The 102,086-nt window shown below is 49.1% G+C and overlaps 4 protein-coding genes across 4 annotated transcripts in view; 2 read left to right on the top strand and 2 right to left on the bottom strand.

Moving 5' to 3' along the window:
• The first annotated feature begins 9,280 nt into the window (after window positions 1–9,280).
• STAG3 (STAG3 cohesin complex component) lies at window positions 9,281–50,812 on the top strand. The gene is made up of 32 exons (XM_075275735.1): window positions 9,281–9,447; window positions 9,520–9,631; window positions 11,540–11,620; window positions 11,712–11,808; window positions 13,682–13,758; window positions 14,316–14,520; window positions 18,673–18,824; window positions 19,084–19,157; window positions 20,259–20,382; window positions 20,466–20,564; window positions 20,642–20,721; window positions 21,481–21,588; window positions 23,822–23,927; window positions 24,156–24,261; window positions 24,927–25,030; window positions 27,523–27,615; window positions 27,922–28,011; window positions 28,090–28,290; window positions 30,667–30,737; window positions 30,828–30,915; window positions 30,993–31,073; window positions 35,932–36,024; window positions 37,831–37,999; window positions 38,699–38,826; window positions 40,557–40,658; window positions 42,670–42,818; window positions 45,174–45,296; window positions 47,649–47,878; window positions 49,056–49,194; window positions 49,606–49,692; window positions 50,151–50,241; window positions 50,768–50,812. The coding sequence occupies exons 1-32, from the start codon at window positions 9,281–9,283 to the stop codon at window positions 50,810–50,812; spliced, it is 3,672 nt and encodes a 1,223-aa protein (XP_075131836.1).
• Window positions 50,813–52,552: 1,740 nt separating this feature from the next.
• On the bottom strand, window positions 52,553–84,919 carry AP4M1 (adaptor related protein complex 4 subunit mu 1). The gene is made up of 16 exons (XM_075272461.1): window positions 84,837–84,919; window positions 82,679–82,751; window positions 78,858–78,946; window positions 77,733–77,839; window positions 75,895–75,991; window positions 75,676–75,786; window positions 75,484–75,564; window positions 75,345–75,407; window positions 56,367–56,433; window positions 55,569–55,622; window positions 54,979–55,085; window positions 54,257–54,348; window positions 53,999–54,046; window positions 53,319–53,369; window positions 53,118–53,235; window positions 52,553–53,010 (listed from the first exon to the last, which is right to left on the bottom strand). Exons 2-16 carry the CDS (start codon window positions 82,734–82,736, stop codon window positions 52,813–52,815), a joined length of 1,341 nt encoding a protein of 446 aa, XP_075128562.1. The 5' UTR covers window positions 82,737–82,751; window positions 84,837–84,919; the 3' UTR covers window positions 52,553–52,812.
• On the top strand, window positions 84,451–92,848 carry MCM7 (minichromosome maintenance complex component 7). The gene is made up of 16 exons (XM_075272460.1): window positions 84,451–84,520; window positions 87,515–87,594; window positions 87,699–87,863; window positions 87,941–88,065; window positions 88,174–88,354; window positions 88,435–88,572; window positions 88,647–88,796; window positions 88,880–88,994; window positions 89,905–90,036; window positions 90,114–90,197; window positions 90,274–90,485; window positions 90,587–90,768; window positions 90,842–90,925; window positions 91,011–91,179; window positions 92,392–92,501; window positions 92,576–92,848. The coding sequence occupies exons 1-16, from the start codon at window positions 84,493–84,495 to the stop codon at window positions 92,781–92,783; spliced, it is 2,163 nt and encodes a 720-aa protein (XP_075128561.1). The 5' UTR covers window positions 84,451–84,492; the 3' UTR covers window positions 92,784–92,848.
• A 3,449-nt stretch (window positions 92,849–96,297) lies between these two features.
• The window catches only part of COPS6 (COP9 signalosome subunit 6), a 7,885-nt gene continuing 2,096 nt past the window's right edge, over window positions 96,298–102,086 (bottom strand). Inside the window, exons 4-10 of the mRNA XM_075272459.1 lie at window positions 101,381–101,469; window positions 100,816–100,878; window positions 100,397–100,444; window positions 100,194–100,308; window positions 99,626–99,718; window positions 99,440–99,540; window positions 96,298–96,550 (exon numbers count right to left, since the gene is read on the bottom strand). Coding sequence (XP_075128560.1) covers window positions 96,410–96,550; window positions 99,440–99,540; window positions 99,626–99,718; window positions 100,194–100,308; window positions 100,397–100,444; window positions 100,816–100,878; window positions 101,381–101,469 — 650 coding nt within the window. The 3' untranslated portion in view covers window positions 96,298–96,409. The remainder of the gene's footprint in view (window positions 96,551–99,439; window positions 99,541–99,625; window positions 99,719–100,193; window positions 100,309–100,396; window positions 100,445–100,815; window positions 100,879–101,380; window positions 101,470–102,086) is intronic.

Raw genomic sequence — 102,086 nt, 5'->3', positions numbered from 1 at the left:
ACAGTAATATCCACAGTGCCCCATAACAGTAATATCCACAGAGCGCCATAACAGTGACATCCACAGTGCCCCATAACAGTGACATCCACAGTGCCCCATAACAGTGACATCCACAGTGCCCCATAACAGTGACATCCACAGTGCCCCATAACAGTGACATCCACAGTGCCCCATAACAGTGACATCCATAGTGCCCCATAACAGTGACATCCACAGTGCCCCCATAACAGTGACATCCACAGTGCCCTCATAACAGTGACATCCACAGTGCCCTCATAACAGTGACATCCACAGTGCTCCATAACAGTAATATCCACAGTGCTCCATAACAGTGACATCCACAGTGCCCCATAACAGTGACATCCACAGTGCCCCATAACAGTGACATCCACAGTGCCCCATAACAGTGACATCCACAGTGCCCCATAACAGTGACATCCACAGTGCCCCATAACAGTGACATCCACAGTGCCCCATAACAGTGACACCCACAGTGCCCCATAACAGTGACATCCACAGTGCTCCATAACAGTGACACCCACAGTGCCCCATAACAGTGACATCCACAGTGCTCCATAACAGTGACATCCACAGTGCTCCATAACAGTGACACCCACAGTGCCCCATAACAGTGACATCCACAGTGCCCCATAACAGTGACATCCACAGTGCTCCATAACAGTGACACCCACAGTGCCCCATAACAGTGACACCCACAGTGCTCCATAACAGTGACACCCACAGTGCCCCCATAACAGTGACACCCACAGTGCCTCCATAACAGTGACATCCACAGTGCTCCCATAACAGTGACACCCACAGTGCTCCATAACAGTGACATCCACAGTGCTCCATAACAGTGACACCCACAGAGCCCCATAACAGTGACACCCACAGTGCCCCCATAACAGTGACATCCACAGTGCCCCATAACAGTGACATCCACAGTGCTCCATAACAGTGACACCCACAGTGCCCCATAACAGTGACATCCACAGTGCTCCATAACAGTGACACCCACAGTGCCCCCATAACAGTGACACCCACAGTGCCTCCATAACAGTGACATCCACAGTGCTCCCATAACAGTGACATCCACAGTGCCTCCATAACAGTGACACCCACAGTGCCCCCATAACAGTGACACCCACAGTGCCCCATAACAGTGACATCCTCAGTGCCCCATAACAGTGACATCCTCAGTGCCCCATAACAGTGACATCCACAGTGCCCCATAACAGTGACATCCACAGTGCCCCATAACAGTGACATCCACAGTGCTCCATAACAGTAATATCCACAGTACCCCATAACAGTAATATCCACAGAGCGCCATAACAGTGACATCCACAGTGCCCCCATAACAGTGACATCCACAGTGCCCCATAACAGTGACATCCACAGTGCCCCATAACAGTGACATCCACAGTGCCCCATAACAGTGACATCCACAGTGCCCCATAACAGTGACATCCACAGTGCCCCATAACAGTGACATCCACAGTGCCCCATAACAGTGACATCCACAGTGCCCCATAACAGTGACATCCACAGTGCCCCATAACAGTGACATCCTCAGTGCCCCATAACAGTGACATCCACAGTGCCCCCATAACAGTGACATCCACAGTGCCCCCATAACAGTGACATCCACAGTGCCCCATAACAGTGACATCCACAGTGCCCCATAACAGTGACATCCACAGTGCCCCATAACAGCGACAGCCACAGTGTCCCCATAACAGTGACATCCACAGTGCTCCATAACAGTAATATCCACAGTGCTCCATAACAGTAATATCCACAGTGCTCCATAACAGTGACATCCACAGTGCCCCATAACAGTGACATCCACAGTGCCCCATAACAGTGACATCCACAGTGCCCCATAACAGTGACACCCACAGTGCCCCATAACAGTGACATCCACAGTGCCCCATAACAGTGACATCCACAGTGCTCCATAACAGTAATGTCCACAGTGCCCCATAACAGTGACATCCACAGTGCCCCCATAACAGTGACATCCACAGTGCCCCATAACAGTGACATCCACAGTGCCCCATAACAGTGACATCCACAGTGCCCCATAACAGTGACATCCACAGTGCCCCATAACAGTGACATCCACAGTGCCCCATAACAGTGACATCCACAGTGCCCCATAACAGTGACATCCACAGTGCCCCATAACAGTGACATCCACAGTGCCCCATAACAGTGACATCCACAGTGCTCCATAACAGTAATGTCCACAGTGCCCCATAACAGTGACATCCACAGTGCCCCATAACAGTGACATCCACAGTGCCTCATAACAGTGACACCCACAGTGCCCCATAACAGTAACACCCACAGTGTCCCCATAACAGTGACATCCACAGTGCTCCATAACAGTGACATCCACAGTGCTCCCATAACAGTGACATCCACAGTTCCCCATCACAGTGACATCCACAGTGCTCCATAACAGTAATGTCGGCGGCCATCTTCTTGTAAGTAATGTAAGCGGCCACACATGGGGCTCATGACCTATTGGGGTTATCCTAAATTAAATGTTTTGGCAAGGAGGCCGGGGAAGGTGAAAAAAAAACAAAAAAAAATCCATACCCGCCTTGTCCCTGATGTCCCACTGCAGTCTGGTCTGTTTTCTCGGTGGCAGTCTTCCCAGCACGTGACCGCTGAAGTCAATCAGTGGCCCAAGGAAAGGAACTCGGACGTCGCTCACATATGTCACCTGTGACGTCCCATGAGCAGCATGGACCTGTATATGGTGTAGTAAGTTAGGTAGGATGAGGGACAACTGCAATGTGCCAAATTGCTCTCACCTGGTTGAGTTGTGAGGAATTCACAACTACTGATATAGCCTAGGAACCGTTTCACAGGGGTTCCTCCCAGGGTGAGATGCAAGCTGCAGGGTCCGATGCACTAGTGGTGTAAAATGAATTGCCAAAGGACCATAATCAAGGGACCGCGCTTCACCCGATAGGTTAAACCGCTTTATTAAATTTCAAACAGACACAACGCGTTTCGGACCACAATGCCCTTTTTCAAGTATACATGAACTGCTGTTGATAGCTGGATGCCACCAACGGGTGAAGTGCGATCCCTTGATTTTGGTCCTTTGGCAATTCATTGTTACAACACTGGGCATTGTGGCCCAAAACGCGTTATGTCTGTTTGAACTTTAATAAAGTGGTTTAACCTATCGGGTGAAGCGCGGTCCCTTGATTATGGTCCTTTGGCAATGTTCTTTCCTTTGGCAGAATTGACCTCAGTACTCACACATGACAAGCACTGCCATCGGAAGAAGCACCATGAGCACTGGAGCACCGGGGACAGTTATGTTTTTGTTTTTTTTTACCTTAAAGGGATCCTATCATTTAAACTATCACGTAGGAATAGCCTTAAGAAAGGCTATTCTTCTCCTACCTTTAGATGTCTTCTCCAGTCCGCCGTTTAGTTAAAGGGATTCTACCATTAAACTACCTTTTTTTCTAATGAATACGTCGGAATAGCCTTAAGAAAGGCTATTCGTCTCCTACCTTTAGACGTGGTCTCCGCCGCGCCGTTCTGTAGAAATACCGGTTAAAGGTATGCAAATGAGCTCTCCACAGCAATGAGGGCGGGCCCCAGCGCTGAAACACCGATGAGCGCGTCCCCATTGCTGCCCAGAGCTCTTTCCTGCGCCGCCTCCTTCTTCTGCAGCAACTCCGCCTCTTCTGGCTTCTCTTGCTCTTGTAGTTCTATACAGGAGCATAGAGAGGCCACCCAAAAATGGCCGTCTGCCGGCTCCTGTATTGAACTGCAAGAGCGGCTACCCAAAAATGGCCGCCGGCGGAACGGCGCGGCGGAGACCACGTCTAAAGGTAGGAGACAAATAGCCTTTCTTAAGGCTATTCCGACGTGGTAATTAGAAAAAAAAGTAGTTTAATGGTAGAATCCCTTTAAAATTCTGTTTTTCGCCGGTATGCAAATGAGTTCTTTCGCAGCACTGGGGGCGGGCTCCAGCGCTCAAACAGCACTGGGGGCGTTCCCAATGCTGTGAGAGAACTCTCCAGTTCTTCCTCCATCTCCTTCAGGAATGTGGTCTTGACCTGTCTTTTTCCGGAGGTTGGCTTCAAACTTCTAGGCTTTAGCTCCAAAAAAAAAACCTTCCTAAATAGGAAGCTTTTTTTCCGGTGCCAAAATAAGCCACACGTTATTTACGTGTGAACTAACCCTTAGTAGGGTTGCAATGCGACTCCATTCTCTAACATGAATGAATAAATCGCAGAGCAACACAACGATCTTTGGTCACGCAACCAAAGTCGCCATGTGGCCCTGGCTCGTCATACGTGTATTACTTTGGATCGCCATTCAGCCGATGGTGTGAGCGTAGGTATAGACGATTCCTCCATTAATACTAACTAATCCGGGGGGGGGGGGGGGGGGGGGGGGGGGGCAGTTTACGTAAAAACATTTGGTTAATTCGGGGAAATGGGTTTATGATCGCCTAAAATCAGTCGATATCAATAACTGTTATTTTTGTCATTTGTGGTATTTTTAGGTACTATTCCGTTATCGGGCCAGCAGCAGCGCATTTCAGCACCAGCTTTCGGGACAGCAGTTCAGTTCAGCAGCGGGAATTACAATGACATCCGAGGACTGCTGGCCCGATGCTTGTGCCCAGTAGCCAGTACATCAATGACCCCCCCTCCATCTCCTCCTCCTTCCAGTGCTGCCCCCCAGCTCTCCTTACATCTACCCCGTACCCTCTCCCCGCCACATGACTAAGCCGATGCTGGCCCGATGATAGAGGCCGTGCTTGTGTGTAGTAGGCAGTACATCGATCGATGCCCTCATCCTCCTCTTCCTTCCAGTGCTGCCCCCCAGCTCTTCTTACATCTGCCCCGTACCCTCTCCCTGTAATAGGCCTCACCGTAAATCTTGAGCAATGAATGCTACTAGATAGCCGCCGGACGCTGCAGAAAGTTTGTCCCTCCGGCTCGCTGTAGCTCACCGTTCCTATAGTCGGCGTGTTTCTTGTCAGGGCCTGGATTGAGCCCCGGTGTCTTTCCTTTCGGTCTCGGTACTAGCGCTGAGGTGAGGCCTAGTCGTGTGGCGGGGAGAGGGTACGGGGAAGATGTAAGGAGAGCTGGGGGGCAGCACTGGCAGGAGGAGAAGGATGGGGGAGGGGGGTCATCGATGTACTGGTTACTGGGCACAAGCATCGGGCCAGCAGTCCTCGGATGTCATTGTAATTCCCGCTGCTGAACTGCTGTCCCGAAAGCTGCTGCTGAACTGCGCTGCTGCTGGCCCGATAACGGAATAGTACCTATTTTTATAACCTATTTCCATTTACAAATGATATATATATATATATATATATATATATATATATATATATATAGATATATACACACGCACATATATATATATATATATATATATATACATATGCCAGGACTATTGTGTGTGAACAAGCGCTTATGACTATTGGTCTGACAACACTACGGCCATTAATGTTCCCTCACATGGGTGTCATTCTGCTTTCCTCAATGTTACAGTACACTGCTAGACAGGACTGTAGTGGTGGCCATTTTGGTGACAAGGGCTGAATACAACATTCAACAACTTGTTGACTAAAACCTTTACATAATGTTATATGTTAGAGGGAATTATATCCTGTTATTTCCTGTCACAAGACATCTCAGGGATTTATGGAGAAAATGACACAGAATTCACCTCACAGACGCCACACAAGATGGCCGCCGGTCTCCTTCACGAACTCTCGGCGCCAAATCGCTGCGCTCTCCCTATTGGCTGATGTCTGTGCCTCAGGGGCGGAGCTTCGGTCTTATCACTGTGTGAAGCGGCTGGTGGGCGTGGCTTCAGATTCCCGCCTTGTTGGGTCTGTCAGCTCCTGACTGGACCGCGGCTGAGCCCGGGCGCTGAGGTGCGGGTGTCTGCGGGTCATTTGTGTCCCTATCCGCTTCTAACCCGGAGTGTAAGATAACACCCTGCAGGGGGAGGGGCCTGCTGGTTATGGGCGTGTTATCCTGTCAGTGTGGTCACATAGTGATGTATGGAGGTCACCATCAGTCACATTAGGGGGAAATTGCTTTATAATATATTCGGAGGGGGGGGGGTTAAAATTTCTCTCCATGGTAGTGCTGTCTGTCATGTGACCTGTTTGCCAAGGGAGGACACTGCCGCCATTGAACAGTATGGTCACATGACATACTATTGCTGTTGCTGTCTATTACCTGAAAGCGGGTCAGGGTCACATGGCGGGGGTCATAGATACCCCTATGTAGATGAGAGGACCTCCAGTCTGGAGTTTTATCACATGACTGTGCTGTTTTGCAGGTTAAAACTGCAGTTTAACCGCAAAATTTTGTGACCGTGAGCAAATAGTTTAAAAACCGCACCAATGTGGTAAAACGGGATGACGACGGCGTGTTTGGCAGCTTCGTGGCCATGATTTATCAGATAGCCAATACATGTCTTATACTATAGGTGCCTATATACCCAGGTCCGCCTTGCTGATCGCCAAGATGGCGGAATATGATGAGGGACTGAGGCTGACTTCTGCCCCGATTCTTCTTTATTTCCCAGCTTTCCGGATATCTGTGGCAGAGCTGACGAATGAGCGGGATATCTCACTCTGCAGAGTCGGCAGCATCAGCCCTGAAATCCGCAATAAGATCAAGCAGGACGCTTAGGCCCCGTTCACACGGGGCAAGAGGAGGCGGACTTTGGCGCTGAATCCACGTCATAATCCGCCCCCTCACAATGGTGGTCTATGTAGACCGCTAGCGTGCCGTGGCGTCCGACTCGCGACAGCACCCTCCGGACTAGGCCCATTCGTTTGAGCCTAATCCGGAGTGGAAATCTGCGATGGGATGCTGTGCACCGCAGCGGCATCCGCATAATCACATGTGAACTAGCACTTATTCCTTCCACATTCTGGAGCGGAAAACTTTGACAAATTTAGCTCTGATTTTGGGTTAGAATGCGCCTTGGAGTCAATTCGAAATCCCTATCTGTAAACATACCTTTATGTAGAATCTCTCCAAGGGGATCTACTGGATCATTCTCTACCTCTGGCTCACTGTCTTTCCCTGGTAATCCAGTGTCTTAGGGGGCGTTCACACTACCGTCGGTGTCCGACAGGTAGTGTCTGCTCAAAATCTGTCACGGACATTAGGAGCGGACACTAGCTGTGTCCGTGACATCTGTCATTTATTTCAATGGGCATTAGGTGTGTTCTTTTGCACTCCGTGCCCGTCCTTCCCTGTCCGCAAGTGAAGATGTCCGACTTCTCAAGCGGACAGAAAAAACCTGCATGCAGGGTTCCTCTGTCCGCTTGAGAAATCGGACATCTTCACTTGCGGACAGGAAAGGACGGCCACTGAGTGCAAAACAACACACCCAATGCCCATTGAAATAAATGACAGGTGTCACGGACACAGCTAGTGTCCGCTCTTAGTGTCTCCATGACAGATTTTGAGCGGATACTACCTGTCGGACACCGACGGTAGTGTGAACGCTCCCCTAGTACCTTTTCTTGTTGACTAGTTTAGTGTCTGAGGGCGGGTTCACACCTGCGCCCGGTTTCCGCTTTGCAGATTTCCATCCTCTGCCTGAGAAACTGGACAGGAGACGGAAACCGGCAGCCAATTACCAAAACCCATTCAAGTGAATGGGTTTGCAAAGTGTCCGCCCGTGAACGGTTTGTGTCTCTCTGCAGCGAAAGTCCTGCATGTCCGGCTTAAAAAAAAAAATGGTTTCGCCGCAGAGAGACACAAAACACTCACGGGCGGTCACGTTGCAAACCCATTCACTTGAATGGGTTTTGGTAACTGACTGCCGGATTTCCGTCCCCTGTCTAGTTTCTCAGGGCAGAAGGCGGAAAATGGCTAAAGGGGACGCGGGCGCAGATGTGAACTCGCCCTAACCTAGGGGTAAGCAATCTTTCGGCACTCCAGCTGTTGTAAAACTACAACTCCCAGCATGCATACTTGCTCTGCCGTTGTTCGTCCGTGGAAGTGAATGGAGCATGTTGGGAGTTGTAGTTTCACAGCTGCTGGTGTACTGAAGGTTGCTGACCCCCCGGTCTAACCCTTGTGATTTAGTGTTGTAGTATCTATTTGTGGTGACACAGCATTGTAATGTCTATTCCTGGTGATCCAGTGTATTATCGAGTCCTGATGTCTGCCTATGTTGACCAAGAGGTGTAATGTCTATCCGTATAATCTAGTGTCTCTCCGGTGATCCAGTGTCTTAATATCTGTTCTTGCTGATCTAGCAGTGTCATGTCGGCCCCTGGTGATCCAGTGTTTTATTATCTTTCTGATGGTTCATTGGTGTAGTGTTTTTCTATGGTGATCCAGCAGTTTCTGTTCCTGATGATCCAATGTTTTACTATTTGTTCCGGGTGATCCATTGGTATAGTGTCTGTGTAGTGGCATATTATGGGAGTCCTCAGTCATAAATATCTTTCTGGTTTTTCGGTTATTGATAGTGGTGTCATGTCTGTCCATGGTGATGCCGTGTTAGTGTCTGTTCCTGGTGATCCAGCAGTGCAGTGTATGTTAGTGGTAACTAGTATCTTAATATCTATTTCTAGTGATCCAGTGTCTTATTATCTATTCATGGTGATCCAGTGGTATTGTTCCTGTCCACAATAATCCAGCAGTGCGGTGCCTATCCCTGGTAATCCAGTGGTCTAGTGTCTATCTCTGCTAATCCAGTGTTTTAGTATCTATTATTGGTGATCCAGTGGCTTAATGTCTGTCCACAGTGATCCCGTTGTATAATGTGTATCCATGATGATCCCATATTGTCTGTCCAGTGACTGTCTGCAATACCAGGGGCAGTTTCAAAACACAGAATGGGGCAAAACTATTAGACCTTACCTGTATAGTAGTCTGCACCCCTGCTATTGACTCACAATTGCTGAAGAGTGAATGAGGCCTTAGAGTCTGTCTAGCCGAGAGTGCACGTCTGTTCTGGTTCGGAAGGTGTTGATGTTTGTGGATATCTGTGTGTTCTAAAGAAGACGGCTCCTTTAAGTAAATGTACAGGTTTAATTCACTTTTGTCCATGCAATGAAACAAGCCAAGGACCTTGTGTAATTCATCTGGGGTACAGGGGTCTGTATAACAAGGAGACCCAAAGAAGTAAACATATGACCAAACGTAGTTCATGTCACTGGTGGATGGTACACTAATCCTGTGTTCACGTACAACCTGGCACTTTTGTCACCTTGTTTCACATGCAGCTCCTCCTGGCGATGGCGTCTCATGTATCTCGCAGCTCCTCTTCGGAGGCGTTTCTTCCTCTGTCCCCCTCAGCTCCTAGCTCCCGCTCACAATCGTCAGTACAGGACGTCGCTACCAGATCACCGGTGAGCGAAGAAAGTGGATTACCAAGTGCCGGAGATGAGCCAGAGATTGACACGTGAGGATCTTCTAGTTTTGTAAGGCTAGTATCTCCAGCTGTCTGTAGACATTAATACAATACACATTTTAGGGATGAGAACAGTCCTGAAGAATTGTCTGACGAGGATGATGGGAGCGACTTTGAAGAGACTCTGAAGAAATTACCCAGAAGAACTCGGAGGCCTGCTCTGAAGGAAGTGCAGGTGAGTAGAAACAAGATTTGGGGCCAGGATGTGTAGTTTTTGCTGCAGTGGATTTGGCTGATGGGTTTTTTAAAGAGGACATATCGTGTCCTCAGGCACATGCAGTTTTATATACCGCTAGAAAGCCATCAGTATCCTGAATTCAGCGCATTGTTGGCTTACCCGTTATGTGCCCGTAGTCTGGAGATATCCTTGCCATTATAATGGCACTGATCTCTGCCCGCTGTCAGAAAGGTGTTCCTGACAGTCTAACTGGGCTGTGAGGGATGCCATCCCTTACCCCTCCCCTGACAGTACACTGCCATAGATTAGTCCTGGGGGGTGTAAGAACGCCCCCTCTGATAGTACAGTGCTATGGACGAGTACTGTCAGGAGGGTCGTTCTTCACAGTCCTGCTAGACTGTCCGGAACGTCCTTCTGACAGTGGACAGAGATCGGTGCCAAAACTAATGATAATGATATCTCCAGCCCCGGGACACATAACGGGAAAGTCCTGGTCCTCTTTAGCACACAATATTGATGGCCTATTCTAGTGAATAACTTAACCCCCCAAATGTAAAGCACCATGGAATTAACGGTGCTATATAAATAAACAATAATAATAATAGTGAATGGGAGTGGAGCTGCACTAGTATGGCACAATCTGCTTTCATCTCTGTACAATATACTGTACACAGCTGATTGGTCAGGGTGCTGGGTGTCAGACCCCCACTTTTCATGTTCTAAAGAGGTTTTCTAGGGCTTCCATTTTGATGGCTTCTCCTTGGGTTAGGTCATCAATATGTGGTTGGTGGGGGCTGATATTCAGGACCCCGAGAGACCAGCTGTTTGAAGAGGCCATGGTGTTCATGAGCGCTGCTTTCTCTTTCCTGCGCCAATGATGTCACATTCATCAGATGGTACAGCAGCAGCTCCGTCCCATTCAAGTGAATAGGGTGGACTTGTAATATCAGTCAGTATACGTCGCTGTGCTTGGTATTCAATGAGGAGTATATGGCACACACCTGAACACTGCTGATCTGTGGGGATGCCTGGTGTCAGCACCGATCGCATATTCAGGTCATCGATGTGTATGTTTTTGTAAACCCCTTTAAAGGGCTGTTTCACCAAAGATAATTAACCTTATTATATCAATAGGATAGAGGACCAATAGCTGATCAGTAGGGTCGGAGTGCTGAAACTGCCTACTGATCCTGAATGTAGGTGTGTCACTTGGCGGACTTCATTGAGAACGCCTTAGATAGCATTCTCTAATTGTCCACCAGGTGTCACATCTACGTTAGGATCAGTGGGGGTCTCATTGGCCAGACCCCCACTGATCAGCTATTAAGTCTGTGGATATAGGGCAAAAATGCCTGGTGGCACAACCCCTTTAATGACCTATTCTAAGGCTAGGCCAGTCTTGTGGAATCCCTTTAAAAACTGCATGTTTGTTTCCTGCCTAACAATATATTCAGATATTGGAGGTTTTGTAGTAGAGAATCGGACAAGTTTTATGTTCAAATTATGTCATAGGTTTTGTTGCAGCAAAAGAAGTATGCTGTCGTTTTAAAAATTTGCAGCTTCCCCTAAAATCTGGGGGGGGGGGGGGGGGGGTCAGTGAGAACGTCCCCTTATCAGTCATCTGATGGACACTAGTTTGGGGGAATCTGTGGTCAGTCATGCATTTCCCCTGTAGTGGAGATCGACATCCATGTTTCTTGATCTATGAGACAACCCTTTAATTTGAGAAAGGAACCCCATTTATGTGTAGGGGTCTGCTATGTGAATTTTAGTGTCCCTGCCAGCATGTGATCATTGTAGCCTTCTGCTGAGACCAACACTAGTATAAGAACATATCCACAACCCTACTGTGTGTCACATCATATCTCGTCTTAATCACTGAACTCCATATTGTGTGTTTTTCAGACGGCTAAGCGAGCCAGGAGAGATGAGCGAGCAGCGCAGGACTTGTTTGAAGCCATCCGGCTAGGTAGAAGTGCCATACAAGTAAGTGGGCAGTCAGCTGTGTGATATCTATGAAATCCACATTATGTACTTCAATGAATATTTCATGACCTTATTCCGTATCCTATTACAGATCCTGGTAGACGATTGGTTGGAGAGTTACAAGATGGACCACAAGCCTGCTCTTCTGGGACTCATCAACTTCATGATACAGGCGTGCGGTTGTAAAGGTGATCTCGGTGGCCGTGCTACTGCGGGAAACACGATGCTGAGATTATTTCACACACATTTTCATTTAAATTAGTTTACATTTCTGTCTAAAGGAGGTCCTAAGGAGTTGCTAAAGAGGTCCTTCAACGAAAGGATGTACGGTCACGTGCTAAATGTGGTCGCGTAACCGCAGATGATGTCATAGTGACGTGCCAGTGTGGTGACAATGACAACATGGTTGTGATTAATATCCATTCTCTCGCTGTAGTGAAACCTCTGATCCAGGTTGTTTAATGGAGGTCTATTGCCTCCCCCAGGCATACGATGTTACAAAGCACCGTATACTGATATATAACACCCCTCTGTTATGTCGGTCACTTTTGTACATTTGGATAAAAACAACTTTGAAATCTTATACAAATGAGGCCGCAGGTGAACTAGGGAGGGGCCTAAAGCTCCATGACGCTTTGCGCTTACTACTCAGACCCCTACCATTGCTTGCACCTCCCAGGGCAGGGAGAGTTGATCCTTCTCATCACCCATCCTCCTTGAACAATAAGAGCAATGCTGTGGGGAGCTGAAGGCCCCATGTGCACCGTGCATTTGCTCACAGTTGGCTTTCTCCAAATCCATAAAGTGACATCATGACTTCCCTACAAACCTGGTACTTGTATGTGCTCAGTAACATGGTGGGAGGTGACTATGCTCGGGGGAGGTGGCAGACTGCCTCTTAGCTCTTTCAGTGGCATCTAAGGTATGACATTTTGGATGTTAATGGGGCCTAAATAGGTATTACCCTCTGGTCCTGGAGCCGCTCCTCCTCTTACACTCCATGCACGTGACAGTGTGTGCTTCTGATATGGGAATGTACTCCACTGTAAACGTCATGACACATTCAAGTGTCGTCAGAGTGTGTACCATGATGCATTCACGTCTGTAGGGCTTCTGATCCATTACGTTCCGATGGCGCTGAGCAGGATAGGACCTGCTCTATAATCATCCATGTCATTGGGAGCCTGTGTCCCTGTTTGTTCCTCTTATCATTTACATGTTGGCCCCTGTGAGGACTCCTGTTTTGCTTGTTAGGTTACTCTGGGGATCTACTGAATAGTGACACAGTCCTGGTTCTAACCTTGTGCCCGCGGCAGTAAAATATTCCAATTTGGCCAGCCTAGGCTTTCTGTCGGCAGGCTGCCCTGGGTCTATACACAGGAGTCCATACACTCTAATGGCTTATCTCTTGTGGGCATTCTGGCCCTTCTTGGTGATTGGACATGAGGTATCAGCATCTGACAGGTTATTCCAGATACTATGGCTTCTATTTGACAGTAACAAAGTACTGCAGCCTGCTGTGCACGAGGTGGGTCATATGGTGGATTTTCTTTCTCTCACTCTCTGGGCTGCTCAGAGATACTTTGTTATCAAGAAAATTGGAATTCTGCACTTGCTGTAAAATCCCTTTCTTGTTGTATTTATTGGTGGACATAGATCATGCCCTTTGTTAATGTTTTATTCACTCAGTCACCGGATGGTGTGTGTGTGACATATTGGTTTGTGTGTGTGTGTGTGTGTGTGTGTGTGTGTGTGACATATTGGCTGGTATGTGTGTGACATATTGGCTGGTGTGTGTGTGTGTGTGTGTGACATATTGGTTGGTGTGTGTGTGTGTGTTTTTTCTCCTGCTGCCTTCAGGACTCACTGACCAGCCTGGAGTCTATGGTGAGGGTATCACAATCCTCATACCCAGTGAGAGCCACTTAGTGGCAGGCTCTATACAAATAGTGCTTTGCCCCCTAACCTAATAAATTCAGTGAGGAAGGGAATTTGTAGCAAAGCCAAAAATTCATTTATTTATCGCTAGATGTCAAATATAGTGTCCGTCCTTCTTTCCAGGAGTGGTGACCATGGACATGATGGAGACCATGCAGAATTCAGAGATCATAAGGAAGATGACTGAAGACTTTGATGAAGTTAGTAAGAAACTTGTATTTACCATATTAAATAAAAAGGCCTCAATGCTGTCATCACTATAGGTGTATATGTATGATGTGCCATGACCTGGGGTGAAAAATAGTCACACTTATGGTCAATCTGTGAGCAAAAATTGTAAGCTGGCCTCAATGATTTCTAGGGTCTTCTCCAGGCCACTACTACCAGCAAGGCCAGGTCAGATATTTCCTGTATTGCTTCCCAGGTGGCTCATGACAACAGCTGATCATGGAGGGTGGAGGCCCCAGGTCCCCTGCTGATCTTTGACTAATGACCCCTTTAACCTTAGACCCAGTCCAGACAAATTTCAATTGCTTGCCGAGATATTTTTTTGCCTCCTCTGTAATTTCTCGGACACTGATCAGAACAGAGTGACATATCCTATAAACACAGCAGCCAACATGGCCGAACCTGCTCTTGGGAACATAAAGCTGGCAGTAGATAAGTGATATGTGACTGCTGTAATGCGGCTCTTCACCATATCTCCTTCTGTATGGGTAGAGAAAAAGTCTAAAATACAAGATGTTTCTGTCCCCAGGACTCGGCGGACTATCCTCTGTCGCTCAGCACCAAGCCTTGGAAGAAGTTCAGGGTGAATTTTGGAGAATTTCTTGGCACATTGGTGCGGTGCATTCAGTACAACATCATCTATGATGGGATTGTCTTGGACAGTCTCATCTCGCTGCTCACGGGGCTCTCCGACTCTCAAGTCCGAGCCTTCCGACATACCAGCACGTTTGCAGGTGAGTTACTGTAGGCCATGACATGGCTGTACTCGCACTCCATGTTGTTTTGTGTCTTTCTTGATAATACTAGGAAGAGAATCCATTACAAAAAGGGTTCATTGAATTGGATTTTGAATCGCTGTTGCTGATATCGTCACCCCTGTCTAGCACCCGTAGCCATGTCTGTTTCCTGTTTGCACCTTACTGTGAGGATGAGGTGATAAAATATCTTTGTAAAGCTGCACCACTGATAACACTGAGGAGAGTAATGGCGGCATGGTGACCTGACTATAAGAAAGGGGGCGATAGGGAGCAGATGATGGGAACAGCAAAATAAGAGCAGTGAGACAAATTGACAGCTCTTGTGCCCGGACCCTCACTCCCATTGTTTGATGTGTTCATTTTTGTCACTTTGTAATGTCAAGTATTCTCTGTTCATGTAACCTGCTGCTGCGGAATATGTCGACAATATTTAATTAATATTCTTATTAATCATTATAAGGGGTGGGAATGAGTCTGAGGTCACAAGATGGTTCTCAGTAGAGAGGCAGAGAGAAACCTCTTTGCACGGCAGCCCATGCTAGAAAAAAAGAGGTGACACTGTGATCATGTGACTTATGGAAGAAGGAAAAAGCAGGATAAGGAAAGACACTGAGGGGATGGTCCATGAAAAAGTCATTGGAGGGTCCGTATATTATAAAGGGGTTGTGTGGTCAGCTGTAATTATACAATAAACTTACAAGATGTGTCATCCTGACTGCGGATCGTGTGCCCCACCCCCTATGTCAGGACACACCGCCACCCCACCCCCTATGTCCGGACACACTGCCAGCTTCTATGTCAGGACACACTGTCACCCAACCGCCTATGTCAGGACACACCACCACCCCACCCCCTATGTCAGGACACATTCACCCCACCCCCTATGTCAGGACACACTGCCACCCCACCCCCTATGTCAGGACACATTCACCCCACCCCCTATGTCAGGAGACACCGCCACCCCACCACCTATGTCAGGACACACTGTCACCCCCTATGTCAGGACACACTGTCACCCCCTATGTCAGGACACACTGTCACCCCCTATGTCAGGACACACTGTCACCCCCTATGTCAGGACACACTGCCACCCCTTATGTCAGGACACACTGCCAGCTTCTATGTCAGGACACACTGTCACCCAACCGCCTATGTCAGGACACACCACCACCCTACCCCCTATGTAAGGACACATTCACCCCACCCCCTATGTCAGGACACACCGCCACCCCACCCCCTATGTCAGGACACATTCACCCCACCCCCTATGTCAGGAAACACCGCCACCCCACCACCTATGTCAGGAGACACCGCCACCCCACCACCTATGTCAGGACACACTGTCACCCCCTATGTCAGGACACACTGTCACCCCCTATGTCAGGACACACTACCACCCCTTATGTCAGGACACACTGCCAGCTTCTATGTCAGGACACACTGTCACCCAACCGCCTATGTCAGGACACACCACCACCCCACCCCCTATGTAAGGACACATTCACCCCACCCCCTATGTCAGGACACACCGCCACCCCACCCCCTATGTCAGGACACACCGCCACCCCACCCCCTATGTCAGGACACATTCACCCCACCCCCTATGTCAGGAGACACCGCCACCCCACCCCCTATGTCAGGAGACACCGCCACCCCACCCCCTATGTCAGGACACACAGCCACCCCACCCCCTATGTCAGGAAACACTGCCACCCCACTTTTGACAGGCACATGGTTGCGGGGGAATGGTGCGGGCTCTCAGGTCACCTGTGCTGTAGTAACCAGAAGATAGTTTGTCCAAATGCCATCTATCTCTCTCTATAAGGAGGCGGCTCGCTGGAAGAGAGATCACATGACCGTTAGATGGAACATTGTGCCAGAACAATAAATGCCACGTTGTTCTGGTCATGTGACTGTGGGACACTTCAGGGAGTCACAAACAAAATTGACAATTGAGTGTACTTGGTCAGTTCCTTGTATAATTCCTACAGAAACCTTTGTTTGGCTGAGCGGACAATATTCTGTGATGGTTAGTCCAGCAGTGTTAGGTTGTGCAGGTTTCCATCTCGGAGCACGTTGAGGATGTTTTTGTTCTGTCCCTGTGATCTGTGTGAGGAGAAGCTGCAGAGGACACTCGTATAATAAATTTCTCCTTTGCCATCTGCTCCTCTGAACTCGTCTCTCGGGGTCTCCTTATTATCTGCAGCTTCTGCTGACACCTCCTCCTTCTGACTTTCACTGCCCTTTAGACGCCTTTGTTGCTTTTGACCCTTTAATATTGTGAATAAAACAAAGGTTATGTAAAAACAGACTGCCCAGACTAGCGGAGCGGCCTGCACCATGTATGTGCCATACCCAGGGAAGTGATTCGTATAGTGGAGGTGAAGGGCTTATAGATGGCTCACAACAATGGCTCACTAGTTACCTTTGTGGACTTGCAGCACTGGGTCCCAATGTGCCATGGCCGAGTTTTGTAAGCTGTGGTAAGTCACTGATATTATTTATGGCAATCTTTGTACATTACTGCAGGATATGCTGGCGTTTTATAAATATCACAAAAACTACAATTCATTTTCACTTCCTGTATGATAGTCATCGGGTTTCTGTAAAGGAGGTTTCTGAAGATGATGATATCCAGAAACACAAAATGGTCTCCCCTCTTAGTGTTGCCCTCTCATGTCCTCCTTGCCCTGCCATTCTTTACACTACTGGTGACAGATCATTAGGATGGGCCATTAATATCAGAACGTTGTGTAACCTGTGCAGTTATTGTAGTAAATGGCTGTGTAATTGGCGCGCAACACCACAAAGCAGACAGAGTGTTGGTCTGCAGAGGTGCCAAGAGTCAGGCTCCTGCTGATCGGATGTAGACGGCCTATCCTAATATTAGACCATCATTAGTCAACCTGGTAAACCCCTTCAGGTTAAAAAGAACCAGTCAGGGAGACCTGTGACACTAAACTACCCATAGTATCTTATGGACTGGAGGTTTGTTGTCCCAGATCACCCCATGGGAAAATGGCCTGTGACTGCATTAAAAAAAGCACTGATGTGACATGACTTCTGGCAAGAGGATTATTACTGGAGGTAGGAAGAGGGATATATAGTGTCACTAGCCTCTGCCTGTGACTTTGGCTACGTGTTGTTGGTGTTGATGATCCGCTTATATTCAGCAAATTGCTGCCATCGATGGCGCCTGCTCTGGCGTTTCGGCAGCTCTTAGGCTGGTTTTATACGGCGGTAGTGTAAGTCCGCAATTGAGGGTTTTCAATTGCGGACACATTATATTCAGTGCAGCCTCTTACACCACCGGATATTTTATCCGTGATGTGCCAGGCTGCAACCGAGGTCTGCAAAGGCCGTGAATTGCGACACTATGGGCGAGTGTGGCAGGACACGGGAGTCTGCGGTGTCTGTGTTGCCGATCAGCAACTAGTGTTGGTGATCAGCAACTTGTGGACCGTACAATCAATACGGTCGTGTAAGACCAGCCTTAAGCTGTCCTGCTGCTGAACTTGTCCCTCGCGCTGTGCCTGTGATTGTTCTGGCATCTCAGCAGCTTGCTGGGACGCCATATAATGAGCGTGTTTTTGATGCCGATGATCCCCCTCAGCTCTACTTGAGGAGAACTTGTTGTTGTTTTAGAATTTTGCAACAAATTAAATTTTCTTTTTCACGAAATGTTTAAAATTAGCAAACTGCCAATTTGGATTAAAGGTCTTTTCCCATCCAGTTTGTCAGCACTGCCTGGAGCAGATCAGATAATATGAAAATGTGTGTACAGAATCCCTGAGGGTTACATGAGTGTTTACATAGAGAGATAACAGACCTGGCTTAATCAGAACCTGAGATAAGCTTCTGCAAGAGCAGTGTAATATAGTATGTGAACATAAATTCATAACAGTTGTGAAGCCATGTCATTTACTGAGATAAAAAGTAGCGTTTATGTTAATCGAGGTTACAATCTAATCCGTTCAGCCGTTTTTGCCTGATTGAGGAACAAACATCCAAACACAAACTTTCACATTTATAATATTAGTAGGTCACAACACATAACGTAGAGACAATCCTCTTATTTCTATCTCTCCTTCAGTTTTGTGATACTCCCTGATACTTTCTCTTCTGTAGCCATGAAACTGATGACGGCCTTAGTGAAAGTAGCGCGAGATCTGAAGCATCATCTGGACACGAGCCAGCGACAGTTCAATGTGGAGCAGGCGAAAAGTCCTGAGAAAAGATCTGCGGAGAGGCTGGAGACGCTGGTGGAGAAGATGACAGAGGTGAGATTAGTTATGGGGCGGCTTTGGTCAGGTGGGAGGTTTATCCAAACTGGCATATAGTTAGCCGGTCTTGGTATCTCCGGTGATGGCAGAGGATTTGCTCATCAATTCTGTGTTTAATGAGGGGATGCCTTTGATTTGAGGAGGCGCACGCCTTGTCACGAACCTTTGGTGGTCCATGTGTCCGGATTGATGTATGAAGCAAATGATGATAAATCTGGATTGTAAGGAATGACTTGACTGATTTGTCCCCGCACAGATGCACTCCAACCTGGAAGACATTGGTAATATGATGAATTGCTTATTCAAAGGTGTCTTTGTACATCGCTATCGGTGAGTGATATGTCTGTACATTACTTATGTTAAGGGGTTGTCTCACCTACTTACATAATATGCTGCCACCTGGTGTTCAGAGTGCATAGCTGTATGCATGTCTACCTTGTACATGACCTGGGTGTTGGTGGATACTTACTCTGTCACTATATATATGTCTGCCATGGTGGGAATGAAACTGATTGGAAAATTGGTGTAAGGGGAATGACTGGGAAATTAATGTGGACAGTAGTAGTAACATCTTCCAGAGAGACAGTAAATTGGGAACTTACTATGGGGTAGAGTGTGGAGCGAGGATTGCCAGCCCCATTGGCATTTAGCCAGAGCTCTGGATTACTGGAATATAATGGAGATGCGGCTGTAATGGCGCTCATTCTGCTTGTGAGTGTGGCCGTACTAAAAGACCTGCCAGAAGGGGCAAAAATCGATTTGTCAGACTCCTTAAGAGTGAATTCGTCAAATCAGCCAGTCCTAACTCCAATTCTGCAGTGCACATTCTTGTCCTCTTAGAAGATAAAATACTCTTGAATTCACCTTCATATCCTGTATCGGGCCTGGAAGCTCGTAGCGGCACATTGGTTGTAAGAAGCTGAACTCCATCATTAGATTAGAAAAACACCAACATAATGCCACTTCCAAATCTGAGAGGGTTTGGGGGACCTTAGCTGTAGTATGCTCTTATTGTAGCATGCTCTATGATATTCATCTATCTGATATGTATACCAGGACACTGGATGGTTTTTCTACATAGCCATGATTGGTTTTATTACCGCACACGCGTGAGCTGACGGGACATGACACCAACCTATATACTGTGAACCCTTGTTTAGTAGTTGTATACATACACTCAGCGCAACTTAATACGGCGCAGAACGGGAAGGGGTTAAGCTGGGAGTTCAATGTATAAATCAGTATATAGTGAACCCCCCCAGGGGCGGCTGCCAGATATTTCCTTTGTACCTTAAAACCTGTGCAAAGAACCCAAATCTCGTCTTATTATCAAGGTTAACAATATTGGAAGGGTTTTGTTGTCCTTTAGGTGACAGATGACGGCCATTCACGTTCTAGCTCTGCCGTCTCTGACCCTCTTCTTTTACACAGTGATACTCATCCAGACATCCGAGCCCTCTGTATTGAAGAACTTGGCACTTGGATCACTACTTACCCCCAGTCCTTCCTTAATGACAGCTATCTGAAGTATCTGGGCTGGATGCTACACGATAAGGTGACAATCTGTTGGATTACATGAGTATAGCATAACACTGACGATAGATACATATATATGTATATACTATGTATGTTTCACAGCAAGGACACGTCAGGTTACAGTGCTTACGCAGTCTGCATGAACTCTACGTCTTGCCACAATGGGCAGGAAAGTTGGAGCTTTTTAGCAGCAGGTTTAAGGTAAGAAGCATCTACTATTAGTGACCTGCAAAATAAGGGGCTTCTAACGTTTGTGTGACCAGAATCTCCTGTCACAGAATAGGATGGTGTCCATGGCCCTGGATAAAGAGCACCAGGTGTCCGCAGAAGCCATACAACTGATCACACTCGTCTACAAGTGAGTTATGGATGCAGTGAGTGACTATGATATATATAGGTGACTGGTCTGATGTCTGGGACCCCGCTGATCCTGAAGATGAAAGTGCACTTGCTATAGGCCATTGCTTTATAATATGGGAATCCTGTAGTCACACAGCACAGCCCCTTTAACATCACTTATCTGTGTGATCCATAATGTGGACAGATCAGGCCTGCCCTGTTCCTAGGGAAAGGTTCAGCTCTCCGCTTGTTGATAGTGATATTATAGTCCATTACTCCCTGTGTAATAGTATTTGGCCACCGATCAATAAGCCATCTGTCCTCAGCTGACGTATCGTCAACCACTTCATAGTGTCCCTGGAGAGGAGTGACCTACAACTGAGGCAGGATCGCAGCCCTTCATTGGGAGCGATTCATCTGATATCCAGTACTTCACGTCTCTCTAACCCGTTAGGGCCTATAGATATCATGTAGGTGAGCAGAAGGGTGCTAAACAATAGGAGCTCCATCTCTTGCACACCTGGTCCATCCAAACGTCACAGTCATCGCCTCTGCTTTTCCAGCATCGGCCGGGGAAGGGGTAATGTCTGGCCAATGAAATTCCCTCTGACAATACCAGCTGGGGTTTATAGAAGACCTTTTCTGACACACAGACTGCACTTCTTAGTAAATTTGGCTTATCTTGCTCAAGAGTAAGAAGTCAATGGGAGTCTGAAACGCAGGCAGATCCTCAAGGTGTGGGCTTGGACCAATGTCGTCATCTTCTTCTTTCCTACAGGAATATGGAAAACGTTTTGAGCAAAGAAGACTGCGAGACTATTGACCCCTTAGTATACGCGAGCAATCGAGTGGTAGCCGCTGCAGCGGGGGAATTTGTCTATCAGAGGTCAGTGTCAGGAGAGCCTGTGATACGCAGGGCGGTGGATTGGATAGGCCACACCTCTGAGTCTTGGCTAATTCATGGGAAAAGTCAGCGCTTAAATTATTTTGAAGCTGGAAGTCATGAACTTTTTTTCAACTTCACCCAAAACGGACACCCTGACACTAGGGTCACACCTGTGTTTGGGTTTCCCGTTCAGGAGGTCCGCTTGGGGCAGACGCAGATGTGAGCCTAGCCTGACTGAGACTCCACAGCCCTGGTGATACCGCACCAAGACTTTTTTGGTGGCCATGGTGCGAATTCAATGGGACTTAGATCCTGTTGGGAGGGAATCTATAAGGGTATGGCCCCAAACTCTAGCAGCCACCCACAGGGGTCAATGACTGCACGCATTTGATGATAACACTAAAGTGTTCCCTTGTTGTCATTGGCCTGCACTTGTTAACCAGAGTTTAACCCCTTCCCAATATTTACCGTACTGGTATGGCGGATGTCAGGTGGTTAAATATGTTGGCCGCTTGGTAGTTGTGCAGGCCGCTATAGCTGTTGAGTCTCTGCTGTTTTATACAGCAGAGACCCAGAACTAATGCCTGCGATCAGTGCCGCACTGGTTGCAGGCATTAGCCCCTCTGGTACCTTGATCAAAGCTGCCCGAGGCGCCAAACTACCGGCAGCAAATGGGTGCTGCCATTTTGCAGTTGATCGCACCCAGAGCAAGCTCCAGATCCGGCATCCCATTACCACAACTGCTTGGAGCCTTGTGAAGGCTCCTAAGCCTGCCTTTAATTAGTTCCGATTGCAGACTACTATTAGGGGGTCGAATAAATGCAAAAATAAATTTATAAAAAGTAAAAAAAATATAAAAAAAATAATAATAGTTCCAAATCACCTCTCTCTCTAGAAAACATATAAAAGTAGATAAATACTGTGAAACACCCACACATTAGGTCTTCCTGTGTCTGACAACGCCCGCTCTACAAATCTATAAAAATATTTTTCCCGTATGGTAAACGCCGTAGCTGGAAAAAAAAATCAAAAATGCCAAACCGCCGTTTTTTCACTGTTTTGCCTCTGATAAAAATATGAATAAAAATTGATCAAAGCAAAAGTAATTCCCCAAAATGGTAGAACTGAAAAATACACCCCGCCCCATAAAAAAAGACGCCCTATACATACACACAGAAGTATAAAAAAGTTACAGGTGTCAGAATATGGCGACTTTTAGAAAAAAAAAAAAATTTGGGCAGTTTTGCATTTCTGTTAGGGGGTTAAAATGTAAATCAAACCATATAAATTTGGTATCCCTGGAATCATCCCGAAACATAGAATACAGGGGACAGGTCATTTTGACTACACAGTGAACACCATAAAAACAAAGCCCGGAAGAAAGTCACACAGTTTTTCTTTAAATCCCCCCCCATTCTGATTTTTTTCCAGCTTCCCAGTACATTGTACAGAATAATTAATGGCGGCATCATGAAGAAAAATTTGTCCCGCAAACATTAAGACCTCATATGGCTCTGGGAGCGGAGAAATAAAAAAGTTATGGGGTTTGAAAGGCGAGGAATCGAAAATCGAAAAATTCCTCCAGCGGGAAGGGGTTAAAGAGGACCTTTCATGACTTTGGGCACAGGCAGTTCTATATACTGCTGGAAAGCCGACAGCGCACTGAATTCAGCTCACTGTCAGCTTTCCTGATCTGTCCCCCGAGTGAAGAGCTATCAGTCCTGGTACTGTAGCGCTTTACAGTCAGAAGGCGTTCCTGACAGTCTGTCAGGGACGTCCTTCTCCACAGCAGCGCCTATCGCGCTGTACTGTGTGAGCGGTGAGGAACGCCCCCGCCCTCCTGATAATACTCGTCTATGGACGAGCACTGTGAGCAGTGGGAGGGGGCGTTCCTCTCCGCTCACACTGTACAGCACTATAGGCGCTGCTGTGGAGAAGGACGTTCCAGACTGACTATCAGGAACGCCCTTCTGACTGTAAAGCGCTACGGTACCGGGACCACTAGCTCTTTACTCGGGGCACAGATCGGGAAAGCCGACGTGCACTGTTGGCTTTCCAGCAGTATATAGAGCTGCCTGTGCCCCAAACCATGAAAGGTCCTCCTGGTTTTGGGTTCAAAAACTGTATCCAAAACCCTAGAAGGATTCTAGAAAGCTCCTTATGCAGTCTGACTTCTGTTACTTGGGTCTCTTCAGGAGTTTGCACATCTCCATCTTTGATGTCTGTTTATCAGGTTATTGGACACCAGCGCTGAGGAACGTTCTCCCGAGCGCAGCCATCGGCGCAGCGCACACACGTCCTTCTTTCATCTGCTGATTGATTTTTTCATCTCCAGCGAGGTGAGTGCCGCAGTCTCCATTATTACATGTGACTGTATTTTTAGTTATGTATCCAGGCCTCATGTGATTAACCATTGCTTGTACAGTTAGGTGCCCGGTGTCTCACTGGTACACGGGTAAAAATACAACACAAATAGGTTTGTAAGTAGTCTGACTTGTATCTATAGCTGGCTATATCTCTCTCTATCTATAGCTCTCTGTTACTTACCTGTTGTTTCCTCCTGCCAGCTTCATGAACACGCCGCCTACCTGGTGGACAGTCTGTGGGACTGCGCCTCAACTCAGCTAAAGGACTGGGAATGTCAGACCGATCTGCTGCTGATGAAGAAAACATGTAAGTCTAGAGCAGCAGTATGATAAGACACAGCACTGTGCATAAGTTTTAGGCAGGTGTGGATAATGGCTGCAAAGTAAGAATGCTGTCAAATAGAAGGGTTAATAGTTTGTTTTTAAGAAAAGAGAAATGTAAATTCCATTTAATATTTGGTGTGACCTTTGCCCTTTGGAGGAGGAGGAGTCCTGGAAGTGATGCTCCGGCCCCCACAGATCTAGCCCTGATCTCAACATCATGCAGTCTGTCTGGGATGACATGAAGAAACAGACGGATTGGAGCAAGCAACATCCACAGAAGATCTGTGCTTAGTCCTCCAAGATGGCGGCGGGAACAAACTACCTGTTAAGTTCTGCCAAATACTGTCTGCAAGTACCGAGAAGAACTGATGGAAGGCAAAGGGTAAAGGTCACACTGAATATTAATGGGATTTACATTCCTCTATTAACTCTTCTATTTCTGGAAGCAGCGTTTTTTTTATCCCCCATACCTGTCTAAAACTTTTGCACAAAGCAAAATCTAGTCCAGAGCAGAAGGTGTATATAATATAAATATAGATAATCCTGTCTCTACAACATAGACAAGTTTTCCTTTTATATGAAGGTTCCCCCCCTTCCCCTTCTTCTTCTAGGTAACGTCTTCCTTTTGGTTATCTTTCCCATTTTCAGGCTTAAATGACCAGGAGGAGAGTGCTCTCATCAAGATCTTGGTGTCTTCTATAAGACAAGCAGCAGAAGGGACGTCTCCGATTGGTAGAGGCCCTGCAAAAAAGGTTGGTCACAGGCTGCGCCCATATAAAGCTTATATGCTGTGATGAAATGTCCTATGTCAGCTTTGTGGGCCACATGTCACGTGTTATGGTTGTCCCATGCATCTGTTTATAGAGATGAGCGAGTACTGTTCAGATCAGCCGATCCGAACTGCACGCACACATTGAAGTAAATGGATGCACCTGGTACTTCCGCTTTGACGCCGGCCGGCCGCTTAACCCCCCCGCGTGCCGGCTACGTCCATTCATTTCAATACGTGTGTGCTGTTCGGATCGGCTGATCCGAACAGTACTCGTGCATCTCTATTTATTATGTGGTTGTGACATGAATGATATATGGACACAGGATGACCAAAGCGTGAAATAGGATCCATCGCCAAGGAATGAAGGGTCCCGCCTTCTCCATATAATGATGGACGTCACACACGATTACGTGCATACAGTGTAGTATAGCTAATCGTTTTTCGGTCGGATAAGACCTTCCTCAGACTCTCGGTAGTAGTATAAATGCCAATCAGAGATCCCTGAACGGGTTGGTAGCCCAACGAGTGCAACGCAGTTGCGAGTGAAGATAGCGCCCCTTACAGGAATCATTCGCATGACTGTATGTATTAGTGTGTTTGCTGTGCTTTCCATGTGGCCTATTATATTCTATGGTCTCATATAGACACCCGTGTATTATCCTGAGTCTATGTATGGCGCCATGAGCCTGGGACAAAACTGAGGACAGCCCTTATATATATCCCGTATATAAAACGTAACTTTTATTGTAAAAATTCAGGAACATCATGCAGTCCAATAAAAAATTAATACCAATAGCTCATGATGACAGAAAAAAGCATCTGGCTGACTGTTCATTTCTTGATGGGGTTCTTAAGTTTATGTTTCTTCTCCTTGTCGTTATTGTCAATTCTTACTTGCAGACTAACACAGGTGCTCTTGTAATTGAGTTCCTTTAAAAACACACCGATGTGTTCATGTCGTCAGGCTATGAGTAAGGAGTGCTATTAGGCTCCGAAACGCGTCAGCCAGATGCTTTTTTCTGTCATCATTAGCTATTGGTATTAATTTTTTAATGGACTGCATGATGTTCCTGAATTTTTACAATAAAAGTTAAGTTATATACACGGGATCGATTGCTGGATATACTTTTCGATTTACTGGATCTCAACCTCAGGCCGAGAGGCTTTGAATATCCCTGCATCTCCCATACTTCATCAACCCCAGAGCGGATGTGTTTTTCATTCGGGATACGGGAGTAAGCTGTCACATTTGAAAATTTTTTTTTATTTGTGTCTATTTTGCAATCAGTGAATGGGGCCGTGTAGGCGCTGGCAGCACATGGAGTTTGTGCATGTAGCTTTAGTTTTTGTACAGCCCCCTTTCAGGCTGCAGTGCAGTCACAGCTGTTAAAGGGATTCTACCATTAAAATGGGTTTTTTTTTTCTCAATAACATGACGGAATAGCCCTAAGAAAGCCTATTCTTCTCCTACTTTTAGATGTCTTCTCCACGCCGCTGTTCGGTTGAAATCTCTTCTTTTTTTTTTTTTTTTTTTGGCATGCTCTCACAGCACTGGGGGTGTCCACAATGCTACGAGAGAACTCTTCAGCGCCGCCTCCATCTTCTTCAGGAACGGCCTCTCTGCGCGTCTTCTTCCGTCCTGGGCTTCATTCTTCTAGGCCTCAGGCAGAGCAGACTTCGCAAGAAAATGGCCACTTACGCTTACCATTTTTCTTGTGGCCGGCGGGCATGCGCAGTCTGTTCTGCCCGAGGCCTAAAAGGTTGAAACTCAGGATGGAAGAAGACGCGCAGAGAGGCAGTTCCTGAAGAAGATGGAGGTATCACTGAAGAGTTCTCTTGTGGCATTGTGAATGCCCCCAGTGCTGCGAGAGAACTCATTTGCATACTGAAGAAAACCGGGATTTCTACTGAACGGCGGCGCAGAGAAGACATCTAAAGGTAGGAGAAGAATAGACTTTCTTAAGGATATTCCTGCATGTTAACAAGAAACAAAAGCATTTTAATGGTGGAATCCCTTTAATTCCCTGGTGGGTCTTTGTCCCATCGTCTCTGTTGCAGGGTCCCCTCCAATTCTCCTGGTTCCTCCTAAGGCCACCCATGTCTTCTGGCTCCAGTTTTTCGCTGTGCCATTTTGATCCTCCTGGGCTCAGGACTTGTTGGTGCCTTTTTTACTCTTTCTCCTACTGATTTCATTCCCCACTGATCAATCCATTGTGGGAGAGGATATAGCCCACCAGGCCCGAGCCAAGACCTGCCACTGGCATGACCTGTACCCATTGGATTATGCCCACCAGATGAATTCAATTTTACAACGACCACAAAAATCCTTTTTTCATGTGAACTGGAGGTCCGGGGGGAAACTCATTGCAGAATTTTGGGTCTAAAATGGCATTTAATGATGGACTTGATGGAAAAAAAGTAAAATGAACCCTAAAGAGCAGAATGGAATGAACTTGTCATTTCTAATTTCAGATTCTGTCCGTGAAGGATAAGAAGACTCATTCTGAGGATAAACTGAGACTGAGCCGACACATGATCGTTACGTTACCCCATCTTCTGGCCAAGGTACCGCAGTCTAATGCAAACCGTACACACAATAGTATCCCGGCACATCCGCCACACACATGCATGCTCTGCTTGTCGGCACTGGCTTATTTACATGACCACATGCTCAGCCAAATCTGTAGAAATTTTCAGATTGTTTATCCAGCTTAAACGCTGAGGGCTGACTAATACTTTAATGTGACATTTTGCCCCTAACCTGTGTGTGGCGCTGTAGCTCCGCTCCATGCACTGAATATCACACACATTACTGTATACAACCTGTAAAGGACTTTCTACAATGCAAACCTCCCCCCCTTCCTGTTTCAGTTTTCAGCTGATGAAGACAAAATGGCAGCTCTTCTGAAGGTGGTCGTCTACTTAGAAGTGGAGATTTACTCCACAGAGAGACTGGAGAAGGTGAGGACGGATCAGGGGGAGTGCCGGGTCGTGTAGCAGGGATGTCCGCCGGAGTTAACCTTCTTCTTTTGTTGTCAGAATTTAGACCTTCTCTTAACCCAAGTGCACAATATCATGGAGAAGCACACGGAGCCTGAGGTGCTGGAGGCCTGCACACGCACTTTGTATATCCTGAGCAACCCGGACCGGGCCTTCTGTAAGAGGACAGACATTATACTCAGCCAGCTAGTGGACAATCTCGCCAGCCATTTCCAGAGTCTCCTACCAGATGTTTTGCAGGTATCTACCAGCTGACCGCTCTCACCCCTCTTATTGTATATAGAGACTTCCTGTTACAAAATGGAGATATCCCCCGTGGGTCAGCCGCTAAAAAGTGGCAGCCACATTTAACCCCCATTCCTCCACTTCAGTAGACATTACTGGATCCTTAAGATCCCCAAGACCCTCGCCACATCGTTCTCTGAGCTTTCTGGTCGTTTCCTAGTCAAGTGCTCGGACGCCTTTTATTCTGGGTGGGGGTTGTTGTGTTATTGTAGAGGGCACTAGGACTAGTGGGGTAGGGGTGTTTTCTGTGAATACTGAAGAAGCTAGAGATAGACTGCTGTGACTACTGAGAGGCCATCTTGTGTCTGGGGAAACATCCATCCAGCCTTACGTGTGGTGCCGATGTACCGTATTTTCCGGACTATAAGGCGCACATAAAAACCTACGATTTCCTCAGAAATCGTAAGTGCGGCTTATAGTCCGGTGCGGCTTATATATGGATGGAAGCGGCGGCAAAGTCTGCGTGCCGCTTCCATACATACATAAAAGGCACCGTAAGGGTGCATTCACACTACAGAACGCCGGCGTGTATCACAGCAGTACACGCCGGCGTTACAGCAGGGCTGCCGGACACTTCCTATTCATTTCTATGGGAGCCGGCATGCGAGCGCTCCCCATAGAAATGAACGGAAAAAAGCAGTCCATTCATTTCTATGGGGAGCGCTCGCATGCCTGCTCCCATAGAAATGAATAGGAAGTGTCCGGCAGCCCTGCTGTCACGCCGGCCTGAAACAGAACGTGAAACCTACCCAGCGGTGCAGGGCGGGCGGGCGGGCATTCAGGCCTCCTCTTCCTCCGATGTTCCGTCCTTCTCCTCCGGCGCTCGCTGATAATGGCCGGGACGCATGCGCAATATCATAATGCTTCTACTACGGCTACGCATGCGCCCAGGCCATTATCAGCTTGCGAGCGCCGGAGGAGGACGGAACATCGGAGGCAGAGGAGGCCTGAATGCCCGCCCACCCTGCACCGCTCGGTAAGTTTCACATTCTGTTTCAGGCTTTTATTTTAAAACGGGGGGGTAGTTTAATCTAACTTTTACGGTTGGCCTCTATCAGCATGATTTTGCTGATAGAGCCCCTCCTCGCCTGCCGAGCGCTTCCAATAGAAGCGGCTGGCACGCGGGGGGTTAAGCGGCCGCTGGCAAAGTCTGCCTGCCGCCGCTTTCAATAACATATAATGCGCACCGGACTGCGGCTTATAGTCCGGTGCGCCTTATATATGAACCGAGACGGACTATAAGGCGCTCATGGGCAATGCGGCTTATAGTCCAGTGCGCCTTATAGTCCGTAAAATACGGTAATAGATAGATTGTACAAGGCTGAAGCTCCGTTTCCTTGACAGCCGGGGATTTGCTTTATTCATTTGCTTTTCCTGAAATAGCTGAGAACTGCCAGAATCTGCCCCAAAATCAGTGGCGAATTTCAATAGGAGATGGAGATGAGAACAGTACACTAAAAAAGACTTGTCCACCTTCAGACCAATATTGTGAGACAAATGTTAGTTTGTATAATGAAAAGTTGTGCAATTTCCCAATATGCTTTCTGTATCAATTCCTCACAGTTTTCTAGATCTCTGCTTGCTGTCATTCATCCTGCTTACTGCCAGTGGATAAAAGTTAGTCCATGGTCATGTGATATACAGTCCATGGTCATGTGATATACGGTCCATGGTTATGCGATATACAGTCCATGGTCATGTGATATACGGTCCATGGTTATGCGATATACAGTCCATGGTCATGTGATATACGGTCCATGGTCATGTGATATACAGTCCAGGGTCATGTTATATACAGTCCAGGGTCATGTGATATATGGTCATGGGATGAACATACAGGTGCACAGCTTGTTATAGTACAGTAATCTGATATCTGCCTGGTAATCAGCTGTGCACCTATGTGTATATCACATGACCATGGACCTTATATCACATGACCATGGGCAGTATATCACATGACCATGGACAGTATATCACATGACCATGGACTGATTTTTATCCATTGTCGGTGAACACAATGAAAGACAGCAAGCAGAGATCTAGAAAAATGTGAGGAATTGATACAGAAAGTATACATGGAAATTGTACAACTTTTTATTATACAAACAATAACACTTGTCTCTCAATATTGGTCTGAAATGGACATTCCCTTTAAGCTCCGTGCTCAGCCTTGGCACAGATTCCGTGTCTGATTGAGCTGCAGAGTCGGCGATGTGAGACTCCACGCTGACTAGGCCTATTCCACCGCGAGGAACGGAAAATGAAGAGGATTCTGGGGCGGACGTCCCCACCTCAAATACCTTTCTATTACCTGCTTTACTCCTGCTCTAGGTGGCCGACCTGGATGAAGACGACGTGTGCAACATTGCAGCCATTATGAAGAGGCTCGCTGCCCTGTACAGGTGACGCAGAGATGACATACATGTGTAGATAACCGTGTATCATGTATCCACAATGTCATGACATTATCCTGCCTCCACTTACTACTACAGCGCTCATGACCTGACCCGATGGGAGTTGTTTGAACCTTGTAGTCAAATCCTGCAGAAGGCCATAGACACCTCAGAGGTGCCAGAACAGGTGATGTCCTGCCCTGTATCCTAGAGGAATGACTAACATGACTCCGATGTATTTACTAAGGGTCCTCTCTTTTATAGATTGTCCTCCCAGCACTTGTCTGCTGTCACTTCTCCCTGTTATGGGAACTCGTACACTTCTCCAAGCGCCAACCTTCAAAGGTGAGATAGTGTGATATAGAGGGGTGCAGTGACTACTCGGCCCTGGAGTTTGAGGGTTCCCAGAGTCCTCTCTCTGCAATGTATTAAGACACCAGTACTATGGATAGCACATGGTAAATGGGGACCCTGGTAGAGTTTTTGCATTGAGGTCCCAGCAAGTTACTGGCTACTGAAACTAGTCATTGTAGGTAAATGTGGAACTAAATGCAATGTCCAATGGTCAGTAGCAAGAAAAATCGGATACAGGGATTGTTATAGCTAAGAGGGGGTTGTCCAGACACAGTCAGTTACCCCCTATCCATAGGAAAGGACCTTATTGCTGGTATTCACACTAAAAAAGAAAAGTTTTGAATGGCAGCGCAATGCTGCTTCATCTCAATGAGCTGCTGGAGATGGCGGAGGGCTACGTTTCGACTATCTGCTGCATTCCCATTGAAATGACTGAAGCGGCGCGCTGACTGACCAGGCAACTCCATTCAAAACTGGGGTGAAATAACTTGTGTATAAGGGAATTGGACAACCCTATTAGCACTTTTTATGACGTTTTCCATGTTCCAGACTATTCTACGTTGCATCTTGTTTGACAGATCATTTACCATATATACTCGAGTATAAGCCGACCCGAATATAAGCCGAGACCCCTAATTTTTACCACAAAAACTGGGAAAACTTATTGACTTGAGTATAAGCCGAGGGGGGAAATGCAGCAGCTACTGGAAAATTTCAAAAATTCAAATGGCCGGAGTTTTTGGGTGCAGTAGTTGCTGGGAAGGGGGAGGGGGTGTTTTGGTTGTCTGTCTGCCCCTTCCCTGAACTTGAGGACTGTTTTTTTTTTTTTCCCCATATGGAATTCAGCCTGGCTGTATATAGGGCATCTGCAGTACTCCTATTAACCCCTTCCCGAAGGAATAGGAGCACTGCAGATACCCTATATTCAGTCAGGCTGAATTTCAAGTTGGAGGGGAAAACTCAATTTCGGGGAAGGGGCAGTTAGACAACTTTTTTCCCCCGCTACGGCGTTTACCGTTCAGGAAAAATATATTTATAGATTTGTAGAGCGGGCGTTTTCTGACACATGTATAACTTACTTGTATGTGTTTCACAGCATTAACAGTATTTGTTTTATATGTGTTCTAGGGAAAGGGGGAGGATTTGAATTTTTAATACTTATTTTTATTTTATTTACTTAAAAAAAATATTTTTTTTGCATTTATTAGACCCCCTAGGGGTCTTGAACCCCAGAGGGTCTGATCACTAATGCAATACACAATGCACTGCAAAAACTGTCATTTCTGCCGGCCAGGGAGCCTTTACAAAAGTGCTGAGGGGAATCCCTAGCAAGAGTGCTGAGGGGCGGACCTGAATGAGAACCTCGGCCGGCCGAACCTGAAGGGGAACTGCAGCTGGCTGCCGGCAGGAGCGCTGAGGGGAATCCCCGGCAGAAGCTCTTCTGCCGGCGGCCGGCCGCAGTTCCTATCTTCAGGATCGACCTTGAGAGAGCGGTCGCGCCCGCTCCTTCCTCCCTCCAGCAGCATGGCGGTGCCTGCAGGTTCCCCTTGGATTGGGACATCATCGGAGGACTCATGCCTGCAATGTCTGATTGCAGGGAGCTCCGGCATTTTTTATTATTATTATTTATTTATATAGCACCATTAGTTCCATGGTGCTTTACATTTGGGGGTTACATACACAACATATACAGGTAGATATAATGCTAACAGTAACCGACTGGCAGGGTGGGGTAGAGGGCCCTGCCTGCGAGGGCTTACAATCTATGAGGGAAAGGGGTAGAGACAGAAGGAGAGGGGGAGACTGTACAGATGGCGGTGCGGTGATAGTGTTATTGGAGGTTGTAGGCCTTCCTGAATAGCAGAGGTGTCGGTTGGTATGGCAACCGCTCTGGAGTAGAGCAGCGCCATTATAGTTACAGACCCGGCATACAGACACCGGGGCGGGTGCCGGGCTGCAGCATTGCCACGCTCAAACTGCAGAAGTACTTACGGTACTTCTGCTAGCAGGCCCAGAATGCAGATACACGCCGGGTGTGGGCCTGAGGTTACGTGGCCACGTCACCCGGTGTCTGATGGAGTGCGGGGGCGTGGTCTGCGTTCCGGGCCTCCTAGCAGAAGTACCTTAAGTACTTCTGCAGTTTGAAATGAGCAGCATCGCCACGATCATTGCAGGGGCGGCCCGGCACCCGCCCCGGTGTCTGTATGCCGGGTGCGGATGCCGGGTCTGTAACTATAAATATTGCTGAATTACCATAATGACTCGAGTATAAGCCAAGGCGGACTTTTTCAGCACAAAAACTGTGCTGAATAACTCGGCTTATACTCGAGTATATACAGTACTTGCAAAACCGGGTTGTCCCGTTTCCTTTCTAGTCCGGCCTAGGTTGTCACTAAAGAATAATGCAGAGGCGTTTGTACATGTTATAATGGATATGGCATATACATGTTGTCTGCATCTCGATTCATTCTTCCCCTCTGATATGGTTTGCCTAATGCACCCTACACTTCTCATGATACCTCTGCACTGAGTCCCATCGCCCTGCACTTGTCCTCAGTGAAATCTAATGGCAGCAAGCAATAGATCGATGACCTAGAACTGGTGTCCCCTAAGTCACATTACAGAGGGTTACATGTATTTCTGTGAGGTCTTTCTTCCCTGTCCCCTGCTTATGATGGGTTACTCCCTATTACCTCTTACCAGCAGGAGGCAGGGAGAGCAAGGTGATGCTGCATCTCAGGATACACTGGAGACTCTGCACACAGCACTCACAGGTAGAATAGTCTCTACCATATCACTACGCTTGTGGTCTCTTACATTGGACAGGAATAATATCTTTAGTAGCAATGAGGTGTTATATAGGGCAGAATTTTGTGGTGAGGAAAAAGATCTAAGATATGTCAAAATTGATGAGAGTTCATGATGTAGTCACATGAGAGACTGACCAGATGTCTACCTAGGAGAGAGAGGTGTGGAATTGTAGTCAGGTGCCTATAATGTAAGGCGATATGTAGGTATCGGAGGAGTTTGCTTGCCTGCAGACATGATATACAATGCCTACAAGTAGTATTCAACCCCCTGCAGATTTAGCAGGTTTACACATTCTGAATTAACTTGGCCTTGTGACATTTGGACTGTAGATCAGCCTGGAAGTGTGAAATGCACTGCAGCAAAAAAGAATGTTATTTCTTTGTTTAATTTTTTTAAATTGTGAAAAGTTTATTCAGAGGGTCATTTATTATTCAACCCCTCAAACCACCAGAATTCTGTTTGGTTCCCCTAAAGTATTAAGAAGTAGTTCAGGCACGAAGAACAATGAGCTTCACATGTTTGGATTAATTATCTCTTTTTCCAGCCTTTTCTGACTATTTAAGACTCTCCCCAAACTTGTGAACAGCACTCATACATGGGAAAGACAAAGGAGCATTCCAAGGCCATCAGAGACAAGATGGTGGAGGGTCACAAGGCTGCCAAGGGGTACAAAACCCTTTCCAAGGAGTTGGGCCTACCTGTCTCCACTGTTGGGAGCATCATCCGGAAGTGGCAGGCTTATGGAACTACTGTTAGCCTTCCACGGCCTGGACAGCCTTTGAAAGTTTCCTCCCGTGCCGAGGCCAGGCTTGTCCGAAGAGTCAAGGCTAACCCAAGAACAACAAGGAAGGAGCTCCGGGAAGATCTCATGGCAGTGGGGACATTGGTTTCAGTCAATACCATAAGTAACGTACTCCACCACAATGGTCTCCGTTCCAGACGAGCCCGTAAGGTACCTTTACTTTCAAAGCGTCATGTCAAGGCTCGTCTACAGTTTGCTCATGATCACTTGGAGGACTCTGAGACAGACTGGTTCAAGGTTCTCTGGTCTGATGAGACCAAGATCGAGATCTTTGGTGCCAACCACACACGTGACGTTTAGAGACTGGATGGCACTGCATACGACCCCAAGAATACCATCCCTACAGTCAAGCATGGTGGCGGCAGCATCATGCTGTGGGGCTGCTTCTCAGCCAAGGGGCCTGGCCATCTGGTCCGCATCCATGGGAAGATGGATAGCACGGCCTACCTGGAGATTTCGGCCAAGAACCTCCGCTCCTCCATCAAGGATCTTAAGATGGGTCGTCATTTCATCTTCCAACAAGACAACGACCCAAAGCACACAGCCAAGAAAACCAAGGCCTGGTTCAAGAGGGAAAAAATCAAGGTGTTGCAGTGGCCTAGTCAGTCTCCTGACCTTAACCCAATTGAAAACTTGTGGAAGGAGCTCAAGATTAAAGTCCACATGAGACACTCAAAGAACCTAGATAACTTGGAGAAGATCTGCATGGAGGAGTGGGCCAAGATAACTCCAGAGACCTGTGCCGGCCTGATCAGGTCTTATAAAAGACGATTATTAGCTGTAATTGCAAACAAGGGTTATTCCACAAAATATTAAACCTAGGGGTTGAATAATAATTGACCCACACTTTTATGTTTAAAATTTATTAAAATTTAACTGAGCAACATAACTTTTTGGTTTGTAAGATTTATGCATCTGTTAATAAATCCTGCTCTTGTTTAAAGTTTGAAGGCTCTAACTTATTTGCATCTTATCAAACCTGCTAAATCTGCAGGGGGTTGAATACTACTTGTAGGCACTGTATATGACATGGACCACGTTACCGTCATACACCCCCTCCTTACCAGAGGTCTAATGACCTGACTACAGCAGTGCGGATCCCTATGATGCTAGTTTGGGTCATTAGATCTCTGACCAGGATGGGATTTATATCTGTGATATGTATTATGGCATGTGAATGGGTTTTGTTCTTGTCTGTGTCTGCTGTATTGTACAAATTCTGTGTTTTCTGATCAGGAGGAGCTGGCTGCTTTACGGAAGACGCTTGTCCTGTTCTTCAGCATGTGTCAGAGCCTGCTGTCAGATCTTCACTGCAGCGTGAGAGAGCAGGTACCAGGCGGGAACCTCACAGGGTGCTCAGTCACTTCTCATTTTTTCTCTTTCTTTTCCCCATAACGTCTTGCTGTTTATAACTACAGTATGGTTTGAAGCCCCAGGACGGGGTATTTTAGGCCACTGGGTCTCCCACATTATAATATTATAGGTCATTGACATCGGAGTCCACGTGTTTTGAATATCACTTTCATGGAATCTCCACCCATCACCATCATAGTTCATATAGATAGATATAATCTCCCTGTGATGTAACTGACTCCATACTGTACATACAGTAGGGTTAGTCATGTGACCAAGAGCGTCCGTAGGGTAGAGGAACGAGACTTCAGGCCTAGTCATGTGACCAAGAGCGTCCGTAGGGTAGAGGAACGAGACTTCAGGCCTAGTCATGTGACCAAGAGAGCCCGTAGGGTAGAGGAACGAGACTTCAGGCCTAGTCATGTGACCAAGAGCGTCCGTAGGGTAGAGGAACGAGACTTCAGGCCTAGTCATGTGACCAAGAGCGTCCGTAGGGTAGAGGAACGAGACTTCAGGCCTAGTCATGTCACCAAGTGTGTCCGTAGGGTAGAGGATCGAGACTTCAGGCCTAGTCATGTCACCAAGAGCGTCCGTAGGGTAGAGGAACGAGACTTTAGGCCTAGTCATGTGACCAAGAGTGCCAGTAGGGTAGAGGAACAAGACTTCAGGCCTAGTCATGTGACCAAGACCATCTGTAGGACAGAGGAACGAGACTTCAGGCCTAGTCATGTGACCAAGAGCGTCCGTAGGGTAGAGGAACGAGACTTCAGGCCTAGTCATGTGACCAAGAGCGTCCGTAGGGTAGAGGAACGAGACTTCAGGCCTAGTCATGTGACCAAGAGCGTCCGTAGGGTAGAGGAACGAGACTTCAGGCCTAGTCATGTGACCAAGAGCGTCCGTAGGGTAGAGGAACGAGACTTCAGGCCTAGTCATGTGACCAAGAGCGTCCGTAGGGTAGAGGAACGAGACTTCAGGCCTAGTCATGTGACCAAGAGCGTCCGTAGGGTAGAGGAACGAGACTTCAGGCCTAGTCATGTGACCAAGAGCGTCTGTAGGATAGAAGAACGAGACTTCAGGCCTAGTCATGTGACCAAGAGTGCCAGTAGGGTAGAGGAACAAGACTTCAGGCCTAGTCATGTGACCAAGAGCGTCCGTAGGGTAGAGGAACGAGACTTGGTTATCATCTGTTGGTGTTTTTGGTTTGGTGGTTGGCTGTTGTTTGGTTGGGGGGTGCCTGGTTTGCTCAGGTGGCTTAGCCAGGCTTGGTGGTGGTAGGAGTCGGGCTTGCTCCCCTGGATGTGTGCCTGGAAAGCTAGCGCCCTCTTCTGTATGGTGAGCCATAGGGGGAGTCTGCCTAGCTCTGCCCTGCAGTCCATGTTGGAGCTGCTGCGATGGACATGGAGCAGGTACTTGCAGAGCTCCAGGTGGAAGGTCTCTGTTGGGCTAGAGTCCCATTTTGGCTGGTCTGGGTAGGTGGCTGGGCCCCAAACCTCACTGCCATAGAGAAGGATCGGAGCGATGACTGCGTCAAATATCTTCAGCCAGACCCTGACCGGTGGTTTGAGGTGGTACATAAACTATATTCGGATCCGTCAGTTTTACATCACATGCTTTTCTCTCTCCACTGACTTTAGATGGAATCTGCAGCAACGTCTCCAATACAGTGTGAACCTAGCCTTATGGGACTTCACCACCACTGTCTCAACTTTAAGAACCATCCAATAGTAGATTGTGTGAGGTCGCTCCTCTTACACGCTCATCCTTTTGCTGTTGTCTGTGCAGGTCTTTAAACTCCTGAGTGATCTTCTGGTGATCTTCAATGATCGCGTTGGGCGCGGTGACCGTGCCTACCTTCAGACGCTCGCCTACACCCCCGACCACCCTCTCCAGGCTGAACTGGCAGGCTTCCTTGTCGACCATGTGTTTACCAACTCTGAAGATGAAGACGGCGGTGCGTATTCAGTCTAGTCCTAAAGAATCGCATCAAAGCTGCGTGGTATGAACAAGGCTTCAAAGTGAATGTCTCACTTTTTAACATTGTCATTTTCGGTCCACAGTCCTCGACTGTTCATACCTTGTCCTTTAAGAGATCACCTCATGGGCACTGAGTGAAAAATGAAAGGGGGTTTCTGAGGTTGGTCATCTAATTTGTGGGGCGGCTGACACTAGGACACCCAGGACTGTCACAGATCAGTGGCTGCAGTGCTTGGTTGAACATTGCTTTAGATTGACAGGCCCATATATCTAGCACATGGCCTGTTTGCAGCTCAGTCCCATTCAAATGAATGGAAGTGAGCTGCAAAACAAAGCCCAGGCACTCTGCATTGTACAGGACGGTGCTTGGTATTCAGTGATGAGGCCACAGCTCTCACCAAACGCTTTCATCCCTTCAAACAGTTGATATTTTGGGGTCTCAGGTTATCAGACCACTTACACACACCCCTAGGTGGAAGACAATAGTTTATGCTATGTATAACCAGTATGCAGTGAGCTCCTTTGCTCCCTCTGGTGGTGACTTCCAGCAACCAAATTTTTTTTTATTTTGTTCTATGTATTAGCGAGGGGTTCATTTCTGCCCTCTGTTGCGCATACATTTATATATTAAACAAGTTACGGATCATTGAATATTATTTATTTTACTTTTGTTTAGAGGATGAAGTCCATAGACTCGAGCGGCTCCACGAGAGGCGCCTACTACTGGCCGGGTACTGCAAACTCATCCTGTATAACACCCTGGAGCTCCGCTTTGCCAGTGAAGTCTTCAAGCACTATGTCAAGGTTTGGATTTTTGAGCTTCACTAGGACTGTAGAAGGGTTAAATATCTGGTCACAGATGGGTCTGATTTTATAATGTGTTTGGGCGCAGAATAAATCTAATCCCGTGGTCACGATAAGGCTGCGGCATCACCTGGGTTCAGTAACCAAATCTAATACAATACCGCAGCCAGTCACTGATGGGCCTTGGTGGCTAACCCACAGTGTGTATGTCCCACCTATGTCACCCCAGACTTAAAGGGTTTTTTTCTGGGATATATTGCGCAGTTAGGAGCAACACAACTGTAATACACAGCCACTGCCCTCTCCCAACCCCTCAGCTGCACTCTCTGTTGTTTAACTCTTTGCTATTCCACAATGAATGTTGGCCGAGCCATTTGGAAGGAGACGCAGAGGCAGGAATCGCTGTCATGTGATCAAGACCTTCACCTGATAAGGGCACACGGACATTGAAGGGGCTGTCTGGCTATAATCCCTGTTACTACAGAGGTAACCGGTAGGGAAAACTCTGCGTATATAAGATAACTGCAGATACATACAAAACACTGACCCTCTTCTATTCCCATTGGTGCCATATTGCAACCCCTGAGGTCACTACCGTCATGTCCTATAAAGCTGGGCACCATTTTGCTAATATAGTGAGCGTTTATTTTTTGATCTATATCAGAGGTTCTCAAACTTATTTTGTCTACCGCCCACTTCGAGAATTAATTATTTTCTAGCGCCCCCCCCCCCCTCCCCAATTTTTTTACTTTACTACATCTTAAGAATCACAATCGCAGTCATTATGTTAATATTGGAGCTTACCGCCATCTATGGTACAGTTTGACAACTTTTGGACAGGAAATAGTTACTGTCTAGTCCCCTAGATGGCGTTACACGAGGAAACGCGCGTTAAGCATAAAGGAGCGGAAAAGTTTGTGTTAAAAGCAAAAAAACAATTTTAAAGGGGTAGCCTCATGAAGCTTGATCTGCCTTCTAAGCTGCCTAAAAATCTTCTTTCTTCCTGTTTGCTCGCGTCAATTAGCCCTGCCCCCAAATTAGCGTGTAGCTCCGCCCACCACATAGCTTGATCCTATGGGATGACTGAAGGGCCTGTGATGTCATCAAAAGGTCCTGTAGACTTGGATTTACCTTGTACGGAGTTTCCTAAAGGACCTGGCTCCTCTGCCCACTAGCAGCCTGCTCTATATAATAAAGCTTTATCCTAGTGAACAGAGAGACCAGGTCCTTTAGCCCAGTAGGATTTAGACTGCTTTATATAAGAAAGCAGCACTTATTCCACACACACCCCTCTATCTCACAGCAGGGAGCTAGGTGATGTGTATGTGTGGTGCAGACACAGGCTGGCTCCGTACACTCAGCCCCCACACAGCAGGGAGCTACGTCATGTGGCTCCCTCAGCAATGAGCAGGGGGCCAGGTGCTAGTGTCCATAATGAAGTGAATAAAGTAAGATAGTGGACAGACAAAGCAGTTTTGCTGAAGCAATGTATTTAGGAAAAGTCTTAAATCCACATTAACAAGTAGTATAGATAGGATCATTGTTATGATACCACCCCTTTAAATTAGCCATCGCCCCCCTAAACCGCTTCAACGCCCCCCAATCTTCTCTGTGCCCTTTACTGCCCCCCTATAGGCCTCCAGCGCCCACAAGGGGGCGTTATCGCCCACTTTGAGAAAGACTGATCTATATGATGTAGTAAACCAAGTTGTTTTTTGTTTATTCTCCAGTATTATACAGATTACGGAGATATCATAAAAGAGACCTTGAGTCGGGCCCGGAGACTGAGCAAAGAAGAAAGCACCAGAACTATCCTGCTGTGCCTGACCCAGGTATGACCAGGAGTTACACACGAGAGGCCACCGTGTACCCGAAAATAAAAAGAAACCCTCGCTTACAACACACCTAGTCCTGTGTCCTCATGACAAAACATTCTGACTATTCTTTAGCCTTTTTTAAAGGAATTGTCATGAATTTTAATGTTCCTCCCTATTGGTATGCTGATCTTTGGGTGCATAGAGGCCGCATACGGACATCGGTGGTATACTGATGGCTGCCAAGCTGTCCCCAAGCAGTGTCTCCTGGGGTTTAGGTGGAATCATGGCAGACAGATCAAGGCGCAGGTGTCAGTATCTTTGAAAGTAAGTCATGTGATCTGTGACTGGCGTATATGTCACACGGCGCAGGGATAGCCTGCACGTCACAGACACATTGTACCTGTATATTATGTAGTCTCTACTTTACTTTGCTATGAACCTGGGACTTGACTGACTCATTGCACAGACTGGAGGAAGCTGAATATGGAAATGAGAACATCTGCTAAGTGTAGCGACCATCTGCAGATAAACATGAGCCCTGCAGCGGGGAACAGGGAACAGATCAGCCTGGAATAAGTGACAAATGCAATAGTGAGCGAGTGTACTGCACGGGGGATTCATGAGGAATAGTGCCCACCACCATCAATAGTGAGCGAGTGTACTATACAAGGGATTCATGAGGAATCGTGCCCACCACCATCAATAGTGAGTGTACTGCACGGGGGGATTCATGAGGAATAGTGCCCACCACCATCAATAGTGAGCGAGTGTACTGCACGGGGGGATTCATGAGGAATCGTGCCCACTACCATCAATAGTGAGTGCGTGTACTATACAAGGGATTCATGAGGAATCGTGCCCACCACCATCAATAGTGAGTGTACTGCATGGGGGGATTCATGAGGAATAGTGCCCACCACCATCAATAGTGAGCGAGTGTACTGCACGGGGGGATTCATGAGGAATAGTGCCCACCACCATCAATAGTGAGCGAGTGTACTGCACGGGGGGATTCATGAGGAATAGTGCCCACCACCATCAATAGTGAGCGAGTGTACTGCACGGGGGGATTCATGAGGAATAGTGCCCACCACCATCAATAGTGAGCGAGTGTACTGCACGGGGGGATTCATGAGGAATAGTGCCCACCACCATCAATAGTGAGTGCGTGTACTGCACGGGGGGATTCATGAGGAATCGTGCCCACCACCATCAATAGTGAGCGAGTGTACTGCACGGGGGGATTCATGAGGAATAGTGCCCACCACCATCAATAGTGAGCGAGTGTACTGCACGGGGGGATTCATGAGGAATAGTGCCCACCACCATCAATAGTGAGCGAGTGTACTGCACGGGGGGATTCATGAGGAATAGTGCCCACCACCATCAATAGTGAGCGAGTGTACTGCACGGGGGGATTCATGAGGAATAGTGCCCACCACCATCAATAGTGAGTGCGTGTACTGCACGGGGGGATTCATGAGGAATAGTGTCCACCACCATCAATAGTGAGCGAGTGTACTGCACGGGGGGATTCATGAGGAATCGTGCCCACCACCATCAATAGTGAGCGAGTGTACTGCATGGGGGGATTCATGAGGAATCGTGCCCACCACTAGCTCACTATTGATGGTGGTGGGCACGATTCCTCATGAATCCTTCATGCTGTACACTTGCTTACTATTGATGGTGGTGGGCACGATTCCTCATGAATCCACCATGCAGTACTGTGGAAGAGCAGAGTCAGGGACAGTTCTCCTCACACCCCAGCAATGTCACTAGGCTGTAAGGCCCTGCCCTTCTGACAGTGGAGGGATATCGGTGCTGAATGTAAGAGCACACATCTCTCTGGCATCAGGGTGCCTAGCAGGAAAGTGGACAGTGCGCTGCATTCAGCACTATATAATACCGCCGATCTCCAAGGACATGGAAGGGGAATTGTTAGAAGTAAAGTGAGCAGATTCCTAATCCTCCTGTACTCTGTATAATGTATGGTGGATGTAAATCTGCTCTCCCCTCTCCACAGGCATACACAGGCCTCAGCCTAGAGGACGACTCCCCCGACCGCCGCTATTCACAGGCTTTTCTTGAAATCCGGGACCTTGCCAGACGCTTCTCCCTTCTGCTGGGGCCTGATCAGATTAGAAATCGCCAGGACATCGTCCTCCTGCACAAGTCAGTGTCCAGCTCTGTGGTGTACGGTGTATACTTCTGACCTCTGATAGGCGTCCACTTCCAGATTTTCTGGTTACGTGTAATTCATCACATGTGACGGCTGCACAGATTGCTTCTCTGTTGTCCTGATGGCTCATCTGTCCAGCCACCGCGGTCTGTGATTTATTAGTCTCCGGTTATGGGGGAGCGTGTGTATATATATATATACAGACCATTGTGTGCTATATACTCCGGGTACACCACTCATTTGGGGATCTTTGTATCTTCTAAGCCTCTCATTTATTTGTCTATAACTTCTCTTATCGGTTGTTTTCATTCTGTGGTCACTTTATGTATTATTATAGGACAATAAGTATGTGGGCCAAGGACAGTTGTAATACATTAGTGGGCCCGGTTCCTACACACTATAGTGACCCTCAAGTAGTCCCCACAAAATACCCCCTTATATATTACATACAATTAAAAAACAAACAGTTATCCTCGCCCAGTCCTATTTCCTTGGAGCTGTCTGCAGGCTCTGGGGTTCAGCACTCATCTGAGTATCAGCCAAAGCCTGACTGGTGGGGCACGAGGATGATAGCCCACCACTCCACCATCATATTTCATTTTATCTGCTTCTTAAAGAGTTGGAATCGCTACCTGCAGCCTGAAATGGCACCCAAAATGTGGGTCTGTTCTGCTCAATCTGGGTCAGCTGAGGGGGTCCCACGCTATCATAGGGCTCTATGCAGGTACAACATGTGCCCTGTGGTTAAAGGGATCCTATCATTGATTCCCTTTTTTCTGCCTATCATGTAGGAATAGCCTTAAGAAAGTCTATTCTTCTCCTACCTTTAGATGTCTTCTCCGCGCCGCCGTTCGTTAGAAATCCGGGTTTTCTTCGGTATGCAAATGAGTTCTCTCACAGCACTGGGGGCGGTCCTCTGCATTCTAACAACACTGGGGACGTCCCCAATGCTGCAAGAGAACTCTCCAGCGACACCTCCATCTTCTTTTGGAACGCCGTCTTCTTCCGTCCTGGTTTTCAATGCCTGGGCCACACGAAAAATGACCGCTTACACCAGCGTACTGTGTAAGCGACCACAAGAAAATGGCCGCTTACACCAGCTTACTGTGTAAGTGGCCATTTTCTTGTGGCCCGGGCATGTGCAGTCGGCTCTGCCCGAGGCCTAGAAGATTGAAACCCAGGACGGAAGACGACACAGAGAGAGACGTTCCAGAAGAAGATGGAGGCGGCGCTGGAGAGTTCTCTCACTGCATTGGGGACACCCCCAGTGCTGTTTGAGTGCTGGGGCCCGCCCCTAGTGCTGCAAGAGAATTCATTTGCATATCAATGAAAACCAGAATTTCTACCAAACGGGGACGCGGAGAAGACATCTAAAGGTAAGAGACGAATAGGCTTTCTTAAGGCTATTTCTACATGATAGGCAGACAAAAAAGGGAATCCAATGATAGGAAAGCAGTGGATCCCTTTAACGTGCTTAGCTACACACATTGTAATTGATGCATACAATCCAGCCCACAGCCATACAGTCTCCATAGACAGACATCGGTAGGAGTCGGGGTCGTGATGCCACCATTGTACATGTCAGGTTGCAAAATTTCTGATCTGCTGGAAGTCCCGACATCTCCAAGTGATGGTGTAAAGCAGACCTGGGCAATGTACAGCCCGCGGGCCACATCCAGCCCTCTCACTGCTTCTATTCGGCCCATATAGCTAGTGGAAGTTTTTTCAAGGACCTGTGATGATGTCATCACAGCCTATCACCAGGATAGGCTATGACTCAGTGGGCGGAGCCACACGGGACTGTGTGCTTGCTGCAAGCTGCTGGCAATGGAGGCTGCTGGATGATAGAAAAAGAGACAGCATGTGTGAGCAAGAGGGAGGACTAGGGGCAGATGTAGGGGGGCAGTTAAACTGAATGCACATGGGGGGGGACATTAAACTAGTGGGCAGATGGAGGAGGATATTAAACCATGGGGGTTAGCTGGAGGGGGACATGTCTGCCTCTAGTTGCCCCCAGATTAATGTCCCCTGGTTTATACTGGGGCACCAGGAGAGGGACTTAATACTGTGGGACATTTGGAGGGAAACGTTATAATGTGGGGGTGTATAATGTCAGGGTGACTGTAGGAGGATTTTACTTTGTGGGGCACATGGGAAAATGATTGAGAATGGGCGGAGTCAACGGAGAAGTGGGTGGAGCTAAATTTGCCGCTGTGCGCATGGCCCTCTACAACCGTTACAATTTCTCATGTGGCCCCATTTGAAAATTAATTGCCCACCCCTGGTGTAAAGTATAATGCCAAGTGTCAGGTGAATGGGGTGTAACGTACACTTGTTTTTTCTTGTAGAGAAGGTATAAAGTTTTCTCTGAGGGCCTCCCCGGGCGCCCCTTGGTCTCCACAGAATATCCTCTTCCTGGATGTATTAAGTGAATTCTCTCCAAAACTTCTGAAACAAGACAAAGCTGCGCTGTGAGTAGATCTGAATTGTAAGGGGGCGATCTTACTGATGTTACCGTGACAGTCCTACATTATAGGGGTTTTCTGAGACTTACATTACATATACATGACCCCTCCTTAATATAGATCATCAGTATGTCATGGCTGTGGATCTGCCATAAGTGCTGCGGCCTCTTCCTTGGGTAGAGCAGCCCAGTCTAGTGAAGAGGACTGAGCTACAATGCCAGTGTACGGCGCTCAATCCATTGGCTTTGGCTTGAAAGAAACACAGCAAAAACCGTGTTTCCGCAAATTGGGGACTTAGCCGAAAGGGATGAAAATCTGCAGCATTGTGGTAACAGAATTGGCATGCAGCGGATACAATGTGTCCTGGATCTGCCAATATACCAGCTCTGTATTTACATTACATAGGTAGAGATAAGATACCCAGGAAGTAGTGAACCACATAGAGTGCACCCAGTGGCGTAACTAGGAATGGCAGGGCCCCGTGGCAAACTTTTGCCATGCACCCCCCCCCAACAACCGTCGCTGAAGACCTTGACCGACCCCCCCCCCCAAAATTCCTGTGCACTATATTATGTCCCATAGTGGCCCATGCACACAGTATTATCCCCCATAGTGGTCCCTGCACACAGTATTATCCCCCATAGTGGTCCCTGCACACAGTATTATCCCCCATAGTGGCCCCTGCACACAGTATTATGCCCCATAGTGGCCCCTGCACACAGTATTATGTCCCATAGGGGCTCCAGTACACAGTATTATGCTCCATAGTGGCCCCTGCACACAGTATAATGTCCCTTAGTGGCCCCTGCACACAGTATTATGTCCCTTAGTGGCCCCTGCACACAGTATTATGTCCCATAGTGGCCCCTGCACACAGTATTATGCCCCATAGTGGCCCCTGCACACAGTATTATGCCCCATAGTGACCCCTGCACACAGTATAATGTCCCATAGTGGCCCCTGCACACAGTATTATGCCCCATAGTGGCCCCTGCACACAGTATTATGCCCCATAGTGGCCCCTGCACACAGTATAATGTCCCATAGTGGCCCCTGCACACAGTATTATGACCCTCAGTGGCCCCTGCACACAGTATAATATCCCATAGTGGCCCCTGCACACAGTATTATTCCCCATAGTGACCCCTGTACACAGTATTATGCCCCATAGTGGCCCTTGCACACAGTATTATTCCCCATAGTGGCCCCTGCACACAGTCTTATGCCCCATAGTGGCCCCTGCACACAGTATTATGCCCCATAGTGGCCCCTGCACACAGTATTATGCCCCATAGTGGCCCCTGCACACAGTATAATGTCCCATAGTGGCCCCTGCACACAGTATTATGACCCTCAGTGGCCCCTGCACACAGTATTATGCCCCATAGTGGCCCCTGCACACAGTATAATATCCCATAGTGGCCCCTGCACACAGTATTATTCCCCATAGTGACCCCTGCACACAGTATTATTCCCCATAGTGGCCCCTGCACACAGTATTATGTCCCATAGTGGCCCCTCCACACAGTATTATGCCCCATAGTGGCCCCTGCACACAGTATTATGTCCCATAGTGGCCCCTGCACACAGTAGTATGCCCCATAGTGGCCCTTGCACACAGTATTATTCCCCATAGTGGCCCCTGCACACAGTATTATGCCCCATAGTGGCCCCTGCACACAGTATTATGCCCCATAGTGGCCCCTGCACACATTATTATACCCCATAGTGGCCCCTGCACACTCAGTATTATGCCCCATAGTGGCCCCTGCACACAGTATTATGCCCCATAGTGGCCCCTGCACACATTATTATACCCCATAGTGGCCCCTGCACACTCAGTATTATGCCCCACTGTGGACACACCTGAACAATTATTATACTTTGGGCCTCATCGTTGGGGCCCCCCCTCATTGCTGCGGAGAGCTCATTTGCATATCGGTTAAAACCGGTATTTCTACGGAACGGCGCGGCGGAGACCACGTCTAAAGGTAGGAGACGAATAGCCTTTCCTTTCTTATCCGACGTGATAATTAGAAAAAAAAAGTAGTTTAATGGTAGAATCCCTTTAAGAAAAGAAAAAAAACACAGCGGTAGCAGCTGTCACTGGGCGCCTAATGTCCTGGGCCTTGTAGCAGCTGCTACCCCAGTAGTTACGCCACTGCGTGCACCTTTCTACTGTACAGCAGACTAGAGGGGCGCACAGTGCAAACTATGGCATCTAGGGAAGTCCCATCACTACAGTTACGGTATCAGTTCTGTCTACAGCAGATTAGAGTGTGCAGTGCCGAGTTCCTCCATGTCTGGTGTAGCGGCGTTCTGACACTTTACTGTGACATCTCCTCATTCTCTTTCCAGCTTACAGTACCTGGAGGTGACACGTAAGCAGTGCATTCCCCGGAAAGAGGTGTCCAGTGCTGAGGGTGAAGGTGAGGACATTTGGGCACCTCTGCATGCCTATAAAAAGTCCCTAGGTACAGACAGTGACTCCAGACCGACCACACCGAGCAGCCGCAGGGCAAAGGAGAGGAGAGCGGCTCACTCACCCAGGATCTCTCCACGGAGTAAGAAGAGGAGATTCAGTAAGGGTGAGTGGTCTCTGAGTGTCATGTCAGTGAAGTCCAGGAGGTTTAAATTTCGGTTTTATGACATGCCAGGCCTGGTATTTGTACAGGTGCATGCACACATGAGAACAATGCATGCAGTTTGTGGTGCAGTTTATGAATTTTCTACGTCAAACACGTTAAATAATTCTGCTTTGCCTGCACCAAATCCACATCCAAACTGCACGCACCCTAATCCAGAACCTGGAGTGGAACCTACGGGGTCAAAGTATACAGGAAAGATTTTCACCTCTAATGATCATGAACCTGCTCCTGGTTTTGGCTTATTGGTGCACAATACTGCCTGTGTGAAAAGGGTCTGAGGGTGCATTGAGATGGTTCAGCTAAAAACTGCACAAAAAAATCAGGAAAAATCGCACACCCCTTGGGCTGAGGACATAGGTTGCTTTTTTGTTGCAGATTTTGCTGCATTTTCTTTGCGCCAAGGTCCGGCAGGAGGGAGAAGTATACGCACCGCATTTTTATTTCTCAGTTATTTTTAACCCACTCTAGGGTTTGGCTCATAAAAATGCAGCAAAATCTCGCGGCACGTCCACAGCGTGAGGAAAAATGGCTCGGAATCTGGTGCGACGCTGTGCGGAATTCATCCGGTGTCCTGTGCGAATTCCGTGCGGGATTGCTGCCAGAATCCTCACGGTTAAAAAGACTCTCAATAGAGTTCTATGGGGAGGCGTTTTAACTGCACAGATTCTGGCGGCAATCCCGCATGGAATTCGCGCGGACACCCATGAAACACATTTAGTGGACATGTCGCACCCATAAAGCGAACCCCACAGGTGCAGGACTGCAGCCGTCCGCACCATCTGAATGCAGTCTGAGAGAATGTGAGAAACCTGAAACAAGCTGTGTCTGTCTATAGCAGAGGTCCTCAAACTGCGGCCCGCCAAGCACCTCTGTGTGGCCCCGCCGACAACGCCGGCAGGCGTGTATTTATAATGAAGCTCCTGGGGAGCTCGGGCCAGGCCATGGAGCGCACTTCACTTTACCTATTGAAGGGCACCGCTCCCGATGTCTGTGCGACCTGCTCTGCCTCCGGCCCACTGTTTAAAAAGTTTGAGGACCCCTGGTCTATAGTAATACTTCCTGCATGTGTGCGCCGGGTGCTCTACACTTATATTTTGGATTATTTTCCTGCCGTCAGATGACTCCAGCAGTGTCGTAGCGGATGAGGAAGACCAGCAGTCACCATTAATGTCCTCCACGGTGCTTCAGAGGAAGAGGAAGGCTACCCCGGGTCCTACGGACAGCAGAGCAGAGTCCGACTCTGATTTTGATGCCAGGTCAGACGCTCCAATAAACTATTACACAGACTGCCGCAGTCACACATCCATTTTCACAGTGGGTTTGCACCCAAGGGGCGCCCATTTTCATGGATCATTTATACGTTGGTGTGTATGGAGGGATCTGTGAAAACTGATAAAAATAGGACGTTCCATTTTTTTTTGGCCACTGACACGTCACCACAAAGTCGGTCACGTAAATAGCCCTCACTCATGTCTGGATATTAATGCGGCCGTAAGTAAACGTCCCTTGCAAGGCCGATATTCACTGTGGTGCAAATATAGCTTGAGTTTGGAATACAACCGAATAAGTTCTGAGCTGATGTTTTGGCAGTGGCCTCTCCCTCAGCAGCCGTCTGGGCTCATCTGCCATGTCCTGTACAGCCCATTAATGCATCTTCTCTGTAACAGCCGATCCTTCAGCATCCGCCGCTCCATGAAGTCTACGCAGAGGACACAAGGAGAAGCCTCGTCTACCCTGGGCAGTAGTCTACATCGGTAAGAGCAGCTGTGCTGTACAGTTTCAGTTACGCTCAGGGCATTGAAGGAGTTTTCCAGTATTAGAAAACATCTTTCCCTTGCCTTCCAAACAGCGCCACACTTGTCCTCAGGTTGTATGTGGTATTGCAGCTCATCCCCAGGAACCTCTGTGGAATGGAGCAACAATACCAGACGTAAACCATAGACGGGAGTGCTACTGTTTTGGCCATGTTTTTTAACCCCTTCCTGCAACCACTCTTCATTTTTGACACTATACCTTCCCCAGCCAATGGAATGCGCAGAGATACAGAACTTACATGTTGATTCCCTTTCCCTATGGACATGTTCAGATGTGACATAATTGTTGCAGATTTCTGCTGTGGATACTTCAGCGCCATTAACAACCATGTTGGTGATCATTTCATGGAGGGAAGTCATTGTGCAACCGGTCATCTCTATGGTATTGTGTTTTACAGACTGAGCTTAATGGAGGAGGAAGATGAGGAAGAACTGGTGATAGATGACAGGGAGAGTAGCGCAGCGTCTACAGCAGGAGAGCAGGAGGAGGTAAGGGGTTAATGGGAAGCTCCGCTCTGTAACCAGGTCTAGTATATATTCCGGCCAATGACATCACCTTTATTGGTGACATGGCCATGCTAAAGCTCAGCCTCAGCTGTAATACGCAGCACAGCCACTATACAGTGTATGGCGCTGTGCTTGGTAAATAGTGAGTCCTGGGGTTTAATCTCAATGCAGCAAACTGAACGGAGGCAATACAATGCCGAATTAATACACTTCGTAATTTAGCATCAGAGCTCTAAATCCCCTGCTACACTAATTGTATGAAATTCTCACTGGCAGTGTTCACCACTAGAGGGAGCTCCATACACGTAGATTCATTATTAGGTTCAACAAGAGTTGTAAACGTCCGTATGCAGTAAACTCCCCCTAGTGGCCGATGCAGGCAGCCAACGGCTAATTTTAGGTTCACCTACAGTACATATATTTTATACCACTTTGGCACAAATATTTATCCTGGGTAGTTGCTGGCCCTTTCAGACTTCGTTTCAGCCATGTATTCTCTCTCCTGCAGCGGCCGGACCTCTTTGATTCTGCTCTTCTGGACAGTGAAGAATGAGACCTCCAGAGGGCGCCACGTGCAACCTGCGTCGCACCGATTCACAGGATGCAGGGCCTGCACTTTACTCCATTATAAGAATTAAGAGTTTAGTTTTCCTACATGAAAGTTTCTAGTTTTTGAGTTGTTTAGTGGCAGAACATTGTATCTCTGCAGAACATTGCACCGGATTGTTATAGGAAGGTTTGATGTGTTTACAGCACTGGCACGAAAATACAGTTAAAAAGCAGCAGCGTTGTGTCACATTACTAGAAGGTATGAGAGCGTGTCAGTATGGTGTGTGTCAGAAGGATAAGTAATGTATGTGCACAGTGACTGCACCAGCAGAATAGTGAGCGCAGCTCTGGAGTATAATACAGGATAAGTAATGTATGTACACAGTGACTGCACCAGCAGAATAGTGAGCGCAGCTCTGGAGTATAATACAGGATAAGTAATGTAATGTATGTACACAGTGACTGCACCAGCAGAATAGTGAGCGCAGCTCTGGAGTATAATACAGGATAAGTAATGTAATGTATGTACACAGTGACTGTACCAGCAGAATAGTGAGCGCAGCTCTGGAGTATAATATGGGATAAGTAATGTAATGTATGTACACAGTGACTGCACCAGCAGAATAGTGAGCGCAGCTCTGGAGTATAATACAGGATAAGTAATGTAATGTATGTACACAGTGACTGCACCAGCAGAATAGTGAGCGCAGCTCTGGAGTATAATACAGGATAAGTAATGTAATGTATGTACACAGCGACTGTACCAGCAGAATAGTGAGCACAGCTCTGGAGTATAATACAGGATAAGTAATGTAATGTATGTACACAGTGACTGCACCAGCAGAATAGTGAGCGCAGCTCGGGAGTATAATACAGGATAAGTAATGTAATGTATGTACACAGTGACTGTACCAGCAGAATAGTGAGCGCAGCTCTGGAGTATAATACAGGATAAGTAATGTAATGTATGTACACAGTGACTGTACCAGCAGAATAGTGAGCGCAGCTCTGGAGTATAATATGGGATAAGTAATGTAATGTATGTACACAGTGACTGCACCAGCAGAATAGTGAGCGCAGCTCTGGAGTATAATACAGGATAAGTAATGTAATGTATGTACACAGTGACTGCACCAGCAGAATAGTGAGCGCAGCTCTGGAGTATAATACAGGATAAGTAATGTAATGTATGTACACAGCGACTGTACCAGCAGAATAGTGAGCACAGCTCTGGAGTATAATACAGGATAAGTAATGTAATGTATGTACACAGTGACTGCACCAGCAGAATAGTGAGCGCAGCTCGGGAGTATAATACAGGATAAGTAATGTAATGTATGTACACAGTGACTGCACCAGCAGAATAGTGAGCGCAGCTCTGGAGTATAATACAGGATAAGTAATGTAATGTATGTACACAGTGACTGTACCAGCAGAATAGTGAGCGCAGCTCTGGGGTATAATACAGGATAAGTAATGTAATGTATGTACACAGTGACTGCACCAGCAGAATAGTGAGCGCAGCTCTGGAGTAAATTACAGGATATGTAATGTATGTACACAGTGACTGTACCAGCAGAATAGTGAGCGCAGCTCTGGGGTATAATACAGGATAAGTAATGTAATGTATGTACACAGTGACTGCACCAGCAGAATAGTGAGCGCAGCTCTGGAGTATACTACAGGATAAGTAATATAATGTACATACACAGTGACTGCACATTTCTGTAGATAATATATTTTTACACTGTACAGTTGTCAGGACTTGCACCAGTCTGAGCCTCTGGTACATTACATAGTAGTGGAGGAGAACAATTATGGTGGTAAGCAAGTTACCGTATTTTCAGTGCAAATTATAAGATGAAAGCAGTGATGTGATTGGTCGCTGTAAACATCTCCTCCGATTCAGTCCATATGAGTTTTGGGCACCAGTCACTCCTGGAGATGACACAGTCTTTCCATGGCCACATATAAAGTATAGAAGCATAGGTCCACAGCTATCAGCTAGCCAAGCCGGACACTGTAAGAGTCGCTCTGGGTGAGGTATCTGACCCATGTGTGGATTGGGGCCGGACGTTCACTGCGTAGCCGGAGGAATCGGATCTGTAGCCCAGAGCAGGTGAGAGACGGGACCTGGAAGGAGAGGTTTATAGGAGGAAGATCCAGAACAGAGGGAAGGGAGAGGCATCCGGAGACGTCCACCTGGGGAAAGAGGTAAGAGTCTTCACATCTCAGAGTGATGGCGTATTGCTTAGGACTCGACCATATTGTCACTCAGCTTTCCCATCTCGGATCTTGATGGTCGTTACCTTGAACAGTGCAGATAGCTGGCTTCCTCCGCGGATCCTGGGGATATTCCAGGACACAGACTGGCTGTTCAGCGTCAGTTCTGCACTTTGGTCAGGGCTGCTCAGCTCCTGAGAGACGCTGCACAGAAAAGGGTGTGGGGTTAGATGTCATCCAGACGTCTACGTGTACCCAAGTCTGTACAACCACTATGACCCACCTACCTGGTGGCGCCCTTTGGCACAGGTATCTGCACACGGACATTAATAGCCTGGCTGTATGGGCCAAAGATATTGGGGAAAGATTTACAGGAAGATCATTAGTTCCTTGTAACCAGATAACAACATACATACATTATACTTATACATTGAGCTCCACCTAGTGGTGGTTGCAGGCAAATTTATTATTTCCGCAAAAGTAAATGGGAGAGTTATCAATATACTCCTCAGTGCTGTAACCTGACGCTCCTGGGCCCCAATGTAGAATCTGTAATGGGCCCCTACCTATCTTGTGTCACTATATTTTAGGTGGGAGAGGGATATTTGAGGCTCCCTAAGGTCAGGGCCTGGTAGTGACTGCTGCCCCCCCTATAGTTACCCCCGCTGTAGTTACAGAGCTCCACAGTACTCATTTGGCACCTATGTAAGGCCCAGTTCACCTCTGCGTTGGGTATTCCGTTTGGGGTGTCCACTTAAAGACCCTCTGAATGGAAACCTATAGGCATTAAAAAGCGCATAGCTCCGAAACCACACGGACCCCATAGACTAAAATGGGGTTCGTGTGGTTTCCGCTCTGTTTCCACACGAATCATGCGGAGAGAAAAGTACTGCAGCCGTATTGACTGTCACCCAGCTTTCCCAGAAGTACATAGCATTCCTTACTGTTACTATTATCTGCGTCTCACCTCTTTGGGCTCAAGTCGCAGCGCAGCTTCAAGTAGATCCGAAGGCGGCTGCAAGAGAAGGAGAATGTACAGATAGGACGGAGACGATGCAGTGCAGGGTTGACGTTATTCATCTCGTGCAATATTTGCAGGTTCTTCTTGTATTAGTACATGTTAATTAGCAACCACTAGTCACTTGGACTAGGTGACTACCTTTGGATTACATGTAGCCACTTGCTCAGCACAGGGTGTACTATAGGCAGTCCTTATATGTTTTACCTGCTGCCGGGGTCTCTCTCCAGGCTGGTGAACAGATGGAAGGGTGGGCTAGTGGGGAGACTGTCAGAGATCTGATACTGCATCACCGTGAGCTGCAGGAAATACACAAGGCTGTGAGGACCGTATAGGGTTACAAACACTTGGCAGTCTATGTCCAAAAACACTGCCACACCCGTTCACAGGTTGTATGTGGTATTGCAAGTCGGCTCCGTTCACTTCAATGTAGCTGCAGTGCCAGACACAACCCATGGACGACTCTGGCACTACAGACGCTGTGAAACTACAACTCCCAACGTGCTCCATTCACTTCCAGCAGAGCAAGTATGCATGCTGGGAGTTGTAGTCTTACAATAGCTGGAGAGCCGAAGGTTCCCTAATCACATAATGGAGTATAAGCAGCTTATTGTTAAAGGGGTTCTCCAGGGAGTCCGTAGGTGGACCTAGGGGTTCTGACGTGATCTAAACCAGCACCCAGCCCCCACGTTGCTCTGCCTCCTCCCACTGCTCCTGTGTTCATAGGGAGCCCCTATAGCAACTCTGAATAGGGGGGGAGGTGGGGGCCTGGTGCTAGTTTTGATCATGTGACCCGGAGGAAGAACCAGTCTGCAAACCCTAGATACAGTACCTAAAAACACCTTAGGAGGTAAATATACAAAGACCCCCTGGAGAACCTCTTCAAGAGATGCTGATCGGGTAAGCTACTTGTATTCTGCAATTCTCACCTCGCCCTGCGGAGGGAGCACTTTCAGGATCCGACTGATCTCAAACTCATCCAGTTTTACCGACTCGTGGAACTGACAGCTGTCCACCCGCACTGCAGAGCCGTATCCTGTAGGGGGCAATGTTCACGTGAACATAAGATACCGAACTGTAACTGCACTTAAAGGGATTCCCCAGTCTTATTTAAAGGGTATGGATAGAAGAGAAATGTCTTATCGCTGAGACCCCCAGCAAATACCAGATGCTCCATGCGAATGGGAAGCCGCTATGGAATATGTACACACGAACTAGGCTTTATGCTGTGACCGTCACATTCTTGGAAAGACGTCCATGCACAGGCCCTTTAGAGGTGACCTTATCTTGTTCTGTATATTATACATAATCATAGCTCCAGATTTGCAGATAGTATATAGATCCGCTTATGTCTGTGGCCCCATACACACATCTGTAGAAAAGAGCCACAAAGTATGGAGTGGGTCCTATACGTGCCACACACTACACATGATGTGTATGAAGCCTGAATCTGCCGCGTGTGTATAGCCATGTGTAGTGTCCATGTCTAGAGTAAGACTTAGGAGTTTTCGGGACTGACCTCTCAGCTCTGAGCTCCCCACACAGAATTCTTCACTCAGCCCAATCCTTAGCTCTGAAAAGAGAAGACAGAAACAACCTGACACCAACTCATACTCTTCAGCCATTCCTAGAGACAGGATTTCTTATCTTATCCTCCCTTATCTGCTCCCTAATACCCCGTCTTCCGCCACCTCTCCTTAATATACCGTCCTCCGCCACCGCTCCCTAATACCCCGTCCTCCGCCACCGCCCCCTATACCCCGTCCTCCGCCACCGCTCCCTAATACCCTGTCCTCCGCCACCGCTCCCTAATACCCTGTCCTCCGCCACCGCTCCCTATACCCTGTCCTCCGCCACTGCTCCCTAATACCCCGTCCTCCGCCACCTCTCCTTAATATACCGTCCTCCGCCACCGCTCCCTAATACCCCGTCCTCCGCCACCGCCCCCTATACCCCGTCCTCCGCCACCGCTTCCTAATACTGTGCTCTGCCACTGCTCCCTAACACCCCATCCTCCGCCACTGTTCCCTAATACCCCATCCTCCGCCACCGCTCCCTAATACCCCATCCTCCACCACCGCTCCCTAATACCCCATCCTCCGCCACCGCTCCCTAATATCCCATCCTCCACCACCACTCCCTAATACCCCATCCTCCGCCACCGCTCCCTAATACCCTGTCCTCCACCACCGCTCCCTAATACCCCATCCTCCGCCACCGCTCCCTAATACCCTTACCTCTCGCTTTTTATTTTTTCATAAAAATAGACTCCACCCATTCTGTTTGTGTACTTGTTTGTTTTTTTGCCTTTACTGACCTGGACACTTTTGGTAGAAACTTTTCAGTCGTAATTCTCCCTGAACATCGGCTTTTAATAGCGACCCCTGAAAAATAAAGTTTTTGCCATCCATATTTTTGGTGGAATGCCTTTGTATGAATTCAGACAATGGGTTCTCAAACAATAGAAAACGGAATAATTGTATCACATCATGGACCACGGGACCATGAAAAAAAAAAGGACGACATCTGTGTGACATTTTTTTCACAGGCCCAGAGACATAGAAAGTATAGTAAAGTCGGGGAGGAGGAGGATAGAGCGTAATGTCACGGAAGAGGATAGAGCGTAATGTCACAGAGGAGGATAGAGCGTAATGTCACAGAGGAGGATAGAGCGTAATGTAACGGAGGAGGAGGAGGATGGAGCGTAATGTCACGGAAGAGGATAGAGCGTAATGTCACAGAGGAGGATAGAGCGTAATGTAACGGAGGAGGAGGAGGATGGAGCGTAATGTCACAGAGGAGGATAGAGCGTAATGTCACAGAGGAGGATAGAGCGTAATGTAACGGAGGAGGATGGAGCGTAATGTCACAGAGGAGGATAGAGCGTAATGTAACGGAGGAGGATGGAGCGTAATGTCACAGAGGAGGATAGAGCGTAATGTCACAGAGGAGGAGGAGGATAGAGCGTAATGTAACGGAGGAGGAGGAGGATAGAGCGTAATGTCACAGAGGAGGAGGATAGAGCGTAATGTAACGGAGGAGGAGGAGGATAGAGCGTAATGTCACAGAGGAGGAGGATAGAGCGTAATGTCACGGAGGAGGAGGATAGAGCGTAATGTAACGGAGGAGGATGGAGCGTAATGTCACGGAAGAGGATAGAGCGTAATGTCACAGAGGAGGATAGAGCGTAATGTAACGGAGGAGGAGGAGGATGGAGCGTAATGTAACGGAGGAGGATAGAGCGTAATGTAACGGAGGAGGAGGAGGATGGAGCGTAATGTAACGGAGGAGGAGGAGGATAGAGCGTAATGTCACAGAGGAGGATAGAGCGTAATGTAACGGAGGAGGAGGAGGATAGAGCGTAATGTCACAGAGGAGGATAGAGCGTAATGTCACAGAGGAGGATAGAGCGTAATGTAACGGAGGAGGAGGAGGATAGAGCGTAATGTCACAGAGGAGGAGGAGGATAGAGCGTAATGTCGCAGAGGAGGAGGAGGATAGAGCGTAATGTCACAGAGGAGGATAGAGCGTAATGTCACAGAGGAGGAGGAGGATAGAGCGTAATGTCGCAGAGGAGGAGGAGGATAGAGCGTAATGTCACAGAGGAGGAGGAGGATAGAGCGTAATGTCACAGAGGAGGAGGAGGATAGAGCGTAATGTCACAGAGGAGGAGGAGGATAGAGCGTAATGTCACAGGAGGAGGATGGAGCGTAATGTCACAGAGGAGGATAGAGCGTAATGTAATGGAGGAGGAGGAGGATAGAGCGTAATGTAACGGAGGAGGAGGATAGAGAGTAATGTTGCGGAGGAGGAGGATGGAGCGTAATGTCACAGGGGAGGAGGAGGATAGAGCGTAATGTCACAGAGGAGGAGGAGGATAGAGCGTAATGTCGCGGAGGAGGAGGATAGAGCGTAATGTCGCGGAGGAGGAGGATAGAGCGTAATGTCACGGAGGAGGAGGATAGAGCGTAATGTCACGGAGGAGGAGGATAGAGCGTAATGTCACGGAAGAGGATAGAGCGTAATGTCACAGAGGAGGATAGAGCGTAATGTAACGGAGGAGGATGGAGCGTAATGTCACAGAGGAGGATTGAGCGTAATGTCACAGAGGAGGAGGAGGATAGAGCGTAATGTAACGGAGGAGGAGGAGGATAGAGCGTAATGTCACAGAGGAGGAGGATAGAGCGTAATGTCACGGAGGAGGAGGATAGAGCGTAATGTAACGGAGGAGGATGGAGCGTAATGTCACGGAAGAGGATAGAGCGTAATGTCACAGAGGAGGATAGAGCGTAATGTAACGGAGGAGGAGGAGGATGGAGCGTAATGTAACGGAGGAGGAGGAGGATAGAGCGTAATGTCACAGAGGAGGATAGAGCGTAATGTAACGGAGGAGGAGGAGGATAGAGCGTAATGTCACAGAGGAGGAGGAGGATAGAGCGTAATGTCACAGAGGAGGATAGAGCGTAATGTAACGGAGGAGGAGGAGGATAGAGCGTAATGTCACAGAGGAGGAGGAGGATAGAGCGTAATGTCGCAGAGGAGGAGGAGGATAGAGCGTAATGTCACAGAGGAGGATAGAGCGTAATGTCACAGAGGAGGAGGAGGATAGAGCGTAATGTCGCAGAGGAGGAGGAGGATAGAGCGTAATGTCACAGAGGAGGAGGAGGATAGAGCGTAATGTCACAGAGGAGGAGGAGGATAGAGCGTAATGTCACAGAGGAGGAGGAGGATAGAGCGTAATGTCACAGGAGGAGGATGGAGCGTAATGTCACAGAGGAGGATAGAGCGTAATGTAACGGAGGAGGAGGAGGATAGAGCGTAATGTAACGGAGGAGGAGGATAGAGAGTAATGTTGCGGAGGAGGAGGATGGAGCGTAATGTCACAGGGGAGGAGGATAGAGCGTAATGTCACAGGGGAGGAGGAGGATAGAGCGTAATGTCACAGAGGAGGAGGAGGATAGAGCGTAATGTCACAGAGGAGGAGGAGGATAGAGCGTAATGTCGCGGAGGAGGAGGATAGAGCGTAATGTCGCGGAGGAGGAGGATAGAGCGTAATGTCACGGAGGAGGAGGATAGAGCGTAATGTCACGGAGTAGGAGGATAGAGCGTAATGTAACGGAGGAGGAGGATAGAGCGTAATGTAACGGAGGAGGAGGATAGAGCGTAATGTCACAGAGGAGGAGGAGGATAGAGCGTAATGTAACGGAGGAGGAGGATAGAGCGTAATGTCGCAGAGGAGGAGGATAGAGCGTAATGTCACGGAGTAGGAGGATACAGCGTAATGTAACGGAGGAGGAGGATAGAGCGTAATGTCGCGGAGGAGGAGGATGGAGCGTAATGTCGCGGAGGAGGATAGAGCGTAATGTCACAGGAGGAGGAGGATAGAGCGTAATGTCACAGGAGGAGGATAGAGCCTAATGTCACAGAGGAGGAGGAGGATAGAGCGTAATGTCACGGAGGAGGAGGAGGATAGAGCGTAATGTCACGGAGGAGGAGGAGGATAGAGCGTAATGTCACGGAGTAGGAGGATAGAGCGTAATGTAACGGAGGAGGAGGAGGATAGAGCGTAATGTCACGGAGTAGGAGGATAGAGCGTAATGTAACGGAGGAGGAGGATAGAGCGTAATGTCACAGAGGAGGAGGAGGATAGAGCGTAATGTAACGGAGGAGGAGGATAGAGCGTAATGTAACGGAGGAGGAGGATAGAGCGTAATGTAACGGAGGAGGAGGATAGAGCGTAATGTCACAGAGGAGGAGGAGGATAGAGCGTAATGTCACAGAGGAGGAGGAGGATAGAGCGTAATGTCTCAGAGGAGGAGGAGGATAGAGCGTAATGTCACAGAGGAGGATAGAGCGTAATGTCGCGGAGGAGGATAGAGCGTAATGTCGTGGAGGAGGAGGATAGAGCGTAATGTCACAGGAGGAGGAGGATAGAGCGTAATGTAACGGAGGAGGAGGATAGAGCGTAATGTCACAGAGGAGGAGGAGGATAGAGCGTAATGTCACGGAGGAGGAGGAGGATAGAGCGTAATGTTGCGGAGGAGGATAGAGCGTAATGTCACAGAGGAGGATAGAGCGTAATGTCACAGAGGAGGAGGATAGAGCGTAATGTCGCGGAGGAGGAGGATGGAGCGTAATGTCGCGGAGGAGGAGGAGGATAGAGCGTAATGTCACAGAGGAGGAGGAGGATAGAGCGTAATGTCACAGAGGAGGAGGAGGATAGAGCGTAATGTCACAGAGGAGGAGGATAGAGCGTAATGTAACGGAGGAGGAGGAGGATAGAGCGTAATGTCACGGAGTAGGAGGATAGAGCGTAATGTAACGGAGGAGGAGGATAGAGCGTAATGTAACGGAGGAGGAGGATAGAGCGTAATGTAACGGAGGAGGAGGATAGAGCGTAATGTCACAGAGGAGGAGGAGGATAGAGTGTAATGTCACAGAGGAGGATAGAGCGTAATGTCACGGAGGAGGATAGAGCGTAATGTCACAGAGGAGGAGGATAGAGCGTAATGTCACAGAGGAGGAGAAGGATAGAGCGTAACGTAACGGAGGAGGAGGATAGAGCGTAATGTCACAGAGGAGGAGGAGGATAGAGCGTAATGTCACAGAGGAGGAGGAGGATAGAGCGTAATGTCACGGAGGAGGATAGAGCGTAATGTCACAGAGGAGGATAGAGCGTAATGTCACAGAGGAGGATAGAGCGTAATGTAACGGAGGAGGAGGAGGATAGAGCGTAATGTCACAGAGGAGGAGGAGGATAGAGCGTAATGTCACAGAGGAGGAGGAGGATAGAGCGTAATGTCACAGAGGAGGAGGAGGATAGAGCGTAATGTCACAGGGGAGGAGGAGGATAGAGCGTAATGTCACAGAGGAGGAGGAGGATAGAGCGTAATGTCGCGGAGGAGGATAGAGCGTAATGTCACAGGAGGAGGAGGATAGAGCGTAATGTCACAGAGGAGGAGGAGGATAGAGCGTAATGTCACAGAGGAGGAGGAGGATAGAGCGTAATGTCACAGAGGAGGAGGAGGATAGAGCGTAATGTCACAGAGGAGGAGGATAGAGCGTAATGTCACAGAGGAGGAGGAGGATAGAGTGTAATGTCACAGAAGAGGAGGATAGAGCGTAATGTCACAGAGGAGGAGGAGGATAGAGCGTAATGTAACGGAGGAGGAGGAGGATAGAGCGTAATGTAACGAGGAGGAGGAGGATAGAGCGTAATGTCACAGAGGAGGAGGAGGATAGAGCGTAATGTCACAGAGGAGGAGGATAGAGCGTAATGTCACAGAGGAGGAGGAGGATAGAGCGTAATGTAACGGAGGAGGAGGAGGATAGAGCGTAATGTAACGGAGGAGGAGGAGGATAGAGCGTAATGTCACAGAGGAGGAGGAGGATAGAGTGTAATGTCACAGAGGAGGAGGAGGATAGAGCGTAATGTCACAGAGGAGGAGGATAGAGCGTAATGTCACAGAGGAGGAGGAGGATAGAGTGTAATGTCACAGAGGAGGAGGATAGAGCGTAATGTAACGGAGGAGGAGGAGGATAGAGCGTAATGTAACGGAGGAGGAGGAGGATAGAGCGTAATGTAACGGAGGAGGAGGATAGAGAGTAATGTTGCGGAGGAGGAGGATGGAGCGTAATGTCACAGGGAGGAGGATAGAGCGTAATGTCACAGGGGAGGAGGAGGATAGAGCGTAATGTCACAGAGGAGGAGGATAGAGCGTAATGTGACAGGGGAGGAGGAGGATAGAGCGTAATGTAACGGAGGAGGAGGATAGAGCGTAATGTCACAGAGGAGGAGGATAGAGCGTAATGTCACAGAGGAGGAGGAGGATAGAGCGTAATGTAACGGAGGAGGAGGATAGAGCGTAATGTCGCGGAGGAGGAGGATAGAGCGTAATGTCACGGAGGAGGAGGAGGATAGAGCGTAATGTCACGGAGGAGGAGGATAGAGCGTAATGTCACAGAGGAGGATAGAGCGTAATGTCACAGAGGAGGAGGAGGATAGAGCGTAATGTCACAGAGGAGGATAGAGCGTAATGTCGTGGAGGAGGAGGATAGAGCGTAATGTCACAGAGGAGGAGGAGGATAGAGCGTAATGTCACAGAGGAGGAGGAGGATAGAGCGTAATGTCACGGAGGAGGATAGAGCGTAATGTCGCGGAGGAGGATAGAGCGTAATGTCGTGGAGGAGGAGGATAGAGCGTAATGTCACAGAGGAGGAGGAGGATAGAGCGTAATGTCACAGAGGAGGAGGATAGAGCGTAATGTCACAGAGGAGGAGGAGGATAGAGCGTAATGTCACAGAGGAGGAGGAGGATAGAGCGTAATGTCACAGAGGAGGAGGAGGATAGAGCGTAATGTCACGGAGGAGGAGGAGGATAGAGCGTAATGTCACAGAGGAGGAGGAGGATAGAGCGTAATGTCACAGAGGAGGAGGATAGAGCGTAATGTCACAGAGGAGGAGGAGGATAGAGCGTAATGTCACAGAGGAGGATAGAGCGTAATGTCACAGAGGAGGAGGATAGAGCGTAATGTAACGGAGGAGGAGGAGGATAGAGCATAATGTCGCGGAGGAGGATAGAGCGTAATGTCGTGGAGGAGGAGGAGGATAGAGCGTAATGTCGTGGAGGAGGAGGAGGATAGAGCGTAATGTCACAGAGGAGGAGGAGGATAGAGCGTAATGTCACGGAGGAGGAGGAGGATAGAGCGTAATGTCACGGAGGAGGATAGAGAGTAATGTCACGGAGGAGGATAGAGCGTAATGTCACAGAGGAGGATAGAGCGTAATGTCACAGAGGAGGAGGATAGAGCGTAATGTCGCGGAGGAGGAGGATGGAGCGTAATGTCACAGAGGAGGAGGATAGAGCGTAATGTCACAGAGGAGGAGGATGGAGCGTAATGTCACAGAGGAGGAGGATAGAGCGTAATGTCACAGAGGAGGAGGAGATTAGAACGTAATGTCACAGAGGAGGAGGAGGATAGAGCGTAATGTCACGGAGGAGGAGGAGGATAGAGCGTAATGTCACAGAGGAGGAGGAGGATAGAGCGTAATGTCACAGAGGAGGAGGAGGATAGAGCGTAATGTCACGGAGGAGGATAGAGAGTAATGTCACGGAGGAGGATAGAGCGTAATGTCACAGAGGAGGATAGAGCGTAATGTCACAGAGGAGGAGGATAGAGCGTAATGTCGCGGAGGAGGAGGATGGAGCGTAATGTCGCGGAGGAGGAGGATGGAGCGTAATGTCGCGGAGGAGGAGGATGGAGCGTAATGTCACGGAGGAGGAGGAAGATAGAGCGTAATGTCACAGAGGAGGAGGAGGATAGAGCGTAATGTAACGGAGGAGGAGGAGGATAGAGCGTAATGTCACGGAGTAGGAGGATAGAGCGTAATGTAACGGAGGAGGAGGATAGAGCGTAATGTAACGGAGGAGGAGGATAGAGCGTAATGTCACAGAGGAGGAGGAGGATAGAGCGTAATGTCACGGAGGAGGATAGAGCGTAATGTCACAGAGGAGGAGGATAGAGCGTAATGTCACAGAGGAGGAGAAGGATAGAACGTAACGGAGGAGGAGGATAGAGCGTAATGTCACAGAGGAGGATAGAGCGTAATGTCACAGAGGAGGAGGAGGAGGATAGAGCGTAATGTTGCGGAGGAGGATAGAGCGTAATGTCACAGAGGAGGAGGAGGAGGATAGAGCGTAATGTCACAGAGGAGGAGGATAGAGCGTAATGTCTCAGAGGAGGAGGAGGATAGAGCGTAATGTCACAGAGGAGGAGGACAGCGTAATGTCGTGGAGGAGGAGGAGGATAGAGCGTAATGTCACGGAGGAGGAGGAGATTAGAGCGTAATGTCACAGAGGAGGAGGATAGAGCGTAATGTCACAGAGGAGGAGGATAGAGCGTAATGTCACAGAGGAGGAGGAGGATAGAGCGTAATGTCGCAGAGGAGGAGGATAGAGCGTAATGTCGCAGAGGAGGATAGAGCGTAATGTCACAGAGGAGGATAGAGCGTAATGTCACGGAGGAGGAGGATAGAGCGTAATGTCACGGAGGAGGAGGATAGAGCGTAATGTCACAGGGGAGGAGGATAGAGCGTAATGTCACAGAGGAAGAGGAGATTAGAGCGTAATGTCACAGAGGAGGAGGATAGAGCGTAATGTCACGGGAGGAGGATAGAGTGTAATGTCACAGAGGAGGAGGAGGATAGAGCGTAATGTCACAGAGGAGGAGGAGGATAGAGCGTAATGTCACAGAGGAGGAGGAGGATAGAGCGTAATGTCACAGAGGAGGAGGATAGAGCGTAATGTCACACAGGAGGAGGATAGAGCGTAATGTCACAGAGGAGGAGGAGGATAGAGCGTAATGTCACAGAGGAGGAGGAGGATAGAGCGTAATGTCACAGAGGAGGAGGATAGAGCGTAATGTCACAGAGGAGGAGGAGGATAGAGCGTAATGTCACAGAGGAGGAGGATAGAGCGTAATGTCACAGAGGAGGAGGAGGATAGAGCGTAATGTCACAGAGGAGGAGGATAGAGCGTAATGTCACAGAGGAGGAGGAGGATAGAGCGTAATGTCACAGAGGAGGAGGAGGATAGAGCGTAATGTCACAGAGGAGGAGGAGGATAGAGCGTAATGTCACAGAGGAGGAGGATAGAGCGTAATGTCACAGAGGAGGAGGAGGATAGAGCGTAATGTCACAGAGGAGGAGGATAGAGCGTAATGTCACAGAGGAGGAGGAGGATAGAGCGTAATGTCACAGAGGAGGAGGAGGATAGAGCGTAATGTCACAGAGGAGGAGGATAGAGCGTAATGTCACAGAGGAGGAGGAGGATAGAGCGTAATGTCACAGAGGAGGAGGATAGAGCGTAATGTCACAGAGGAGGAGGAGGATAGAGCGTAATGTCACAGAGGAGGAGGAGGATAGAGCGTAATGTCACAGAGGAGGAGGAGGATAGAGCGTAATGTCACAGAGGAGGAGGATAGAGCGTAATGTCACAGAGGAGGAGGAGGATAGAGCGTAATGTCACAGAGGAGGAGGAGGATAGAGCGTAATGTCGCAGAGGAGGAGGACAGAGCGTAATGTCACAGAGGAGGATAGAGCATAATGTCACAGAGGAGGAGGAGGATAGAGCGTAATGTCACAGAGGAGGAGGATAGAGCGTAATGTCGCAGAGGAGGAGGAGGATAGAGCGTAATGTCACAGAGGAGGAGGATAGAGCGTAATGTCACAGAGGAGGAGGAGGATAGAGCGTAATGTCACAGAGGAGGAGGATAGAGCGTAATGTCACAGAGGAGGAGGAGGATAGAACGTAATGTCACAGAGGAGGAGGAGGATAGAGCGTAATGTCACAGAGGAGGAGGAGGATAGAACGTAATGTCACAGAGGAGGAGGAGGATAGAGCGTAATGTCACAGAGGAGGATAGAACGTAATGTCACAGAGGAGGAGGATAGAGCGTAATGTCACGAAGGAGGAGGAGGATAGAGCGTAATGTCACGGAGGAGGAGGAGGATAGAGCGTAATGTCACGGAGGAGGAGGATAGAGCGTAATGTCACAGAGGAGGAGGATAGAGCGTAATGTCGCAGAGGAGGAGGATAGAGCGTAATGTCGCAGAGGAGGAGGATAGAGCGTAATGTCACAGAGGAGGAGGAGGATAGAGCGTAATGTCACAGAGGAGGAGGAGGATAGAGTGTAATGTCACAGAGGAGGAGGAGGATAGAGCGTAATGTCACAGAGGAGGAGGAGGATAGAGCGTAATGTCGCAGAGGAGGAGGATAGAGCGTAATGTCACGGAGGAGGAGGATAGAGCGTAATGTCACAGAGGAGGAGGAGGATAGAGCGTAATGTCACAGAGGAGGAGGAGGATAGAGCGTAATGTCACAGAGGAGGAGGATAGAGCGTAATGTCACAGAGGAGGAGGAGGATAGAGCGTAATGTCACAGAGGAGGAGGATAGAGCGTAATGTCACAGAGGAGGAGGATAGAGCGTAATGTCACAGAGGAGGAGGATAGAGCGTAATGTCACAGGAGGAAGATGGAGCGTAATGTCACAAAGGAGGAGGGGGATAGAGCGTAATGTCACAGAGGAGGAGGAGGATAGAGCGTGATGTCACAGAGGAGGAGGAGGATAGAGCGTAATGTCACAGAGGAGGAGGAGGATAGAGCGTAATGTCACAGAGGAGGATAGAGCGTAATGTCACAGAGGAGGAGGATAGAGCGTAATGTCACAGAGGAGGAGGAGGATAGAGCGTAATGTCACAGAGGAGGAGGATAGAGCGTAATGTCACAGAGGAGGAGGAGGATAGAGCGTAATGTCACAGAGGAGGAGGATAGAGCGTAATGTCACAGAGGAGGAGGAGGATAGAGCGTAATGTCACAGAGGAGGAGGAGGATAGAGCGTAATGTCGCAGAGGAGGAGGACAGAGCGTAATGTCACAGAGGAGGATAGAGCATAATGTCACAGAGGAGGAGGAGGATAGAGCGTAATGTCACAGAGGAGGAGGATAGAGCGTAATGTCGCAGAGGAGGAGGAGGATAGAGCGTAATGTCACAGAGGAGGAGGATAGAGCGTAATGTCACAGAGGAGGAGGAGGATAGAGCGTAATGTCACAGAGGAGGAGGATAGAGCGTAATGTCACAGAGGAGGAGGAGGATAGAACGTAATGTCACAGAGGAGGAGGAGGATAGAGCGTAATGTCACAGAGGAGGAGGAGGATAGAACGTAATGTCACAGAGGAGGAGGAGGATAGAGCGTAATGTCACAGAGGAGGATAGAACGTAATGTCACAGAGGAGGAGGATAGAGCGTAATGTCACGAAGGAGGAGGAGGATAGAGCGTAATGTCACGGAGGAGGAGGAGGATAGAGCGTAATGTCACGGAGGAGGAGGATAGAGCGTAATGTCACAGAGGAGGAGGATAGAGCGTAATGTCGCAGAGGAGGAGGATAGAGCGTAATGTCGCAGAGGAGGAGGATAGAGCGTAATGTCACAGAGGAGGAGGAGGATAGAGCGTAATGTCACAAAGGAGGAGGAGGATAGAGTGTAATGTCACAGAGGAGGAGGAGGATAGAGCGTAATGTCACAGAGGAGGAGGAGGATAGAGCGTAATGTCGCAGAGGAGGAGGATAGAGCGTAATGTCACAGAGGAGGAGGAGGATAGAGCGTAATGTCACAGAGGAGGAGGATAGAGCGTAATGTCACAGAGGAGGAGGAGGATAGAGCGTAATGTCACAGAGGAGGAGGAGGATAGAGCGTAATGTCACAGAGGAGGAGGATAGAGCGTAATGTCACAGAGGAGGAGGATAGAGCGTAATGTCACAGAGGAGGAGGATAGAGCGTAATGTCACAGGAGGAAGATGGAGCGTAATGTCACAAAGGAGGAGGGGGATAGAGCGTAATGTCACAGAGGAGGAGGATAGAGCGTAATGTCACAGAGGAGGAGGAGGATAGAGCGTAATGTCACAGAGGAGGATAGAGCGTAATGTCACAGAGGAGGAGGATAGAGCGTAATGTCACAGAGGAGGAGGAGGATAGAGCGTAATGTCACAGAGGAGGAGGAGGATGGAGCGTAATGTCACAGAGGAGGAGGAGGATAGAGCGTAATGTCACAGAGGAGGAGGAGGATAGAGCGTAATGTCACAGAGGAGGAGGAGGATAGAGCGTAATGTCACAGAGGAGGAGGAGGATAGAGCGTGATGTCACAGAGGAGGAGGAGGATAGAGCGTAATGTCACAGAGGAGGAGGATAGAGCGTAATGTCACAGAGGAGGAGGAGGATAGAGCGTAATGTCACAGAGGAGGAGGATAGAGCGTAATGTCACAGAGGAGGAGGATAGAGCGTAATGTCACAGAGGAGGAGGATAGAGCGTAATGTCACAGAGGAGGAGGAGGATAGAGCGTAATGTCACAGGGGAGGAGGAGGATAGAGCGTAATGTCACAGAGGAGGAGGAGGATAGAGCGTAATGTAACGGAGGAGGAGGAGGATAGAGCGTAATGTCACAGAGGAGGAGGAGGATAGAGCGTAATGTCACGAAGGAGGAGGAGGATAGAGCGTAATGTCACAGAGGAGGATAGAGCGTAATGTCACAGAGGAGGAGGATAGAGCGTAATGTCACAGAGGAGGAGGATAGAGCGTAATGTCACAGAGGAGGAGGAGGATAGAGCGTAATGTCACAGAGGAGGAGGATAGAGCGTAATGTCACAGAGGAGGAGGAGGATAGAGCGTAATGTCACAGAGGAGGAGGAGGATAGAGCGTAATGTCACAGAGGAGGAGGAGGATAGAGCGTAATGTCATAGAGGAGGAGGATAGAGCGTAATGTCACAGAGGAGGATAGAGCGTAATGTCACAGAGGAGGAGGATAGAGCGTAATGTCACAGAGGAGGATAGAGCGTAATGTCACAGAGGAGGATAGAGCGTAATGTCATAGAGGAGGAGGATAGAGCGTAATGTCACAGAGGAGGATAGAGCGTAATGTCACAGAGGAGGAGGATAGAGCGTAATGTCACAGAGGAGGATAGAGCGTAATGTCACAGAGGAGGATAGAGCGTAATGTCACAGAGGAGGATAGAGTGTAATGTCACAGAGGAGGAGGATGGAGCGTAATGTAACGGAGGAGGAGGATAGAGCGTAATGTCACAGAGGAGGAGGAGGATAGAGCGTAATGTCACAGAGGAGGAGGAGGATAGAGCGTAATGTCACAGAGGAGGAGGAGGATAGAGCGTGATGTCACAGAGGAGGAGGAGGATAGAGCGTAATGTCACAGAGGAGGAGGATAGAGCGTAATGTCACAGAGGAGGAGGAGGATAGAGCGTAATGTCACAGAGGAGGAGGATAGAGCGTAATGTCACAGAGGAGGAGGATAGAGCGTAATGTCACAGAGGAGGAGGAGGATAGAGCGTAATGTCACAGGGGAGGAGGAGGATAGAGCGTAATGTCACAGAGGAGGAGGAGGATAGAGCGTAATGTAACGGAGGAGGAGGAGGATAGAGCGTAATGTCACAGAGGAGGAGGAGGATAGAGCGTAATGTCACGAAGGAGGAGGAGGATAGAGCGTAATGTCACAGAGGAGGAGGAGGATAGAGCGTAATGTCACGAAGGAGGAGGAGGATAGAGCGTAATGTCACAGAGGAGGAGGACAGATAGTAATGTCACAGAGGAGGAGGAGGATAGAGCGTAATGTCACGGAGGAGGAGGATAGAGCGTAATGTCACAGAGGAGGAGGATAGAGCGTAATGTCACAGAGGAGGAGGATAGAGCGTAATGTCACGAAGGAGGAGGAGGATAGAGCGTAATGTCACGAAGGAGGAGGAGGATAGAGCGTAATGTCACAGGGAGGAGGAGGATAGAGCGTAATGTCGCGGAGGTGGAGGAGGATAGAGCGTAATGTCACAGAGGAGGAGGATAGAGCGTAATGTCACAGAGGAGGAGGATAGAGCGTAATGTCACAGAGGAGGAGGAGGATAGAGCGTAATGTCACAGAGGAGGAGGATAGAGTGTAATGTCACAGAGGAGGAGGAGGATAGAGCGTAATGTCACAGAGGAGGAGGATAGAGCGTAATGTCACGAAGGAGGAGGAGGATAGAGCGTAATGTCACAGAGGAGGAGGAGGATAGAGCGTAATGTCACGGAGGAGGAGGATAGAGCGTAATGTCACAGAGGAGGAGGATAGAGCGTAATGTCACAGAGGAGGAGGAGGATAGAGCGTAATGTCACGAAGGAGGAGGAGGATAGAGCGTAATGTCACGAAGGAGGAGGAGGATAGAGCGTAATGTCACAGAGGAGGAGGAGATTAGAGCGTAATGTCACAGAGGAGGAGGAGGATAGAGCGTAATGTCACAGAGGAGGAGGATGGAGCGTAATGTCACAGAGGAGGAGGAGGATAGAGCGTAATGTCACAGAGGAGGAGGATAGAGCGTAATGTCACAGAGGAGGAGGAGGATAGAGCGTAATGTCACAGAGGAGGAGGAGGATAGAGCGTAATGTCACAGAGGAGGAGGAGGATAGAGCGTAATGTCACAGAGGAGGAGGAGATTAGAGCGTAATGTCACGGAGGAGGAGGACAGAGCGTAATGTCGTGGAGGAGGAAGATAGAGCGTAATGTCACAGAGGAGGAAGATAGAGCGTAATGTCACAGAGGAGGATAGAGCGTAATGTCACAGAGGAGGAGGATAGAGCGTAATGTCGCAGAGGAGGAGGATAGAGCGTAATGTCGCAGAGGAGGAGGATAGAGCGTAATGTCACGGGAGGAGGATAGAGTGTAATGTCACAGAGGAGGAGGAGGATAGAGCGTAATGTCACGGAGTAGGAGGATAAAGCGTAATGTCACAGAGGAGGAGGAGGATAGAGCGTAATGTCACAGAGGAGGAGTATAGAGCGTAATGTCACAGAGGAGGAGGAGATTAGAGCGTAATGTCACAGAGGAGGAGGATAGAGCGCAATGTCACAGAGGAGGAGGAGGATAGAGCGTAATGTAACGGAGGAGGATAGAGCGTAATGTCACAGAGGAGGAGGAGGATAGAGCGTAATGTCACAGAGGAGGAGGATAGAGCGTAATGTCACAGAGGAGGATAGAGCGTAATGTCACAGAGGAGGAGGAGGATAGAGCGTAATATCACAGAGGAGGAGGATAGAGCGTAATGTCACAGAGGAGGATAGAGCGTAATGTCACGGAGGAGGAGGATAGAGCGTAATGTCACAGAGGAGGATAGAGCGTAATGTCACAGAGGAGGAGGAGGATGGAGCGTAATGTCACGGAGGAGGATAGAGCGTAATGTCACAGAGGAGGAGGATAGAGCGTAATGTCACAGAGGAGGAGGAGGATGGAGCGTAATGTCACAGGGGAGGAGGATAGAGCGTAATGTCACGGAGGAGGAGGAGGATAGAGCGTAATGTCACAGAGGAGGATAGAGCGTAATGTAACGGAGGAGGAGGAGGATAGAGCGTAATGTCACAGAGGAGGAGGAGGATAGAGCGTAATGTCACAGAGGAGGATAGAGCGTAATGTCACAGAGGAGGAGGATAGAGCGTAATGTCACAGAGGAGGAGGAGGATAGAGCGTAATGTCACAGAGGAGGAGGAGGATGGAGCGTAATGTCACAGGGGAGGAGGATAGAGCGTAATGTCACGGAGGAGGAGGAGGATAGAGCGTAATGTCACAGAGGAGGATAGAGCGTAATGTAACGGAGGAGGAGGAGGATAGAGCGTAATGTCACAGAGGAGGAGGAGGATAGAGCGTAATGTCACAGAGGAGGATAGAGCGTAATGTCACAGAGGAGGAGGATAGAGCGTAATGTCACAGAGGAGGAGGAGGATAGAGCGTAATGTCACAGAGGAGGAGGATAGAGCGTAATGTCACAGAGGAGGAGGATAGAGCGTAATGTCACGGAGGAGGAGGAGGATAGAGCGTAATGTCACAGAGGAGGATAGAGCGTAATGTCACGGAGGAGGATAGAGCGTAATGTCACAGAGGAGGAGGAGATTAGAGCGTAATGTCACGGAGGAGGAGGATAGAGCGTAATGTCACGGAGGAGGAGGATAGAGCGTAATGTCACAGAGGAGGAGGAGATTAGAACGTAATGTCACAGAGGAGGAGGATAGAGCGTAATGTCACGGAGGAGGAGGATAGAGCGTAATGTCACAGAGGAGGAGAAGATTAGAGCGTAATGTCGCAGAGGAGGAGGAGGATAGAGCGTAATGTCACAGAGGAGGAGGATAGAGCGTAATGTCACAGAGGAGGAGGATAGAGCGTAATGTCACAGAGGAGGAGGAGATTAGAACGTAATGTCACAGAGGAGGAGGAGGATAGAGCGTAATGTCACAGAGGAGGAGGATGGAGCGTAATGTGACAGAGGAGGAGGAGGATAGAGCGTAATGTCACAGAGGAGGAGGAGGATAGAGCGTAATGTCACAGAGGAGGAGGAGGATAGAGCGTAATGTCACAGAGGAGGAGGAGGATAGAGCGTAATGTCACAGAGGAGGAGGAGGATAGAGCGTAATGTCGCAGAGGAGGAGGAGGATAGAGCGTAATGTCACAGAGGAGGAGGATAGAGTGTAATGTCACAGAGGAGGAGGATAGAGCGTAATGTAACGGAGGAGGAGGATAGAGAGTAATGTTGCGGAGGAGGAGGATAGAGCGTAATGTCACAGAGGAGGAGGATAGAGCGTAATGTCACAGAGGAGGAGGAGGATAGAGCGTAATGTCACAGAGGAGGAGGATAGAGCGTAATGTCGCAGAGGAGGAGGAGGATAGAGCGTAATGTCACAGAGGAGGAGGATAGAGCGTAATGTCACAGAGGAGGAGGATAGAGCGTAATGTCACGAAGGAGGAGGAGGATAGAGCGTAATGTCACGAAGGAGGAGGAGGATAGAGCGTAATGTCACGAAGGAGGAGGAGGATAGAGCGTAATGTCACAGGGGAGGAGGAGGATAGAGCGTAATGTCACAGAGGAGGAGGAGGATAGAGCGTAATGTCGCGGAGGTGGAGGAGGATAGAGCGTAATGTCACAGAGGAGGAGGATAGAGCGTAATGTCACAGAGGAGGAGGATAGAGCGTAATGTCACAGAGGAGGAGGAGGATAGAGTGTAATGTCACAGAGGAGGAGGAGGATAGAGCGTAATGTCACAGAGGAGGAGGACAGAGCGTAATGTCACAGAGGAGGAGGAGATTAGAACGTAATGTCACAGAGGAGGAGGAGGATAGAGCGTAATGTCACAGAGGAGGAGGATGGAGCGTAATGTCACAGAGGAGGAGGAGGATAGAGCGTAATGTCACAGAGGAGGAGGAGGATAGAGCGTAATGTCACAGAGGAGGAGGAGGATAGAGCGTAATGTCACAGAGGAGGAGGAGGATAGAGCGTAATGTCACGGAGGAGGAGGAGGATAGAGCGTAATGTCACGGAGGAGGAGGACAGAGCGTAATGTCGTGGAGGAGGAAGATAGAGCGTAATGTCACAGAGGAGGAGGATAGAGCGTAATGTCACAGAGGAGGATAGAGCGTAATGTCACAGAGGAGGAGGATAGAGCGTAATGTCACGGGAGGAGGAGGAGGATAGAGCGTAATGTCACGGGAGGAGGAGGAGGATAGAGCGTAATGTCACAGAGGAGGAGGATAGAGCGTAATGTCACAGAGGAGGAGGATAGAGCGTAATGTCACAGAGGAGGAGGAGGATAGAGCGTAATGTCACAGAGGAGGAGGAGGATAGAGTGTAATGTCACGAAGGAGGAGGATAGAGCGTAATGTCACGAAGGAGGAGGATAGAGCGTAATGTCACAGAGGAGGAGGAGGATAGAGCGTAATGTCACAGAGGAGGAGGAGGATAGAGCGTAATGTCACAGGGGAGGAGGATAGAGCGTAATGTCACAGAGGAGGAGGAGGATAGAGCGTAATGTAACGGAGGAGGATAGAGCGTAATGTCACAGAGGAGGAGGAGGATAGAGCGTAATGTCACAGAGGAGGAGGATAGAGCGTAATGTCACGGAGGAGGAGGATAGAGCGTAATGTCACAGAGGAGGAGGAGGATAGAGCGTAATGTCACAGAGGAGGAGGATAGAGCGTAATGTCACGGAGGAGGAGGATAGAGCGTAATGTCACAGAGGAGGATAGAGCGTAATGTCACAGGGGAGGAGGATAGAGCGTAATGTCACAGAGGAGGAGGAGGATGGAGCGTAATGTCACGGAGGAGGATAGAGCGTAATGTCACAGAGGAGGAGGATAGAGCGTAATGTCACAGAGGAGGAGGATAGAGCGTAATGTCACGGAGGAGGAGGAGGATAGAGCGTAATGTCACAGAGGAGGATAGAGCGTAATGTAACGGAGGAGGAGGAGGATAGAGCGTAATGTCACAGAGGAGGAGGAGGATAGAGCGTAATGTCACAGAGGAGGAGGATAGAGCGTAATGTCACAGAGGAGGAGGAGGATAGAGCGTAATGTCACAGAGGAGGAGGAGGATAGAGCGTAATGTCACAGAGGAGGAGGATAGAGCGTAATGTCACGGAGGAGGAGGAGGATAGAGCGTAATGTCACAGAGGAGGATAGAGCGTAATGTCACAGAGGAGGAGGAGGATAGAGCGTAATGTCACAGAGGAGGAGGAGATTAGAGCGTAATGTCACGGAGGAGGAGGATAGAGCGTAATGTCACGGAGGAGGAGGATAGAGCGTAATGTCACAGAGGAGGAGGAGATTAGAGCGTAATGTCGCAGAGGAGGAGGAGGATAGAGCGTAATGTCACAGAGGAGGAGGATAGAGCGTAATGTCACAGAGGAGGAGGAGGATAGAGCGTAATGTCACAGAGGAGGAGGAGGATGGAGCGTAATGTCACAGGGGAGGAGGATAGAGCGTAATGTCACGGAGGAGGAGGAGGATAGAGCGTAATGTCACAGAGGAGGATAGAGCGTAATGTAACGGAGGAGGAGGAGGATAGAGCGTAATGTCACAGAGGAGGATAGAGCGTAATGTCACAGAGGAGGAGGATAGAGCGTAATGTCACAGAGGAGGAGGAGGATAGAGCGTAATGTCACAGAGGAGGAGGAGGATAGAGCGTAATGTCACAGAGGAGGAGGAGGATAGAGCGTAATGTCACAGAGGAGGAGGATAGAGCGTAATGTCACAGAGGAGGAGGATAGAGCGTAATGTCACGGAGGAGGAGGAGGATAGAGCGTAATGTCACAGAGGAGGATAGAGCGTAATGTCACGGAGGAGATTAGAGCGTAATGTCACGGAGGAGGAGGATAGAGCGTAATGTCACAGAGGAGGAGGAGATTAGAGCGTAATGTCACGGAGGAGGAGGATAGAGCGTAATGTCACAGAGGAGGAGAAGATTAGAGCGTAATGTCGCAGAGGAGGAGGAGGATAGAGCGTAATGTCACAGAGGAGGAGGATAGAGCGTAATGTCACAGAGGAGGAGGAGGATAGAGCGTAATGTCACAGAGGAGGAGGAGATTAGAGCGTAATGTCACAGAGGAGGAGGAGATTAGAGCGTAATGTCGCAGAGGAGGAGGAGATTAGAGCGTAATGTCACAGAGGAGGAGGAGGATAGAGCGTAATGTCACAGAGGAGGAGGAGGATAGAGCGTAATGTCACAGAGGAGGAGGAGGATAGAGCGTAATGTCACAGAGGAGGAGGAGGAGGATAGAGCGTAATGTCACAGAGGAGGAGGAGGATAGAGTGTAAATGTCCAGTCTTTACACTGTGACACTGGGGCATCCTCTACATCTACAGGACAGACCATTTCACCACCATCACGGATTCTTTACAGTAAGAGCAGTGAGACTATAACACCCCCCAGCGATTATTACTTACATTAGCCCCGATGGCCACGGTCATGCGTTCTATGACATCCAGGAAGATCTCGTTTTGATCACCCTAGTGCGGAGAATAGCTTTATTAAATATTTGCCCCCTTTTTGAACACATAACCTAAATTTACGGACAGTACTCACTTGTGGATGACGTGAGGACAATACAGGCCGACTGGCAGCAGAACTCGGGGCGACTTTACTCTGCTGAGTCTCTGCTCCGAACTGTAGATCATCAAAGTAGAAGAAAACATGTTATCGAGAGATGGCAATATATCGGTAGTGGTGGTACACGCACAGCAAGGGGCGTATGTCTGGTATATACATGTCCCTTACCAGCCCCACACTGCTCAGGTCCAGGAGACTAAATGGCTTTGTGACCACTGGATCTGATTGGATGAAATTCTTCAGCACATCTGTGGAGGTTGTTTGGATGAATCCATAGTCCTGTGGGCGGGGGAGTAGAATAGTAGTAGTATTAGCTGTATATAGGAGTAGTATATAGCACTCAGGTACACAGAAGTCATAATGATAACCCCTCCTGCCCCCGCCTACCAGAACCTCATCCAGCAGCTCATAGATCAGGGCAAAGTTGAGTCGTACGACAGCCTCGCTGAGGTCACCGCAGTAGTCACGGATCAGGCCGGCCAGGCTACAATGGGAAGGAGAAGACCAAATTGCTGGGGGTTAAGAACGGCACCGTAGAGAAGTTTTATGTGTAGTATGTAAGAAATAGGGGTTGCATGCTCAAGTCAAGTGTTTTTCACAGTTTTTGTGTTTGTTTGTTTTTTTGGTCCACTGAAGTCTGCGTGAAAAACTGTGCAACGAAAACCTCAACACAAGAGTGAGCTGTGGTCTAAATGAAGACGTAAAAGAAGCTAAAACAGTGCAAAAGGAAAATAAATAATTGCACAACCGTGTATGTGTGGGGTGTAGAAACGCAGGAGATTGATGAGACGGGCTATCCCGTAGAGGGACTAAGCAGTCAATCCAGTCTGTCCTGGTAGAACGACCAAGTGGTCCATCCAGTCTGTCCTTGTAGAAGGACCACATGGTTCATCTAGTCTGTCCTTGTAAAAGAAACAAGCAGTCCACTAGTCTGTTCTTGTAGAAGGACCACATGGTCCATACAGTCTGTCCTTGTGAAAGGACCACGCAGTCCATCTAGTCTGTTCTTGTAGAAGGACCACTCAGTCTCTTTTTGTACAAGGACCATGTGGTCCATCTAGTCTGTTCTTGTAGAAGGACCGTGTGATCCATCCAGCCCTTGTAGAACAACCAAATGGTCCATCCAGCCTCTCCTTGTAGAAGTACCACGTGGTCCATCCAGTCTGTCCTTGTAGAAGGACCACTCAGTCCATCCAGTCTCTTCTTGTAGAAGTACCACGTAGTCCATCTAGTCTGTTCTTGTAAAAGAAACCAGCAGTCCACTAGTCTGTTCTTGTAGAAGGACCGTGTGATCCATCCAGTCCTTGTAGAAAAACCAAATGGTCCATCCAGTCTGTCCTTGTAGAAGTACCACGTGGTCCGTCTAGTCTGTCCTTGTAAAAGAACCAAGCAGTCCACTAGTCTGTTCTTGTAGAAGGACCGTGTGATCCATCCAGTCTTTCCTTGTAGAAGGACCATGCAGTCCATCTAGTCTGTTCTTGTAGAAGGGCCGTGTGATCCATCCAGTCTTTCCTTGTAGAAGGACCATGCAGTCCATCTAGTCTGTTCTTGTAGAAGGGCCGTGTGATCCATCCAGCCTGTCCTTGTAGAAGTACCACGTGGTCCATCCAGTCTATCCTTGTAGTAGGACCATGCGGTCCATCCAGTCCTTGTAGAACGACCAAGTGGTCAATCCAGTCTGTCCTTGTAGAAGTACCATGTGGTCCGTCTAGTCTGTCCTTATAAAAGAACCAAGCAGTCCACTAGTCTGTTATCGTAGAAGGACCACGCGGTCCATCCAGTCTGTTCTTGTAGAAGCACCATGCGGTCCATCTAGTCTGTTCTTGTAGAAGAACTGTGTGATCCATCCAGCCTGTCCTTGTAGAAGTACCACGTGGTCCATCCAGTCTATACTTGTAGAAGTACCACGTGGTCCATCCAGTCTATACTTGTAGAAGTACCACGTGGTCCATCCAGTCTATACTTGTAGAAGTACCACGTGGTCCATACAGTCTGTCCTTGTAGTAGGACCATGCAGTCCATCGAGTCCTTGTAGAACGACCAAGTGGTCATTCCAGTCTGTCCTTGTAGAAGTACCACGTGGTCCGTCTAGTCTATCCTTATAAAAGAACCAAGCAGTCCACTAGTCTGTCCTTGTGGAAGGACCACACAATCCATCTAGTCTATTCTTGTAGAAGGACCGTGTGGTCCATCTAGTGATCCCAGTCTTCCTGACATACACTCACCGGTTCAGAAGATCCAGGTACATGAACGGAGAATCATCTGGCCGAATGCTTATGACAAAATACAGACCTCGGTGACGGGTGTGAAGGAAGTGGCCGCCGTTGTGTTCCTACAAGACAATAGTGAGGTGACTTTTTGGTCGTGTGTGCATGAGGACTAACACTACGTATGACTTGTACTCTGCATCTTTTACCAGTTTTCTGGAACTGAACTGAAGACTAGCAGGATTTTATTAAGCCTGAGGATTCTTACTCTGGTTGTAACGGATTCCCTGACAGTTACATGACTGGCCAGAATTACTAAGAAGTTCCAATGTCTTGCGCGTGTAATTGCACCAGCTCTCAAATCTACACCAATCAGGAGCCGGCATAGATCTGTGCTATAGCTAACACCAGCTTTCTGACTCGAGTTATAGCAAATCTAGCAGGCCGGGGCGCCCTGACCCACTCCACTCTGCTCACTGTCTAAAAAAAGTGGCTGAGATCTGCCAAGTCAAGAGGCATCTGCCTTGATAAAAGTCTCCCTGAACTGAGGTAGAGATCAGCTGCTGTACAATGCACACAGAAAGTAGAGGAGAATCTGCTCAGGACTCTCTCAGAAGCAGTAACAGGATTGTACAGGACCTTATAGAGAAGTACCGACCTGTACTGATGTGCATAAAGCACTTGGGGTGAAATAGAAACTTTTCTCAGCTGCAGCAGCCTGTGTCTCACCCCCTTTCCCAGCTCTTACTCACTCCTTCCCTTTGGTCTCTCCATAGACTTCTATGGACACATGTAATTTGATACTTCAGTGAACTTACAGTCTGTCTTGAGAAGCCAAGATAGACTCAGCAGAGATTTCAGAGTTAGTGAAGAGCTTCGGAGGAAGGGGAGCCGTAAAATAGCCTGATCGATGTAGAAAGGAGCATTTTTCTTTGGTAAGATTCATTACGTCCTGGTGGTCAGTGACCCCCTTGCCCTACAACTGGTTGTAACGTTAGCCCCCAAAGACCATTCCCCAGCTATATTGGTGTTCGTTCATCTTTCCCAGATGCAGATGAAATTATAAATTTTAACATCCTGACAGAGAAGGACGACTCTAAGGTTATTAGATAAGGAAACATGCAGGAGATGTCTGCTCCTTACCATGAGCACAGGGGCCTGGTCTGATGGCAGAGACGACAGCTTCAGGTAGAGGCCGTCAGCCGCACTGGAGTCTGTGGAGAGGCCGTGATCTGAGACACACATAAGGAATACAACAAGAGACAGCTCCACTGCTCAACCTGGAATAAAACTCAATATGGCGGCCATACGGCTTCTCACCCAGCTTTCCCAGACAGGAGAAACGGACGGGATTGGTAACAATTTTACAACCACAGTCTGGATTATCAGATGCTCGATTAAAGACATTAAACCCTACAATGAAATTAGAGGAGGGGACTGACTGGGAACTATATATCTACAGCTGCCAGAGGGGAAGGAGACAGACCGGGAACTTACTGAGGTCTATATATCTACAGCTGCCAGAGGGGAAGGAGACAGACCGGGAACTTACTGAGGTCTATATATCTACAGCTGCCAGAGGGGAAGGAGACAGACCGGGAACTTACTGAGGTCTATATATCTACAGCTGCCAGAAGGGAAGGAGACAGATCAGGAACTTACTGAGGTCTATATATCTACAGCTGCCAGAGGGGAAGGAGACAGATCGGGAACTTACTGAGGTCTAAATAGCTACAGCTGCCAGAGGGGAAGGAGACAGACCGGGAACTTACTGAGGTCTATATATCTACAGCTGCCAGAGGGGAAAGAGATAGATCAGGAACTTACTGAGGTCTAAATATCTACAGCTGCCAGAGGGGAAGGAGACAGACCAGGAACTTACTGAGGTCTAAATATCTACAGCTGCCAGAGGGGAAGGAGACAGACCGGGAACTTACTGAGGTCTATATATCTACAGCTGCCAGAGGGAAAGGAAACAGATCGGGAACTTACTGAGGTCTATATATCTACAGCTGCCAGAGGGAAGGGAAACTGACTAGGAACTTACTAAGGTCTATATATCTACAGGAGACAGACCGGGAACTTACTGAGGTCTATATATCTACAGCTGCCTGAGAGGAAGGAGACAGACCAGGAACTCACTGAGGTCTATATATCTACAGCTGCCAGAGGGGAAGGAGACAGACCGGGAACTTACTGAGGTTTATATATCTACAGCTGCCAGAGGAAAAGGAGACAGACCGGGAACTTACTGAGGTCTAAATATCTACAGCTGCCAGAGGGGAAGGAGACAGACCAGGAACTTACTGAGGTCTAAATATCTACAGCTGCCAGAGGGGAAGGAGACAGACCGGGAACTTACTGAGGTCTATATATCTACAGCTGCCAGAGGGAAAGGAAACAGATCGGGAACTTACTGAGGTCTATATATCTACAGCTGCCAGAGGGAAGGGAAACTGACTAGGAACTTACTAAGGTCTATATATCTACAGGAGACAGACCGGGAACTTACTGAGGTCTATATATCTACAGCTGCCTGAGAGGAAGGAGACAGACCAGGAACTCACTGAGGTCTATATATCTACAGCTGCCAGAGGGGAAGGAGACAGACCGGGAACTTACTGAGGTGTATATATATCTACAGCTGCCAGAGGGAAGGGAAACTGACTAGGAACTTACTGAGGTCTATATATCTACAGGAGACAGACCGGGAACTTACTGAGGTCTATATATCTACAGCTGCCAGAGAGGAAGGAGACAGACCGGGAACTCACTGAGGTCTATATATCTACAGCTGCCAGAGAGGAAGGAGACAGACCGGGAACTCACTGAGGTCTATATATCTACAGCTGCCAGAGGGGAAGGAGACAGACCGGGAACTTACTGAGGTGTATATATATCTACAGCTGTCAGAGGGGAAGGAGACAGACCGGGAACTTACTGAGGTCTATATATCTACAGCTGCCAGAGGGGAAGGAGACAGATCGGGAACTTACTGAGGTCTAAATATCTACAGCTGCCAGAGGGGAAGGAGACAGACCAGGAACTTACTGAGGTCTAAATATCTACAGCTGCCAGAGGGGAAGGAGACAGACCGGGAACTCACTGAGGTCTAAATATCTACAGCTGCCAGAGGGGAAGGAGACAGACCAGGAACTTACTGAGGTCTAAATATCTACAGCTGCCAGAGGGGAAGGAGACAGACCGGGAACTTACTGAGGTCTATATATCTACAGCTGCCAGAGGGAAAGGAAACAGATCGGGAACTTACTGAGGTCTATATATCTACAGCTGCCAGAGGGAAGGGAAACTGACTAGGAACTTACTAAGGTCTATATATCTACAGGAGACAGACCGGGAACTTACTGAGGTCTATATATCTACAGCTGCCTGAGAGGAAGGAGACAGACCAGGAACTCACTGAGGTCTATATATCTACAGCTGCCAGAGGGGAAGGAGACAGACCGGGAACTTACTGAGGTTTATATATCTACAGCTGCCAGAGGAAAAGGAGACAGACCGGGAACTTACTTAGGTCTATATATATCTACAGCTGCCAGAGGGGAAGGAGACAGACCGGGAACTTACTGAGGTGTATATATATCTACAGCTGCCAGAGGGAAGGGAAACTAACTAGGAACTTACTGAGGTCTATATATCTACAGGAGACAGACCGGGAACTTACTGAGGTCTATATATCTACAGCTGCCAGAGAGGAAGGAGACAGACCGGGAACTCACTGAGGTCTATATATCTACAGCTGCCAGAGGGGAAGGAGACAGACCGGGAACTTACTGAGGTGTATATATATCTACAGCTGTCAGAGGGGAAGGAGACAGACCGGGAACTTACTGAGGTCTATATATCTACAGCTGCCAGAGGGAAAGGAGACAGACCGGGACCTTACTGAGGTCTATGTATCTACAGCTGCCAGAGGGGAAGGAGACAGACCAGGAACTTACTGAGGTCTATATATAGCTACAGCTGTCAAAGGGGAAGGAGACAGACCGGAAACTTACTGAGGTCTACATATCTACAGCTGCCAGAAGGGAAGGAGACAGACCGGGAACTTACTGAGGTCTACATATCTACAGCTGCCAGAGGGGAAGGAGACAGACCGGAAACTTACTGAGGTCTATATATCTACAGCTGCCAGAGGGGAAGGAGACAGACCGGAAACTTACTGAGGTCTATATATCTACAGCTGCCAGAGGGGAAGGAGACAGACTGGGAACTTACTGAGGTCTATATATCTACAGCTGCCAGAGGGGAAGGAGACTGACTGAGAACTTACTAAGGACTATATTTACAGCTTCCAGAGAAGAATTAGAACGTTATGTGGACTATACTTAGATCCCATATAGGAAGGAGAATGGCTAGAAACTTTCCAGAGACTGATCTGACTATCAGAGGGTCAAGGTCTTTTCACAGCCCAGAGTAAAATGAGTAGAGGCCCAGGAAAGATGTAAAAATTAAAAAAAGAGTTACTCACCTCGGCCCAATGCAATTCCCTGTTCTCCTCTAGTTTTCTGACTGACATCAGGGCCTTACAGGCCTCAGCAGGAGGTCACATGGCGTTGTGACGCAAAGGCGCGTCACAGAGCTGCGTGACCCAAGTGACCGCTGAGGCCCAACCAAAAACCTCTGGGTCCCTGATGTCAAACAGGAGACCCAAAGACATCAGCGAGTCGCGCCAGAGCCCGGGAGAGGTGAGTAACTGTGAACAGACCCCACAGTATAAAACTAGAGCCCGTTTGGCTGTGTTTGGACTGAACGAAACTGCTGGGCAAAATTTGCGACACGAATCTTGTGCAATTTGCCCAACACATAATTATACTGTAAAAGGGGCGTGGCCTAAATAATTGCCAGTAATTGTAACTGACGAAAAATGCTCAAATAATTGTGCCCAGGTCCTAGTGCAGGCTATGTTTTATCTCCGCCCATGACCCTGCCGTGTGGGATACAGTCCTTGTGTATGAGGAGGTCGCCCTTGGAGGACAGGATAAAAAGTTGCGAGATCATGACTCCGCCTCAACCCTGTGAAAGAAAAGGACAATGGAGAATTATAGACAGCGGCGCCCCCTGGAGGAGGTATCCATGACAGGTCAAGTGGCATCTCTAGAATTACCAACACTAATTCACATAATTGTTTGCTCAACAGCGCCCCTGCAGGAAAATGGTAGTATTGCAAGTTTATGGTCATACACAGTAGGGGAATAGTTTTTGATATTGGAAATGGATTAAAAGGGTTTGTCTTGTTATGTGCCCTTATTCCTCCTGATCACTGGGGCCCTATGGATAGGGAATAAACATCCTGAAAGGGATTCTACCATTAAGATCAAATATTTTCTCGCTAACACGTAGGAATAACCTTAAGACAGCCTATTCTTCTCTTACCTTTAGATGTCTTCTCCGCAATGGCATTCGGTATAATCCCAGTTCTCGTCAGTATGCAAATGAGTTCTCTCACAGCACTGGGGGCGGTTCTAAGCGCTCAAACAGCACTGGGGACGTCCCCAATGCTGCAAGAGAACTCTCCAGCGCCGCCTCCATCTTCAGGAATGGGGTCTCTGCGTGTCTTCTTACAGCGGTGGCTTCAAACTTCTAGGCCTGTGCATGCCCGCCAGCCACAAGAAAATGGCGGGCATGCGCATTCGGCTTTGCCCTACAAGTTTGAAGCCAACCCCAGGAGGAAGAGCCTGTTCCTGAAGAAGATGGAGGCGGCGCTAGAGAGTTCTCTCGCAGCATTGGGGACGCCCCCAGTGCTGCGACAGAACTAATTTGCATACCGGCGTAACCCGGGATTTCTATGAAACGGCGGCGCGGAGAAGACATCTAAAGGTAGGAGAGGAATAGCCTTTCTTAAGGTTATTCCTACGTGTTAGCGAGACAATATTTGATCTTAATGGTAGGATCCCTTTAACAGGACAACCCTTTAAAGGGGTGGTGGAGGTTCTCAAAAGCATGGCTCAGGAAGTGACCTCACATGGCCAGGCTGCAGCTCAGTCCCTTCCATTTTCATGGCCAAGTGACCAATGGACGTGACGTCACTTCCCAAGAAGAAGAAAGCGGCCATGTTTTTGTAGTCCTGTACCGCCCCTGTCAGAAAGTAGTTATTAGGGCCCTTCCTGTATCTTATAAACCCCTATTTGAGCACATAGGCGCCCCCTCCATAGTTTAGTGCCCCTCTATCGTAGTCAATGGTATCTGGACACAGATAGACGTTAATTCGCTGCCTGCCATCCATAACTGCGTTTGTGAAATTTGCTCGATCGCCGATCGGGATTCGATCCCTCAACCCTAGTGGTCAGGCAGGTGTATATGTGCCGAGGTGTATAAGTGTAGGTATATATGTGCCGAGGTCTATATGTACATGGATATATATTTAACCATTTCGCTGCCCTATATTCTTCTGACATCCCCGCTGACACTTGCAGCTCATCACAAAGACAGAAAACCGCGGGAAAATCTCACTCGTCTCCGCCCCCCATTGGCTGTCACAGCACATAAACGAACACCGATTGGCTAAGCGTACTGTCAATCACCCGAGGAAGGCGGAGCCCGCTGCTTTCCGTCCACAACAAGGCGCAGCGCTCATTGGCTCTACGCTTGGTCACGTGCCACGCGCCCGGTTGCTAAGGGGCGGCGCTGGAAACTCTGCCGAGCGACAACCAATCAGAGCGCTGCTTGCGAAGAAAGCCCGCGAAAAAAAAGCCCGGGAAAAAGAGAGGAGGCAGTGCGAGTCAGTCAGAGCAGAGAGCGCAGCAGCGGTGTCATCATGCCCCGGGATTACCAAGCCGAGAAGGGTAAGGAGCCGGCTGGGGGAGGTGTGATAGCCGCCGGTAGCTATAACCTCTCTGGGTGGAGTAGTATCGGGCGCCCGGTGTGTCAGGCCCGCCGCTGGGGTCAGTGTGTGACAGGGGAGCCGCTGTGCTGAGGCCCCGCTGATCTCCGCCGCCTGTTTCTCTATATTCTCTATAGACGCCTGCAGTTACGGTCCTCCACCAGCAGAGGGCGCCCGCCTGTTTATCCTGCACTTGGTTAGCCGCTGCGCCCCGTCCAACCACATCCTTAGTCCCTGAGCCCGAGCCTCCCCCGTACACTGCCCGGCCTAGTGCTCACCCGTCCGGGCCTCCGCTCCTCCACACGGCGGACTAGGGCTGGCGATGATCACGGCTGCCGGTGCTAGTACTTCCGTATCCGGGTCACACGTCATGTGACTGTAGAAGGCGGCAATACGCCCGGTGTCATCATGGCGTCCGGTGCTGGTCTCCATCTGGGGACTGCAGCCAATCACAGCACGGCTTTCATTCTGTATCCTGCGCTGGGGTAATGGAAGCCGTGCTGTGATTGGCTGCTGTAGTCATGACAGAGTTGCTGGAAGTAAATGATGAGCTGTGTGTGCAGATCCTGTCCTGTGCTGTCATAGCCCCCCCTGCTGGTATTCCATGGGGCCTGCAGAGTGCTGTGCACACTTGGCCACTGCTCCTGGCACGTCTATATCACTTAGGCCTTTGCAGATATACATGTAGTGTCCTGATAACTTCTCCACAATAAGGACATCATGGCTGACCTGTCCCTGACCATAGACCCCATTCACAAGGAGGCTTTAGTGGGGGGGACTATCAATCCCTCGTTCTCTTGGTCACCAGGACAGCCAGTGATTGGACGCTTGTCCCTGTCCTGTGGATAAGAGATAAGCGGCAATAAAGACCTTTCATGTTCTCACAGATCGGCGGCGTTATATACAGCATGAATGGTGACGGTGTGCTGAAGTCACCGCTGGTATGTGCCTGGGTGCCGGAGATATCAGTGCTCTTAGTTTTGGCGCAGGTATCCCTCTACGGACAGCACCGATATCTCCAGACACACTGGCGAAGGAAATATTGTCACCATAAAAATATTATATTAATAATAATCAAATATAAAAAAACACCAAAATTGTACTTCATATAAATATCAAAAATACTGGCTAAATATAGGAGGACCAACACACCACAATATACGGTGAGTGGCAGCAACAATAGACAGTAAAATATAAACATGCAAAAGTGTAACAAAGTGTATAAAACAGTAATATTATAATAATGTGTCAGCTAGCTGAAAAGTATATGCACATAAATAATAAATATAGTAGCAATCCCCCTAAATAGAGAGAGAACTCAGTGTAGGTGCATAAGGGAATACACACATGTAGCCGTATACACAAGTGAGAGCATGGGAGCTAAATAACTGGGTGAGAGCAAGGCTGAAAACACATTACAAGCGAGGCATGACACAAAGATTAACAAATGAAAGACTTTGAACACAATATATTGCAAAAATAATAATGAATATGCCTACCGAAGACCGGAACGCCCGATGCGCGTTTCACCACGGATGGCTTCGTCATCATGGTGTTTTTTTTTTATATTTGATTATTTATTAATAAATATATTTTTATGGTGACCCTGTCTTTTGATAATCTTTCCTTATCAGCAATTGGGTTTTCACCTTTATCTAAGCCTTTGTTTGCGTTTGTTGTTGTTCATACTGGCAAAGCTGAGCGTTAAATTCAGTGCACAATCGGCTTTCTAGCGGTATATATAATACCGCCAGTGCCATGGAAGATCTCCTTTAAGGAGTTATCTGGTTTCTATTGCTGGCCTGTCCTTGGAATTGGCCATCATTAGAGATGAGCGAACAGTAAAATGTTTGAGGTTCGATATTCGTTTCGAGTAGCCCCTCAATATTTGACGAATCGAATATCGAACCCTATTATAATCTATGGGGGGAAAATGCTCGTTTCAGGGGTAGGCAACGTTCGATCAAATTATACTTACCAAGTCCACGAGTGAGGGTCAGGCTGGATCCTCCGAGAAGTCTTCTCTGTGCAGCGTCCCCGCGGTGTCTTCCGGCTCTGAATTCACTCTGCCAGGCATTGGGCCGCTTGTAGTGCGGACATGCGCATTCGGCTCTGCCCAGGCCCGATGCCTGGCAGAGTGAATGAAGAGTCGGAAGACGCCGCGGAGAAGCTGCACAGAGAAGACTTCTAAAGGTAGGAGAAGAACCAGCGTTGATTGGCCAACTGTATAGCATTCGGCCAATCAATGCTGGTTCTGCATCGAACTTTTCCATTCGAACAGCAAGTGGTACTCGATCGAGTACGAGTATTTCGAATACCGTAGTATTCAATCAAATACCTACTCGCTCATCTCTAGTCATCATACTAGAGTTATGGGGTCCTGGGTGTCAGACCCTCACAGATCAGCTGGCTGTTGGTATTATTTACATCCTGGGAGCTGGGTTACTCCCTCGCTGTATGATCTGTAGCCGCAGGCTCTGGTACTGCAGCACCGCCCCATTGAGGTGTATTGTAGGACATCAGTAGCGGATATTGGTTATCCCCTTTAAGCCCATGAATTATTGGGGTATGTCCACATGTCATAGCCTTTAGTGCCGAGTCCTTCATAAATTTCTGATGACAAATATGAATAAGTAACAGATCACTGGGTATCTGACTGCTGAGAATGTCCTGAGGTTCTCCATCCAACACTCGCTGTCTTGAGGCTTCTCTGGTCTAGGACTTGCAGGGACTGACACATGACCTGTGACCCTTCCTCTCACATGGAGGAATCGGCCATGGATTTGGGGCTGTATTGTGGCAGATTCACCCAATGGCTAGACCATGGCAGAGTACTGTAAGAGTAAACCATTGCAACCCCTTGATGGTCTTCTCTGTCTTCAGAGCGCCCCCTGCCTTTAGGGTATGTTTTGATTTTTGCAGCAAAATCCACAAATGTCTCAATTTCTCTTTCCAGAAAAATTCAAGACTTTCCTGCAGGAATTCTACAAGGATGATGAGTTGGGGAAGAAGCACTTCAAGTATGGCACCCAGCTGGTGAGTGCTGGTGTACTGTATGGTACTGCTGGAGGCCTGCGGATAAGGTGGCGCTATCCTGTGACTACAGGGTACCATCTAACCCACCCCCTCTCTGCTCTCAGGCTAACATCGCCCACAGAGAACAAGTCGCTCTGTACATTGACCTGGACGACCTGGCAGAAGAAGACCCCGAGCTGGTGGATGCCATCTGTGAGAACACCCGCAGATACACCAACCTGTTTGCTGACGCCGTGCAGGAGCTGCTGCCCCAGTATAAGGAGAAGGAGGCGAGTCCTGAGCCTTGCGGTCTCCTGTAAGACACGTCTTATCTCCAGGCAGTCTCTTACCTGGTGTCTCTCTTCAGGTGGTGAACAAGGACTCCCTGGATGTGTACATCGAGCATCGACTAATGATGGAGCAGAGGGGCCGGGACCCCACAGAGATCCGGGATGTTCATAACCAGTATCCTGCAGAGCTCATGCGCAGATTGTAAGTAGTGTCCTACTGCTTCTCCCTAAAGTCCACCACCTTGGAGGAGTAGATGTGCACAGACCCATTCCGATGACTTACCGTAGGACCTTCCCCCTCCTCTTGCAGTGAGCTGTACTTCAAGGCTCCTTCCACCGCCAAAGCTCGTGTTATCCGTGACGTGAAGGCCGACTCCATAGGGAAACTTGTCACCGTGCGAGGAATTGTCACCAGGGTCACAGAAGTGAAGCCCATGATGGTGGTGGCCACATACACGTGTGACCAGTGTGGCGCAGAGACCTACCAGCCTGTAAGTTCTCCTCTATGGTTAGGATCAATGTCTCCATCTCTATCCTGTACATGACATCACATTGTGTCGTCCTCTTACAGATCCAGTCTCCAACCTTCATGCCCCTGATAATGTGCCCAAGTAAAGAATGTCAGACCAACCGGTCCGGCGGCCGCCTCTACCTGCAGACCAGAGGCTCCAAGTTCGTAAAGTTTCAGGAGCTGAAGATCCAGGAACATGTGAGTACGGAAGACGGTGTACCCTATTACCTCACCACTAGGGGGCATCAGACTAATTGGGTCTATCTTTGTAGAGTGACCAAGTCCCTGTGGGTAACATCCCTCGTTGTATGACCGTCTACATCCGCGGAGAGAACACGCGTCTGGTGCAGCCTGGTGACCATGTCGGGATCACTGGTGTCTTTCTGCCCATGCTGAGGACTGGCTTTAGGCAAGTCGTCCAGGTAAGATCATGGCGGCCTGACTGTTCCGGGTGATTGTCCTCCTACATATTGTGTGCGTGGCCCTCATACACCCTCTCATGCAGGGGCTGCTGTCAGAGACCTACATGGAGGCTCATCGGATGGTGAAGATGAACAAGACTGAGGATGATGAGCTGGGAACGGAAGAGCTGAGCGAGGAGGAGCTGCGGCAGATCACAGGTGAGCAGGGCGCCCTGAAGTAGCTGTAATGTTGGGGGCTGAGCATCCTAATCCTGCACCTGGACCCTATAGACTATAATTGGTCCTGTGTGCTTGCTGCTGGATCTCCACAGGGATCATGCGGACAGGAAAGTAGTTCTCAATCTCCTTTACTGTCTGCATGATTTGTGCGGGCAGCACACGGACCCCATTATAGTCTACGGCAGGGGTAGGGAACCTTTGGCTCTCCAGCTGCTGTGTAACTACAACTCCCAACATGCTCCATTCACTTCCATGGGAGTTCCAAGAACAGCAGAGTAAGTGTGCATGCTGGGAGTTGTAGTTTTGCAACAGCTGGAGAGCCGTACGTTCCTTACCCCTGCTCTACGGGGTCCGGGTGCTTTTACTGCATACGTCTTGCAATTGTGTTTGATTCCATTCGGGGGTCCCATGCAGCCTCCCCCCAGATGGAATACCAACGCAGATGTGAACCAAGCATCAGATGGCTGATCAGGGAAAATGCTGCTTTCTCCACTTCAGGCTTAATCTACTTTGCTGGAGCAAGATTGCAGCTCAGGTATGGGATGACACCAGTGTATGAGGAGGGAAGTAGTGAGATCTAGACTGAGGCTGCTGCTAATGGGAAGCTTCTATCTGACACCTGGTGCTTTACATGTATGCAGGTTACTACCTCTCTATAGTGCCCTCTATGATCCTGCTCATGCTTCTGACTAGGGGTTTATGAACCTGTTCTCATACTATTAAGCAGCTAGTCTACCCCTGACCGCTCAGGGAGAACTGACAAGTACATAGACTTGTATAGCAGAATACGAGCTATACAGGCCAGACATGGTGTTGCTTCTCAGAAGACGCCGGGCTATCTATTGGCTCATGGAGGGTTCTGTACACTCACACGACTTCTTATTTCTAGAGGATGACTTCTATGAGAAGCTTGCCGCCTCCATTGCCCCTGAGATCTATGGCCATGAGGACGTGAAGAAGGCTCTGCTGCTTCTCCTGGTGGGCGGTGTTGACCACTCGCCCCGTGGCATGAAGATCAGAGGTTGGTGCGCACACCCTATAACAGTCTGGTAACCCGTTCACTGTCTTGCATTATATTCACTTTGACTATTCCTACAGGTAACATTAACATCTGCCTTATGGGAGATCCAGGAGTGGCCAAATCCCAGCTCCTGTCCTACATCGACCGCCTGGCTCCGCGCAGTAAGTCCATGTCTGACGGCTTGTTGGTCGGCTTGTCCTCGGCTCTGTACCTCACTTCTCGTCTCGCCGCTCTTAGGTCAGTACACCACAGGACGAGGCTCCTCCGGCGTCGGTCTGACGGCCGCTGTGATGAAGGATCCGGTGACCGGAGAGATGACTCTGGAGGGGGGCGCCCTGGTGCTGGCGGATCAGGGAGTCTGTTGTATTGATGAGTTTGACAAGATGATGGATACTGATCGTACCGCCATCCATGAGGTCATGGAACAGCAAACCATCTCCATTGCCAAGGTGAGCGTCTATGGCTAATCTAGGTCTGGTGCAGGCATGCTGGGAGTTGTAGTTCTACAACAGTGATGTGATCTTACAAAACTTGCTTAAACTATCTGTAGGCTGGAATAATGACCACCCTGAACGCTCGCTGCTCCATCCTCGCCGCCGCTAACCCGGCCTATGGAAGATACAACCCCAAGAAGACGGTGGAGCAGAACATCCAGCTCCCGGCCGCCCTCCTCTCCAGATTTGATCTGCTTTGGCTCATTCAGGACAAGCCGGACAGAGACAATGACCTCAGGTTGGTGTCCTTATTGTGACCCTCTGCCGTGTACTTACCTCTGCCGCATACTTACCTCTCCCTCCCCCACCAGGCTGGCGCAGCACATCACCTACGTCCATCAGCACAGCCGGCAGCCGCCCTCCCAGTTTCAGGCTCTTGATATGAAGCTCATGAGGTCAGTCTACGTTCACCATTTGGGTTTCACCCTCTGCAGTCACAATCCCCACCCCCCTCCTAAATCTATCTCTGCTTTATTATAGGCGTTACATCACCATGTGCAAGCGTAAGCAGCCTGCCATCCCAGAATCCCTAGCTGACTACCTGACGGCGGCCTACGTGGAGATGAGGAAAGAGGCCCGAACCAACAAAGACACCACATTCACCTCCGCCAGGACCCTGCTGTCTATCCTGCGGCTCTCCACCGCTCTGGTAAGGCGTCTCCGGGAGTCCTGCTTACGTCTGTGGGATTCTTTCTTTTTAGAGCTGCTGCTTCAGTCCACTGAGCTCCAAAGTGCTGTTCGTGCAGGTAGCGGTGTACAGATCCTACTGTAGGGACAGCACTTCCGCCGCTCGCTGTGACCCGATTCTGCGCTGCCGCTTCTCCCCCCCCCCCCCCCAGACAGGCCGATGTTGACAGGCAGAGACAGGAGCAACTGCTGGTGTGTCCTGGGAGCATTGCACTTGTCTCGGTCTGACAGTGTTGGCAAAACGCTCCAAGATGTGACGTCGCCTTGGGCTTGGCTGCAGGTGCTAACTCTACTGGCCGGATCTGCTCTGCAAATACTTCGCTTTATCGCCTCTTTATGCTTTGTCTCTGCTGATGCTCCAGGCCAGTGATGGCGAACCTTTTAGAGACTGAGTGCACAAACTGCAACCCAATGCCCACTAATTTACCACATAGTGCCAACACAGCCATTTAACCTTAATGTGCGGATCTACCTGCAAAATATGGTCATACGGATGTACAAGTATAGCGTTAAACAGTTCTTTCTGCTCCACTGTGACCCTCACACAGTCCAATATGCTTCAGTGATCCACACGCAATACAGTCTGCTGCACAGTGGTCCCTGCACAGTGTATACTCTGCTGCACAGTGGTCCCCGCACGGTGTATACTCTGCTGCACGGTGTATAATCTGCTGCACGGTGGTCCCCGCACAGTGTATACTCTGCTGCACGGTGGTCCCCGCACAGTATATACTCTGCTGCACGGTGGTCCCCGCACGGTGTATAATCTGCTGCACGGTGGTCCCTGCACAGTGTATAATCTGCTGCATGGATGGGTGCCCATAGAGAGGGCTCTGAGTGCCACCACTAGCACCTGTGCCATAGGTTCACCATCATGGCTCTAGTCACTACCAAAGCTGCTTTGTAATCTCACTAACACCTTGTATAACTGAGATCTAGAGGCTTGTCCTGACTGAGCTTCAGTTCTTGCAAGCTAACCCACCTTCACCCCCTTAAAGGGGTGGTCCAGGATTGCTAATGACCTCCCCTCTTCAGCTAGTCATATGACCATACTGTAGCATGTATGTGAGATCACTGGGGTGGGGGGGGGTCATGTAGTTCTGTGCCATCCCCAAGAGGGGGAGTCCTACAGGCTTTGCCAATGACTAAGTCCTGCTTGTGACCTGTCCCCTAGGCCCGTCTACGTCTGGAGGACGTTGTAGAGAAGGAAGATGTGAATGAAGCCATGAGGTTAATGGAGATGTCTAAAGACTCCCTGCTGGGAGACAAGGGGCAGACCACCAGGTAAGTGCCGCTGCTCTCCATATTGTGTCCCCATATTAGAACGTCAGTGTATTCTAACCAGCCTGCTCCTCTAGGACCCAGCGGCCTGCCGATGTCATCTTCGCCACAATTCGTGAGATGGTTCCAGAGAAGGGGCCGCGTAGCATCAAGTACTCGGAGGCCGAGCAGCGCTGCGTGTCTAAGGGCTTCACCCCCGCCCAGTTTGAGGCGGCTCTGGAGGAATACGAGGAGTTGAATGTCTGGCTGGTCAATCAGGCCCGGACCAAAATCACCTTTGTGTGATCGCTGCCCCCTACAGACTAAGGAACTGCTAACCCTGCCCATACAGGCATTGACTTGTTTTAACCCCTCCCTGTATTTTGAGGAAAGCTTGTTACAGAAGACTTTCTCCTCTAGATGGCGCTTCTCTTACTATGGAGGAGATTTGTACAGACTGCGCTCTCTGCACCTGGTTCAATAAAGACTTTTTACTAGTAAAACCAGTGTCGCTTTATTTCATGAGATCACCGGCCTCGCAACACCCCAAGGGCAGCGGTCAGCTCTATGGTCTGTCTCAGGGCTAGAGAAACATGGCTGCAGAGGGAAATATATATATATATACACACACGTCTCATACCGCCTCCAAGGAACAGAATGAGGGCCAAAGTGTGCAGCCTGGGAAATCTGGCTCCACCCATCTCTACACTGACTCCACCCATTCTCTTCCATGTGCCCCTACACAGTATAATCCTCCTACAGTCACCCAAACATAATATGCGCCTCCCCCCCCCCCCCCCCCCCCCCCATTATAATGTCCCACAGTAATGTCCTTCTCCTGGTGCCCCAGTTTAAACTGTGGGAAACTTAGAGGGGACATTAACCCCTTCCCACCGCAGGCATTTTTCGATTTTTTTTTTTTTTTTTTTTTTTAACTCCCCTCCTTCCAACCCCCATAATGTTTTTATTTCTCCACTCCCAGAGCCATATGAGGTCTTAATGTTTTCAGGACAAATTTTTCTTCATGATTCCGCCGTTTATTCTGTACACTGTGCTGGGGAAAAAAAATTCAGATTGGGGGGGATTTGAAGAAGAAAACAAAAAAAACCCCCTGCATTTGTGCAATGTTCTTAGTGTTCACTGTGCAGCCAAAATAACATGTCCCCTGTATTCTATGTTTCGGTACGATTCTGAGGATACCAAACTGTCGGCTTTCCCGATCTGTGCCCCGAGTAAAGCGCTATCGGTCTTGGTACTGTAGGGCTTTACAGTCAGAAGCGCGTTCCTGACAGTCCTGTACGTCCTTCTCCACAGCAGCGCCTATAGCACTGTACAGTGTGAGCGGAGAGGAACGCCCCCTCCCTCTGCTCACAGTGCACGTCCATAGACAGTCTATAGACAGTGCTATAGGCACTGCTGTGAAGATGGACGGTCCTGACTGACTGAAGAGCTATGGTACCGGCACCCGGGGCACAGATCAGGAAAGCTGACGGTGCGCAGAATTCAGCGCACTGTCTGCTTTCCAGCAGTATATAGAACTGCATGTGCCCAATCTGATGAAAGGTCCTCTTTAACCCAAATTCAAAACTTTTTTTTCTTAAAGGGGTTGGCTCACGTCGCATACTCACCAGTCTTCGTTGTTGAAAAATCTTCTTTCTTCCGGCTTTGTTGTGTCATTGGTGGGCGGGGTCACATATACAAAGCCAAGTGGTGAGATGCCGCTGGCCCTGCGTGCGCGCTCATACACCAGTCTAGCCTTCACAATGTGAATACAGACCCGACATCCGCCTCTCTCTATTACAGCGGGTGCCGGTCTGTATTCGCATTGTGAAGGCTAGACTGGTCTATGAGCGCGCACGCAGGGCCAGCAGCATCTCGCCGCTGGCTGTGAATGTGACCTGGCATCCGCTGTAATAGAGAGGCGGATGCTGGGGAGGGTTAGACGCCAGCACAGATGCCTGCAACATCGCTATGCTCCTGCCCTGCATGAAGCCAGCAGCGGCAGGAGCGATGCTGCTATTCCGGGGGGCGGAGGAGGAGGAGGAGCGGGATAACAGCATCGCTCCTGCTGCTGCTGGCTTCATGCAGGGCAGGAGCATAGCGATGTTGCAGGCATCTGTGCCGGCGTCTAACCCTCCCCGGCATCCGCCTCTCTATTACAGCAGATGCCGGGTCTGCATTGGCGGCCCCTTCCCACCAAAGGGTAAACTACCCCCCCCCCCCCCTCCAGGCTCGCTCCCGTGCACTTCACCCCTCCCCCCTCAGAGCAGCAGATACATCACCTGACTTATGACCAGATAAGTCAAGGGATGTGTCCCAAAAAAATGAAGTAAGTTAGTGGACAAACAAAGCAGTTTTGCTGAAGCAATGTATTTAGGAAAAGTCTTACATCCACATTAACAAGCAGTAGAGATAGGATCCTTGTGATGGGACAACCCCTTTAAATCACCATATTCTGACTCCTGTAACTCTTCTATAGCTCCATATAAGGGGTTGGTTTTTTTACTTCTATTTTGGGGAATTACTTTTTGCTTTGATAACTTTTTATTCAAATTTATCAGAGGCAAAACAGCCTCTGCTCTGCATTGCAAAATACCAGCGTTCCTATTGCAGGCCCCATGGAGTTAGCCTACAGTAGAACACATGGAATGACAGGCCTTAGAACCTTCACCAGGCTCCCGTTTGTCTTCGCAACGTGACACTGGTACTGTCATATATAGAGATTGAAGTGACATTGCATCTAATGATTGTCAATCAGATCACGTTACGATGACCTGTGACCCTATAGAATTGCAACAGGACATTCATATGGGGGAAAAAAAAGTTTATTAGGCCACATGATGTAGCTCTGTACTGAATATCAAGATATTCACCAGCATGTTGTGCTCATGTTAATCTGACACTGCCCTCTAGTGGCTGCTTTTAGTAATGCATTAAAATTCACCTGCTGTCTGTATAGGTCTAAGGGCTAGTTCACACGGGGACATGGAGGAGGATTCTGACAGCGGAATCCACGTCCTAATCCTCCTCCATACAATGTGAGTCTATGGAGACTGCTAGCAGAGATAGAGAAGTCACATGAAGAAAGCAATAGAAGTGAATGGGAGGCAAAAGCCGCTTGTTTTCCGTGCGGTGTATGTGTGTGATCGGTGCTCAATCACTGCTAGAGATTACAGCCCTGACATCCCATAGAAGGGAATGGAGCGCCAGTCACAAAGTCTATAATGCGATATTTCATAGTGTCCTGGCCATCAAACAGTCAAAACTGCCTCCCCCCAGCTTGCTGCAGAATACAGGAAGTGAGCAATAGAAAGCAGGCAAAGCTGCTGAGAGGGGGCGATTGGAAAACCCCTTTAATTGTTGGAAAGGTGGGGGTGGGGAAACAAGTACTTACCTGTCCTGGTGCTCTGGTGTCTCCCACTGTGATCTGGTCTGGTCCCGCCGCTCCCAGGGTCTTGTTTAGGTGGAAAGACCAGGGATGTGTCCTTGCCTTAGGGCCACTGATTGACCTCAGCAGTCACATGATGGTGAGGACTTCTGCCAGAACATACCCTGGAGCAGGAGGACCAGACCATGGTGGGGATGTTTTTTTTTTTTTTTTTAAACCTTCCCCAGGCTTCTTGTCCTCGCCATGCCCTTTAACCTTCTGTATCTCCGGACATTTCACTCGTCTATTGTATCTTCTTGTTTCAATCACTACATATCTTACAGAGTAAAGAAACTAAGATCCTGGAGCAAAGCGTTACACCAAATGCCTGCTGGCTCCGCCTCCTTGTCCACCACCATTACAGGGGGTATAACAGACTACGGCAGGCAAAGGTCACATGACCGATACAGGCTCTTTATTTCCAATAACATAACACAGAGCTACGGTCACAGTCACTAAGTCCATCTTGTTGGGTAGAGGCGGGGCTTAGAAGAAGAGGCGGGGCTTAGAAGAAGAGGCCTCTCATCCGCCGCCCGATCCCCTGCCGGTCGTACAGGATGTTGAATTTGTTGACAAATTGGTTCATGGTGTTGCAGGTCTTGGTGATGGTGCCCAGGTAAGACATCAGGCCAACGTCGTTGCATTGCTGCAGTCAGAGAAGAGAGAACACGAGGTTAGACGCCACCTAGTGGTAAAGGGAGGGACGTACAGGACTAGAGGGCACCTAGTGGTACAGGGAGGGACGTACAGGACTAGACGCCACCTAGTGGTACAGGGAGGGACGTACAGGACTAGTCGCCACCTAGTGGTAAAGGGAGGGACGTACAGGACTAGAGGGCACCTAGTGGTACAGGGAGGGACGTACAGGACTAGACGCCACCTAGTGGTACAGGGAGGGACGTACAGGACTAGACGCCACCTAGTGGTACAGGGAGGGACGTACAGGACCAGACGCCACCTAGTGGTACAGGGAGGGCCGTACAGGACCAGACGCCACCTAGTGGTACAGGGAGGGCCGTACAGGACTAGACGCCACCTAGTGGTACAGGGAGGGACGTACAGGACTAGTCGCCACCTAGTGGTAAAGGGAGGGACGTACAGGACTAGAGGGCACCTAGTGGTACAGGGAGGGACGTACAGGACTAGACGCCACCTAGTGGTACAGGGAGGGACGTACAGGACTAGTCGCCACCTAGTGGTACAGGGAGGGACGTACAGGACTAGACGCCACCTAGTGGTACAGGGAGGGACGTACAGGACCAGACGCCACCTAGTGGTACAGGGAGGGCCGTACAGGACCAGACGCCACCTAGTGGTACAGGGAGGGCCGTACAGGACCAGACGCCACCTAGTGGTACAGGGAGGGACGTACAGGACTAGACGCCACCTAGTGGTACAGGTAGGGACGTACAGGCCTAGTCGCCACCTAGTGGTACAGGGAGGGACGTACAGGACTAGAGGGCACCTAGTGGTACAGGGAGGGACGTACAGGACTAGACGCCACCTAGTGGTACAGGGAGGGACGTACAGGACTAGACGCCACCTAGTGGTACAGGGAGGGCCGTACAGGACTAGACGCCACCTAGTGGTACAGGGAGGGACGTACAGGACTAGACGCCACCTAGTGGTACAGGGAGGGACGTACAGGACTAGACGCCACCTAGTGGTACAGGGAGGGCCGTACAGGACTAGACGCCACCTAGTGGTACAGGGAGGGACGTACAGGACCAGACGCCACCTAGTGGTACAGGTAGGGACGTACAGGACCAGACGCCACCTAGTGGTACAGGGAGGGCCGTACAGGACTAGACGCCACCTAGTGGTACAGGGAGGGCCGTACAGGACTAGACGCCACCTAGTGGTACAGGTAGGGACGTACAGGACCAGACGCCACCTAGTGGTACAGGGAGGGACGTACAGGACCAGACGCCACCTAGTGGTACAGGGAGGGACGTACAGGACTAGACGCCACCTAGTGGTACAGGTAGGGACGTACAGGCCTAGTCGCCACCTAGTGGTACAGGGAGGGACGTACAGGCCTAGTCGCCACCTAGTGGTACAGGGAGGGACGTACAGGACTAGTCGCCACCTAGTGGTACAGGGAGGGCCGTACAGGACCAGACGCCACCTAGTGGAACAGGGAGGGCCGTACAGGACCAGACGCCACCTAGTGGTACAGGGAGGGCCGTACAGGACCAGACGCCACCTAGTGGTACAGGTAGGGACGTACAGGACTAGACGCCACCTAGTGGTACAGGTAGGGACGTACAGGACTAGACGCCACCTAGTGGTACAGGGAGGGACGTACAGGACTAGTCGCCACCTAGTGGTACAGGGAGGGCCGTACAGGACTAGACGCCACCTAGTGGTACAGGGAGGGACTTACAGGACTAGTCGCCACCTAGTGGTACAGGGAGGGACGTACAGGACTAGACGCCACCTAGTGGTACAGGGAGGGACGTACAGGACTAGACGCCACCTAGTGGTACAGGGAGGGCCGTACAGGACCAGACGCCACCTAGTGGTACAGGGAGGGACGTACAGGACTAGACGCCACCTAGTGGTACAGGGAGGGACGTACAGGACCAGACGCCACCTAGTGGTACAGGGAGGGACGTACAGGACTAGACGCCACCTAGTGGTACAGGGAGGGACGTACAGGACTAGACGCCACCTAGTGGTACAGGGAGGGACGTACAGGACCAGACGCCACCTAGTGGTACAGGGAGGGACGTACAGGACCAGACGCCACCTAGTGGTACAGGGAGGGACGTACAGGACCAGACGCCACCTAGTGGTACAGGGAGGGACGTACAGGACTAGACGCCACCTAGTGGTACAGGGAGGGATGTACAGGACTAGACGCCACCTAGTGATACAGGTAGGGACGTACAGGACTAGACGCCACCTAGTGGTACAGGGAGGGACGTACAGGACTAGTCGCCACCTAGTGGTACAGGGAGGGACGTACAGGACTAGTCGCCACCTAGTGGTACAGGGAGGGACGCACAGGACTAGTCGCCACCTAGTGGTACAGGGAGGGACGTACAGGACCAGACGCCACCTAGTGGTACAGGGAGGGACGTACAGGACTAGACGCCACCTAGTGGTACAGGTAGGGACGTACAGGCCTAGTCGCCACCTAGTGGTACAGGGAGGGACGTACAGGACTAGAGGGCACCTAGTGGTACAGGGAGGGACGTACAGGACTAGAGGGCACCTAGTGGTACAGGGAGGGACGTACAGGACTAGAGGGCACCTAGTGGTACAGGGAGGGACGTACAGGACTAGTCGCCACCTAGTGGTACAGGGAGGGACGTACAGGACTAGAGGGCAGGAGATGGTGTTGCGTTAGCTCACAGAGCATTGTCCAGACCGGATACAACTGTAACGAACCCACAGCTGTAAGAAGTAGAAGGCGTCTACAGGATAGAAGGTGATGGACTGACAAAGTATACGGGAGAGTTCTAGAAAACACGTTGACGCGACTTGGCCTCACCAGTAGGGGGCGCAGTGCTATGGCCTCCATACTTACATCATAGAAATCCATCTTGAACTTGTCTGTGCTGAGTACAGGGAGGCAGTGGCACAGGGCGGAGGCCTCGCGCAGGATCTCATGGTTAAAGGGAACTTCTCCTGCACAAAAAAAAAGGGGAACGGCTCTGAGATCAGGAGATTTACAGGCGGAGGGGCACAAACCAGGGGCAGAACGGTGACCTACCTGCCTCTGCCGCCCGCACGTACTCCAGGATGAGCCGCACTCTGCTGTGCAGCATCTTGATGGCGCTGTGCTGAGCGATGAGATGTTCTGCCACTACAACAACACATTGATAACATTGCTGAGGCATGTAAAAAATACTAAATCCTGCAATTTTCACTCTGACCACTAAGCCTAATAATATACGGCCACTTACAAATTCTGTAGGGGTTTTCTTTGCAGCAGTTAGCTCATTTACATCACAGACAGGATTCCGATAGAAGATAACACCTCTATAGATAACACCCCTGACCCATCATTGCATCACTACTGACAATAGATGATGTCACAGCTTATCTCCTCCCCCTCCCTGCACAGAGCATGCCTAAAATACTCTCCCCTAGACCTCAATGAGTCTTCTCCAGTCTATGGCCATGACTGTGCTGTAAAGCAGATCACTAAATGCTGTTAACAGAGCAGAGGATGAGCTCAGACAAGATGGCCGCCCCCATAATCAGGGACAGTCTTTATAATCCGATCTCCTATACTGATGACACTCTCAGCTCTGCTACATCAGGCCGCCACCTCTCACCTGTGGAGTTTTCTCCGCTGCCGGTGGCGGTCATACGAGCCACGTGATCGACTCCGATTCTCTCGGCTTCTTCTGTGGCGAGCGTGTATGGGAGCTCAGCCAACAACATGGTGGCCTGAGGAAGAGGAGGAGGGCGGACATAAGAGGGGGAGGGTCAGCGGCATAGTCAGGTGACCAGGACCTGCGGAGTCAGTGGGACTTACCTCTCCGTTCACTATGTCAATGACGGATTCGTACACGCTGACCGGAAGCTGCAGAGGACACAACAGCGTTATCTATACGGGGCCGGAAAACATGGGGCGGGGCTACTGGGGTCAGCAGAAGCAGGTGGGTGGGGCTACCAGGGTGAGCAGAAGCATGTGGGCGGGGCTACTGGGGTCAGCAGAAGCATGTGGGCGGGGCTACCGGGGTCAGCAGAAGAATGTGGGCGGGGCTACTGGGGTCAGCAGAAGGATGTGGGCGGGGCTACCGGGGTCAGCAGAAGGATGTGGGCGGGGCTACCGGGGTCAGCAGAAGCATGTGGGCGGGGCTACCGGGGGTCGGCAGAAGCATGTGGGCGGGGCTACCGGGGGTCAGCAGAAGGATGTGGGCGGGGCTACTGGGGTCAGCAGAGGCTACTTACATCAGTGTGCTTCGTCATAGGGTTCAGCTTCAGGAAGAGCGGCGACTCGATGATCTCACACACCTGGAGGGAGAGGGGAGGAGCTTAGAAGATATGAATATTCATGAGGTGACCCAGAGACCGCCGTCACAACTAGCAGAATTGTGACTACAGCTCTGGATGTGATTGGAGTAGAAGTAATGAGCTAACGGAACTATGAGCGCAGCTGTGCCCAAAGTATAACACGTGAAGTCACCGCAGAAATGTGAATACAGCTCTGGAGGTGACTGGAGTAGATTAGAGGAAGATCTAATAGAATTGTGAATGCAGCTGTCGGTGTGACTAGAGCAGAAGTGAAAAGTATAAGACAAGACGAGCAGCGGAAAGTATGAATGTGACGCAACAACGGTACTGTGAATGCAGCTGTGGGTGTAACTAGAGTATAAAGCATGATGTGACCGCTGAGTATGAGACATGATGGAATAACAGAATGGTGACTGCAGCAGTGGATGTGATTGGAGTATAAGACATGATGCTTGCAGCTCTGGGAGTGACTGGATCAGTACTTCCCGCAGACTTTCAGTACCTGTTTGTGGACGTGAATGTCGGTGGGGTCGGGCGGACCCCCTGTTGTGTACCAGCCCAGGAACTCCATGTCCTTAAACACCTGCTTAACTGCAGAGGAGATCGGAGAAAGAGGTCAGTGATAAAAGGGTTAAACATTCCCCCTGGAGAACGGCGCCCTCCGCTGTCTCACGTCTGTAATTGTTGAATCCACTGACAGGACACTATCTATAAACTACCTGGCTATCAGGCATACTGACTGTCTCCACCTACAGGACACCATCTATAATCTACCTGGCTGTCAGGCATACTGACTGTCTCCACCTACAGGGCACCATCTATAATCTACCTGGCTGTCAGGCATACTGACTGTTTCCACCTACAGGACACCATCTATAATCTACCTGGCTGTCAGGCATACTGACTGTCTCCACCTACAGGACACTATCTATAAACTACCTGGCTGTCAGGCATACTGACTGTTTCCACCTACAGGACACCATCTATAATCTACCTGGCTGTCAGGCATACTGACTGTCTCCACCTACAGGGCACTATCTATAAACTACCTGGCTGTCAGGCATACTGACTGTTTCCACCTACAGGACACCATCTATAATCTACCTGGCTGTCAGGCATACTGACTGTCTCCACCTACAGGGCACCATCTATAAACTACCTGGCTGTCAGGCATACTGACTGTTTCCACCTACAGGACACCATCTATA

This window comes from Leptodactylus fuscus, chromosome 5 (assembly GCF_031893055.1).
Source record: "Leptodactylus fuscus isolate aLepFus1 chromosome 5, aLepFus1.hap2, whole genome shotgun sequence".
NCBI classification, from domain to species: domain Eukaryota; kingdom Metazoa; phylum Chordata; class Amphibia; order Anura; family Leptodactylidae; genus Leptodactylus; species Leptodactylus fuscus.
This window is presented reverse-complemented; position numbering and strand designations above follow the sequence as displayed.

Excerpts from the sequence above, each read along its gene's own strand:
- STAG3 (XM_075275735.1), top strand. The coding sequence starts at position 9,281 with ATGGCGTCTCATGTATCTCGCAGCTCCTCTTCGGAGGCGTTTCTTCCT. Across the intron at positions 20,383-20,465 it reads GCTGGATGCTACACGATAAG|CAAGGACACGTCAGGTTACA; the intron begins GTGACAATCTGT and ends TATGTTTCACAG. Across the intron at positions 31,074-35,931 it reads CCAAGCGCCAACCTTCAAAG|GAGGAGCTGGCTGCTTTACG; the intron begins GTGAGATAGTGT and ends TTTTCTGATCAG.
- AP4M1 (XM_075272461.1), bottom strand. The coding sequence starts at position 82,736 with ATGATCTCGCAACTTTTTATCCTGTCCTCCAAGGGCGACCTCCTCATA. Across the intron at positions 56,434-75,344 it reads CCGTGGCCATCGGGGCTAAT|GGGTCGCTATTAAAAGCCGA; the intron begins GTAAGTAATAAT and ends TTTATTTTTCAG. Across the intron at positions 54,349-54,978 it reads TGCTCCCTCCGCAGGGCGAG|CTCACGGTGATGCAGTATCA; the intron begins GTGAGAATTGCA and ends TATTTCCTGCAG.
- MCM7 (XM_075272460.1), top strand. The coding sequence starts at position 84,493 with ATGCCCCGGGATTACCAAGCCGAGAAGG. Across the intron at positions 88,066-88,173 it reads GCAGAGCTCATGCGCAGATT|TGAGCTGTACTTCAAGGCTC; the intron begins GTAAGTAGTGTC and ends CTCCTCTTGCAG. Across the intron at positions 90,769-90,841 it reads GACAGAGACAATGACCTCAG|GCTGGCGCAGCACATCACCT; the intron begins GTTGGTGTCCTT and ends CTCCCCCACCAG.